This window comes from Canis aureus, chromosome 15, assembly GCF_053574225.1.
Source record: "Canis aureus isolate CA01 chromosome 15, VMU_Caureus_v.1.0, whole genome shotgun sequence".
Classification (NCBI taxonomy): Eukaryota; Metazoa; Chordata; class Mammalia; order Carnivora; family Canidae; genus Canis; species Canis aureus.
The window spans coordinates 56857850-56994548 of record NC_135625.1 but is presented as its reverse complement, the minus strand read 5'-3'; the positions used below and the strand labels follow the sequence as shown (position 1 = coordinate 56994548).

General features: G+C 40.9%; 1 protein-coding gene and 1 long non-coding RNA gene across 3 annotated transcripts; one reads left to right on the top strand and one right to left on the bottom strand.

Annotated features, from left to right (window-relative positions):
* The first annotated feature begins 15087 nt into the window (after positions 1-15087).
* On the top strand, positions 15088-116794 carry PTN (pleiotrophin). The gene is made up of 5 exons (XM_077850065.1): positions 15088-15242; positions 93166-93281; positions 94134-94307; positions 96623-96784; positions 116048-116794. Exons 2-5 carry the CDS (start codon positions 93167-93169, stop codon positions 116101-116103), a joined length of 507 nt encoding a protein of 168 aa, XP_077706191.1. The 5' UTR covers positions 15088-15242; position 93166; the 3' UTR covers positions 116104-116794.
* On the bottom strand, positions 95119-111378 carry LOC144284901 (uncharacterized). Of its 2 annotated transcripts, XR_013353311.1 has the most exons (5): positions 111065-111378; positions 110853-110957; positions 109955-110034; positions 102435-102593; positions 95119-95189 (listed from the first exon to the last, which is right to left on the bottom strand). It is a non-coding gene; the product is annotated as an uncharacterized LOC144284901 (long non-coding RNA). The 2 variants fall into 2 exon arrangements; XR_013353310.1 differs by lacking the exons at positions 95119-95189; positions 102435-102593 and having other exon boundaries at positions 109331-110034; positions 111065-111363.
* Positions 116795-136699: the final 19905 nt, after the last annotated feature.

Genomic DNA, 136699 nt, shown 5'->3' with positions numbered 1-136699 from the left:
TTATATTAATCTAAATTTGTTAAATAATATACTTTTATTTTATTCTTCAATATAAAAACCCCCATTTACTATAAAACATTGGTCACCTATCTAAAAAGATACTTTCCAGGTTCTAATTATACTCTGGTAATGAGATCCTCCTGTACTTATTAATTGTATTATATGTATGATTTGGCTTCTGATACAAAGGACAGAAAGAGATGACCACTTACTGAATGTCTTTTACATTCACTTTCTCATTATTAATCCTTGTACAACCTTCTGGATGGAGTAAAAACCTACCGGTAATCCCATTTTATAAATAAAATAAACCCCATTACAAACCAAGGATTAGGAAAGAAAAGGAATTATGATCACAAGTTGTTTATTGATGTGGTTCAAGAAAAAGTCACTAAATAACACATCACCTTACTGTTCAAGTTCCAAGCCAATTGAGACATTAAAATAAGTAAATACAAATAAAATAGGACAAAGCAAATGGGAGCCCAAAATATTTCTTTTATTAATGACAAATCTGATATCAGGAGTGTGGTTCATATTGAAGGATAAGTGGGCTTCCTGTTAGCTTCTAGAAGGACACAGCCCACAGGATGGCATCACAGGTTGTCCCTCAACTCTTCCCACCCTGAAAGTGGAAAAGAACTATGAATTGAAACAATTGGGGTCTAGAAAATTCATCAACAAGAGATATAGGATTGGCAGGTCAGGAAAAAGAATCTTCTTTAGCATAAATTCCTCCTTTAATAACACTTGACCACTTGACACTTTCATACCGCTGCCAGAGATAAAATATTTGGTTGAATGAGGCATTAGGATCACTTATTGGGAGTCTATCATAGGCTCTAAGTGTTTTCTTATTCTAAACATTATGACAGAAAAAGTGCTTGAAACATGAATCAGTTAGCAGCAGATCCTACTAAGGAGTTCTGAGTCTATATGGTGAGACCAACAAAGAACTCTAAAGAGGCCGAAATAGACAATGAAGAGCCTAAGGAAAAGAACAGAACTGCTTACAGATTGTTTGCACAGGCGAAGTAAGTAACCTGATGGAAACGAGGAGTAAAAGAACTGTTTTTCCACGCAACAGCTTTCTATTAAGCCTGTGGTAATTAAAACAGGAAATTAAATGTTGCTAAAACTTAGTAAAGATAAAGGAGCTGAAATCCAGCATTAGAAAAGCAAAACAAAATGAAACAAAACACCCCAAAACCCAGATAAGTGCAGGTAACAGTGTTACCTCTTCAGGGAAGAGATCATGTGATTATGGTTTATTCATCAAACTGAGGGGGAAAAAGTCTGTCCATGCCATGTAATAATTGGTGCGGATGTCTGTATGCCTTCTGCAAATTCCATCTTCCCTGCCTGGCTCCCATTATGGAGGCTGAAAAAATTGTATCTCCGACTTACTCAATATTTCTTCCAGGAAAGATCACATCTGACCCGGTCATGGCTAATAGCGTGCAATGAGGAGTCTTCTGGGGGCCTTTGGAAGGATTTCTTTCCTCCCCATGTGGAGGAGATATTTAAGGTGAAACCCTCTGCTGAGCACCACTCCTGAGACGCAGCCATCTTGTAACACAAGGTGCAGGACTATAGTGTGGCAGAGATACCAAATGGGCTCTGGAATCTGGGAGACTCTGAACCATTGCCAACAACCACAGATTTCCAGAAGTCTTGTTATGTGAGACATTGCTAGACAGGTTTTCTGTTATTTGAAGCTGAAAGCATTCCTAACTATTCCTAAAAATGGAGGCCACATTTAAGGACAGAAATGGATCTTTTCATCTGAATTCCATTATGATTTTTCTCTAACAGTTTAGTTTCAAAAGGTAAATAACCATAATCATTCATTTCCCACAGATCAAAATGTCATATCATGTGGCAAAAAGTCTGGGAAGATGATGACCAAAAAAGGTCAGAGTACATTCTAGGTCAGACTTGGCTCAGACCTTGACTTGACCACCTCAAGCTGTGTGATTTCATCTGCAAAATAAGGATAATGAGTCACTTACCTCATGGGGTTGTTGTGAGAATTACATGTGATCTTTGTAAATCATTTACCCTGGTGCCTGGAAGATGAAGATGATTCTGGCCTGTTATTACATATTCTCGAATTTGCAAAATAAATGTTCACCTTTATAGTCATCTCCTTGATATCAACTTTCACTTTTCCAGTTTTTCAGGAAATCTTTTATTCTGTATTTACTTCTCAAATATACTCACTCTTCCTTTTTGACAAAATTCCTATCGGAGCCAAGTTTCTTCTGAGTAGTCACTTATTCCAATCCTTTAGATATTATGCACAAATCAACCACTGCATTCTTCTTACCAACCTCTCCCTGACTCATCTGAGTAGGATGGGACCAAAATTAGTGTCATGTAGAGGAAGTGTGGAGAGCAGGGCACAAGATGGCGAGGCAAAAGTAACTGGAGACAATAGCCAGCCCTACACATGTAAAAGCAATGCTGAAGAAGTGTCAACTAGCTGGGGTAGGGAGATGAAACGGAAGTTAGGGTGGCCCTGATCCTCTCACACTGTACACAGGGAGCCAAAACAAAAGAAAACAACAATAAGACGAGTCAGAAGACTCACAGACATAAACACAAAACAAATAAAAAGCAAGTAGGATTTAAGACGTTGGAATTACAGGTCTTGGGCAATAGCAAAAATCTGGTGACAAATGTACTAGATATTCATTAGAATAATTATTTAAATGGATAAGAGAAGGGCACTGGAGGAGGGACAATGGGTGGAAAAGAAGACTGAGTTAAGCTACCAGCTTTGTCCCTGGAGTCGCAGACAACCAGGTTTTTACTTAAATAAAGACACAGCTTCCCATTTCTCTAGTCACTTTGATATAAGGAACCTCCAAAATATGGTTGCTTCCGAGTGGGGGTGAAATGAAAGAATTAGTCATTAGCAAAGTTTCTCCTTTCCATTTTGGAAATGGAAGCATCGAAAATTAACAGCCCCTTTTAAAGGGCAGACTCTCGTTTGGGAAGATTTTTATTACAGGGTTGAGAGCTTCTTGCACGAACTGATTCAGAGAGGCATTCTAAATGGACTAATCAAAGCAAGTGGCCCAGAGTCTTAGATAATGCTTTGAAAATACATAAAAAGTGAACTTAAAATTGTCAGTTTGTGCTGTGCTATACGTTTCTTTTCAGTCTTGTTTGAATAATGCATTCTCCATTTGGATGTCACATAAACCTCCAAACTCAGCATTTCTAAGGGTGGACTCATTTCTCCAGTCCTGTTCCCTGTCTCAAGGTTTGGCATCACCATCCACAAAGCTTGAATTCTAGGGATTATTTCTGATCATTTTTTCCCTTTGCCATCCATAGCCAATCCTCCACTGCTTCTTGTCCATTATTTTCTCTCTAATCTGCTGTCTCTCCATCATCATCATTGCTGGCTTACTTACTCAACCACCGTGATTTCCCAGCTGGATTATTTCAACCCGTATTCCCACTGCGTCTTCACTCCTCCTCCTGCTACTCCAGGCAGACAGAGCCAGACCTTTCAAATGGGCAACTCAATACATAGTGTTTCTTGGCTTAGAACATATCAAGGAAAGCCTATAATGATGCAATAAAGTCTAACTTCCACATGAATGTTGGCAAGGTTATCCATAAACCTGATCCATGCTCATCTCTTCAGACATGTTCTTTTGAAGCATGCCATGTCATGAAAAAAACATGACAGATCTATGATAAGTAGTCAGCTATAGTGACTCAGTTTTGTTTTCTCTCTAACATACATACAGAAATTAAAAGAGATATCTATCTGTATATGTATCTATACATTGGCTTTCCCCCAAACCCAACATTTTATTTTCTCGCCCAGATTTCCACTGGAATTTCTACTGGTGTCAATCAAAAATGTCAATCCATTAACACAAACCGATGAGTCAGCAAGGTAACACGAGGGCTAGGAATTTAACTTCTTACCGCAATTACTATTCATTTACAGTTTGAAAGAATGCAGAAATCTGGAAATTATATGCTGGAATACATTATGACAGGATTTGGAAATGAGAAGCAGGTGGTGATTAAGTGAGGTAGTCGCAATTATTCAAATTTTCAATATTCTAGACTTCCCTTTGCATACAAGATATATTCAATCTAATCCTTAGAAAGTACATTTTTTTTTCTACACTAAATGTGAAAATGAAAAAGTGACCAGTTGTGAATGTTCTGGTTTCAAGAGCAGGCCTCAAAACACACTGAGGTGAATGGATGCCGAGAGGCAACTGCTCAGCAAGCAGCTGATTGGGGCACTCAAGAGTCCCACTAAATAATTCAGAGTTCCCTAATGGAAATCAGATCCAGTGTTTCCCCAGTGGAAGTGCAGCCCTTCTTGGTTACCTGATATCCAGCGAGCTACTCAAGAGCTTTGGAAAACAACAATAAAGTAAAAGGTAAAAAATATTTTAATGGCGTTCATATTCTCCTGGGTGCTTTCTTGGCATGAAGTTCCCAACTTCCTGACAGCTGCTGCCATTGTGGAGACAGGGAGAGTGAGAGAAAGAAATCAATATTTAAATCTGAAACGGCCAGAAAGTTCCACGAGGGGTGCCAGTATTAACTGGTTTGTGTATGTGTTTGGTCTTTCAAAAGCCCCCAGTCTTTTAAGAGGAGAGAAGGTATTCTAAGTAAACAGCTCATTAAGAATCACACAGCAACGGATTTAATTTAAGGAAGAATATTCATGTGAGACTTTGTCTAGAAATTTCAATAATATCATCAACTGTTGCATAAAGTAATCTCTCTCTCCCTCTCTCTCTCTCTCTCTCTCTCTCTGTCTTTTCCCCCTGTCTTCCCTCTCTCTCTCTCTCTCTCTCTCTCTCTCTCAAAACAGGAAGAGAATATTGATTGCCCAGTTTTGGCTACCAGCCCCACCCCTTCTCACTATAAGCATTGAGATGAATGAGTTGGTGTCTCTAAGAGCACTAAGCAATCTTCAAGAGAGTACCGCTTTATAAATAAAAAAGCTTTATTATTATTGGGTAGAAATGTTAGAGAGAAAGTTGGATCTCTTATCAAAGGCCGTTGGTGCCCTGACATTTGCTGTCAGCTCTGAAAAGGTGGCTGTGAAATTCATTGTATCCAATCCTGGTTGGCTTCAGGCCCAGCATACAGTGGGATTTCTGGCCAATGGCCCCGTACAGTGGGACGGCTGGCGCTCGGCCCAGGGATTAGAGAGCTTTCATTTCTTTGTCTCATTGATATTAGTCACAGAATCTCCCTTTTCATGCACAACCCAAGCCCGTGCGGGGGTGCAGGGGAAGAGGGCAGAAGCAGAAATGGCTGTGGACTCTGAGCTCTGGTACCCCTCAGAGTAAGAAGAAAATTTCCATTTCCAACTCAGCAATCCAACATCTGTATCTATTTCGTTATGCACATTTAGCAGGAAATGGATAGTCTGGTATGTCCTTTAAAGGAAAATTGCTTTATAGACATAAGATACTGTGGGTTAACCTTGGACAAACAAGGTATTCAGTATCTTTGGGCTTCTTTCGCTTTTTCCCTCTTGAATGACCTAATAACTTCTGAAATTTCATCTCAAGGAGCAATTTTGGTAAACTGAATTTGTGGGCCAATTTCTTTCAATTTCTAGACACGTGTGTCCCTGTGTCCGTTCATGTATAGATTTCCTTCAGTCCCTTCTTTGCGTGTGTGTGTGTGTGTGTGTAATTGTGTACTTGTGTGCGGGTAGATGGTGTGTGCTTCACAGAATCCATCTCTGCTAATAGGTCCTGGAGCCACATTCTACTTGAATCTCAGAAAATGTTCTGCTGAGTTCCAGAGTAAACTTTGGTCTCAAATAATAATAATCTTGTCTTAAATATTCATATGCAGTGGAAACTAAAAGTCATTTCCAAAATAAAACTAGAACTATGAATTGCTAAATAGCAACTGATCTTAAAATAAACCACAGAGCCCCAACATATCATAACAAAATGACTCAGGCTCACATCTCTTTGCCTGATTCCACTAAAACAACAACAACAACAACAACGACAACGACAACAACAAAACCAGAAAAAAACAAAAAACCTTTTCGATACAAGAAATGAAGTATTAAGGTCTTAAAGAAGTCCTAAATGGAGTACATGGGCATAAGCTGTCTCCCTTTCATTATTACAGAACTGTCATTAGTGGGTAATTAATCTCAGATATGAAATATGTATATTTTCTGGAACCAGCTGAGTAGCAGAGGGAGTCAGTGAAGAGTGGAGAGAGGACACATAAATGCTGTTGTGAAAAGCTATCACCCCCCTCTCTCCTCATTACTGGATTAAACTTCTGCTCCCCCAGCTATAAAGTAGTAATAATGATATCCATCCTTATAGGGTTCCTGAAGTGTATCCAATGAGAAAATATACACGGAAGACTTCATAAAACCTACATTATTCATAGGGGGTAGAGTTTCACAGCACTTGAGAATGGCACTACTTAAGAGGGGAAATTAAAAGAAAGATGGGTTTTGTTCCCATGAATATACATCAGGGCTTCCAAACTTCTAAAATTATAACAAAATGTCTAATCCTACACTCAGAATGGCAGGAATCTTGCAGATTACTATATTTTTAGAGGTCAGAAAATCAAGGTCGAGAGCCATTCGTGATTTATCCAAAGTCTGAAACGAACCAGCAGCAGCTGGAGGGATTCTCACTCTTCGTTTCAACCCTGTATTCTTGTATCTGCATTTGCGACAAAGGACAACTCACTGGTTTTGTTGTTGTTTTGCTAAATGGACTATTAACTCTGAGAGAGGTGGCAGTGGTGACAGGGACGCTCCGTGTGGCTGTGTCATTCTGGAGGGCTTCATGGTGTAGGAAGAACCTGACCAAAGGGTAGGGTGTAGGTAAGTGCAGAGCAGGGAAGGCTCTATGGGTGCAGAACAGAGCAAGAGCCCATGGGGCATGAAGCAGTGCTGTCGTACGCAGAGGACAGTGGGGGTGGTTACCCGGCTACAGGAGAAATAGTTCATTGGAGACAATAAGAAATTAAGGGCATTATTAAGGACCAATTTTTATTTTATTTTTTAAAGATTTTGTTTAGTTATTCATGAGAGACACAGAGAGAGAGGCAGAGACACAGGCAGAGGGAGAAGTAGGCTCCCTGTGGGGAGCCCGAAGTGGGACTCGATCCCAGGACCCTGGGATCACAACCTGAGCCGAAGGCAGATGCTCAACCACTGAGCCACCCAGGGGTTCCAAAGACCAGATTTTAGATGATGCCCTTCAAATACATTTTGCTTGATGGTATCAAAGCTTAGGTTCTTGAAGGAGAGATGGACGAGATGACATATCTTGAGGACGTTGTCTTTCATTGAGGCTGCCTCCATGCTTTCGACATCAATCTTCGTAAATATTACCTGGACGGAGGCAGTCTGTTTTAGAAGCCCCCACATCTCTGGTGTGTCTACCGCAAAGGCAAATTGCAGATTGGCCACATGGAAACCTCACTTCAGCTCGGGTTTGCTCCCAGGCCTAGCCCCTTGCTTCTGCCAAAGTTGGCTATGAACGTACCCATTGTTCTCGCTGGCCTTGGTGGGCCTCACCTGCTGGGATAATTGTGTGACCCCACCCATTTTAGAACCCATTCTTCAAAACCCAGTATAAATTCTTCCATTTCTATTATGCTTTTTTTTTTTTTCCCTAACCTTTGATGTGGATCCTTTTTCCTCTGAACTGAGAAAACCACCTTTTACTATAAACTCATAATGCTTTTATCAGTAATGCTGTCTGCATAGTCTCTTTGAGGACAGGGTACATGTCTTTACATGTGACACTTCTTTGTATATTCCTAGTCACCAGTGCTGCTGTGCATGAGCTGGTCCTGAAGCAGAGTCTCAGGGGGCTGACGGGCTGGACATCTACATGCTGCAGACCTCCTTCTGGGTTATCAACTGAATACCTATTAATAACAGCAGTTGGCAATCTGCTGGAGGAAATGAGCAAAGAAAAATGGATGTCTTAAAATAAAGGAGTTTACTTTTCAAAGTCTTAGGTTACGGCTTGTTTCTACATGGATCTATTCTCAATTTAGTGGGGATTTAGTGGGGTGATTTTTAAAGATTCTTTGTTAAAGTAACAAATGATGATAGAGTGTGTTTCTTAATTAGCAAGAAATGCTCCAAACATGTTAAAAGCCCAATTTTCTCAGCAAGCTCGTGAGGCAGGCACTGTCATTGCCCTCACTACACAAATGGTAAACTGAGGCACAGAAGGATAAGTAACTAACCAAAGGTGACCCTGCTGTAAGTAAAGACCCAGGTTTTGGAAGACCTCAGGCAGTCTGACAAAGGCCAATGCTGTTAAACACTAGACCACAATCTCTTTATTTTACTCTGTAAACAAACTTTACTGAGGTGCATTTAATAACTTCAGTTATATACAGTAAAATGTACCCACTTAAAGCACGCAGCTTGATGAGTTTTGACAAATGTCTATTTCTGTGTAAACACCCTATCAATAGAATACTTCGTGGTTCGCCCAACCTCTCCCCAACCTCAACTTGTAGTCACAAGTACAACCACTCATCTGTTTTTGTCAATCTGCATTGACAAAAGGTGTACTTTTTCTTCAGTTTCATATAATGGAATCATACAGGTGCGCAGAAGTGTCTGGCTTTTTTTGCTCAGCATAATGTTCTTGAGGTTAATCCAAGTTGTTGCATGCATCAACATTTATTCTTTTATTTCTGAATAATATCTCATTGAATGGATCAACCAGATTTTATTAACACGTTCATCAGCTGATGGATTTCCAGTTTGGGGCTATTATAAATAAGGATGCATTAGACATTTATGTGTAAACTTTTGAGTGGGACACCTATATGTATTTAACTCAAATAAATATCCAACAGCAAAAAGTCTCTGTCAGATGGTTGGTGTATATTTAATTATGAGAAGCTGTCAAACTGTTTTCCAAAGTGGTCGTACTGTTTTATATTCCCACCAGCACGTGGGATTGTCAGTCTTTTTAATTTTAGCTCTTTTGGTAGGTATGTGGTGGTATCTCATTTGGTGTTTTAGTTTGCATTCCCTTGACAAGGAAAATGGCATGAAGCATTTTTTCATATGCTTATTGGGAAAAAATTTTTCGCACATTTTCTTTTGTGAAGTGTCCATGAAGACCGTTTTTTTAAGTTGGGTTTATTGACTTCCAATGATTCAGTTACACAAAATGTTTAGTATCCTGGATCACGATCTTTGTCAGACATGCGTTTGAGAATATTTATTTGCATTCTCAGGATTGCATTATTATTAATGGTAGCTTACAAAGAGTAAAATTTTATTTTTATGACATTCAAATTACCAATGTTTTAATAACAATTTATGTGTTCTTCGTATTTTATCTAAGAAACTTTTGCCTACTCCAAGGTAACAAAGATTTTCTCCTATTATTTTCTCTAGAAACTTTATAGCCTTTGCTTTTGCATTTAGTCCACAATCCATCTTGAGTTTGTTTTACTCTACAATTTTGAAATTTATTTTTTCCACATGAATATTCAGTTCTTTGGGGACCAGTTGTTGGAATGACGATCTTTTCCCCATGAAATATGTTTGGGTCTATTTGTGAATTGATGGTTTTGTTCTCCATTGATCTAAAAGTCTATCTTTATGCCAGTATTGCACAGTAATCTTAATTAGTATTGCTTTATACTGGGATTTGATATCAACTTTATTCTTTATTTTAAAAATGTTTTGCTCCTTTGAGATCCTTTGTACAGCCATAGAAATTTTGGTACCAGTTTGTCAATATCTATTAGAAAATCTATTGGCATTTGATTTGGATTAACTGAACCTGTAGATAAATATGGAGGGAATTTACATCCTAAAAGTCTTAAAATTTCAGATTGGTGAGCATAATGAATCTCTCCCACTTATTTCTGTGTTCCTTGGCTTCCATCAGAAATGTTTGGTGTTTTTCAGTGCCCAAGCCTTAGACATGTTTTCCTAAACTTATCTCACTACTTGTTCATGCTTTTGAGATATGCTTTTTACTCTTTATTTTTCCAGTGGCTATTTGCTAGATATAGAAATAAAATTGATTTTTATCCTTGGAACTTGTATCTAGCTAAGGGCACTTAGTTCTAGAAGCTTCTCTGTGAATTACTGACAATTTTCTATGTATATACACACATGCCACATGAGAATAGAAATAGTTGTACCTCTTTCCATTATTTTTATTTCTTTTTTCCTGGCCTTATTTTACTGGCTAAGATCTCCAGCACAATCTCCAATAAAAATTACAGCAATCATAATTTTTGCTTTGTTCCTAGTCTTTGATGGAAAGCGTTCACTTTCACTAGTAAGTGTCTCAGTAGCTGGGGGCTTTCTGCAGATAGGTCTGATCAGAACAAGGATATTCAGTTATATTCTTAAGTGGGTGAGAATTTTTATCATGAATGAGTGTTGAATGTTTTCAAATGTTTTTCCCTCTATAACGTAAATGTGTTTTTTATTCCTCTAACGATTCCACTAATATAGTGAATTATGCTATTTGATTTTCACATGTAAAATCAAAATTGTTTTTCAGGGGTAAACATCCAATTTGGATATGCAATCTTATTTTTTTACACACTACTGGCATTCATTTGATGATATGTTTTAAGGGCTTCCACATTTATTTTTCCAAGGAATATTGGCCTATAGATTTAGTTTCTTGTAAATCTTGTGCTCAAAAACTCTTTTGGGTATTTCAGGCCTGATTTGCTGGGTAAGTGTGGATAAGGCCCAAGGCCTGTTCCTCAGCTTTCCCAGTTTAGAACCTTGATATTTTAGCAGCTCTTGCTGAGAAAGACAAGATTGAGGTGCTTAAGTCAAGCTACTAAGATTCACAACAGCTTGACTGATAAAAGTATAATTCATAAAATTTATAAGCATTGCTGGTTGCTCCCCAGATCTGTTCCTCTTCCTTTTGCTGGTGCAGTCTGTGTGGCCACGTGACTAGGCGGCTGGATCCATTCTCTACTGGGGTTTGGGCCTAATTACTTTTCTTTAAAAATTTTTTTATTTAAACTTAATTTAGTTGACATATAGCGCATTATTAGTTTCAGGGGGTAGAATTTAGTGATTCATCAGTTGCACATGACACCCAGTGCTCATTCCATCACGTGCCCTCCTTAATGTCCCCTCTCACCCAGTTATACCATTCCTGCCCCCCTCCCCCACCCTCCTGCCTTATTTTCTTTAAATCAAATATGCCTGAAGCTCTTCACAACCACACTGAAAACCCTTAGCTCATGGATTGAAGATGCAGATTCAAAAGATGAAAACACCTGGGTCCTTGAAGACTTCAAAACACTGACTTTACCAACCAGTCTTATTGAGATAAAATCCCAAAATATGTAAGCCATTTTAGTTGAGTTTTCTGTGTGTGTTTTTTTTCTAATCAAGTAGCATGGGCATTATCAAAAATATTGATAGAGAAGTTTTGTAATTTCATTACAGTTAACCAAAAAATAAAGTTTTATTACCTTTGGAATATTTCAGAGAGAGAAAGAGAAGTATATTACCGGGACTCCCATCAAACTGCATGAGCCTGATGGATCGTTCTTTTTCTCCATTCTAGGGAGATTGCAGCACTCGGAATGGTAATCAAGAACCTAAACACCCTGCCAAGTAGGTAATCTGAGAGACACCTGACAAATTTTTCATCCAGTTCCTTCACATTTTTTTGCTCCATGCTGATCACACTTCTTGTATTTGTCACTGCAAAATCAGTGGCCTCATTTTCAGAACACCCTTAGGACATGTTATAATTTCTATGGTTTCAGATCGTCTTACATTGGTTATATTTTAGCCTGGTAGCTCTCATGCAGAGGCTGGCCAGTAGCAGGGAGGGTGAGCATCAGCAAGCCAGAGCAAACACGGGGGGGTGAGGGGGGGGCGATGTCTGGGTGCAGAGAAAGTGTGAATGGGTGTTTGCAGTTAGTTATTTTTCCCAAGACACAGGGTGAAGAAGTTTGGATAGTGGATTACTACAGTAGCATCCTATCTGGGACCTCTGCTTCCATCCTTGACCACCCGTGGTCTATTCAACACAGAGAGGCCATAGTAAATCAGTCAGAATTTGTCACTCTTAATGGCTTCCCACCTCATTTAGAGCAAAAGTAGAATTCCTAACATTAGACAAAGGCCATGCATGATCTGGCCCATTACTTGCCTAGCCTAGATGCCTATCTCCGCTCACTGAGTTCCCGCCACAGTGGCTTCCTTCCGGTCCTCTAACACCTGGGGCAAGATCAGACCTCAGGCCCTTTGCACTGACTGATTCCTTTACCTGGTGAGTATCTTCCAAAATATTTACTTGGCCAACTCCCTCAATTCTGCAATGTTTTCACTCAAATTTCACCCAGGGAGATTTTCCTCTCCTGAATTGGTGACTTTATCTTCCTTCATTGTCTTTATTTTATTTATTTATTTTTACCCATGGCAATCCTCACATCTTTTTAAAATTTAATTAATTGGTTAATTAAGTTTATTTATGTAATAAAAAATTTAAGCTGTAGCGCAGTAGGAATTTTCATCTGTTTTTGTTCATGGCTCTATTCACTCAAAAACTTGAGTCTTCAAAGAATGTCAGCTAAATGAACAGAATGAATTGAAATCTTGAATCAGCACGCCTGTGATGAGGCAGCAGAATGAAGGTTGGATTTGGAGGTGAACACTTTGGAGTACAGTTCAAAATATCTTCTACTTGAATTTTAGTGTAAATGCTGGGGTGAAGTAAATTATGAATAGTCTCAACCTCAGAGATTGCCATTCCTTAAGAAAACCTCCTTAATTATCATATGTATGTATTAAAGATTTTGTTTATTTATTTGACAGACACAGAGAGAGAGAGAGCACAAGCAGGGGGAGCAGCAGCAGAAGAGGGTGAAGCAGGCTCTCAGCTGAGCAGGAAGCCTGATGGGGGGCTCAATCCCAGGACCCTGGGATCATGACCTGGGCCTAAGGCAGATCCCTAACCAACTAAGTCACCCAGGCACTCCTTCCATTATATTTAAAAATACAATAGTTAATAATATAGGGTTTCATAATCACAGCACTATTAACATTTTGGGACAAATAATTGTTTTTGTTGTGGGGGCTGTTCTGTGCATCATAGGATGATTAGCAGCATCTTCGGCCTCTACTTAGCAGGTGCCAGTGGCAAACGCCTCCCGAAGCTGTGACAACCAAAAATGTCTTAGACGTTGTCGAATGTCACCTGGAGGGTGACACTGCTCCTGGTTGAGGACCACTGATATAAATAATGCTCACATATTCCTACTTGGATAAAGTATATTTTTGATATGATACATGCAATGGAGTGGAAATCATGGGGATCTCATGCTTATGTCATCAACCCTGTCGATAAGCATCGTAATAACTGGTAGCAACATGTGACACTTGTAAATGTTAAGATAAAATTTAGGAAGAAATAGAAAATGGGTAACTCCTTGTTAAAAGGCCTAGCAACTATGCTTCAGGAGTAACGGTGACTGTTGAGAAGTCTCAGGAAAGAGCCTTGGCAAAATAAAAATAATAACAATGTGCATTCCTCTGCAGCTTAATGGGTAAAATCACACTAAAGCAAACATAGCTTCATCACTGGGAAAATGGAATCACAAGAGGGAAAGAGGCAACATGAAGTCTGTGTGTGGAGGGGAGACAGCTCCTTGTTCCTTTATTTCTGTTTTAGGATGGTATGTGGCAGGTGGATGAAGAGTTTGGGTACAGAGATAGACTGGAGTTTCCTAAGGGAATTTCGGATGCCTCCTCTTTTGGAAAAAAAAAAAAAAAAAGGTTGCTTGATTGATTAAAAGGTCTACTTGTAGAGACACCTCTTTGTCCCTGGCTGGCACTTTCATGGGACATTTGTCCAGGTAGCACTCAATATACAAGCCCAGAGTTCTCAGAACTACCTGCCACAAAACAATGCTTCTAATTGGTGGTGGTGGTGGGGGGGGGGTGGTGGAGGTTGGGGTAGGGTTCTAAGCAGATGTAAATTTTAAGAGTTATATAAGGCACATAATAGATATTTATCAAACTGAAGAGAAGGAACGTAACCTTAGGAAGTGGAAATGGAAGTATATTTTGCGACCATTTGTGGATGCCATGGAATGAGAAACTGAAAAGTAAAAAGAGGAAGACTCGAGGCCGGCAAGAACTCTGATGAGGAGCAGAAAAAAAAAATCTCAGAATGTGCTTTTTGATATGTTTGGGGAAAGTCGTCTTATACGTCACTATTATTTTATGCAATACTTTTATGTCCTTGGTGTCATAGATATCCATCCATATGTCATCCAAACACCCCTCCATGTGTTGACTGCCTTAGCATCGGTTCTCAATGAAACATAATGGGAATCCCGAACGCCACGCCGCCCAGCCTCAGTTGTACCAAGGACCAGAGTTGGAGCCACACTGATTAAGCCTCTCAACTCTTGGGTGTCAAAGAAGGCATGTCACTAAAGGTCACTAAAGGCAAAAAAAAAAAAAAAAAAAAAAAGTAAAGAGCTCCCTAAAGCGAAATGGCATTTAATTGGTAACCTTCAGACATCTGTCACTCTTGGTGACCAGCGCCAGGGAGGACTTCGCACACTTGCGATGGCGCAGGTGGGACGCGGCTGACAGCTGATGTCCGTGGAGCAGGGTGCAGGGGCAGGGGCGGGTGCTCTCGCGCGCGGGGTGGGGAGAGGGGAGGAGAGGCTGCCTTGGAAGACGGGGTTTTTTCATCTCAAATATGGCTAAAAAAAAAAAAAAAAAGTCTGGGGCTCCAAGTGTCTCCTAAATTGCTATCAGCTGTGCATTTGGGCGCTCCTGCCTCTCAAGCCGTGGGGTGCGCGCACCTAGAGCAGCACGGCTCGGGCATAAAGTTTGCAAAGGGAACGCGGTGTGCGTCCCCGCCCCACGGGGAGCGGTGGTTGGTCCGGGGGCCCCGGCGGCTCGGGGCTGGAACGAGCTTCCCAATCAGCTCGCGAGCCCCGGGCGCGCTCCCTCCCTCGGCCTCCGCGTCCGCGCCCTGCCCGCCGCGCCCCCTCCCTTTCCCCAGTCGCCTTCCGCTCCCTCCCGGCGGCGCGCAGCGGAGGCCGAGGCGGCTCGGGGTCCCCGCCTGGCCGTCCCCCAGCCCCGCAGGGAGCCGCCGAGCGCAGCAGCGGCCGAGCGGGCGCGGCCCCCGGCAGCCCACCGAGCGCCCGGCCTCGCCCCGCGCAACCCAGGCGGCCCGAGCGCGCGACGCCGAGTAAGTGGCCGGCGGCGGAGTGGGCGACCCGGGCGGGGGCGGGGGCGGGGGTGCCTCCGAAGCTCCTGCGCCCCGGGGCCGGCGGAGGCATCAGCCGGGCGTGGGGTGCAGGGTGGCGGTCGGGGGGGGTCAGGGTGTCCGGAGGCGGTGGGTGGGGGCGGCTTTTGTCCCGGCCCGCAAGCATCTACACCTTGCGCTGCCCGGGGCGGAGGAGTGTCTGGGGCTGCGCGGGGTGGGGGGCGCCCCGGGGCCGGCGGAGGCATCAGCCGGGCGTGGGGTGCAGGGTGGCGGTCGGGGGGGGTCAGGGTGTCCGGAGGCGGTGGGTGGGGGCGGCTTTTGTCCCGGCCCGCAAGCATCTACACCTTGCGCTGCCCGGGGCGGAGGGGTGTCTGGGGCTGCGCGGGGTGGGGGGCGCCCCGGGGCCGGCGGAGGCATCAGCCGGGCGTGGGGTGCAGGGTGGCGGTCCGGAGGGGTCAGGGTGCCCGGAGGCGGTGGGTGGGGGCGGCTTTTGTCCCGGCCCGCGAGCATCTACACCTTGCGCTGCCCGGGGCGGAGGGGTGTCTGGGGCTGCGCGGGGTGGGGGGCGCCCCGGGGCCGGCGGAGGCATCAGCCGGGCGTGGGGTGCAGGGTGGCGGTCCGGGGGGGTCAGGGTGCCCGGAGGCGGTGGGTGGGGGCGGCTTTTGTCCCGGCCCGCGAGCATCTACACCTTGCGTTGCCCCGGGCGGAGGGGTGTCTGGGGCTGCGCGGGGTGGGGGGCGCCCTGGGGCCGGCGGAGGCATCAGCCAGGCGTGGGGTGCAGGGTGGTGGTTCGGAGGGGGGGGCTCAGGGTGCCGGGAAGCGGTAGGTGGGGGCGGCTTTTGTCCCGGCCCGCGAGCATCTACACCTTGCGCTGCCCGGGGCGGAGGGGCGTCTGGGGCTGCGCGGGGTGGGGGGCGCCCCGGGGCCGGCGGAGGCATCGCCGGGCGTGGGGTGCAGGGTGGCGGTCCGGGGGGGTCAGGGTGCCGGGAGGCGGTGGGTGGGGGCGGCTTTTGTTCCGGCCCGCGAGCATCTGCACCTTGCGCTGCCCGGGGCGGAGGGGCGTCTGGGGCTGCGCGGGGTGGGGGGCGCCCCGGGGGCAGCCCCCCGTCCTCTCTCCTGGGCTTGCGGGCTGCGCCCACCGCGCTGGCCCTTGTGGATGCGGGCAGGGGGCCAGGGGGGATGTAGGGGTCGACGTGGAGAAGCGCTCCCCGGGCTGCCCGCCGGCCCCGGAACGGCTCTGCAGGCAGGTGGCCGCAACCGAAGTTTAAAAGGCGCACCTTAGGCCCGTCTGCGCTTCGAACGCCGACTTTGAGGGCCGCCCGCGCTCGAACTTCGGGGCTCCCGCGCCTGAAGGTAGGGGGTGGAATGTTCACCGCTGATTTGCCGGATGCCCAGTCGGAGTTGAGGTTTTTCATAGGTTGACCTTTTTTCTTTTTCTTTCTTTCTTTTCTTTTTTTTTTTAAAGCACGGAATGCATTCGACTGCTTCCCTACTTGTCCTACAAAATAGAACGCTTCCTCTTGGAGGACGCACATCATGCCCCTTAACACACACACACACACACACACACACACACACACACACACACACCTGGTTTCTGCGCGGTGAGCCCCCGTGACCTAGGCCAACCGCGGCCGCCCCGCCAGTGCGTGGGGATGCCCTGGAAAACTAGAGGCTGCGGTGGCTCCGGGGAGAGGAGGAGCGGACCGTGGGGGCGGCGGGGACGTTCCCCTCTTCCCCTTTCACCTCGATAGCTCGTTGCTTGAGCAGCTTGAGGCAGGTGGTGTGTGCGTGTGCGTGTGTGCGCGCGCGTGTGCCTGTGCGTGTTGGAGCGGCGGACCTGGGAGGAGACCGAGGGCCGGCCAAGAAGAGCTTTGGGATCCCCCGCCCCAAACCCCTCATGAAGCAATTTCAGGATCCCAGGCCAACGTCAAGTTGGTGAAACAGGAAAGCCCACTTGGCCCCCTGGGTCACTGGGGATGATGGATACGTGGAGATCCTCCCGGGTAGTGGTAGTGAAACAAAAGAAGTGTCTCCCAGCCCAGAAGACCAAGCATGGATTTTCCATCTTCATTAGGTGCCTTTTTAAGTAAATTATTCACCTTAGGGGCCAAATCGTTAAAAAAAATCACTTTACATTACTTACAAAGTCCAGTTACATTCAGAGGAAATTAGAGTGGGTGTTAGCTCCTTTCCCCTTTTGAGATGTGAGATACGTTAGATGTTAGATCGGTGATACTTCCTCATTGAAACCAGAGGATGAGACTTTTTAAAATTTTATTCAAAAACAAACAAACAAACAAAAAAACCCAAAAAACCCAAACACCCTATGGCTATTATTCTGTGCTTTAAGAAACTTTTGTGCTGTGAGTTCTCCAACTGTGCTTTACATCTTCCGAAGGTGATCTTTTCTCCCCCTGGGAATCTTTTCTTCACCCAGGTGGTGAGGGGGCAAGGAGGAGGAGGGAGGGGGGGAGGGAGAGGGGAGGGAGGAGGGCCCCCTTCCTTTAGGACAGTTTTCTTCCCATGAGTGAAACCAGTGAGGGATGCCCACCTGAAGCCTTACAGTAGGCTTACAGTGGGTGCTCTATTTCAGCTGGTCACTTGTGGATACAACTGCATTGTATTTTTTTCTTTTTTTTTTTTTTTTAAGATTTATTTATTAGAGGGAGCAAGGGCCAGAGGGAGGGGGAGAGAGAGTCATAAGCAGATTCTGCGCTGAGCATGGAGTACTGTGCAGGGCTTGTTCCCAGGATCCTGAGATCAGGACCCGAACTGAAACCAAGTGGGGTTGCTTAACCAGTGGTGCCACACAGGTGCCCCGCGTTGTATTTACACAAGCCAGAGCTGTGCTAATGCCCAGTTAATGTCCCATTAGTAGATAACTTGTATTACCTGATGTTTAAATGAGGTATTACAGGAGATGAGAAAAATTTAATAGTATATAGTGTAACATATGTACATATTATATAATAATACATAGTTCTGTGGTTTCTTATATTTGTTGTAATAAATTTGCAAATTTATTGAGAGCTTCAATGCACCTTATTTGGTCTTTACATATAGCAATATGTAGCAGGATGCACACTTTTTTAGGCATTTTTCTTTGTAACTATTAAAATCAGTGGCCTTGTTTGAATATCCATGAAACTTGATCATTGGAAATATCCTGAAAGAAATAAGGTCCCCAAATAGTTTAATTGCTTTTATCAATAAAATCAATCTTAGAAATGAACTGTTTTAGCTATAAATGCTTTTTTCCCCCCTTTGAAGATACTCTTGTTTTCTCATTTAAGTGATCTCTCCCCATGGATTCTGATCCCGTTTTCTGATCTGTGGGTTTTTTTTTTTTTTTTTTAATCACTCTTCAAAATTTTCTCAGGAGACTGAGTTTAGTTGGCTTACTCAAAATGTGGTTACCTAATGGCTAATGTAGGCCCAGAAGTTGGAACACACCTTAAAGTTCTCCACTATGGTTTTTTTTTTTTAAGATTTTTTTTTTATTATTCATAAGAGACACAGGGAGAGATGCAGAGATGCAGGCAGAAGGAGAAGCAGGCTCCCTGCGGGGAGCCCCATGTGGGACTGGATCCCAGAACCCCCCAGGTCATGACCTGAGCCAAAGGCAGATGCCCAATCTCTGAGCCACCCAGGTGTCCCTCCATTTATGCTTTTAGTATGGTGGCATAGGGATATGGAGAGTTGTCCTTACTTCTCTCCTGAAGGTACTGTACACATTGAGAGTGCCCAGGGTGACCAGAGCACAAGCATGGTCTACACCTGAGTGCGCTGAAGTCTAGTGTAAGGAGCCCCGGGGGAGTCAGGGCTCTCCAACTGTGCTGTTCACTGCTTGGATGCTGAATGGGACTTCTTCAAAAGGTTAAGGCTGCCGTTCTAATGAATAATCAGAAGAACTTTTGTCTCTTCTTGGCACGATGCCATGCCATCGCTCTGTGGTAAAGTAATATTCAGATATGGATCTTCTCTTTATGAGCTGGGTCGGCTCTTTTCCGTCCAGAGCCAACTGGCCTGAGTGGGATTTGGGCCACAGCCTGCCTTTGGAAAGCTGTTCTTCATTACTGATGTTTAAGGCCAATTCCACTTTCCATCCATCGAGCCATTTTTCCATGCACTTCTTGCCAGTCTTGTATGTGGCAGGGTTCTCAGTGTCATACAATCTTTCTTAGGTTGTCAAATATAACAGGGCTTTTGTTCCGCCCTGGTTTAGTATTTGGTTAAAAAAAAAGTTAAAATGTCTGCGGTGTAAAAGAGTAGCTATAATGGAACATTTTCAGAGGGCATTATATTTATGTTAACATTGTGGATTTGATTATGTAGATCACATTCACCGCAAATCCCTAGTTCTTAAGGGTAGGCAAAGAAGACAGTGAATAGTTGATGCTTGAGGTAGTTTGAGAAATAAAATTTAATTTCTTCTACTGGGATTTGTTTTTTAGCCATTTCTTCACAGTGGATTTAGGTAAAGTGACATTTATTTATTTTTCTTTTTTCTTTTCTTTTTTCTTTTTTTTTGGGGGGGGGGGTAAAGTGACATTTAAAAAAAAAATCACCATCATGTATTTTCTAACAACAGAATTCTTAGAGTCCTAAACATCATCCTTAGGAAAAAAAAAGTCAGTTGTTGTATATGAATCTCGAAAGAGGTGAGTGATAGTAACTGACACCGCGCTCTTAATTCTAAGAACTGTGCTTAGTACAACCCAAAATGTCACTTAAAAAATGGCCTGCTGTATTCTTAACCCTTTGTTTCCACTTCTTCCAACTGTAACACTTCCCTGTCCCCTTCCTCTGGCTCTCATTGCTCCCTTCCATTCATCCAGTGCCATCATTTCCCATTTAACAAATCCCATGATGTCTTGCCCAATTCCTTTGCCATATCTGTGACGGTGAATACACGTTCCTGTAACTGTGTATCTGGAAGCGTTGCCCATATGTGAGATGCATGGAAGGCTGGGCCTTTGTAGCTGAAAATTTCACATATTTCTGATCCGGTTCACTCAAATCTGTTTTTCAGGCCAATGTGCACTCTATCGACTACCCTGGGTTATTTCCCTTTTGACTAAGAAAGACCCTAGTTAGGATCATTTCATGCTTTTGTCACTAGGAGAGGCTTGGCTTCATTGTTTCTTTAGCGAAGCCTGGATTACTCACTTCCATCTTCCCAGGTCCTGCCTTAACAATGCAAATGTTTCTTGCTCCTTTGGCAAGTCAATTTAACCATAATAAATAATTTTTATTATATATGCTAGATGCCTAATGTAATATACTCAAGAAATACAACACATAGTTTCTTTTCTCCAAGGCTTACAGTTTTACAGTTCCATTTGTATATGGAAATGGTGCTAACTTGTGAAATCCTTTATTACAAATTCATTTAAAAGAGATGTCAATGAAAATCCATTTATACTCCCTTCCTATCTCTGGAAAAAAACACATTTTAAGTCACAGGTCATGTCATCAAACAAACGGCTTCCTTTTCCTTAGCATGCAGCAACCTTGCTTGCCAACACTGCCTTCTTACGATTATCTGGTTATATTTTACTGTAACCTCCTTGACATATTAATTTTTTTCCAACTTCCTTGGACACTCCTCTCAGTATTTTTTTTTTTGCATCTTTTCCCTTCAACTTCCAAATGTGGATATTTATTTCCAAATATTCAAGTCTCACCCCCTACTTTTCCACTCCCCCCCACCCAGATGCTTCAGTATTAATCTTGACTTTGAGTTTCTACTTCAATTTTCATGAGAGAACTTGCAAATCTCTCCATTCTCTATTGAGTTTTGGTGTCACATTCTTAATTTTTTTTTTAATGAATACTTAAGGGGAGCACAATCCTAGTTGGGGAAGGAGATTGAAATAAAAGACTTTTTGTTACTTTGTTCTTAACCCTAACAGACTTCTGCACATATTGACTACCCCATTATATATCAGGTAGTGTGATAGGGGTTACAAAAATAGGCCTTCACATAGCTTTTGGGCTACTCGGTGTTTGTGTGAATACCATTAAAATTACTACAAGTTAGAGTAAGATGTGTACATACAAAGTGATTGTATGAGTAAGATGTGTACATACAAAGTACATACAAAGCGACAAAGTGATTTAAAAATTTTTTTTATGAGAAAAGGAGTTTAACTCAAAAGGCTAAATGGAGAAGGTGATAATATGTATTTCAAACTTATCACTGTGTTTTGGTTACTCTAGTGCCATTTATCTGGAAGAGAAATTGAACTCTTGATTCCTTCGTGCCTTCATTTCACATCAGCCATGCAATACAGCAGACAGGAAGTGACTGCAAGTGACATCTTAGAATTTACTCGGAGTTATTTAGAGTAAATATAATTTGAAAGATTTGACACATCGCCGTAGAAAATTTCAGGAAAATTTATAGTGGGAGTGAGATGACTGCCCTTCAGGGGAAATCTATGCATGGAGGAGAAGAAAGCAAATCCTCTAATGTCCTCTGTGGAATTTGTAGGAAACTGTAAGGGAGTGGGAGGCACCCAAGGAGGGTTTCCCAGGCAAATCTGCCCTCTAGGTGGAGCTCTCATTCTGCCCTGCTCTTTTCTCCACCTCTACATCAACCCTTCCAAGTGACCTTTAACTCTTGCTTTCTGTAGCAGGGTTGACCCTGGAAGAGCTCATCTTTTCCCAATCATAATTACTCACCATTGTCACGAGCTCAACCCCCCCACACCGTGTACCCTTAAAGGCAGGGACTCCCTCCTTCATCTCAAGGACCCTAGAATATCTGGCACCAGATCATTGAAAATGACCAATAATGTCTGGCAAATAAGTAAAAGAGAAATGACTTTGAAAACCATTTTTTCTGCCTCTCATGCTCCAAAGACCTTGATGGTCTGTCCTCTATACATGATCCCTCTAAACATCACCTGGTGCCAATTTCCTATTTAAATCTGAGCGCCCCCATTCGTAGCTTCCAACCTCTATAAGAAGCCTCTCCATCTCTCGTTCCAGAGGCCACCTAAGCCTGCCAGTTCTCTGGAGTATCTTCTAATCATAGACTCCCTCATCCACTTTATGCCCAAATGTTGCATGGTCTCCGACTCATGACTACCTCCCTAATAGAGAAATCTGACTTACCTCTTCTTTAACAGACCATGAAAGTCAAAGCTACAAGACTGATCACTTGAAGCCTTCTTCACCATAGCTCCAACGTGGCACTAGAATATGTACTTTTCAGAACTTTCTACATTTATATATATATATATATATATATATATATATATATATATATATATATATAATTTTATACTTAGGCTGAGCAGGGTTTTTAAAAAATTGATGCAGTTAAGCTTTGAGGAGTTAAGATGAGTTAAGTGCCATGCAAGTACCGAAACAAAGGTTTTAAATTCCCAGTTCATGTATTTTCTTCTCCTCTATAGTGTAATGCCATTTCTTCCTTTGGCTAATTAATTTTATGTCCCAGTTGCCTCTTATAGCAAACCTAAACTTCAGTGTGTGTGTGTGTGTGTGTGTGTGTACACACACACACACACACACAGAGTGTAAGAGGCCAAATGACCTACGGTAGTGGTTCCCTGTCTTCAATGTTTATCAGAATAACCAGAGCCCTGTCTAAGCCTCCAGATGCCTGGGGCCCATCCCCACAGATTCTGACTTGAGAGGTGGAATCAGGGAGTCTGGACGTGTGACAGGCCACTTGGATGCAGGTGATATGTTAAAAATATTAGCCCTAACACTCCAGTATTTGAGCTCCACGGTCAAGGAAATCAAGGTAGAAACCACAGCTATACTTGCTACTAGCTGTGTGACCATCAGCAGTTATCATGCTTTTTCTTCAATTGCCTTCTGTCTCATTTTAATGAGAGCACTGATACTGTGTAGGATTGACATGAGTATTGATCTAGAAAATGAACATGACGGACTGAACCCAGAGTCTGTGGGGGCGTGTTTGACAAGGATGACGAAGGTGCTAATTATGGTGACGCAGCACCCCACAACACTGTGCTCCCTCACTGCTTTCATTTCTCATGCCCAGTTGGGTTCTCAAACATGCAGACAGAATCTTGGGTGACGCCCCCTCTACTTGTTGAAATGCTTCTCCTCTCCACACTCTCAGATCATTCTCTGTAAATGCAGCTCCCAAATGCCTTTCCTCTGAAAAGAAACATGCGACAAGTGGTCATGCTTAAGGCCTGGGGTCTCCAAATGAGGCTGGGGACCTTGGCCTTTCTTGTATGGTCTAGCAGGGCAGTGTGCATTTAAGGCACCCCCGGCCCAAAGAAAGCCATCCTATGGCTGACGCTGGTGAGGCCCACAATCTCGTTCTCCCCTCCCTGACTCCTGCCACCAAGGAGGCATCGGCTCAGAGGAGTTGTCAAGGTTAAGGTGTAGAAGCCCACATTGTTTCCTTGGGCTCTTCCTGTTATTTGGTATGGGATGGTGTGTATGTCACTGAGTCTCCCGCAGCCTCAGGGTTTCTTTTTAGCTGTCAGATGGCACTGAGGATAGTGATGGTATTACCTGCTTTGCCTTTGGTGATAAACTGTGACAATCCAACATTTATAAATTGTAAACTGTTACATTAAATGTGAGTCGTTAGTAATAAAATCAGTGGAGCCAGGTCTGTCTCTTTTCCCAATTCTGCTGCATGTCATTGTCATTTTCTGAGGGCTCCTAGAGATTGCTTAAGTTGCTGGAAGGTAAGTTTGACTGGATGAGGTGAGTAGGACGAGAGATGTGTGAAGGGTGTGAAGAAACGAAAATCTGAGTCAGAGTTGGGGGGGGGGGGACACAACTCAAGAAGACAATCCTAAAAAAAGGCTAAACTAAAATGGTTTTGCATTCTTTTACTAAATATTATATTACAGTTCTTCCTAAGAGTTGTCAAGGAGACACCCAATTTTTCAATCTCTTATTCTCCCTCAATTTAGGTCTTTGCAGCACTGTGTTTACACTATAGCAGGTGCTTCTCACACCTTCCTGTGTATTTCAGTCCCCTGGGGATCTTGCTAATGCAGATCCTGAGTTAGTGGGCATCAGGCCACTTCTCCCCAGCTCCCCAGCGATAGCAGTGCTGCTGGCCTGGGGACCTGACTTTGAGTAGCCAGCCACCGGAGTTGAGTTGAACAAACCTGAGAGAATGGGAGAGGGATCAGAACTCTCCAGGCATGACATCCATAGCTTCCAACAAACATGGAGAGTCATGGGCAGTAACCCTTTTTGCTGCATGCAAAAGCTGCTCATCCCCATACTTGCTATCCAAACATTTACAGTGTTTGGTTGTTTATTCAAGAAAATTGCAGTTGCCTTCTGAATTCTGCATCAGCTAAAAGCCCTCAGAGTCAGTGCCCCCCTGCCCTGTGGGTACTAGTGTCTCCTTTCCTGGTGCTTTCCCTTGAGAGGGGAGAAGGGATCCAAACACTGCCTTCTTAATTTGCCTTAAAAGCGACTGAGACTTCATTCTTAATATGAAAAGGATAAAATATAATTTGTTTTCTTTGTGCTAGAATATTCTCCTCTTTAGGTTTTGAGTATATGTCATTCTCTTTGATCATCCCATCCATACCGTAATGGATGTCGAGCAGGTGTCATCCATCTGTGTGACTTCCGAGAAGACTCGGGGCTGCCCAGAGAAGAAGCTAGAGATTTTTGCCTCAGAGCCAGGTTTCAGCAATAAGGAACATATCTCGGTAACGTTCTTTGGTAACAGAAAGTCTTCACTCAAGCTAAAACAAATGGAGACCACACAAAATTTTGAAACAGTGTTTTCATACTTGTTTGTTAATAATACAGACTTTTTGAAACCTGGCCCTGGGGTCCTTGCCCCCAAGAGCAGAGGATCATCCCTGAGGTTTTGACATACAGCAGTCTTCATTTCGGATCACTAGAACACTGGAGGGATTCCAGTGAGCCTGTGCCAGCTGTCCCTGGGGCATGTCTATGTTAAGCCAGAAGTGGGATCTTTGGCTTAAAAGAAATACCCTGCAGCTTTGGAGACACTTATGCAAGGGTCAACTTTGTTGTCCAAAAAGTAGTTTCCAGAAAAAAATGTTGCCTTCTCTGTGCAGTATGTTTCTGTAGGTATGGTCCACGGGGTGTCATTGAGGGAGACTGAACTGCCCCCGGAAGGAAAGCAGGTAGTTTATTAGATTATTTTAACAGGTTTAGGTACTTAACATTTTGAAACAGAAGCCTTTCTTCCTATCTTCTTTTCTTATTTATAGCATACGTTTAATTATTAAGTTCAGTGTCTTTGCCGATATTCAGAATCTCAAAAAGAGCTCCATTCATGTCAAACTTGTGAGAAGGTTGCTTCGCTTTAATCATATGAAATATAATGAAGAGTTTTTACATTATTACATTTGTTATTAGAAAAGCAAATATATACCTGAAGAAACATAATTTTTTTCTCTCACTTTAGAAAACTACATGTTCCCGGTATAAGATGCTCAAAGTTTTAAGAACTATAAAGAAGAAAAACTCACTTTAAGTCTTGCTCAAAATGGATACTTCTATTAACACTGTGATATACATCTACAGATTTACCAATATAACTTTAAACAATAGTTGTATGAATGGTTGTAGGTCTTTAAAAAATCAACATAATTAATGCAGGCTATACTTTTAATAGCTTTACACACATTAATGTGCATTCGATTTTACTAAATGGGCCAATTAAGGTGGAAATTCAATTTATTTAGCTTGACATGGGGAAATTTGAATCATTAAAAAAAAAAAGCCTAGTAAATTACAATTACAGAGTCTCATAATAAAGTTGGAAGTAGGAAAATGAAAACAAACAAGCATAATCCCTTGAAGCAAACAAAAAAATCTTTGTCTCAGCGAAGGATGTACTGTTGAGCCAGGAACAAGTAATCCCGTGGAACTTAGTGTGTGCCAATGAAAGGTTAAGCTCAGTAAACAGTATCTTCCATTCTAACCCTTGAGGACCTTCCCAGATACATAAGGGGAGAGGGTTAGGGTTTCCCCAGGGGAGCTACAGCTGTCAGATTCTGCCTTGGTCCCATCTAACCCCTGTAGCAGCTCCCAGGAGGCTAGGGGACCTCTGGGCTGTTCTGGGGCCCAGGGGCTGGGCCCAAAGCACTGCAGGTGGTCAACCTGCCCAGCAGCAAACATTTTGATGTGTCCGTGGCTCTTTGATGCGTTGGCACCCAACGGGGAGTTGTTTATTTGCTCTGTTGTTATTTGGAATGTCTAATGCACAGATTGGCTGTAGTTGAAAATGAGTCAGATCAAATTTGCGTTTGACAACCTGCATTCCTGATTGGAGAGGACAGGCGGTAGTTAAACGCTTTGATTGTCCATGCCAGTATTGGGATTCCCGCCAACTTGAGCCTGAAATGATTTTTAGCCTTTTCAAATAGCGGGTTTAGTCTGACAGGGATCACAGAGTTTGCCCCCTGATACATGATATCTGGGGATTTGAAGATGTATTTCAAGGCTGTCATAAATGAATTTGGTTTGGAGAGAGAGATCAAAAGCAATGTGGCAGGAGTAAGTGGGTAGAGGTGGATTTCTAACCAGTTTCTCTCAAAATTGATCTGCAGTTCCGAAAAGCAGCCTAACTCGGGGGTTCTACTGCCTCATCCAGTGATGTTCTCTTGCAAGAGGTTAAAATGAGGGCAGTTAACTTCAAAGGCAACAGATCCAACAGACAAAAGAAATGCAAGTAGACTTGGTCTGAGACCTTAGAGAAAACATCCCCAAACCTGAGAGTCGGAAGCCCTGTACTTGGGGAGAGGAACTTGGGGTCTCCCAGAAAATTCTGTTAGATGGAACTGAGGTTTCCTTCACTGCAGAGGAACCACTGGGCCCACTGGCTCTGGTGGGATTTGTTGGGAGACTCCTCTGGGCTGGGTTGGTCTTGTTTGCTTCCCAATTCCCTGAGCTCTAGATGCCTCTTGGTATAATGACACCATGCAGTCAGTCTGGCTCCGTGGAGCAAGCTTGTCCCCTCCTTGTTCTTAGAGGAAGCTTTTGAAGACAGAACAGTAGCAGCTCTTCCAGTGCCTTAAATACGACCTAAGCAATATTGGATGCAAGACCATGAGGGGAGACTATTTGGTTGCCGGAGCCAACTCTTCCGTAAAGGTGCACATCCTCTAACCAACTGTCTTCTTCACCCTTGATGGGGGGCGGGGGGAGGGTCATGAAAGGGGCTCAAGGAGGAGACAGAGAGGCTCCCTTTCCTGCGCTGGAGCACAACAGGATCCTCCAGGTCCAGGGCTTAGCTGCCCACATACCAGTGAGCTTCGCCTGGTGAGTTTTGTCCCTTGCCTTCCATTTACCAGCTGTAGCGTGCAATGTTGTTTAAATCAGTACCTTGTTTAAATCAGAAAAAGTTTAGGCTTGGTTCTTTCTATTAAAAAGTCCAATTTTATCTTGAAGAACAAATTATTATCCCCTTGTCTTCTCCCCATCTCCAACTGACATCTTCCCTATCTGGTTTCCAAGTCCATGCCAAGGTGTGGCTAGGTTTATTATCATCCATTAGAACTTGAGCAACATTTGAAAACTAGTACAGAATAAGGGGAAGGTGTAACTACTCTTCTTACTGTGATTTTAATGTATCTTTGGTGAAGAAGCTCAACCTAAGTATTAGAGGCTGTTTTTCTCAAAAGGGAATGGATTTCATGGCTTAGCCAGTGTGATAAGGGATGGCTTATCTCTACTCTTGGTGCAATTTAAGCAAAATCACACTCTGTCCCTTGAAAGTGTTAAATATTTGTATCTGTTAGGACTCATAATGCTGCAGTGAGATCAGGGAACCCGTTAGACCTGCAGAGAGGCCAGGAACCTCTGCATTGGAAGAGGTGACGAACATGGCAGTGAAGTGCAGACCAACTAGTAAGGCCTTAAGGAGCAAGTAACAACATTCTCCCAGAGGGTACAGATGGAGAAACTCTGAGACTGTGGCTCATCAGGAAAGTTTGACTTTGACTGAATTAAGGAAGAATAAATACCCAGTGAGGAGCACCGTATCAATTGAGGGATACTTGAGGAACATACTAGAAAGGATAAGACTTGGCAAATATTGACTGGTGTTTCTTGAAGCATATCTGCAGATCTTATGACCTATCCCTCAAGATAACATCTAATACTATTTCCATTTGTAGACCTCTGTGTAAAGATGCTTCCATTTTTTAAAACCTTTTATTTATTATTTATTAGAGCATGCATGTGTAGTTGGGGGGAGGGCGCTGAACAGAAGGAGAGAGAGATCCCAAGCAGACTCCCTGCTGAGCATGGAACCTGATGCGGAGCTTCATCTTAAGACCCTGAGATCATGACTTGAGCTGAAATCAAGAGTCAGACGCTTAACCGACTGAGCCACCCAGACACCCTGAAGACGCTTCAATTGTTAAATCATTTTGTGTCTTTGATCCTTTGTGTTTAAAGGAAATCATTGTATTAATTCTGAGTTTCAGTGGCCATGTGTCTTGTTACTGAATCTCATCGTTCTAAACTCTGTTGCTGGGTAATCCTTTCTAGTTCTTTCTATCCATCACTGCCCATCAAGCAACTGGTACAGAGCAGGACTCAATTCACATTTGTTGCTGCATAGAATTAGAGTAGCATTTTACCTAGTTTCTTCTCCTCCCCTGCATCCCTACTGCCCTCTCTCCACCAACCCTGGCAAGATTTAATATTACTTGGCTGCTGTAGCACGAACTGTGGCCTGAGAAATTGTTTCTCTTGGCATCTCCAGTTTTTCTTTTCTGCTCAATCCTTCATACTCACAGATATTTCTGCTATCGATGTTCAGGCACCCAGGGGCCTGCCTTCTGCTGTTATATGAAGACATCTTGTATCCAAGCGTCACACTGGCCATTGGCATCCCTCACTTCCCTTGATGTGCTCTGGGGACATATGGCAATCAGTCAAGTTCAAGACCTGCCAGCACTGCAGAGGTGCTGTTTCTAGGAACTTCTAGGGCCAGACTTTGTCCCTTATCAGTAACTTCTGGAAGCTGCAGACCTAGCTGGCTTTCTTTGTTATTTGTTTCTTGTTATTTCCTCCCCTTTTTTCCTTTCTGAGCACCATCCACCAACTCGAATAATAATATCTGATGTTTATTGGATGCTTTCTATGTGTTGAGTACAGTGCTAGAACTTTACGTTCAGTTCCAGATTAAATGCTCCTAACAACCATGTGGGAGAGAGATTATTTTCTTTCTTAGTTTCAAAATGAGGAAATGGAGGGTCAGAACGGTTAGGTAACTTGTCCCAGATCACCAGCTAGTGAGAGGGAGAATTAAGATCGTGGTCCAAATACTTCTGACCACAAACTCTTAATCGGCATGATGTCCCACTTCCACACCCCGTTCCATGACAAGGATCCCATGAGTATCTGAAGAGACTCAGGTTCAATATTCCCTTCTTTCCCCTAGCCAGGACCCAGGAATAAGGTCTCATACCATGTAATTTATTTCTACCTCCCTCTGATCAAGAAAGTACCCTCCCTTGGACAAAGAATACTGTCATTAGGCTCGGCCTCTTTGGCTGCATCTGATTGTGTATTGGTTCATTTTCCATTGTCTCCTCAATCATCACTTTGGCCCGGTGGTTCATCGGGCTCGCTCGTGCTGAGGGGAGGGGACAGGGGAACATGGGCTGGAGAGTGTCCGGGAGATGCTTTGTCCGTGCCTGCGGCCTGCTATCACCTGACTAAATTGTTTATTGGATTGCTGTGTTCCAGCTCCGGGGGAGGCCACAATGCCATGTTTGTGTATGAGAGGCTCTGGCTTTGATTAGCAGCTAGCTCCAGTGCAGCTGAACATACAATAGGGACCAAAGGATGGGGGAAAAATCCTGCTACAGTTTCCCATTGGAAAGCATTCCCTGTCAAGCTTGGACCTCCAGCAGTGGGGCCCAGATGGACAGAGGCTGGGAAAGGTTAGGCGATGGGTTCTCCATGCTCTGCCGCCCCATTGCTTGGGGTGAAGTCACTCCTTTACATGGAGTGTTGAGCCATCTGCCTCTAGATGTCTTTCATGATTTAAGGTCTGAGATTGGTATTGATGTGGTTTGACGCGAGGCAAAGCCTGGAAGGATGAAGAGCATGAAAGAGCCCCACTATTACAAGGGATGGGGTAAAAACATGGGAAGGATGGGCCCATCTTAAAGGGCTGGTCACACCATACCAAAAAATAAAAGTCATTACCTTGGTTGTGTGGACGAGGTAAGAATAACTGTGACTGTAATTTTATCAATGATAGAAATGGGAAGGTTTTATTCCATAATAGAGGCAGAGTTAGTTATTTTGTAACAAACTCATAATAGAATTTTATTCTCATTAAATGAGGTTTTCTGTTGTCAGCACCCTATCCGTTGGTCGCTGAATAATAAGATATCAGCCCAAGTTACAGACCCCCTGTAAATCCTTAGAGGAGTATTTAATTGGGTGAGCATTTTTAGCCAGTAGAATATTTGCCTGAGATATTGTGCATGTTACAGAAGGACACCATCCATTCTCTTAGCCTGTAGGTACCTTACCTGGGTCCCCCTGAGAGGGACAAAGGAGACTTGTAGTTAGAAAACTATACAGTCTAGAGCATGGTGAATTGGCAAAAGGATGGTTCTATCAAGTTACCGAGAGGAAGAAGGCATTCTGGTCTGGAGCAGCCAAGGGAAGGGCGGGCAGAGCTGCATGAGGAAGTAGGGTTTGCAAAGATGGAGTGCTGCTATGTGTGGGAGAAAGGCAAGGAGTAAGCATTCCAGGTGAGGGGTGAAGAAGAGGACAGCCAAAGAGATGACAAAATTGAGATTTGGGGGACCAATTGCAGATGGGCCTGATTCGTGCACACAGTAGGTGGCCGGAGAACCAAAGTGAGGAACAGAAAAAAGCATAGGGCCACAAGAGCAAGACCCCTGAAGGCCAGCCAACGTGCTTGAATTCCACTGTGTTAGACAGTGGGGAGTCACTGATGGTCCCCACAAGTAAGTAAGGGGAAAAAAGTGGTAGAGAAGAAGAAAGATTATTTTTAGAAGAGTAGTAGATTATAGGTGGAGAGAATCAGGTTTTAAAAAGTAATCCTCTGGGTACTGGCCTTCCTCCTCAAGCCTTTGATCTTTTCACATTCTAGAAATCCCGTTCACACTTCAGCGCTTGGCTTAAATACCATCTCTATGAAAATTGTCTTTATTCCTCCAGTTGAAATGAATCCTCCTTTTCCTGTTCCACAATTTTCTATGATTTCTCTTCTAGTTTTCATTCGTTCATTCAAAAATATGGAGTGAACACACAGTGTGCTGAGCTCTCTGCTAGGAATGCAGAGATGAATAGGATCCCATCTCTGTCATCACATCCCACAGTCTGGTTGGGGGTAGACCCGTACATCAATGTAACGCCCAGGCAATGATCTAGATAGGTATTCCTGAAAATCCATAAGAGAGACCCTAATTCAGCTGGAGGTGGAGTCAAAGCAGGCTTCCAAGAAGTCATGTCTCCTGACTTGTGTTTTAATCTTGAAGAAGACCAAGGAGAAAGGAGGGTGGCATTCTAGGTAGATACAGTAGTGCAAATCCTGATTTTATTCTTGTCTTGAACAGTGATTTGAAATGATTGTCTATTCCTTATGTGTGGAGCCTTTTGCCCAGGTACTTGGGAACCATAACTGAATGAATGAATTTCTAATGCCTTGATGTATTTAAGTACTTGAGAGGGATCCTTTCTGGAGATACTAAGAAGGAAAAGAAAAGCCATCTGAAGTCTAGAGGTTAGGATGTAGGGTGAGTATATTTAAAAGGTGATTGGAAAAATGGGATGTGGAAGCTGACCCAGTTTGGGAGAATTCTGGTGCCGTGGATAGAAAGAAGACATCTGGAGAAAGAGCTGATTTGGGGGAAGAGGTGGATGTCCTGGGTCTGAAAAAGTTGTGGCAAGATGAGATTCCCTCAGACCTGAGCATAAGCAGGACCCACACATCCCATATCTCTCTGAATTTTGTGGGCACCCTCAGTGCCTGGAAAGGCCGTATGATGAGCGTGAGCTCCAGGCATGTCACATGGGTCAGTGGTATCCAGGCTCCTTCCTGTACCTTCTTCTGCCCCAGCAGATCTTGCAACATCTTATAGCTACAATGAGGCAAGGCCACGTTAACAGTTTTATTTTCTGGGTAATATTTTTGATGACTCTGCTCCTTGCTTTGAATTTCCCTTGGATGTATCAGCCTTTGAAAAAGCTCTGTAATCAGGTCTAGGCATTTCATATGGAATGGCTTGAAGCCACATCTTCTACCAGAGATCATTTGTTAGCCAAGACCCTTCTGTAATTTGAGGAACCACATTTGAGATGAACACCGATCACTCACACCGAGGTGCCTGCTCTTCCCCTGAAGCTGCTCATTTTCCTTCCCTCAAGTGAATGATCTTGTGCCAGTCATGGGCAGGGTCATCCCTTGTGCAGCCAGTGGAAGAAAGTAGTTATTCATGATGAGCAACACCACAGTAACCGGGAAAGCCAGACTGTTATGGCTCACCAAACTTTGATGAAAATACATGGAGAAAAACTAGAGCTGGACCCTCAAAGGCAGAAAGCTTCTCGTGTTCTTTGTTGGAAGGGCTCCTGTCTGGGGAGAATGTTTTGTACCATGATGGCTTCTTTGCTATCCACAGTCAGCACCTCTTCCTCCACATATCCTGCTGGGATATGAACACTCTCCTTTCTGGCATTTCTTTATCCAACCCCAGGGGTCTTCTTTGCACCCCAGGGCAGAGTGGATGTAAATGGATAATTTTTTCATTTTTCTGCTTTAAAAATTATTTTTCATCTTTGCTAAAAGACAGGAAAGCTCAGGAAGAAGTCACAACTGTCTGGTTTCCAATCCAATTGGAGTCTGAAGAGTCAGGAAATGTCCTAGGGATAGAGATTAGACAAGATATTTTCTAAGAAAGCCATTTAGCCATGCATATATTATCCTTAAAAATACTCCAGATTATGGGGCACCCGGGTGGCTCAGTGGTTGAGCATCTGCCTTTGGCTCAGGGTGTGATTCTGGGGTCTCGGGATCGGGTCCCACGTCGGGCTCCCTGCATGGAGCCTGCTTCTCCCTCAGCCTGTGTCTCTGTCTCTCTGTGTCTCTCATGAATAAATAAAATCTTCAAAAAAATTTTTTTCCAGATTAGAGGTTAGTCTGCAGATCCTGGTGCAAGTAATCTGGGGCTTCTGAGGGTGAAATCATGTGATTTCACAGAGATTTTCCCTCCTTTGATTCCTTTGACCAGTCAGTAAGCTTCTGTCAGGATGAGCTATTATAATTCAATTCAGAATCTTTTATTTGCAGATAATCCCACTCGATTTAAAAAAATTCTCTTCTGTATTGAAGCTTCTCTGTAATGAAACTAACAACAAATATATAGGTAATACGTTATCCTTTGCAATTTTCTTTCATAGTTCCTAACTCCTTTTGTCCTCAGAACAGTTGTATGAGGTCAGATTTAATATTTCTACTTCTTGGGATGCCTGGGTGGCTCAGTGGGATAAGCGTCTAATTCATGCTTTCAGCTCAGGTCATGATCTCAGGATCATGAGATCAAGCCCTGAGTTGGGCTCCATGCTCATTGTGGAATCTGCTTGAGGTTCTCTTTCTCAGTCGGCCTCTCTCCTACTTGATCTCTCTCTCTTTCAAAATAAATAAAATACTTAAAAAATATTTTTACCTCTTGTATAGATGAAGAAAAAGAGGGTCTAGGAAGGGAAAGACTTGTCTAGAGTTTCTCTAAAAAGGCAGATTGGAGTTACCTCATCCCCCTCATCCCCCTCAGAATTGGGATAGTTTTCATAATCTGTGGAAGTATTTGTTTAAAAAAAAAAAAAAAGAATTCAAAGACAGCTGGTATTCTGTTCTTTCCTGTGTATAGATTCTTTGGCTTACAACATTGGCTTGCCCAATGTTTCTTCACCTGCATTTGAATCTCACAGGGTTGTAATCTGAAAGCGCCTCATCCTTCACCTGTGAAGTCAGAAACTTTAGGTGAGGGCTTAGGAACAGCAATTTTTAGCCAGGCCATTTCATACTCAGTAAAATTTGAGAAACTGTGTGTGTGTGTGTGTGTGTGTGTGTGTGATATTTTCACCATATGTCTATTGAGAATAAGGTCTATTATGATGCTGGCTGTCTTCCAGAAATTATTGGAAATAGATTCTAGGTTCTAGACCAGACTCTAAGAATTGGCTAACTTCATATTTTAATTAAATCATTTGAATTTTGCAGGCTTTCATGTCCTTAATTGTAAAATAAGGGACCTCAACTAAAAGATCACTAAGATACCCTTAAGTGGTTGGAATCAGCATCTATGCTCTTACCAAACTTTGGTTCTCAAGACTTTCCTCTCTCCCCATGGAATAGACTTCTGACTATGTTTAAGTCTGTGGTTCTTTTTTTTTTTTTTTTTTTTTTTTTAATCTGTCTGTGGTTCTTAAATTGGCGTTCCTCATCTGCAGCATCAGGTTCACTTGGGAACTTGCTAAAAAGGCCCATGCTCAGGTACCACCTCAAACCTACTGACTCAGAAACTCTAGGGTGGGATCAGCATGCTGTGTTTTAATAAACCCTCCAGTGATTATAATACATGATCAAGTTAAAGAATGATGTGTGTAGGCATTTCTGATCCTGGCCAGTACATGCAAATCACTTGCTCTATAATTACATTTTGTTTTCCTGGAGCTGGGCTGTGACTATATGCTGCTGTCTGTTTCTCAGGGAAAGACATTTAAAAAAAAGTATAATCTGTTTATAATCCATGACTTTTGAGGGTAAAAACCCAATTTCCTGTGTTTCTAAAGTAGTTTCTCCCATACATAGAGGTATTTAGAGGTCATAGGAAACCTTAGCAGAGGAATGAAATTTTCAATTATGGGCATTTTTTACCTTGCATGGTTCCAATATGCATGAATTTTGGTTTCTACAGTTTACTTAACCCTAAAACCCCAATAGCATGGTTTAAATTTTAGTATATTAACCATAAGTAAGTATACACAGTAAAGATTTCACCCCAGTTAGTAAGTAACAGATTTGCTTTCCAATTGGTGACCAGTCGCATCACTTCTTTGGTCATTGGTCCAGATTTGTCAGTCACCTTGCATCTGTCATTCATGTTATGCAAGGACAGCAAAGAAGGTAGTCCTCTTACCTCCTTGTCTCCCAGTATAAACTCACATGACAGTTTTTCAAAAATGGATAACTAAAGGGAAATTGGCCAACAAAGTTGAAAATGTGGGCAAGGAATGAGAAGTGATTTACTACTGGGAGTGAAATTGAAATGACATCCAAATGGACATAAGAAATAATGAGAGGCAGGAACATGGACACACTGCCCTTTGAGAGACAGCACGAATGCAGCCAGACGTTTGGTGAACACCAACTTGATATAAACGAGGAAGACAGATAAGACAAAGGAGATGAAAATGTGCCAAAGTGATTGGCGCTGGCCAAAAACTCACTTGAATAGAATTCTTGAGTGTATGCTAAGACTTGAAAACTTGAAGAATGAAAGAGTAAAATAATCTTAGCCTAGAAAGGCATAGAAATTTGCCAAGGCATAGAAAAGATGCTTGCTCAGTATTGTGACTTACACAATGGGAGAAAGAAAGCAAGCTCTTCAGAGGATTCTGGATAAGTATTTTACAAAAACAATGATGAGACATACACAAAAAATTTCCTTTTTAAAAAATCTCAGTATTACTAGCATTGTACATGACAGTATGCTGTTAGCTTTGCCATATTTTTATTTCCCTATAAGTTTTTAATGATTTGGTGAAAATTTTCAAAGTTTAAGGAACAGTCATACTTTTTCCTAATGATTATCAAGCTTGCTTTCCATGGTTTCAGTCTGCATGACCATTTTTATGTCTGCACTACTGGGCAAAGCCATGACTACCTGCATATGTCTGTGTATGCATCACTTCCAAACAATAACGATGAGGTTTTGCATTTCATATTTGTAAAATAGAAGAGAGGTCACCACCTGAAAACAGCCATCCATTTATTTGCTTCTCAAATATTTATAGGATGCTCACATACTCTTCTTCTAAGCCTTGGAAACCAGGGGTGAAAAGATATGGAATGCCTGCTTCTACTGGAAGCTTTCATTCTGGACAAATGAACCAAATAAGCAGATGCAATTTCGGTTAGTGTTGAAGTTAGGAAGAAAATCAAAGAGGGGAATGAGCGCATTATGAAGGTGCCTGTGCCAGGCAAGGATGGTTGTCAAGAAAAGCCTATTTAGGGACACCTGGGTGGCTCAGCAGTTAAGCGTCTGCCTTCGGCTTACGGTGTGATTCTGGAGTCCCAGGATCGAGTCCCATATTGGGATCCCAGCATGGAGCCTGCTTCTCCCTCTACCCATGTCTCTGCCCCTCTCTCTCTCTCTCTCTCTCTCATAAATAAATAAAAATTTTTTAAAAAGCCTATTTAGTTTCCACCACATGCTGTCCCTGGGTGGGGATAAAACCACAGTTATATTTTATCTCCCTCATTTTCAATGACTAAATCCAAACTTCTTATCTGTAAACTGCAGTATAGTATCTTTATGAAAATCAAAGTTATTAATAGTAAACAATTTGTTTTATTTATCCTAGTCATGTATGGCCTCTTTTAAGTAAAACAAACTGAATAGGAAATCTATAAATACAAAACTATGTGAAACTTAGAACTAGGAAACCTTAAAACTAGGAAACTATGAAAATTTTTTCTTGCACAGTTTAAGCATTAAACAATATTTTAATTTTGCAGGTTACCTAAATTTAAATTTGGGATCCTATGTTTGAATTCCAAAGGCCACATCTATACTTCAACTGAGAAACATATTAAATAGTGTTTGGACAAGAAGAGGAAACCATATTCTGACGTCCATAAAAAAAAAAAAAAAAACCTTCAGTTGAAGCTGATACTAGTCAATATCTAGGAAAGATAATATTGTTATAGATTATAAATTCACATATTTAATCTTTTATCACCTGTCACCTAAGAACTTGGCATCAGTGATAAAACATTATTGCTGATAAGCGAGATCTTGCGACTATTGCCATCTAAGTATGTTTATAGAGAATCTATATAGTGAGATAAACTATATTGAAAGTATGTAATGTACACAAAAAGATATTTTTTTCATATTCTAGAGAGAAAGAGAAATCTGTATAAAAAATCTATAGGACAGTATTTGGTTAAAAACTCTTTTGAAGCCAAACCGAAATTCAAACCATATTTGGATTAAAGGGTTTTCTTTTGACGAAACAAACATGTCTCTGATTTTTAGCCAAGCTGTGAGCAGGTATAAAGCCTGCCCTGAAGCCAGTTGGATAAGTAGTATGAACCCTGGACTTGGGTGAGGGGAGAGCATAAGTGGGGAGCGTTTCTGCTGCTGAGCTGTGTACGTGCCCTATAAGTCAGCATCACCTAGAGCATGGAAACTTGGTTGGCAAAAGCAAGGGAGGCCTACCAGCTGTTGAATTGTTTCCTTAACTGTCCATTATCTTGGGTGCTCTCAACATCTGTGGACTCCAAGTGCATTGCTGAATACTCATTACAGAGCCACAGCACATACACTTCACCTCAAAGCTTACTTTGAGTCTGGGGCGGTGGAGGGGTGGGGAGGGGGGAGGGGGGGAGCCAGAAGTTCAAGCACGGAGAGTTCTCCCAATCTCAGCTTGCTCTGTAGGATGAATAGCTACATCAAGACCTCCAAAGAGGACTAACAAGGCCTCCTGTGGGGCAAGATGGCCATAGGTCTGAAGGACCAGAGAAGCCAGGGTGCTGGTTTGCATAAGGCTATTGCAGCTAGGAATAAAATTCGATTGACAAGCTCCTGTTGGGAAAGTGAGAGAAAGTGTATAATGCAAACTTGAAAAAAACCCCACTGTATTCGAAAAGTTTGCTAATTTTTCTCTATTTGGTATCCAGCATTATATTTCTTTCTGTAAGACTCCTTAATGGTGTGTGAGCTCTTTATTCTCTTTAAACATCTTCTAGAGAAATCTCCCCACTTTCCTGCTCTATTACAGCTTTAAGTCTGAGAAGGAGTGAGTGTGTTCATAATCTTTATAATAAATACATATTTATTAATGCAGAGACAGATATTAAACTCTAAGAGAAAACCGGTGTGAAATTTCCTAGAAGTGTGAAATGATCCCATTGATAATTGAGCAGAGAGGATAGGATATTTAGGACATGCAGTCCACATTTTTGACTTGACACTAAAATGTTCAAGAAAGATTTTATGTGCCAGGGTGTGGCTCTTCATTTTCTATCAGGCAAGTGAGTGAGCACGAGGAAGGGTGTTGAGGTGCGTGGGTGAATGGCAGTGAATGATGAGTAGAAAAAGAAAATATAGGACTATTTTATTCCTCCAAGGCATGAAATAATGATAAGAATAAAATTGAGGATGCTCAAAAGTTGTCATTGAAATATGAATATATATGTCTATGTCTTCCAAGCAGGCAAGCACACATCGAACATACATGGAGTGTGAAAGGGCATTTCAGAGCTGAAGAGAGGGAGGGATTTGTTTTCTTTTCTTTTTTTTTTTTTTTTGGGATTTGTTTTCTGCCACTTAGAGTGTCATGGGCACATGGACATGTGGATATTTTAGTTGGTGGAATGTGTATTTAAGGGGCATTTCAAGGAAGCCAGGGGCATTGAGTACAGATTGGAAAAACGGCCCAGACCATTTTAACAGTGTCTTTGACCTTTCAATGTCACTGAAGTCCTAACCCTATGTATAGAAAAATAACAATGTTACTGAGTCCTAGGAAACCTGGAGAGGCTGGAGAACAGGCCGCATGCTCTCACTGCTTGCATCAGTGTAGCACAGGCCCTGTGCTCAGCCTCTGGGGCCTGCAGGCTTGACAGCTTGGGGTCCTCCTCCACTGTGCAGGTTTGAATACCCTTTATGGACGCCAAGAGGACAGTCTGAGATCTCAGATTCTGATAAAATGACAAAAAACAAAAACAAAAACAAAAAAAAACAACTCTACAGGGGAGGCGTCCTGAGTTTTCCATTTCAATGACTACAGAGGAAGCTGAACAGCTCAAAAAAGAGCTGTGAGCTGTTTGAGGAGGGCCACTGCTGTCTTGGTGAAATGAGGAAGAGCTATTTGCTTTCGGCCCCTTGGGGTGCCTTCTTCAATGTCAATTTTTAAAGAAGGTGCTCAAAAAAGAGCTCTCAGGTTATGGGTATTCAAGTCAGGCCCTCTTTAGAGGCTGAAGCTTGCAAAGAAATGGAAGGGAGGAAAAGCTAACCTTCATGAAATCTTCTAACATTTTTTGAGCCAGGAAGGCAGATAAATCCTTTGTTATGCGTAGGACTTCAGTGAATCCTCACGATAGTTCTGTAAGGTGGGAACCAGTTCATCCCATTTTACAGATGAGAAAATTAAGGCTGAGAGCCGGTAAAGTGCTCTTTGGGTAAGTAGGTGAGGCTTGATGGCAAGTGTGTGCATTGGTCTGGACCACAGGTTGTCAGCAGTCATACAGTACCTGTACTGTACGTAGCTTAGATAATAGTGGGGGGAGCTGATAGATACATGGAGCAGAAAAATCTCCCTTTAGTGATGTAAAAAGAAAGATACAAATGACACTAGTCATGAAAGTGCCCAAGAGCAGGGGCATCTGGGTGGCTCAGTGGTTGAGCATCTGCCTTCGGGTCAGGTCGTAATCCCAGGGTCCCGGGATCGAGTCCCACATCGGGCTCCCTGCAGGGAGCCTGCTTCTCCCTCTGCCTGGGTCTCTGCCTCTCTTTCTCTCTGTGTCCCTCATGAATAAATACATAAAAATCTTAAAAAAAAGAAAGTGCCAAATAACAAACAAATGGGTGCTGGTGGAGGCAAGTTAGTTCTAAGCATTGAATGCTATGCCTCTGCCTTCATGTAGTGTAATTCACCTGAGGTGTTATTATCCCATTTCATCAATACAGAAAATGAGGTCTCAGGAAGGGCAGGTCAGTTTCTCAGTCATCAGCCAGTATTTGCTGAAGGCTCTTTGAACTCTGGTTTTCTGACTCCAGAGTCCACCCTCCGCTTCCAGCCTCATGGCGAGTGAAAGTGAGCACCCTGGAAGGTGGAAGAGGAGCAGCAAGGGTACCATTCAGCAATGCCTGTGGCCATTTGTTCATTCACTTACTCATTCAGAGTGCCCACATCTGTGTGTCGGGTGTCTGGAAAGGAATCCAAAGTTAAATGAAGCATAGAGCCTACCATTTGTGGTCTTAAAAATATACATGATGGGGCTGCAGTATATGAAAATGAATATTTAATGTGGAGTCACATGGGATAAAATGCTACCTAGAAGAACCTGTGGAATTCTGACCTCCCTGTTGTTGGAGGAGGTATGTGGAGTTGCTGAAATTGGGAATGACAAGGGGCTGAAATTCTTGGCGCATTGGCTCTCTGGTACTAAGGTACTTCTTGTGAACAAAGGGTCAAGTCCACGTCATCCATAAACCCTCCAGCCAACCTGAGCATCCATTCCTCGAGCTCCAAGGGTGTACTTACCCGTGTCAACCCTTGCTCACACGTGCTGTGTCACTCACCTTCTCAGTTGATGCCTCTTCTTCCTGCAGAGACAGTAAACTAATTCAAAGGCTGTAAACCCTATGTCTATTCTAAAAATGTTCTGATAGTACGATACCCCACAAGGCATCACTACATCCTGCTGAGTGCTCCACAGGTAGTCACTTCACTGTATTAAGGTGAAGGAAGGCTCTGTAAAATCCAGAGGCAGAAAGAAAGGAAACACATGGTTCTCCATCCCTGCATTTTTTTTTAAGATTTATTTATTTATTTATTCATGATAGACATAGAGAGAGGCAGAGACACAGGCAGAGGGAGAAGCAGGCCCCATGCAGGGAGCCCAATGCAGGACTCGATCCCGGGTCTCCAGGATCACAACCTGGGCCAAAGGCAGATGCTAAACCGCTGAGCCACCCAGGGATCCCCCATCCCTGCAGCTGTTGATGTGGGACTGGAACTTTGTGAAGCTTCTAGGTCAGGTGGAAGGGAAGTCGTCAAGTTCTGGAGTCTGCAGAATTTCCCAAAGTTGGGAGTGCCGCGTGTGTGTGGCCAGCAGTTTGGGGGTCTACAGGTTGCCATATTGGGGGGCCTCTGGGCGATTTCTGATTGAGGTTGCTAGGCATGTGGGGGAACAAGAAAGAGCGAGAAGGAGAGAGAGCGGGGGAGGGAAGGGGGGGAGAGGGAGAGAGACCACCAAACTGAGAGGAAGCCCAAGTGCAGCAGAGAGGCGGGCCTGGTGACAGACAAAGCATGAATTGTGAGCAGTTCCACTCGGGGCCTGAGAAACCCCAGCCTGGGGGGTGGGGTGCAGCTGTGACCCGTTTGGCACAGGCCTCGCTGGCCGCACATAGTTCCGTGTCCTGGATGGTCAGACACCTGGGCCACGTCCTGAGTGCAGCCCTGGCCTTGGAGATCTATGATGTTCACCAAATGTGGCAGCTGGCTCATGTGTAGGAAAGGTGATGCCTTGGGAGCCCTCTCTGCACCCCTAACTCTCCCCAGAAGGGCTTCGTCTCCTGCTTATTGTTCTCACATTAACTTGCCAGTTTCTAAAGCAAAGCAAATGCTTTCCACGCTCCTTTGGGCCCTCTTGGGGCCTCTGGCATCTGCCTGGGTCAGTTGTGAAATTAGCCCCCCACCTGTTTGAGAGCCTGTTACTAATGCGAGGTGGCCCCCCGCCTGTCTTCCTAGCATCTACTTCCATTGCGTCACTTGACCTATGTAGTCGTGGAAAAGGCCTGGCTCAGTGTTTCTCAGGAGCACTACGTGTTTGGGCTCCCGAGGGATTTTTCTTTTGCCATTTGCAAAATTTGCATTCCCCTCACCCTGGAGCAGGCCCCCGAGATAGGAATTCCAGGCACAGGAAGCAGAGGGTAAGCACGTCGCCCCAAGTGTGCACAGGCGAGCGAGCAGTGGGCCCAGGCCTTTGCAGCTCAGAGCCTTGAGAGTGCTCCCGTCTGCCAAGCCTCCGGGGTGTGCTGCTGCTGGTCTGAGGACCTCACTGTGAGAAGAGGGGCTTTAGTTAGACGTTACTTGTGCATCAGTTACCTACGAGCAAGAAGGGTGTTAAGAGATGGTTTTACTCAGAAGCGGATTACATGCAGTAGAGCTGTCGGGCCTTGAAGAGGGGCAAATGTGGTGAGCAAAGGAAAGGTCCCCTGCCTCGGTAGTAGATGTAATCAGAGCAGCTTGCTTTTATGCCTTTGATATATGATTTTACTACTTGCAACAAAACTGAACCTATCCTCTAGTCCAGTGTTTTCTTTGCAGCCTGCACATGCCGACACCGACGCTGAGATCACAGAACTGTGGGATGGGCCTACCTGCAGGTGGTGTAGCTGCATGTCCATTCTGGATGCGGTGCTCTCATCTCCCAGCTCTACAGCCACCCTTTTCTGCCCTGTCCTGGGATGCTGGGGTTGGGACACCACAGACCACATTGCTGGGTTGCCAGTTGGCTGCACATGAAGCTGTTGATGAGCGGGAAGCTCAAAGTGACTCTGAAGTGCAAGAGCCTGGGTTTTGTCAGAGGCCAGGTTAGAGCTCCCCTTTCCACATTTTGGGAAATCTGCTTCCCAAACGATGTCCCAATGGGCACATGAGAGAATTGGTCAAGTTGTTACTTGAACGTGGTTTGTAATTCTGTAACACCCACACGTAGATGTGGTGCTTGATTTTCAGGGAGATCAGCCCAGAGTTTTGTTTTAGTTTTTGTTTTTGTTTTTTCAGCCCAGAGTTTATAAGAGATAAGAGCTTCTTTTAGGACTGCCAGATAGGTTCTCTTCTGTGATTCGCATTAAGAATTTAGACTTGAGCTTATCTATCACTGCTTTCTGTAGTCTCTCCAGAGAACTCCGAAGAATCCAGTGCACGTCACAAGGCTCATACCCCACCACTGACATAATGGTCAAGACAGCAGCCGGCTGGGCTCTCCAGACACTTTCTCCAGTAGGTGCTTGATCACAGTCCCCCACAGGTGCTCATTCAATTGACTGTGATGCTGTCCTATCGCATAATTATTAGCATGCTATTTCTCATTGGCAGGGAGCCCATCAATTGTGTTCAATCCCAAGGACGCAACCAAACCAATCCTAAATGCCATCTCATCTATTAGGGTCTGATTCCCAATTGCATGCCTGCTATCAATTTCTATATCAATTAGGACCAGCCAGGAGAGAAACCACACCAATTATTTTAACAGAATGAGTATAAATATTAGCTGACCATGTATAAAGTTAGTAACCAGAAAACTGAAAATGAACCACTGAAGAATCCTGGAGCATCACATAGCAGCATAAATAAGGTTGGACTTGGACCTAAGAGATAAAAATAGGCATAGTATATATTATACGTTTGTATATATAATTGCCCCAGACTGCTGAGCCTATTAAATCTCCTGAGATAGTCTATATTCTTACAATGCTTTTTGCTTCTAAAATACCAACTTTGCATTGTGCTCTAAATATCTTTCTACGTATCTGCCTTTCATTAACAGTGGGTATCTCCATGGCGACATGGAACAGAGTAGATCAAGAAATGTAGAGAAGAATAGCGGGCCATGATACTACTGAACTTGCTTTAGTTACTGGAGGACTCAGTACAGACACCGTTCTCAAGAGCACGCCTTGGGATTCTTATGTTTCAGGGCATTATGTAGCCTTCTGAAAGTTTTGGCTATGGGGTCTAGCTGAAAGATAGCTTTCAAGGACTCCAAAATAGACACATTTTTCTGCTTTCGTAATGTGACGTCCCACCTCTGCTCATCACCCAGCAGCTGATTAAAGAGATGGAGTAGCAGACCTGCCTGTAGCCCAGGCCAGTAAGACTGGGCAAGATGAACATCCAGTGCTGAGGAGTGGGAATGTTCCAAGAGTGTGTACGTTTCTTGAGGACCTCCATACTCTTTTCCAGAGGGGCTGCACTAATTTGCATTCCCACCAACAGGGCACAAGTGTTCTCATTTCTCCTCATCCTTGCCAACACCTGTTGTTTCTCTCTTTTTTTTTAAAATTTTAATTTATTTATGATAGTCTCACACACACACACACACACACACACACACAGAGAGAGAGAGAGAGAGAGAGAGAGAGAGGCAGAGGGAGAAGCAGGCTCCATGCACCGGGAGCCCGACGTGGGATTCGATCCCGGGTCTCCAGGATCGTGCCAGGCAGGTGCCAAACTGCTGCGCCACCCAGGGATCCCTACCTGTTGTTTCTCATGTTGATTTTAGCCATCCTGACAGGTATAAGGGGATAGCTTATTGTGGTTTTGATTTGCATTTCCCTGATCACGAGTGATGTTGAGCGTCTTGTCATGTGCCTGTTGGCCATCTGGATGTCTTCTTTGGAAAAATGTCTATTCAAGCTCTCTGCCCAATTTTTAATCAGGTTGGGTTTTTGTTTTTGCTTTTTGATATTAAGTTGTGTAACTTCTTTTATATTTTGGGGATATTAACCCCTTATCGGATATATCATTTGCAAACATCTTCTCCTATCTTCGGTAGGTCACCTTTTGTTTTTATTGATGGCTTCCTTCACTGTGCAAAAGTTTTTTAGTTTGATGTAATTCCATTTGTTTAACTCTTTTTTGCCCTTGCCTGCAAAGGCCAATTCTAAAAAAATACCGCGAAGACCTGTGTCAGATTGCTTATGGCCTGTGTTCTGGGAGTTTTATAGTTTCAGGCCTTTTATGCATTTGTTTTGTAGTAAGTTATTTTAAACTAGAGTACGAGTCTATTTAAAGCTCAGTATTTAAAATTTTTATACAAAAATTAATAGAATTTTCTAGCCCTTTCCTAAACCCTACTTCCTTTGCTCTCTCTCATGGACTGGTTGTTGAAAATCTCTCATGTTAATAGCTTCTACTTTTCATTAAATCTGAGGGAGGGGTGTTAAAGTGTTTTTTTTTATTTTTATTTTTTTTTATTTTTTTTTTTATTTTTTTTTGTAAGACCAAAAATTTTTTTTTTTTGTAAGACCAAAAATTTTTTTTTTTTTGTAAGACCAAAATTTTTTTTTTTTTTTTTTTTTTTTTGTAAAAGTGTTTTTTTTTAAAGCAAACTAAACTGCCACAACCTTCCAGAAAGTGGGTATTGAAAACTGAGTTGGACAGGTGAGATAGAGAGTGGGCAGAGAGAATAAGTAAGCTGCAATAAAGGAAGCCACTGCACAGCAAAAACCAAACATACTGTGAAACCAGGGGACATTTGTCTTCGAGCATCTTCCACTTCACATTTCAGTAGGCATCTCATGGCCTAGTTCTCTGTCTCATTTACCCTTCTCTCTGTCATTGGTAGCAAAGCAAGCAAAGTGCCTTCAAGTCAAACTCCTAAGAAGTGTAGACTGTAGAGACTCCCAAAGAGAAAGGGATGGATTCATTTGGCTGCCTCATTGCTGTACACCCTCATTTATGTTCATTTTCACTGGAGAATGATTATGACAGTATAACTTAAAAATTGGCTTTGAAAACCATGGGCATCAAAAGTAGACAATAATTAATAAACTGTCCTTCGAATTGGAAGACATCACACTTCTTCCCTGTTAGCATTGTCTGGTAGGTTTTATAGATTTATTAGGGCTTCAGAATTGCTACCTGCCTCTTAAAACCAGGTCCGTCTACTTTTGTGTGACATGGCCAATCAATGATACAAACCAGTCTCCAGAATTAGGCATCCCAACCATCCATTTCCCCGAGAAATTGTATCCAACTCTCATTCTTCACTTTGCTTTAGGATGTATTGCAGTGTCTATTTTGTGTCCCATCATCTCGCTTTCCCTTTCAGTCCTAGCTTCCCATGGCCATCTGAAATGAATAGAATAAATCAACCTTTCAGGTGGAGAGGGAATTTCCAGCCAAGCCCGTTAAATGGCGAAACACCAATCTCAGACAATTCAGCGTAATCCAGTAAATGTAGAGGTAGCCAATTGATTCAAACCTTCCTGCTCTTCCCTAATCTTTATAACTCCCAGAGTAGTGTCTAAGTTCCAGGGAACTTACAGAAAGCCAATGTCCTGGAGACAAATGGAGAGATGGAATTTGGGTTGGGAGTGTCTTCTCCTTGGCCATTCTGTCAGCTGATAAAATTTTAATCTTCAACTATCTTAGCATATAAACTCTGATAGTGACCCAATCCCCCTAATGGCGAGTCCTTATGGTGGTATCTTTCACAAATAATGCCTTCCCAAGCCCTGAGCGTGAGAACTCGTGAGTAGTCTGGCATAACCTACCATGAAAAGGACCTAAGGCAGATGGCTAATCCCTCTAGAGGTTTCAGTAGGCTTTGGTCAGCTGATTTGACAATCTAATCACTACTGGTAGGATATATGAGTTTACATAAGTATGTATATATTTCTAGGAAGTAGTGATGGAAAATAGAATTAGTTCTGTACTGATTTTTTTTCCTACTTGTAAATCCAGTTATCTTCTTCCTTTGAGCAGCTACACAAAGTCATAATACAACTCTCAAGAGAAAGTGGCTATAACAGATTGTGAGAAAAGAAGAGCAATTTTTGCCTTTTGAGGAGCAATCAATTTGGGAGCTTTTCAAAGCCGTGGGGGACTTGGGGCATGGAAGTTACAACAATAACAATGCGTTGAACAATGAAGAAGACCTATCTTCTTCCCCTTGGACCAGATAAAGATTTTATAGGCTGTAAGCAAAGCAAGTCAGAAGGGCCAGGGTTATTAAGACATAGGTGTGTCTCTCAGTAGATATTTTGTAACTTGAGGAAAAGAGGGTGGAAAATACAATCCTAGATGGTTGACAGATTCCATGAACAGATGAATCTGTTTCTCCCTTCCAAAGAACACGGCAAACCCTGCAGTGTCCTTTCATTCCAACCTCTGACACTGTGCATGGAACAAGGGCAGGAGTAGAAGTGGCTGTGCAGGGCATTTTGGAGGGGCAGGAGAGGTGTCACAGATACATTCTGGCCCTGGCTCTGTCCTTTATTAGTGACTTTGGCCAGTTTCCCAGCATCCCTTTCTCCTGGGCAGTGTTGTTGATATTATCAGGTAGGATGGTGCATGTTACAACACACTGTGAATGGTAATCACAGAATTATAAAGCATATTACATGCAGAAAACACCAAACTGGATGACCCACATTGAATATATATTTTAAATATTAAAGCTGCGTATGTGTACATTGATTATATATGCATTATATAAATATGAATATATATTCAAGTAAGAGAAACTTAAATAAAATCAGGATATTGTATGATAGAAAAAAAATTGGCTTAGGTATCCTGAACTATGGGTTTTGATTTCTGCCCCACCACAAGCCGTGTATATATCTATGATTTTCAATAAGAACTTTATATACTCTCTCTCAGTGTTGTATCTTTGAAAAATGGGGTACACCAGATGGTCCGTAATCTGTTTCATCTCTTTATATCACTATGATTTTGATAACTTATGTTTATATGTTTAGTCTGTGTTCTTAATCAGGCAATTAATTTTAATTAGTTGATCTGGTTAGAAATAAAGATTAGGAAAAATGGAAAGAAAAACCAGTATGAATAAGCCAGCCCTCCATCCAATCAGAGGTATTCTGAAAAACACTTAAGTGGCTTTTCCATTCGTAAACTTATGTAATTGAGGGACTTCTAGGTGCCAGGCTTGGGAATCCAGGCATCTGTCCTGTCCTGTCCTAAAAGGAACTTAACATTGTCAGGAATTAAGTAGCTTGCAGATCCTGGAAAGCAGCAGGGATGTGATAGACGTGCACTTTCATGGAGACTGAGATAATCCATAGAGAAGGTAAAATGTCAACACCAAAGCCCCAATTTAAAATCAGATATTCAAATTAGGTGGCACGCATACCATTGATAGCTGGATTCAATTTCACTTGTTCATCTGAGCGCGGACCACTTGTGGCCTGTGTGGAAATTTAGTGTCCTAGCTCAAGTGGTGCTAGTTGCTAATGAACGGCAATCCCATTATTTTCATCTGGGGAATCTGAGGCCTGGAAAGGGAAGTGACTGCCCGAGGTGGTGCGCTACTGAGTAGTGGCAGAGGCAGACTGAAAGCCTGCTTATCCCTCAATCTTAGTGCTGTGATTTTTTCCCCCCACCTCAGTTAGTCTCCTACCTGAACAATGACTTATTATCATGACATCCTAACATAAATGTGAGCTTCCTAAGACACAAGTCAGGTTTCATTTTGAGCATGTATTTAGGTGTCTGAGCATCTCAGGAGTGGTCATGTTTAGTGATGCCAAGGTAAGGACCAGTAAATAGTAGCAAGGAGGTAAACAAATGCAGAGTACATTTCCAAACCCGCTGGAAGATGAAAACTCAGCTAATTTTGTTATCCTTGGTCCAGATTTTCCTTTTCCTATTAAAAAAAATTGTGAGTTAAGCTGTATAACCATTGGTTTTGGCATTTTTTCAAAGGGTTTCTTTCATTTTGCAGAGGACCTCATTTATCCCTAGCTCTCCCTGCCCCCAGGGGGTTGGAAACTCAGCCAGGGCATCTGATTTATATAATTAGCCCTTCGCGAGTATGGATGGCCTCTCACTCCAGCATGAAGTGAGGTGAGTTTGAGGAAAAACACTCTTCCTTTATCCTCCTGCTTACCCTCCCTCCCACTTCTAGCTCTCATTTGTAACCCGATTTACCAGGGAAAGCCACGCTTCTGCAATCTGATGTGATCTCACCCTGCCCGAGCTTTCAGCCAGAAAGACTTAGAGCCCATCAATTCCATGATAATGGGTGTATAATGACGGTCCCTTTGGTATTGCTCTCACCCAAATCCCCATTTAGAGACGGCGACTGGAAGGACAAAGGCTAGTGTTTCAGGAAGGGCAGATTTAGGGTAGATCATGGAAATCGGCATTGGCTCACATGTCCGGGACCTAATGAGAATCTGGCAGGGGCCCAAAAGGAATTGAATCCACTCTGCCTCTGCATTCTAGTCCCCATTTCAGTGCTTTTCATGAGAATCTGCAGAATTGGAAGCAGAGAAGGTTAGGGAACAGCCCGGGGAGGGGTAACTACCACAGTAATCACCACCATGGGGTCATTTCTGTCCTTGGGGCCAGTGACGTTGCAGAGAGCCTCCGGCTGTTCCTTCAATGAGGGCTTCTTCCACACTCACACTTGTGTCTGTGCCCCATTTTGTGGCTTCTGGCGATGCTCAGGGTCCTTGCCCTTGACAGTGGCAAGCTGGTGTCCTGCGAGTGCTTGCGCTTCCACCTGATGATTAGAGCTCATGTAGATTTGCCACACTTCCCATCAGCCTCATCCTTCTCGTTTCCCCATTACCATGCAGCACCTCCTTCTTGCACATTCCCATGCTTCAAAATCTGTGCCAGCAAACCTGGGTAGTCAGGGAAGTGTCACCAGCGATAAAAAATGCAGGTGGTGGGGGCGTGCAAACAGTTATCTAGTACCAAGGCCAGATTTTCTGGCAACATCACCTTGGAATTGTACTAGAAAGTAACTGGAGTATGGCAGTGAGGAAGGAGGAAGACTGCTTCCTACCCTTGGAGCTATAATGGGATGACTAATGTCCCTGTGGTGGAGGAAGAATGGGCCGAGGGGTGATGGTAACGTCTTCTTGCCCCAATGTTGCGTGTGATGCATGGACAGTGAGGACCTTTAGGGGTGCTAAAGGTCCAGAGCTAGCGCCACGTGGGAAAAAGAAAACCACTTTTCAGATAGATGACTAAGACATGAGGAAATGTTTACATCTCATGGGCAGAGGATGCACATCAATATGGTGAATGACGTGGAAATATCAAACTCTACCGTGACATTGTCTTGAGATTGACCTGAATTTAATACTGATTTTCCCCCCACATCTAACATTCTTATGTTGAAAGGAAAGTATCTTGGGTTTGCCAACCTCTTTGCTGTTTCCAAGTTGGTTGATGGTGAGGCCATCGGCCAGTCTGGTTTGGGTCACTTTCTTAGGTTGTGGTTTGGCCTTGGGCGCATCCAAGTGCTCTAGCATGACTGTTGAAATAAAAATCGTGTGAGTAATCCAAAGAATACATCAGCTGGCATGGCTGTAACTTGCTTTCTGCCACGTAAAAACTTTTCCTCTGAATGAGTGTGGGATTGGGGAGGTGGGGGTCTCGAGTCCCAGCTCTCTGGGCAGGTGTTCTCTTTCCCCATCTCCCAGTTCCCACACCATGCTGCCATGATACTTAAAGAAAGGACAACCCTCAGGGCGCCTGGGTGGCTCAGGCAGCTAAGCATCTGCCTTTGGCTCAGGTCATGATCTCAGGGTCGTGGGATGGAGCCCCAAGTCGGGCTCCCTGCTCAGTGGGGAACCTGCCTCTCCCTCTGCCCCCTTGCTTGTGCTCACTCTCTCTCTATCTCAAATAAATAAGTAGAATTTTTAAAAAAAAAGAAAAGAAAAGATAATCTCAGACACTCCGTGCCTTCTCCTTTTGGTGCTCCTTCAGGTGCTTTTGTTGTAAGAAGTTGTGATGCAAGTGACAGGCATGCGTTTTGGAACAGTTGGCCCCTTGCACGTTAACTCCATTTGGGGAAATGTGCGACGCTGCTTCTCGTCTTCAGGGTTTTTATTTTTGAGAGCTCACAGCTCGAGGTCCACGGTAGTTCCTTACTCTTCTCTCTTTCTTTCCTGGCACTCCTTGTTTTTTGCCCTGCCTATTTCTCAGCTTGCTTTTCAGCCAATAAGGCTTTCTTCTTCATCTCCTGCTTATTGATGAATGAGTTTCATTCATCTTTCCCTCTCTCTTTTTTTTTGAGGGGGGGGGAGCGGGGTGGTCTGTGAATAGCTATAGACTTTGCCTGCTCCCATTTTTCCGCTTGGCTGTTCAGTTCCATGGAGACAGAAAATGGAAGGGAGCAGCAGGGTGGGAGGCACCAGGGTCAGAGGTCAAGAGTGGTCACCTTTTGAATTAAAGCTTCTGATTTCCACTGGGGATAACATATTGTAACCCAAAGTAACTGCAAGTCGTTGGCTGTCAGAAGCCTCAAAGCAAAGGGAGGGAGGAGAAAAAGAGGGAAAGATCAGAGAGGAGGGGAGGATTGCAGACCCTGGAGTCAGTTAACATTATTTGCAGTGCTTTTTGAGATAGAGTTTGGTGACTCCGCACGTGAGACGTTATGCTTTGTCCCGCTCTGCATATCTTCTCAAGGGTCGGACCTGGAATATATCTTGCAGTCCAGACGTAGAAGATTACAGCCTTCCTACCTTACAGGCAACCGTATTCAGAACTATTTAATTAGGTAGCAAACTATTGTGCAGCAAGAAAGCGTTTGTGGGAGCTGGGAGGTTATGCTCCAAATTACATTTAAATTGTCACTTCTTAAAAGATTTTGCAAAGCCAGCACTCAGGAGGCCACTGTGTCCTGTTGCACATACACGAGCACTGAAGTGTACCCATGTTAGTGTGTTAGTGATTGTTTCGTGGCTAAACCACAAGAAATCTTGTAGAAGTAGTTCAGGGAGTGGGATTTGATTGGTTTTCCACTCATATGTGCTCCTTAACCCTGCAGATTTAATTTTGGTGAGCAATAGAGTAGCCTCAAAATCAAACTGTAGTTTCCCACTGACTTTTTAAGGCCTTGGTCTCCATCCTCTCCGTCTTTATGTGTATAGCACAAACCTCAGCAGTGCTCAATAATTGTGTGTGGAAAGAAGAAATGATAAGGAGGATTTAAATTTTCCAGACATCATAAACACTTTTTATGTGCTAAGATATTACTTGGCCTATGGCAAATGGTCCTACTACAAAGTAAGAGTCCTCCTCAGGGAACTTTTCATACAATCAGGCTTTAGTTTTGTCTGGGGAGAAGTTTTCATCCTAATAATACAATAAAGAGATGGAATCCTCAGAACATAGTGATTCAAGTCAAATCAACACCGAAATAAAAGAATATTCCATAGAACAGTCCTTTTAGAATCTGACAAGTCATCAGAATCACTTGGGGGGAAAATGTAAAAATTCTTCCCGGGCTCTGTAACTTGTGATTCCAGGATGTGACTTGTTTTATAAGCTACTGTCACAGCCCAGGGCAAGTAAAGAGCGAAAGAGCCTTGCCAATAAACTCTCCAAGTCTGAAACCCTTAGTGGCAGTCAGAACCATATATGACAAATTCCATTACAACAACCACAAATACAAAGAGAATGTTATAAAACAAAGCTATTTCCGTGTCTCATGCAGCTGGCCCATAGAAACAGTGCCTTATTGATATGATCACAATAAATACTATACAATGAATAAACATGAACATCAGGTGCTTGGTCTTTGAGGCCATATAAGTAATAGCTATTGTTTCACAAAGGAACTAAATTGTATACAGTTTACATTGACAGAAGGGAGCGGAGAGCTGAACTGATGCACATTTTGAGACGTTTTGATGCTGTATATTCCAACCGCCTACCAAGACCATAAAATGAGATCATTCAAATGGAAGCGCCTTACAGTACTAGAAGCATCCAGTAAGTGGAAGCTGAAGTCCACTATTGCGTTCCTCTTAACAAGCTTTCATTTCAGGAAGGAAGGGTAACAGCAATGTGGGCGCCCTCTATAAAACCCTTACCAAAAACGTCAGTCTGCAGAACAAACCCAGAAGTGCTTAGAGGGAGCAGGTGCTGTGGTCCCGCAGAACTCCAGGTGAGGTCTGGCATTGCTTGGCGGTCAGTTCAACTTCTTTGCATCCATTTCCGATTTTCCTTTTCTCTGCTTTATCTAGTTCCATCTACTGAAGTTTTTCACTGAATGTCACCTGATTGCCAGAACTGTTTGTTTTCATTTTCCAAGCAACCAAATGTTTCCTTTTACAAGTAGTTAAATTCTGCGTGAAAATAAGGACAACATTCCAGACCTAGGGAGCGAAGAACCAGCAGACATGGTTTGTTGCCTCTGCTGTTGTGACTAGCTGTGTCCACCTCTTTCTGGTATTTAGCTTCTTTGAGGATTAGGTCTCACCTCTGGAAGATGGGAGTAATATACATCGCCCTGCTGGCTTCCCAAAAAGGCTGGGGTCAAATGAGAAAATATGCACGGCATTCTTTGTAAATCTTAAGTTACCAAGTAAATGTAGGGAATGATTAGGCTTTACCTTCTTACTGTATTAGATTGACTTCTCTTAAACCTTGGAATAATTTTTATTTTACACAGACCAAAATTTTCTATAATACGTATTTCTAAAATTGACTAAAAAACCATGGATTGATGATTTAAAAAAACAAGTGATAACAAAAATAATAAATTACGAGAACTCTTAGGGGTATGTTTTCATGTTGTGATTCTTAACCTGGATTTTTGACAATCCAGGGTAAGGGGTTCGGGGGTCACCTCTACTTTGCCAGGTCTTTTATTTTTTCTTTAAGTAGACCCAGCGTAGGGCTCAAACTCACGACCCTGAGAGTATGACCTGAGCTGAGAACGAGAGGTAGACGCTCAACTGCCCCTGCTTTGTCAGGTCTTGATCTCCAAATGCCAAGATAAATGTTTTTAAATACGACATTAATTTAAAAAACAAAACAGGACAAACATACTTCTTATTGACTTCAAAGAATAACAACAAAATGGTTTGCATATTTATTTTTCTTTTAACTTGAGTTCCCAGAGTTTTGCTTATTCTGTCAGGGAGCTCATGGGTACTTTTCCTTGAGAACTCAAAACCTAAACTTCTGTGGCACAGGGCCCTCTGCCCCAGGTAGGCTTGCTGTACAATTCTATTGACTCAGTGTATGTAATTCGCACTCGCTCTTGGCATCCTACAGAGGAACTCTGGATCCTTTTATTTATTACTTATTTATCTCATCAATATACTCAACACGCCTCTCTCTTTTTAAATATCCAGTTCAGCTTTTCCACAAGCTGGTTTACCTCCAGCACTATGACAGCTCCCTGCTGTCTCTCCAGGTGGATCTTCAGGCATTCAGAGTGTGGGTCCAGTGGGCAGCCTTCCCCTGTCTTCAGTCTCTTTGGGAACCCCCCTTCCTCTCCGGGGTCCCTCACCCTAGCCAAGGGCTCTCCCCTTCCTGCTCTCTTTCCCCTGGCAGGCTTCAGTGACAGGTGTGCTTCAGCTTCACACGTCTGCTCTACTCCCTGGATTGTCTTGGTCTGTTTCTTTCTCAGGCACATTTTGCACATCTTCAGGATATTGTTGAGGAGACCTGAGTGTGTAAGATGTTAATTGCAGGGACATCTGGGTGGCTTAGCAGTTTAGCACCTGCCTTTGGCCCAGGGCATGATCCTGGAGACCCGGGATCAAGTCCCACATCAGGCTCCCTGCATGGAGCCTGCTTCTCCCTCTGCCTGTGTCTCTGCCTCTCTCTCTCTGTCTTTCTGTCTCTCATGATTAAATGAAATCTTAAAAAAAAAAAAAAAAAAAAAGATTGCAGGAGCCACATTTCTGGCAAATATGGTGCTATTACCCTTCATACTTTTTCTCTCTCAAGGGCCTGACTCCTTGATAATGATCCAATTCCGGCTCAAAGAGCCAGTTAGCACAACAATAAAAGTGGGGAACCGGTCACAAGTCAATTTAACATGCAGGTGGAAAGATTAAGTTATTGGTAGGAGGGCTCATCCATAATAGCATGGAAGGAATAGGCTTCAGAGACTTTGTATTCAGACAAGGATTTTGAAAATGAAACCTTCTGCTGGGCCAGGTAGTGCTCGGCAATTTAGTTATCTCCTGGGGTTGAAGTGGGATGAATTCAGGGAAAAATCCAAGCTCTGGGATGATCACCTGAGATAGAGAATGTCTGCTTTTAGGCTCTTCCTACAACACTCTTCTCCCAACCCCCAGAGTCCGTCCTTGTTAATCAGGGCAGCCACAGTGCTGAGTAGACCTCCCCAACCTCTTTGTCTCTGTCATGAGATCGGTTCATGCTAATGTCCACTTATCCCTTCCAGGGCCCACCAGGTTTGACCATCTCTGAAACACCTGCCCTAACTCACCCCTGACTCCTAAGGAAGAGGTGCTCTTAGGTCCTTGCTCTTCTCTGTTGCCGTACTGCCCCGATATCCTCTTTTTCTTGGCTTACTTGTCAGTTTCCTCCATCAGGTGTCATCTCCATGAGGGCACATACTGAGCTGGGTTTTGCTCTGTGCCTCTGCTCTCCAGCACAGTGGCTGACGTCTCAGAGGCACTTGGTGATGAATGAATGCATGAAGAAATAGGGGACAAATGGTTAAGGTCACTTGGAATAGCTGATGCATTTTTATGCTTCTCAGATGGCGATACTCCCACGATCAGCTACCTGCATCTTAGACCCTAAGGTCATTTTGATGATCACAAAACTCTGAGCCCAGTGGGGTACAGGACACAAAAGTATTTGAACAGTGATTTTTTATGGAGTATCAGTGTTCATTTGTTCTATCTACCCACCCACCCATCCATCCATCTAGAAAGAAAGAAGATACAAGGGTTAGAGAAGAAGAGACACTGCTTCTCTGGAGGGGGACAGTCACCTCGCCTGAGACCCTCTGGTCCCTACACTGCCTCCACCATAAGACTTAGGGTAGAAGGGCCTGATCTCTTCGCCATAGGATTTTTGGCTCAGATCTAATGGAGGAGACTTTGAGGGTTTTGGTAGAATTGGGGGCTACCCTGGTCTTTTAAAAAATGGGTACCTTTTACTTGAAGGCTACTCTGATTCTAGGGCCAAGACAGGGTCTCTGGCGAAAGAGTCAGAAGACAAGTTCTTTAGGGCTGATTCTTAGGCAGAGAAATTTAAAATAGAAGGGTAATTAATGTTCCTTGCCATCTGGCCCTTTCAGAAGGGTGGAAACAGAGATGAGGAGTGAGGGCAGAGCATCTGAGGTCAAAAGTGATATGATGGCAACGTGCCTTTCATACCAGAGCATGATTTTCAGTCATATTAATAATTTCTGTCTCCCCTTTGGAGATGACTGCCAACAGTATTTGGTGGTCTCCTCGGGAATGCTGCTTTTTATTGTGCCACCTGCTGCTATTACATGTCCCTCTGGGGCCTCGCAGAGGTGCACACACAGTGGACTTTGCACTGGTTGGTACAGCACTTCCTAGTTTGGACCCTAGCTCTCTGTTTCTTGAGAAGCTTGCCAAATGACTTGATCTTTCTAAACTTGGCTTTCCCATTTCAACAATGGGGTCAACAGTGATGACTAATGAGACTGTAATAAGGATTAACGGGATCAGAACATGCAGAGCGTTTCATATGGTGCCCAGAACCAAAAAGAAGAAAAGAATCCACAACAGCTAACAGTTAAAGGTTATTTAGAAGTCGCTCTGTCCAAGCACCAGGATGCCTGAAGAACATGACCCCAGATGCTACCAATGGTGGGACGTAGGGCTGGACACAGTAAAGAGAAGAAGTAAGTAGGATACCAGTTGTGAATGCCCATGGGTGAGTAGCATGGGCCCAGAGAGGAGGCATGTAGGAAGGCTCAGTGTAACTTCTTATTAAATCCCAAAGGGGCAGTGAATGGTCTCTTAGTACTTACTAAGAACTCTCCGGAGTTCCCCAATTGTTTCTGATTGGCCAGAGGCTTACCAAGTGTCACCTGGAACTGATTCCCACAGTGGATCTGGAAAAAAAGCAAGGCTGCCGTCTTGGCACGCACTCAAGTTGTGATTAACCAGGCCTGGAGCCATGTCATTTCTCTAAACCCCTGGATATATTACAGATCTTGCCTCATTTCTTTGCTCACAAGCTCCGTTTTCTGGATAAGAAACCAAAACAGAGTTAGCTTTTTTGAAATTCTTGGCAGTGAACCCTAACCCCTGCAGAGAGGTGGTGCCATGAGCAAAGTGGGTTGAAAGAGTTGGTTGCTTCCTGCTATTTTGGGCAGGAAGGCAGGAAATAGTCCTGCTTTACAATAATTATGGGCAGCGAGGTTGGGAATAAAGCAAGGCTTCTATTAAAACAATCTGTTCTTAATAACGGTGTGCCGAGCCACCAAGAGTATGTACAGAATTTTCGCAGGGTCTCAACGTGTCTCACTGACCAGCCACCCAGTGCCATGTATTTATTAGCATGAATTATACTAAGAGGTTTAGAACTCTTTAATTACCAACATTTCTATGTTAAAACTTGTGGGAGGATCAGAAAGTCTGAAAAAAAATTCTCATTAAAGAATCCGCTATATTAAATGACTAGGATACTTTTCTCTGCTTAATATCCACTCAGTGACTCGGTGAGCTTTTAGACAGTTCAGATCAATATCTGGCCAAGTAAGGAAAAAGGAAATCCAAAGCATATTTGCTCAGCTAATGAATACAGAGTTTAGGATTAGTTCAATCAAAATTTAATCAAAATTTGGATTAACACAAATCTCAGGACTGTAGAAGGCTCAAGATTAGAAGCAATCATGTTTTTATATCCAGGAATCCGTATTCCTAAAGTTGCGCGTGGACTTCTTTTTTGTTCTGTCTTGCACCTTAATCCTCAATGGAGATATTTCATTTTAAACGCCCATGGATGAGCTGCCCGTACCAGTTTTTTGCTGCCTGCAGCATGAGCTACCTGTGTCACGTAGAATCAATCAGGGCAAGCTTGTGACAGGAGTGGATAGACAGGAAACACACATTTCCACCATGCCCCCCCTGCCCACCATAGGGAAGCTTCTAGCCCCATGATATCCTCTTGATCTAACTCATCAGCTCTCTGGGATATGTTCCATTTGCCCCTCCCGGCCCCCTCTCCAGTCTTCTCACGTCTGCTCTAAATACCAGGAGGTTGACCTTCATGGAAAACCAGATTCCTTTGCCATCTGGCTTTTGGTTGGCTTTGGCCCACAGAGGCGCTGTCAAGAGCTCATAAAAAGGGGGAAAGAAGGAGTCCAGGCTGTTAATTTCTGTCCCTCCTTTTCTGCTCACTTGTGAGTTTCCTGAGGCTGATGGGCTGTGGCCCGTCCTCTCCTGGAGCTCTAGCCATTTTGAGGCTCTGACAATTATCCCTTCTACTTTCCATCTAGACTTCACAGTGGTAAACCTTTTCTGTTGTGGCTCACCCCAGTCTGTTTCAGTATCTCCTTTGGTTTGGTTTAGCTCTCCTTGCATCATTTTAAATAATGAATTCATTAAACTGTCCTCAAAGATACACTTGAGCAATGCCATCTGTGTCCTGCTGAGACTCTCTTCTCTGTGCGGTGACATGAAACCTCCATTCCTTCAGACTGGTTTGTCACCGTGCCTCAAACATTCTCTCTGTGGCTTTCCCACTTCCACATGTGTAGTGGCTCATGCCTTCCCATGCCACAAAACCACACCAGACCCGAGTTTAACCATGCCAATCCCCTCCCCCTTCCCCGAGCTGGCCATTCTGTAGGAAAGCAATAGTCCAGATTCTTTGGAAAAAATGATCCTGTGCTGTTTTATAACATGGTATATTTAAAAAAGAAATACATTATTCAACATTATCTGGTCATGTCTTTTGGAAGCTTCTTTAGGAAAAGTCAGTTTCTTTCACTTCCACACATTTCCCCATGATACCAACCTCTTTGTCCTATGCACTGGAAAATGTATTTACTGGTTTAAATTAGCTCCGATTTGGAAAACTTGTTGAATCTCTTGTATAGTCAGGCATAAAACAACTCAGTTTCTTTAAGCTTCCCAGCCTGCAGCGAGCACGACGAAAGTAGGATTTCTGAAGCTATTGGATCCGCCTCGATTTTTAGGGTTTGATGGAAACCAGGAATGTTGGGACTAGCTCAGACACTGGGAAAAATAATCACGTCTCTGTTTCACTCGTGTGCGGTTACGGGCTAAGTGGTGTGGTGCCTGGCATCGCTAAGCCAGACGTCATACAAAGTGGCCTCTGTTTCAACAAGCTTCAGCTTACACAGTGTGAAACCAGAGGCTGAGCTCCCACCTTTGTTACTACAGAAATACTCGGTTGATCAGAGTGTAAGTTGGGTGAGTTTGGTTGGTTGGTTATTTCTTTAATCAGTATATATAAGAGAATTTTCATTCCAAAGATGAGTAATATCAAAGTGATCTCTTGGAGTCGTGAGCAGTTGATACAGATGTGAGCTCTGAAACCAAATGGTCCTCAACTCTTTGACATGCTTCCACTCGAGGTCCCCACCTCTTTGACTCCCCTATTTTCTCATTAACCTTGCTACCGAAACATTCATATTTTAATAATTGTATTTGACATTTTGTTGCATTGGAATTTTTGCAGGATGGAGGTATTTTAATCTTCTATAGCTCAAACATTTTCTTATTTATAGAAGTATTATGATTATTATAAATGACAATAATGGCATCATGGTTTATGTTTATCAGGTGGGTTCACATACATTTATCTCACTGAATACTTGTCTGAAATAGGACAGATTTTGTAATATATATATTTTTACCTAAAGACATGGAAATTCTGCAAGATCTCGTGATTTGCTCTTGATTTTTCAGTAAGAACTCTGAGACCAAAGGAGTCAGATTTCTTTTTAAAAATTTCATTTATTTATTCACTAAAGACAGAGAGAGACAGAGAGAGAGAGAGAGAGAGGCAGAGAGGCAGAGACATGGGCAGAGGGAGAAGCAGGCTCCCTGCGGGGAGCCTGATGTGGGACTTGATCCCAGGATCCCAGTATCACGACCTAAGCCAAAGGCAGACACTCAACCACTGAGCCACCCAGGTGTCCAAGGAGTCAGTTTTCTGATTGAGAACCAGTGCCTCTCCCTTGCCTCGCACTGCATTAGTTAATCACTCAAGGTACAAGTGTCCTCCTACAGAAAATAGAAGAAGGGAACACCGAGGCTGCTTATAGCATCCTAGTCAGATCAATTCCTCCGTCAGTGGTTCCACAGCTTTCTGAGGGTGAAGCTCCAGCCGGGGTAGTTATTTGTGCTGGTGGAGTGGAAAAAAATCAGTATAGAGAAGTGTTTGCCAATACAAATGCTACATGAGCCACATATGTCATCTTCATTTTTCTTGTAACCACCTTTAAGAAATTAAAAAAAAACAGAGAAGATTAATTTTCATGATCCATTTTATTTAATTGAATATATACAAAATATTTCATCACGTAGTCAACATGAAATAGGAAGGAAATACTTCATACTCCTTTTTCAGACTGTCTGAAATCCACTGTATTTTACACTGACAGCACATCAGAATTCAGACTGGTTGCATTTCAGGTGTTCACCTGGGATGAGTGGCTGTTTTATTGAGCAGTGAGAAATGGCACCTTTCCTGGTTGGCAAGTGGTACGTGCTCCTAGCACACATTCCTTTTCTTCGACATCACAGGGCTACAGTGGTGTTTGCTTTGAGGCTATCAGAAGTGTCATCATAGTATTCAGGAGGATGACCAATCAGTAAAGGAAGGAGATTTTCAATGACCTCTCCTAGACTTGAAGTGTCATGAGGGCCAGGTCTAAGCTTGTCTTATATCTTGCTCTATTTTTAATGACTGGTACAGTGCCTGACTCTTGAATGAATGAAAGAACTATTGATGAAATGAATTATATCACCCTATCTGAGATATTTTGACTTTTTTTTTTTTTTCCTTCATACTAGGTCTTCAAATCCTGGTGTGCATTTCACACTTCCCGCACAGAATCTCAGTGCAGACTCTGCCCACATCCTATGTGCTCAGCAGCCACATGTGGCTAGTGGTTCTTGAGTGAGACAGAGTAGGTGTAGGTTGTTGGGATTTAAGGCTGACCCTGTCACTAACATAAGTCACCAGATATTGTGACCTAGGGTGAATTCTTTTCTTTCTTTGCCAGCTCTCTGGAGGCCTGACTTCCAACTTAAGACTCTGAGTCCCCTTATAAAAGAGGAAACAGCAGAGATACCGTACTGCCACACTTACTTAGCCAAAGCAACTACTATTACCTTCATTCACAATCCAAATAATGTGGCTAATGAAAATGGCATAGATTTTCATTTGCCTGCTCACCTTCTCCAAAATGTCTGTATGTGCAATACCAGCAGGGCACATAACTAGAAACGCTGAGAGGAACTTTAAGACACAATAGATAATAGGCTTTTCAGTAACTACAACTTGGCCTGTTTTCTGGTGGCTGGGGTGGATGGCAGAGAAACTTGCTAACAGGCCAACCTCACTTGGTGGGGCCTGAGATGTCCTGGTGGGGAGCAAGTGATCCTAATTTGGCTTCTGACTAGATACTTGACTGCCAAGCAAAGCAGCCAGAGACTAAACAAAACAAAGCAAAACAAAAAACAACAACACAAAAACCCCACGAAGCGTTCAGGACCAGGACTCTTCTGCACCAAGCAACATGATGCAAAATCATGTTCTGCACAAGGGTGCGCAGTGCGTATCCCGTGTTCCCTCCCGGGGGCTTGTGATCACCTGGAGGGAGTGGTACGTTATTAAGTTTTGTCCAAGGATGCTTCATGGACCATCGGCGGCCACCTCTAGGACCTAGGTAGGCACATTTGACACTCAAGCTATGCCAGAAGGAAGAGTTCCCTTCTGCTGAAGCTGTAAAACAAACCAACAAAACAAAACAAAAGCAAAAAACAACAGTGGTAATGTAACAACATTCTGTAGCTAAATGCTAAAATGCGGAAGCCCTCATATACCTTATATTGGTCTAAATATGAGTGAATATTATTTCTTTCTAGGAAGTAAAAGGAAACAAAAGGAACACAACAAAGTTATGTAAGTATGTGAATAGAGAACAGATGTGAGATATACGTGTAATGCTCGGGCAACATTTTTGCTTGGATGGTGTACCTAGGCCCTCCTTTTCCCTGAGTACTTTAAAGCAAATCCTGGACATGTTATTCTTTCATCTGAAATTGCCAAGATAAAAAGCTTTTTAGAAGTCATAACCATGATACCATCATCACACCTCATAAAAAAAGAACACTTAAGACTCTTTGTTCCACCCTTTCTTAAATGTGCTATTTCCATAACAAATCGTTCACTTTAAATAATTTTTTTGAAGATTTTATTTATTAATGAGAGACACAGAGAGAGAGGCAGAGACACAGGGAGAGGGAGAAGCAGGCTCCATGCAGGGAGCCCGATGTGGAACTCGATCCAGGGACTCCAGGATCAGGCCCTGGGCTGAAGGCAGTGCTAAACCACCGAGCCACCGGGGCTGCCCAAATCGTTCACTTTATTTTTAATTTTTAAAAAAAATTTTTTATTTATGATAGTCACACACAGAGAGAGAGAGAGAGAGAGAGAGGGAGAGGCAGAGAGACAGGCAGAGGAGAAGCAGGCTCCATGCACCGGGGGCCCGACATGGGACTCAATCCCGGGTCTCCAGGATCGCGCCCTGGGCCAAAGGCAGGCGCCAAACCGCTGCGCCACCCAGGGATTCTGCAAATCATTCATTTTAAAAAGGGATGAGCACTGGTTGTTAGACTGCATGTTGGCAAATTGAACTTCAATTAAAAAAAAAAAAGAATTAAAAAAAAAAAAGACTTGCCAAAAAAATAAAAAATAACATCCCTCCACCCCCTGAAAAAAAAGAATTAAGGTCAGGACCTCAGCTTGCCATCCTCAGAGTGCTACATGTAGTAGAATCATCCAGAGCATCACTTCCCAAGATAAAAGATTTCTCTCTTTTTTTAAAAAGATTTTATTTATTTATTCATGACACACACACACACACACACACATATACACAGAGGCAGAGACCCAGGCAGAGGGAGAAGCAGGCTCCATGCAGGGAGCCCGACGGGGGACTCGATCCCGGGTCCCCAGGATCATGCCCTGGGCTGAAGGCAGGCGCCAAACTGCTGAGCTACCTGGGGATCCCCAAAAGATTGCTCTCTTCCCTTGGCACCTGCGCAGTGGATTGTGCCCTTCGTCACTAGTAGTCACTAGCATTTCAGTGTGCTAGCCGAGGAGCTTCACCGATCCCGTGACGCGGGGCTCGTGGATGCACTTCGGGGCCTGGCCCTTTGCTGTCGCAGGCCGTGGGGAGCAGGCCCGGTGGCAAGGGACGGGGACCGAGCGCATTACTGGCTTGTGGTTTGGTGCTGGCCCTGGACTCTGCAGGCTGCTCGGCACATGGGGGTCCTCTCGGAGCCCTGCAGCACCGCCCGGGCAGGAGCGAGGCCGGGGCTGCACAGCAGGGCTGGGGGCCGCGCGTCCGGCCCGGTGTCCACGCAGGAATATTCGCCCGGGGTGACAAGGGGAGGACCCGGTTGGCGCCTGCAGCTGCAGCCCGTTGACTTGGGAGGACTTCTGCAGCCTAGTGCAAAGACAGGTTGACCTACCAGCTAGAAGCTGCAGAGGGGACCCCTGGGGGGCTCTGCAGTGGGGGAGCATATGCCTTCCGCCCAGGACATGGCCCTGGGTCCCAGGATTGGGTCCCAGGTCGGGCTCCATGCAAGACACGTTCAAAGTAACAAATTGAAGGAAGCAGCCAAGCCTTGGGGGCAACAACATGGCCAGAAGGAGTCAGGGAAGCCCAGACTTGGCGGACACAAGGAGGTAGATTCAGCTGCAAATTTGCAATTGTGCTTTATTGCAACCCAAGCTGTCCAGAGGGAGAAGGCCACTCTTGCTTGGGGCTGGGGGTTTCCATGGTTGTCAGTGGGCACACCTTGGACCTTGTGTCAAATCCTGTGGTAGCTTCTCTATTGCTCACTCTCCCTTATCTAGGTTAACAACCACCCCCCACCCCTTGTTTTTAGCCATCACATCCCTGCCGTGGCTGCATGATGGAGCATATGGTTCCAATATAAGCAAATTAGCATAATTCCAACCTAAAAAAAGCAGCCATAGTCCCATCCCTGCCACAGTCACTGGTTGGCAGTGGGCATGAAAAAAAAAAAAGAGCCTGCTTCTCCCTCTGCCTGTGTCTCTGCCTCCCTCTCTGTGTGTCTTTCATGAATAAATAAATGAAGACTTAAAAAAATGATAAAAAGCATGGAGAGGTTCTTACAGCTTGTTCAATTTTGAGACAAACCATGGAAATTTGTGAGTATCCTAAGATGGCGAGTAAATACGGAGGTGAGTAAGCTATGAAAGCTGATGAAGCTTTAAAAGCATTTGGGTAGAGGGTTAGGATAAAGGAATCAGATCTCATTCTTTGTCACATTAAAAAAACTACTTTATTCCACACTCTGAGGATTTCTTTTCCCTCTTTTGAAGATGACCCTCCTGAGAGGCTGAAATTCACCCCCTTGATTTTAGCTGGAATATTTTTCTAGTGGCTGGAAAACCATTAAATCCATGTACATTTTTATTGGTTCAGAGCAGGCCAAAGACTCCGAGTCTCTACTCTTCCTTAGGGATGGGAGCTTTGTTCCTCAGACACCAAGGAGCATGGGGTGGGTGAGTGAGGTTAGGTCCTTAGGGGAGGTTGCCGCAGGACACGGTCCCAGTGCGAGTGGGAAACCCCAGCCCAGTCACACCAACTTTTCTAAATGAGTCAAAAGAAGTTGGAATCATGTTTATCCTACTGCCCTTGGCGATAGATTGGTAGGTCTCAGCGACCCTGACTGGAAGCCCCATGTAGAGAGCCTGATGCTTCATAGACCACGAAGGAAATTCTCTTCCACTTACTTCAGTTGAAGCCTTGAAGAAGTGGAGTCAGGGAGGACTAGAAGCTCCCTCAGGCTCACTTTGCTGCTGTGGGCTCCTGGCCGTGCTTATTGGCACTCACCACCCAGCCACCACTGGTGGTCACACATGCTTAGCAGCTGGGGGCACACCCAGCTATGGTAATGGGGACAGGGTGGAAATTCTTGGCCTTCATATAGATTCCTGGCTATTTTCTTTTTTTTTTTTTTTTTTTTTTTTTTTTTTTTTTTTTTTTTTTTATTTTTATTTTTTATTTATGATAGGCACACAGTGAGAGAGAGAGAGAGAGAGGCAGAGACACAGGCAGAGGGAGAAGCAGGCTCCATGCACCGGGAGCCCGATGTGGTTTTCGATCCCGGGTCTCCAGGATCACGCCCTGGGCCAAAGGCAGGCGCTAAACCGCTGCGCCACCCAGGGATCCCTCCTGGCTATTTTCTGATAGCCTTGTTGCTTTGATACAACTAGATGGAGAGTTTCAAGCAAATTATTTTGTCAAATGAAAATGACTCCAGGGCAGGTTTCCTTGGATAAAAAAATACACTATAAGATGCAGTACTTACAAGAAATGCAGAAAATTAGAAAAGCATTAAAATGCCCCCATTCCACAGATGACCTCTGTCAAAAATTTAGTATCTGCATATATCAGTGTGTGGGTGCCTATGTGTATTCTTTTTTCTTTACAGAATAGGATTGTAGGGTACAAAGGGAATCAACAACTTCTTGTGAGAATTAATATTTTTCTTGTGGATAACTACAGATCTCATTTTAATGGGAACATAAAACTTCATTTCATAGACACATTTAATGAATCTCATGCTGGCTCTTAGAAAGTTTTTATCATACAGCTTTAGTCATTTTTTTTTTCAGCTTTAGTCATTTTGAAGCTTAGTTCAAACTTTTACAAAATCAGTTTCTTTTAAAATAGTAAAAAAAAATTTTAAACAAAGATGTTTTCAACATAAAAATGAACATTTAAAAAATTGTTTTTTAATAGCCTTATGTGAAGGGTAGGGAAGTTAATGTGGGTGGGAAGAAAAGCAATTATTCCAAATATAAAATTATCTAGTTATTCTTCTGTTTCTTAAAATAGAAAATTAAATAAAATTTGTTTGGCCAAAATATTTTAGTCGGCCCTGAGAATAAAAAGTGATTTTGAGAGAAATCAGAAGACCTTGATTGTCACCTACTGGGCCACCACAGTGCACTCCCAAATTCCTGTGGTTGATCTTGAGTTAGTTATCTCCTTTTCTACGTACTCAGTTCGTGTACAATAAGGAGGAATAGTAATTATTTGTTCCACTGAGTTATATATAGTAAGCTCAAATGATATAATGAATGTGGAAGTCGATGGAACACTCCAAAGCATTATTTCCATATTATTATTATTGCTGTTATGATTATTTATAGGTCCATGGTTAGATGACCAGAGGAATTTGATGGATCTGCAATTAATTTATACGCCAGTGATGTTTTCCTGAAACTGTGTGTGTAGGAGATTGATTACACTACTTTCAGATAAGGCAAGCTCGTTTTCAAAGTAACCGGAGGTACTCATTAATGTTCTAATCACACGTTAGCTCTCTCGCTTTCTAAAAGTGTTTAGCCCTTTGTTTTTGTTTTCTATTGCCCTGGAACAAATTACTATAAACTTTGTGGTTTAAAACAACACCCATTGATGAGCTCATAGTTCTGCGGGTCATTTTGGGCATGATGTGGTTGGGCTCTCCCATCAGGGCCTTAAGGCTCTGATCAAGGTATTGGTAGGGCTCTGTTTATTTCGGGACATTTTGGGAAAGAATCTGCTTCCAAACTCATTCAGATTGTTAGCCATCTTCAGTTCCTTGTGGTTGTAGGACTCAGGTCCCCTTTTCCTTGGAGATTTTCAGCAAGGAGCCACTGTCAGTTCCTAGAAGCTATCTACTTTCTGGCCACATGACCCTCAGAGCCAGCAGGAGAATGTCCCTTGTCCAAATACCTCTCACACTTTCCTTGTCTCTGACGTCATGGCCCTAATTTAGCGGCCTCATTTGATTAGATTAGAGCCACCTAGATAGTCTCCCTGTATTAGGGTCAATTGATTTGGGACCTGATTGCATCTCTGAGGTCCTGTCACAGCAACACTCAGTGTTTGCTTGAATAACGAGGAGAAGGTATGTGCACCCAGAGGCGGGAAATCTGGGCAACATTTTAGTGTTCTGTCTCTATACCCCCAAAATCCAAGATTCTTCTCTTCCAGTGATTCAAAGGACTATACTTGTTCTCTGAATAAAGAGAACTCCCAGTGCAAGAGTCATAAGTAAGTCTGAGTTCTAGAGAGCTTGGAGATGACATTTCACTCCTGAGGTTCTAACTCATGATGACAGTCACCCTAACCTCCTCTTTGCAGGCCCAAGAGAACAGGCTTAGAGATCAGATCAACAGGGGCTCCTGAGTGGCTCAGTCGGTCAAGTGTCTGACTGTTGACTTGGCCCAGGTCACGTTCTCAGGGTCATGAGATGGAGCCCCACATTGGGCTCTGTGCTGGGTTGTTGGAGCCCGCTTGAGATTCTCTCTCTCGTCCCCTCCCCCTACCTTTCCTCTTCTCTTAAAACAAAACAAAACAAAACAAACAAGAAAAAAGAAATCAGATCTACAAAATTCAAATTGTTTTTCTACTAAGACCTGTATGAGTTTGGCAACATGTGTAACCTATTGGATTCTGTTGTTTTTCCACCTGTGAAACTGAATGCTACCTGTTTGCAAGGGCATTCTGACTGTGAAGTAAGAATGTGCATGTAAAAAGCTTTAGTACAGCACCTGCATTTAAGTGCAAGATGAATAATGATCTCAATGTTGCTTCAGTGGGGAAGAAAACAAAGAAAATGCAAATTTAGGTTATTTTCTTCTCTCGGACTTTTTAAATTAAATCCACAATCCAGCAGAAGGGCTGATTCTGCCTTTTTAGTGCTTTTACTGGAAGTGATATCCCATAATAATACCACTTTTAATAAATGTACTATTTATATTTTTAGCCCTCTTGAACAGTAAGCCCAAACTGTGCAAACTCCAAATGAAGAGTTTGTTTTTCCGCAAATACATGTTTCTTTCCACCTCTGTGCATATGATTACACAACACTAAGTTAAAAACTGAAAATGTGATTTTTGGTAACATTAAATATATTTGATAATAAATGCATGTGCTATTTTCATCAGAGGCCCCTAGAATGTGACTGAATGTCCTTTGAAGCGTAAACAGTAATCACAAATTGTATTTTACATGTAAGATGTGACGTGAGGAAGGCTTTCCAGAGGACTGTGCTGTAAACACTTTGAGAAGCCCATGTAGTATAAACTTTTAATTATGTGGGAATTTCTTTCATTCTTGTCTTATTGAACGAAGGAGTTACACTTAAATTTTCATGAAAACTTTCAAGCTTTAGTTTAAGTTCTTTAAGGATAAGGGTCACTTATTTATTTTTATGTCCACAGAGTCTTGTATATATCAGCACTAAACAAATTCTCATTGATGGGTGAGTAGCTGAAGGATCAGTTTAAGGTTGTTCCTTTTTCTGAAACTCTCTGGGGAAAAAAAATGCACATTTTATTTGTACTTAGATCACATCCTGAAGGACCCTAAGTAGAAAAGAACTCCATGTCATCCCCAAAATAGCTGACAAGCTTTACATACACATAGTAATGAGGCTTGGCAATTCATAAGCTACTTTTTACAAGCGCTCTGGAAGGGTCTGGAAGCAGTAGTTATTTAAAAGAAGCAGTATAAGCAAAGATAACAGTGAATTTGTTCACAAATTGTGCATGTGGAATGCCAAGAGAGGAGAAAGAAAAACTTTACTAGCAAAACAGCAAACAATCCACCACTTGGGGAACAAGCCTCATTTATTGGATGAGCTTTATCGTAAACATATACCAGAGTGAGATTTCAATCTATGAAATGAGACAGCTAATGATTTCCCATCATAAAACATGAATAACGCTTATTACATAATAGAATAATTAATTAGGATTCAAATCAAGTTAACTTCTTATCTGGCTTCACTGTTAACTAGCTGTGTGGTTTGGGGTAAGTTACGCAATCTATAAAAATCCTCAATTTCATAGTCTATTAACTGCAGATTAACAATGCCTGACATTGTTTATTTCACAGTGATTTTGTGAAATTGAACAAAGTAGAATCACATCATTTTGGAGTTGAAAAGTAGTTAATGGTTATTTAGTCTAATTAGGGCTTTAAAAGGAAAAGTGCTTTACAGACAAACATTTAGTACTGTATATGGTATTTTAAACCTATCTGTCCTGATTTTTTAACGCATTCTGAACTATTCCTCCAATCATTTGTTTTCCCAGCAGAGTTGCTTTAGCTCTACATGTGCGTCACCCAGCCTGGTGCCTGGAATTCAGTACACATCCACATCATAAATGTATTCAGTCTACATTAATGATTGAGTGAAAAACAAAATCTTGACCTTTGAGGAGTAGACCAGCCTCACCTCCATCTGATTTGCTTTCTTTTGTGTTAATTTGGCTTGCATATCCATAAAATGGATATAATGTCCTCATTCTGCTACTCTGAGCTGTTAGGATAATTGAGGTAAAAATAGGAATTGCTGGAATATAAGAAGGGAAGTCGCTAAGGAGGTTTTCGGAAGTGTTAATGAAACTGAAACTCTCAGGATCTCGGCCGAAGCAAGTAATCACAAATAGTGGACAGTGGAGTGTTTGTAGAGAGCGGAGGGTTTATGCCTTTGAGTGCTATTTTTTCAACAAATTAACTTTGTAGGTATAGTCTTGTAAGGCTAGTTTGTGCATACTTTCCTATATCGTTGATCACATAATGATACACATAATGTGTACACTGATGATCTCAGTGTCTTACAGATATTAGTACTGTGACATTGGTGGGTGCTCTAATCAGGGCAGACTGAGTTGCTGGGGGTTATTTGACTCTACTCAATGATCCATACATGCATATGAATTTTTAAACGTTTCCATATTTTCCTTTATTTTTATGCTGATACCGGTATAGTTGGTGATGGCCTTTAGTTTTCTTCCTTCTATTTTTTTTTTAAAGACTTTATTTATTTATTCACTAGAGACACACACAGAGAAAGAGGCAAAGAGACAGACAGAGGGAGAAGCAGGCTCCACGCAGGGAGCCTGATGTAGGACTAGATCCTGGGTCTCCAGGATCGCACCCTGAGAGGCAGCGCTAAACCACTGAGCCACCCGGGCTGCCCTCTTCCTTCTAATTAATTATAGGCCTGAAAAACCAATTAGCCGAGCTTGCAGAATTACATGTAAAATTCAAAAGGTAGTGATGAATATCCTAAGAGAATCCACCACATTATATTGTTTCATTAGGTTTGACTGGTCAGCCTTTTAAATTTTTTTTCCATTCATTCTGTAAATATTTGCCAAGGACTTAGGTACTTTAGTAAGCATGTGGGTAGAAAGACTACAGGACACAGTGTTTTAGAAACAGGAAGTTGCTGGATTTATATGCCAATAAAATAAGATGTATGTTTTTTTTTAAGAGGTATGGTTTTTTAAGGAAACAAATATGATCTAGGTTAGCCACTACTCAAAATCTAGTTACAATTTACAAGGTAATAATCTCTAATCCATTTGAGTGTTAGTCCCGGCTGTCATAGTCACATTTATACATAATCAGAGTTAATTTTATATCCTATTGTCTCTGTCTGAGTTATCAGGAACTCAACCTCATTCCTCTCTGAGAAAAATTAAATGAAATGACAGTGAATATATTCCAGCTCCATATAAGGAAGAGCTTTTTAACAATTGGAGTCCCTCAAAAATGGAATGTGCAGATTTGCTCATTAGCTTCATTTTTCCATCCGTATTTACCATTTGCATATATTAATTTGGCCATCCAGTAAAGCATTCCTGGTATCCTGTGAAGTAAGTTATCTTCTGTTGCTTAAACTATTGATTTAAAAACATTCAAATGCAGGATCTCATAGTCTTCACTGTTCTATTTTAATTAATTTATTTTAAGTTGATACTGTAGTTTATTGAGGATGTAATTAGTCTTGATTTTTGTCACCAAAATAATTTCATATTTGCTCAGATTTGAGGTAGCCTGCACATTTAACTATCCTTTTGGTGTTTTTTTTTTTTTTTTTTCGCTTATTCATACAATGTTTTGTGGAACACCGTTAAAGAGAGAATCTTCAGTGAATTTCTTATAGGTACCTCTCCAGTTGACTTTTCCAGAGTGTATCCACCTTATAATGTTACTGTCTAACTCAAACTTCATTGTCTGACTCATAGGTGTGTTTTCAGAATATGTGTCAAATGTTGCCTGAAATCAAGGTACTCTATGGCCACGAGATCATTATTGTTAGCTACTTTGTCACATAACTGAATAAGATTCATTTGGTATGACTGAACCATTTTGATCTCTTAATTCCTCTTTTATAAGTTACAACGGTAGTTTTATTCTTTAGGCTAGTTATTTCTAGGAAGTAGGGAGATTTCAATGAGTTGGGCATTTGATTCTTCCGATGAAAGGAAGGACAAAACTAAATAACCTTTTTTTTTTTTTGGTGTGGAAACTATGAAGGCATACTTCAGGGGATCTCTGAAGGGGTAGGAAGCAAGGGATTCTCACACACCAATATGAGATCTGATGATCATGGCTGCATTCATTTCAACATTGTGTGCAGAGAATCATCAGGTGCGAGGAGAATGAGTGGGACTGTAGGAGAGAGAAGGATGGTGGAAAGGAGGCTAAATGATCATGAAGTTGAAAAAAGAAAAGTGGGTTTTTAGACAAGGACAAAGTGAGTGAGCAGAATCACAATCCCTGATTTTTGTGTTTCTAATTTCTGATAAGTCACATTTCTTTCAGCTTATTTGGTAAGCAATCTTTTCATCCTTGACAAGGGCATGGTGAACAATGCAAAGAATGAACCAGACAGAATGAATGGAGATGGGGTATCCCTACCGAACTACAAGGTCATTTGATGTTTCAAACTAACCTGATGTAATGTTCTGGTTTTAGAAGATGTCACTAGGTCCCTAATGAAGTGAATTTGCCAGCCTTCTAACAAGATTTTCCCCTTTCCCAAAGCAACACTCTGCATAAACAATTAAGCCTTTCCTTGATTTCTTTTCTTGTGGATTTTTTTTTTCCGTTCTTCTTTATTTTTTTAGTCAATGAACTCAGCCCCAAATGAAAGCTGGAGTTGTATGAACTGAATTGGCTGGAACTAGTAGCTGAAAAGCGTGCAAATCAAAGCTGGCAAGTGTTGGCTCTTCCGTTCTTGAAGGAGAGGCTAACTTCAATCCAAATGGCTTCCTGGGCAATTGTTCCATTATCCTAGGGCTTTGTTCCTGGTGTAGAACCAGACATTAATAATCCAGCTTTTGCATGCTAACCCAAGAAAATACACATCACATCTTTACCTTGCAGTGTCTTAGTACCCATTTGGACACTTCCTAGTAGTGTGGGAACTCTGTAGGAAGGGATTTTACTTGACCTATGGGGTTGGGGAGAAAGAGGAGTAGCCCACAGATGGAGATATAGACTTGTTTCCACACACATTTTGGGGAGGGAGGCAAGATTATTTTTAATTTTGCTTTAGAAAATTATTTACCTGCCAATGATTCCTTTCTAGTCTAATTGTATCCAAGAATTCCCGCAAAATGAGAAAACCTAATCTAAAGATGGTTTTCAAGTAGAGTGAATTTTTTTATTGCTAAATATTAGATCATATGAAGTTGACATATGTTTATTTTGTAGCCATTATTAAATACTAATTTCAGTTTTTGCTGTTTTCTTGTTTTAGAGAAACCTGTTTTCCCCCCAAATCTCAAACATTTTGAAGACCTCCAAAAAGCCTAAGGTACCAGACTCTCTGAATATAGGGACAGGTGGATAAATGGCCGTGAATGACAGGAATTCCATCCTGACCCTCTATTGTACTTCTTCTGTTCTACTACTTGCCTCCTGCCTCATTTTCAAATTCAGAGTAATAAATTATCAGTCATCCATTTAAAGTTTGTACATGATTTTCCTAGAATCTAAAAATTTTTCTGGATACACTTTAGCTAAGAAACAGGACCTTGAATCAGTATGCCTTTCAATTTGTTGAGGTTTTACATAATTCACACTTTTACAAAGACGTATAGCTCCTCTGAAAAACATGATAGCTCTTTTCTACACAAATTACATCCTGATAAAGAATTCAAAAAAGCTCTTTGCATGCTCTTCTTACATGCTGTCTTCATATCAGCTTCTAGAAAATGTGGAGCCAAATGCAGCGTAAATCATTAGCTTGTACGTAGAGTGCTTAACAGGCATCTTGTATTTTAACTTCACTATTCAATTAGAGCACATGTCTAATTTGGTTTTAAGTGATCTAGGTTCCAACCCCATTTCTCAGACTTTGTGATCTAGGGCAAGTTATCTCAACTTTCTCACGTACATTTTTTTCTCACCTGTATAATTGGAATAGTATCGACTGCCTTCTAAAGTTGTGAGGATAAAAATCAGATAAAGCTCTTAGCACAGGCAAAGCCTTTAGTCCACAGTGACTATTATCTTTCCCTACATTTATTTTCCCTCTGCCTTTTTCCTTATTTTTATTTTTTAATCTTTCTAGAACGTATACATTTTTAAAACCTACCTTAAGCTTACTGGAAGAAGCTGGACAATCAATCAATAGCAAATATTCAATTTTTAAAAAAGCTTTTATTTGAGAGAGAGACAGAGGTAGCGAGAGTGAGCACAAGTGGGGAGGAGAGGGAGAAGCAGGCTCCCCATTGAGTAGAGAGCCAGACATGGGGCTCGATCCCAGGACCCCAGGATCATGACCTGAGCCAAAGGTGGACAGTTAACCATTTGAGCCACCCCAGTATTCAACTTCTTATTTCTAAAGAAACAATGGTTTCGAAGAAGCATCTATTAAACTTCTTTGTAGGAGTTCACCTGGGGATCTTGACCTTGTTAAAATGTCAGTTATACTTTGGAAGTGTCTGGGGTGGGGGCTCGAGAAGCAGCATTTCTTATGTGCTCCCAGGTGAGGTGGATGGTGCCTGGCTCTCCAGTAGCCCTTTGTGCAGTAAGGGTTTCAGAAGAGAGAGAGGGATGTCATCTCTAGAGCTTTATAGAAACAAAATATCCAGCGCTGGGACTCCCCGAATCACAATCTCACAAAAGCAGTGAGAGGGTCTCTTATTTCTCTTATTATGAGTCAAATCGTGCAAATCAAATTTACCTGAAAGGGTCTCATGGGATTTAATTTCTAACAGGAGTCATTGTCTTTGCCGTCCTTTTGAGTCACCCCAGCTCCTTGAACAGGTATTTGGTCCTTGACTCTTGGACAGTCTTTTCCATTATACTGTATCAGTTCTCAAAGCCTTTCATTATGTCACATTGAATATTTATTAGGCTCTTCTTATATAATATCTGGGCAAAGTCACACAGGATGTTCACTGGCCAAGAAACAGTCTCTAATGTTATCTTAACGATTGTTTCTGAGATAGCTGTTTGCTTTTTTAACTTCACAATAATACTGAAATGTATCTCTGAGATTGCTAGTGACTTATTGCTAATTCCTGTGGGCACCTACCTGTAGAATTTGACTTTGCTCATCATTTTTTTACTTCTTGAAACTTCCTCTTTGCTTGGTTTCCAGGATTCAACTCCCTTTACTTACACTTGTTGCTTTTACCCCTTTGCTGCTACCCATAATTCACTTATGTAAAAACTACAATTGTTTTCACCTTTTGCGTGCCTCTCCAATTTCTTGCTTTGTCTTCTTTGGGCAGCCCCAAGGCTTTCCATTCATTCAAAGAACCTCCGTTGACTCCATGTTCATTCCGAGCACCATACCGGAGCCCTTTTCCAGATCTATAACATCCTATCGATTTCGGTTCAAATGTACTACTGGCACTTGAAACTCAACATGTCCATGAAGATCTTTATCACATCTTCCTAACTTCAGTCACATAACATCGTTAAGCCTTTGTGATCCATCTGAAAATTAAAGATAATAAAAGAAACTAAATAATCATATTTGCTGAGAATTAAATCACATTTAATACGTGCCCGAGGCTTAGACTACTGTCCTTCAAACAGATCACAGTATGTCTTATGAAGTGGTGTGTGAGACCCTGTTCTTTGTGTTGACACCTGTCTCTGGATTGGAGGTCAGAATTGAGGGGATACCCGAGATTTCTCCATCCACAGTAGATTCAATTTATTTGATAAAGCCAATCAATTTTAACTCTTAAGTACCTTTTCTTTTTCCCTTCATTCCTTTTCTAATGTCACAGTTTTAAGTCTTTGCAATGCCTCACCTGGAATATGTCAGATGGTCCCCTCTCAGCCTCCCTGACCCTAGTCCTGTGTCCTCCGTTCACTCTGCTGACTGTTGGCAGGGGGTCCTCTCAACTGATTGTGATCCCCGCTGCACTCCAGGTTCCTCAGAGCTCCGGGTGTCCTGAGGTAAAGCATCACTGCCCATCTCATGGGAGCCTTACACACAAGAAGGAAACACCAAGAAAGGTGGCTTCTCTCTGTTCCTTTTCAATTTCCACACTTTTCTCTCTGATGCTTGAGCAGTCTTTAACTCCTTGCTGACTCCTGGAATATATCACACTTGCTCAAGTCCGCAGGCCTGTGCCTCAGTGTTCTTTCTTCCCTCTCCTCATCTGTTATTTGGGACTAAACTCAAAATTAGTCTCCTCTGGAAACTTTTCTTAAAATCTCTGAACATACTTAGGTAACTGTTTTATGCGCATAAAAAATGATTGTAGTAGGTTTTAAACTTTAGTGCTTCATAATTTTGCACATAGAAAATAGTGTTGGATTTGTCAGTTTTTTTATGGCATCTGTTGAAATGATCCTATGATTTTTCTCCATTATTCTGGTATGATGTTAATGTGGTGAAATACATGACTGTTCAGGTGTTGAAACAACCTTGCGTCCTGGAATAAATACCGCGGGTGATGATTTGTTAGCTTTTTAAATATTTGACGGATGGATTTGATTTACTAGTATCTAAAAAATATTTTCATGTTTTTATGTTCACTAGGAATATTAGTCTACAATTTCTTCAATGTCTTTGTCAGGTTTTGGTATCAAGAAAAATTCATTTAAAAAAATAAAAGAAAAATTCATTTATACTGATTTTTTTTCCTATTTATTTCAATTAACCAGAGAGATTTTTAAAACCTCAGATTATAATTCTGGATTGTTCTATTTCCTTCTTCAGTTCTGTCAGTGAATAATTCATGTTCTTGAAAATTTTGTTAGGTACAAACCATCTGGTATCATGTCTTATAGATTAATAGATCTTTTCAGATTATAAAATGTCCCTCTTATCTTGTTAATTTTCCCTGTCTTCAAATCTATATTGACTAATAGGACTATAGGCACCAGCCTTTTTATGATTACTATGTCTTTTCACTTTCAACCTTTTTAATATATATAAAATGTGTCTCTTGTAGATAGCATACAGTTCAGTATTGCTTGTTTATGTAGTTTGACAATCTGGGTTTTGCTTAATATATCTAGTGTATTTGTACTTAATCCAATTATTTGTGTGGTTTTAAACATACTATCTTGTTATTTCTTTTTATACCATCTGTTCTTCGTTCCTTTGTTTCTCCTTTCCTATTTTGGATTAATCAAAATATGTATCTTTGACATATCACTTTCTATTTAAAATGAATGTTGTATCACTTTTGTAAAATGCAAAAGTTCTTAAAACAGTATAATTGCATTTCCTTCATTTTTATTAATTGTTGTTTTACTTCTACATATGCTATAAATCCTATAACAATTTATTTACAATATATGATATTTATAATACATTATGTGTATATAAAATATATATGGGGTCTAATTACATATTACATATATTTTAACATCTATAATACATACACAGCCACACAATATTCCCTTCAATTTGAACAACATCATTTAGAATTCATTATAAAGAAAATTTGCCAGCACCTAATTTTTTCAGCTTTTTTCCTGAGAATATATTTATTTGCCTTTAGTTTTAAAATATATCAATTACAGTTTGTGATTTTTTGTTGTCCCATGGTCTTTTGTTTCCTTTGTTTAAATAAGAAAAGGTCATCCTTGTTGTTCTAGCTTACATGACATACCTCCCTCCACAGTTGCTTGGAAGGCTTTTTGTTTTGTTCCTTTAAATTTTGTTTTCAACAGTTTAAATATGAAGGGCCTATGTGAGGCATATTTTATTTTCTTCATGCCTGGGGTGTGCTGAGCTTCTTCTGTGGGTTGATGTTTAATCAGACTATAGAATTCTTATTTCTTCTTATTTCTTATAATACTTATTTCTTATTTCTTCAAATACTTGTGGTGCTGCATTCTTTCTCTTCTCTACTTCTGGGTTTCTTTCACTGGAGTATGATAGATTATTTAATACTGGTTCACAGTACACTGAAGCACTATTTTTTTAAAAAAGATTTTATTTATTTGAGAGCAAGAGAGAGAGAACATGAGCAGGGGAGAAGGGCAAAGGGAGAAGCAGACTCCTTGGTGAGGAGAGAGCCTGATGCTGGGCTCCATCCTAGGACACTGAGATCGTCACATGAGCTGAAGACAGACACTTAATTGTGTGAGTCACTCAGGCATCCTCTTTTTTTTTTTTTTTTTTTAATTTATACCTCAGTGTCTTAGTTCAGATAATTTCTAGTGCTCTATTTTCAAGTTCAGTAAATCTCTCTTCTGCTATATCTAATATTTTATTAACCCATCCAACAAACATTACATATGTAGTTTTCAGTTCTGTAATGTCCATTTGATCCTTCTTTTTTACAGTTCTCACTTTTTTCTGCCAAGATTCCTCATTTATTATTGTGGTATTTCCATCTTTTCTTGTAATCATTGACAATATTTATCCTATCTACAGTGTTCTCAGTGAATGGCAACATTTATTTCATCTTGGAATCTGTTTCTTTTTTTAGATTTATTTATTTATTTGAGAGAGAGAGCAGGGGAAGGGGCAGAAGAGAGGGAGAGGGAAGGAATCCCACGCTGACTCCCTGCTGAGGACAGAGCCTAGCAGGGTGCTCTGTCACACCACCCTGAGATCATGACTTGAGCCAAAATCAAGAGTCAGGTGCTTAAGCAACTGAGCCACCCAAGCACTCCTTGGAATCTATTTCTGTTGACTATCTTGATTATGCCCTGCTTCACAGTTCTTTGGCATGAACAGTTTTAAAGCTTTATTGAATTTAACTGATATACCCCAAACTTCACAAATTTAATCTATTCATTTGATGACTTTTATGTATGTAAATCGAAACTTGCAAAATTATCACAATTAAGATAATTAATGCATCTATCACTTGCAAAAATTTCCTGATGCCTCTTTGTAATCTTTCTCTCATCATCCTCCAAATGCTCCCAAATTCCATATTTAAGTAATAATCTTTTTGTCACTTTATGAGTTTGCATTTTCTAGAATCTTATGAAAATACAGTTGTACAGTACATATTATTTTTTTTATAACATCTAAGCACAATATTTTTAAATTCATACATGTTGCATGTATCAGTTAACTTTTATTTATTTATGCTTAGTCAGATAATACAAGTAAGCCACAATTTATTTACCAGTTTACTTGTTGATGGACATTGGAGTTGTTTCCAAGTTTGGCATTTATTTATTTATTTAAGATTTTATATATTCATGAGAGACACGGGGTGGGGGGAGGCAGACACAGAGGCAGAGGGAGAAGCAGGCTCCTTGCAGGGAGTCTGACGTGGGACTCGATCCCGGGACTCCAGGATCATACCCTGGGCTGAAGGCAGGCACCAAACTGCTGAGCCACCCAGGGATCCCCCAAGTTTGGCTGTTATAAATAAAGTAAGCCTCTATGAATATTTGTATATAAGTCTCTGTGTAGCCCCAAGCTTTCAAGTGTTTGGGGAAAATGCCTAATAGTAGAGTAGTCAATTTGTATGATAGGTATATGTTTGGATTCTTAAGAAACTGCCAAAATGATTTCCAAAGTGGTTGCAATCAGAAGATTATGAGAGTTAAACTTACTCAACATTTTCTAACACTTGCTGGGGTCAGCCTTTAAGTCATGTGAGTGAGTATATAGGGTATCACACTGAGGTTTTCCCATTAACATCGAACATTTTTCATGTGCTTATTTGCCATTTGTATATCTTCTTTTAAAAATGTTCAATTCTTTTGCCCACATTTTTATTGGATTTTCTTATTGTTATTGAGTTGTAAATGTTCTTTATATATTCTAGATTGAAACCCTTTGATAGATACATATCTTGCAAATATATAGTCATATAATTGATATTTGTATGTTGATCTGGTATTCTGCAGCATTACTGAACTCATTTATTCTTCCTGGTAGCTTTTGGGGGTAATTCCATTGATTTGTGAGTAGAATCTTGCTCCTTCCAGGCTCTTTGATAATTCTATGTTCTTGAGTTGAGAAACCTGGTGCAGCCTTTGAGATACAATTAAGGTTTATTGGGTTATGATTTTCTGTAATTTCTTTGCAATCAAAAGTAAAAGTTGCATTTCCAGTGTAGATTTATGATCTGTGACAGGCTGATCCACAAATTTAGGTCCTTCTTCAAGGTCTCACTTTCATTATGTGTTTGACCCTTTGGCAAATGTAGAAGAGCTGCTTCTTGGGGTTGGTGCTAACTGCTGCCCTGAGAATTCTCTGCCTCACACAGCCATAGGATATTTATTCTTTACCTATCCAATATGATATTGTCAGATAACTTTCATTTGCTTAACAGTATATTAGTGAACATGAAAATCTGCATGCTGTTTTGTTGGTTATGTTTTTAATTGAGTCACTTCATTTGAACAAATAAAGCCACCAGCTATTAAAGATCCCACCTGAACTCAGTAGTTAATAAAAGCTGTACTGACCTGTTTAGAAGAGCATGAAAATATGGTAGTGATCTTGATGAATTTAATTTTTTAAAATTAAATTGAAGCTGAGATTTATACTTTTTTTTCCTTCTTAATTTATTGTATGCCTGATGCTTGATTTTTGACTGTTAAATCCACCTTGCTTTCTGGGGAACAAACCTAAACTGGTAATTCCTGATTGATTTTGGTAGCATTTTGTTGAGGAATTTTTCATTTCTGTTCATAAGAAGGTCCTGCTCTTTTTACTTCCTCATTTTCCTGGTCTGGTCTTGACCTGAAGGTTATACTGCCACATAATATGAGTTAATCAATATTCTTTATTTTTCTTATTCTCTGGGAGAATTGTGTAAGGTTGGAATGAACTGGTCTTTGATTGCTTTGTGGATATTGCTTTTTTATTTAACCTAAACAGACTTTATATTCCTTTTTTTGGGGGGGGGGGTAAAGTAACATGAAAGTTGCAATAAATCTCTGCAAGATGTGTGTGACCATGAAAACACTGCTGAGATCAAGGTAGAGAACATGTGGTTGCTTGCTGAGTGAGTCTGAGTAAGTATACATTTTTGTTTCCAGTCAACACGGGGCATTTATTTATGATGTGTTAGTACTACTGAGAAATTAGTTCAGTTTGTCAATACAGATGACTTTGTTTGGATTTTTACTGCCCCAAATTAAGAAGTGTTCTTTAACTATTCAGAAGAGATTTTTTTTTTCAGAAAAGATTTTGGAAAGAACATTAGACACTTCTTTTATCATAAACACATTTGCTTTCAGTTACAGCATTTTTATATCTCACACAAAATATGGTATATACTTTCATTGCTCTGGTCTCCATAATGAGTTAGTAATCTAGTAGGTTTTGTGAAATCAGATATAACTCACATCTGTGTCTCTCTTATAACATAGCCTATAATACACATTAATATACAATATATAATATTATATATTATATATTATATAATTATTATAACATAGGCTATAATTGCATTTAGTAGGTGGTCACTAAATATTTATTGATAATAATTAGGATTTCAAAGTTTTGCCTGCTGTGACTCCAGCTTATCTACGCTGTACTTTCTTCTTTTTACTACCAAAATATAGTAAACTATAGCTTCTACATTGAACTGTTTACTTTAAATTGGTTTCTTGATTTCTCACGTAGAGCTTTAGCCAGTTCTGTTTCTCCCACTGGAATGCTTCGTATTCCAGATTTACTTATCATATTCCAAACCATCTTAAAAGATCATATTGCCATTATGTTTATTAAGCTGTCCCTGGTTAACTTTCATAAAAATATGCTGTCTTCCACCCCAACTATCTTCCTCTAAGAACCACAGGAGCTACCATGGATGGAGCACATGAGATGCCAGTCATATTATATCTGTTACCTCATTTTAATCTTCAAACAGATTGTAAGCCTACATAATAAGTTTCCATAAAGGAGGATACTGAGTAAGAGATTGACTACTTTGTTCGGATCACTGATGGAATATTTTTGGAGTCATTGTGGAGAAAATCTTGCTGACTCCAAAGCCTCTTCTCTTTCCACAGTATTAAAACAATTTTTATTGCCATATGACTTTCTTTTATACTATCCTCATACTTACGATCATACTTGTTAGACTATGCATTTGATCTTTGATAAGAGGATAAAATCACACCAAATTCTTGTGAAGTATGAAACTGTTGAAATAGACACTTGTAAACTTCCTATTTGTAAATTATGTAAATTCCTGTTAATACCACAAGCAAGGTATTTTGAATACTCAAAATATATTTCATATTTACATCACCATACGTGGTACATCTGTTCAGTTCTGCTTTTTGAACAAAAAGTTTTGCGTTATTGTATCCTCCCCAGCATAGACTTGAGATTGGCTAGGCCAGTGACTATTAAATTTATTTTTCATTTTTGACTAGTGAAACTTACAAGGAAACCAATGAGGAAAGTAGTGAAAGAAGGACTGCTCTAGCCAGAGGGGAGATAAAGGTGAGGGACATGGGAGGCTTTCAATAAACCTGCTCAGGATGCCCTTAATGCCTTACACCAGCCTTCGCTGTCTCTCTGTGGAAACACCAGTAATCTAAAAATCACTGCTTCAGCCCAACTTTGTTTTTCTAATGAAAATCTAAAAAATCTAAAATCTAAAATCTAAAAATCTAAAAAAATCTAAAAAATCTAAAAATCTAAAAAATCTAAAAAATCTAAAAATCTAAAAATCACTGCTCTAGCCAGAGGGGAGATAAAGGTGAGGGACATGGGAGGCTTTCAATAAACCTGCTCAGGATGCCCTTAATGCCTTGCACCAGCCTTCGCTGTCTCTCTGTGGAAACACCAGTGATCTAAAAATCACTGCTTCAGCCCAACTTTGTTTTTCTAATGAAAATCTAAAATCTAAAAATCACTGCTTCAGCCCAACTTTGTTTTTCTAATGAAAATCAGAAGGATGTGTGTGTGTGTGTGTGCGTGCGTGCGCGCGTCTGTGTGCGAGGTTTTTGAGTCTTGGATCTTGTTCTTGACTCTCAGTGATAATAACTTCGTAAAAAATCCCACAAAATGAAATCTCTGAAAGATCCATAAATTGACAAGTAGCAACAACAAAACCCAACCCAAAGAGCCATCACGTAGAGTATCTGGATGGATTGTTGATTGGTGGCTCTCCCCTCCGTGGTAACTATAGTTTTAGCCATGTTTGTATAACAAGCAGCCTTTCCTTCTCTCTGGGATCTTCCCTTGCTTCTCTATCTTCCTCTCTCACAGCTCCTAGGATGTACTCACTTCCGCTTCTCCTTTGGAGATCCATCCACTGCTACGTGCTGCCCTGTACTCTACATTCTAATCACATTTTTCCCCTGAATATTATTACAAACATCTTCACCCATTTGCTTTCTTCTGCCTGAAGTTCCCTTCTTTCCTTATTTTCTTAGAAGGCTTCAACTGTTTTTGTTTTGTTTTTCAAAAAATGCTCCAACCTTCTACCTCATTCAGACTTGCTAAGCAAAATTAGTACTTGGGCCTATACACTCAGATAACACCGTGCGTATAATTTTTCCTAATATTTGCCACCGTGAATCATCATACTCACTTGTCTCCCTTTTCTCCCCTTTAGAACTCTTTTGGGGAAGGGCTGTATCATATTCATATTCATATTCCCATGCTCAGCATAGACTCAGCCTTTCACAGGTGCTTTCAAAATTGGCAAATAGACGTATAACAAAAATGTCCTAAATATCACACTTCTCCAGCAGGTGCCACCATGCCATAAAGGATATTTTGACCTGAAAGTTCTCTGCATTTGAGACACTGAGTTATGCAAAATTAAATGAATGCCCTACTTTATCAATCTAATTGATATGCACTTAGTTAAAATCAAAGGTGGAACGCTGTTGAATTTACTTCTGTGCTGTGAGCAGAGTACACCTGAGGTTATGCATGTATGCGCTTAGGACGTATTCTTTTCAAGGCTTAGTATTTAAATAAGACAGCTTAACAAGGCCAAAATGAAGGGCTGTTTAGTAACAGACTTCATTATAAACATAATGCTTATTTATGTGAGACTTTAGGAATCTGAGGCAATGATCAAACCATTCGAGAATAAATCAACATGATGATTTTAGACTTGAAGAAGAGTTATTGAAAATAAAGGGAACCTGTAAGTAAGGAAAATTAAAACACTAAATTCCCAGGGCACTGCTCAGGCAGGGTAAGCATCTGCCTCTGGCTCAGGTCATGATCCCAGGGTCCTGGAATCGAGCCTCACATCAGGCTCCCTGCTCAGTGGGGAGTCTTCTTCAATGGACTTCTGCCTCTCTTTCCTGCTCATGTTCTCTCCTTCTCTCTTTCAAATGAATAAATAAAATCTTTTTTTAAAAAACCCACTAAATTCTCCGTAGAAACAAATCTCTCTCAAATGTAGGAGACAGAAGAAATCACCATTATTTAGTAAAGGTATAATGTGGAAAGGTAAGATTACAATGGTGTTTTTGTTTAACCTTTTGTCTTTGTACCCTTAGAAGTAAACTACCTCTATGAATACTTTGCATTTCACAAGCAAGATGGAGAAAGCTGACTTAAATAAAAAAAAAAATAATAATAAACCACTCTAAAATCAAAGGTCCTGAGCTATTTAAGAAACGCATGAATTAACATGTATTTTAGTTACTATTGCAACTAGATAACACTGCCTGGGATGTCTTTACATTTCTGTGTGCTTTCCCCACCCCAATATGACCTCAGCGACCAGCACCTAATTCTGTTCTCCAGAGGTCTGCTGTCTTGGGAGAGAGGATAATGGGCAAACAAAAATAAAGATATAATACGTCCAACAATAATTTGTGCCAAGGAAAAAGTAACGCCAGGTGAGGGAACATGCATGTGTGAAATTAGTGCAATTTTAGATAGTGGAATGAGTTATCATATTTGACCCTGGGCTGTTTTTTCTCTTATTTTTCTCTAATTTATGTTATTCTATTCAGTTAAAAAATATGTCACTAACATCTGTGTGTCAAACACTGTTCTAAACTTTATAAATGAGGGATCCCTGGGTGGCGCAGCGGTTTGGCGCCTGCCTTTGGCCCAGGGCGGGATCCTGGAGATCCAGGATCGAATCCCACGTCGGGCTCCCAGTGCATGGAGCCTGCTTCTCCCTCTGCCTGTGTCTCTGCCTCTCTCTCTCTCTCACTGTGTGCCTATCATGAATAAATAAAAATTAAAAAAAAATTAAAATAAATAAACTTTATAAATGAATGTAACAAAAAGTTAGTGTCTCGTCCCTTAAAAGGTTTATGGATTACTGAAGGAAAATGTATACAGTTTGTGTACACACAGTTATATACACAAATGCACATGCACACACTGAAAGTTATGCTATGATGTTAAGGTTTTTTTGTTTTCCCCCCAGTAGGCTCCATGGCTCCATGCCCAGCGTGGAGCCTAACACTGGGCTTGAACTCATGACCCTGAGATCAAGACCTGAGCTGAGATCAAGAGTTGGACACTTAACTGACCAAGCCACCCAGGCATCCCTGATGTTAAGGCTGTTGAAAGAATTCAGCAGTAGAGGGTATTCTAAATGTTAGTCATTCTAAGAGGACCTCAAAAGGTTCATGGCTTGTATTGTTGGCAGTTTTTCAGAGATGAGCATTTACTTCCTGGCTGGTGTGTGGGAGTGAGTCAACTAGCTAGCGAGGAGCCTGAGCTCCAGTAACTGCTCAGTGACTACAGATTTTTATTCTCCATTTGCTTTGTGCTTTAGGATTCTGTAATTGTATGTTTTCATTTTGTTTTGGTTTTATTTATTTATTTTTTATTTTATTTTATTTTATTTTATTTTATTTTATTTTATTTTATTTTATTTTATTTTATTTTTAAAGAAAGGAATGACTGTTAGAATCGGTTGCTAGTAATGGTAAAAAAAAAAGTTAAAGGGGCCTTATAAAGTGATGGTTATTAAATATAATGGTGTCGTGGGCTCATGATGTTTTTCAGTTTTCTGTGCTTCCGTTCATAGTCAGTAATATGCCCTTTGAGCATTCAGGGTTTGTGAATGAGCAGAGTTTGTGAAATGGACATGGCACAGTGAGCTCCAAAGACAAAGAGGACAATGTTGCCTTGACAAAGGCTTCTCTGAAGGTGAAAATCCCATATGCGAAACTTCAGGATGAGATAAGAGTTTGCTAGGTAGAGAGATGTGGGAAAGAACTGGTTGCATGAGATAGCAGGAGCAAAAGATGAGTTGACTGAAACAATATTTTTGAGTTTAGAGAATAAGAGACCCATGGGTTGAGTGTAGGAGGGTGAGCACAGGTGGAAAGGAACTCCTGTGAGAAAGAAAGATTTGGGGATGCTCTAGATATTCTGTTTACACCTTGGCTTTGTAGGATATAGATCAGAAGGAAGCAAGAAAGGCCACTTCATGCTGCAAGAGAAATCACAAGATAGTACAGTCATCTATGAGGAGAACTGGACTGCCATTTGTGCCCAGTGAAAATTCAGTGTTTTCCATTCTATTCTAGGAACATCCCACCCCAAATGCCAATTTGTTGTCTTAGTACAGTTAAGGATAAAGGAAAAAGGGGGCTGCAACAGAAGTTAAGAAAGCCTACTGACAGAAGGCACTGTGGGGCTGCCATGTGCCAGGTACTGCGATGCTAACTTTTCATGCATACTCTCTCATCTCAAAACACGGTGAGACAGACTTTAGAGCCATGTCTACAGCTAAAAAAAGTAAGCTCCAGAGAAATTAAATGTAGTGCTTCATTACCTAGCCAGAGCTGAGATCTTAACTCAAGGCTGACCTACTATAAAGCCCTTACTTAGTCCTCTGTATCAAGCTGTAGCAGATGGATACGAAAGGGATTAAGAGGAAACTAGAACATTCTAAAAGTCGATTTCCACTTACTTTTGATTATGACAAATGAAAACAGTAAAGGAATACTACAACTAACCCAAGTCCCTTTTGAACTCACGTGACTCCAAAAAATAGTTGAATAAACATAACTTCACTGTCATATTATGGAAGGTAACCAAATCGAAATCCTTTGAATGCTTGCTTCTGTTGATTGATTTTTCCCTCTTTTTCATCCCTGAATGTTTTTATGTATTTAGAGTTGAATTTGAAGTAGAAAGCCATTTTCAAGAAACCTACACATCCATGTAAAGATTAATAGGGGTCAGAGGTGAGAAGGCTACATGGTTTTAGTAAAAAATGGGTTTCCTACTATATTGCCACGTCAGAAAACAGGAGATATCATGTTTTAAATTAAATAAATGCTGGTCATTATTTTTCTTGGGGAAGGTAAACATTTCCTAACACGATGATTTGGTTGGTTTACTTTTTGAAATATGGGATTAGATATTCATATAGATTATACACTGGTAAGATCTCAGGTTTGACTAGGCTGCTTACTAGTAAGTCAATAGGAGTTAGAAATTGTTGGTTGTTGGTCAAACCTTCAGTAGACCCATTGATTTTAGCAGAGTAGAGAGAACAAGATCAGTCAGGAGGACTGGATGGCTGATTATTGAATTCCAGAAGAATTAGAAAAGCTTAGAGGCTAACATAAGACTGTTCCATCTCAGAAGATAATGATGAGTAGTGAAAGTGATAATTAGGGGCCTTGCTGCAAAATATCAGTAAGAGATACTTTATTTTTCTGGCTCTTTCTCAGTCGTATGGAAGAAGCCATCCATAACCCACCTACCGAACTAGTCCTCTTCAAACCCACATCACCTTTTTACTTTGTTCATAAAATTTACCACAGTCAGAAATGGTCTTATTTATGAACTTATTTACTTGCCTTTTTGTTTACATGTTATCTTGTAACATGTATCTTGTAACTTTACCCCCTAAGTGTAAGCACCACAGGGTCAGTACTCTGGTCCATATAATTCAATTCCTTGCCACCACTGCCTAGACCAGCTTATGCTACAAAGGATGCAACTCTTTCATACACAGACTTTTTTAATAATTGAGTAAATGGATACAGGTATTGGTTAATGTTAACCAATATTTGTGATATTCCAGGTATTGGTTAATATTAACTAAGTCAATATTTATAGAGTACTTAAAATAGGTCCTTGCATATAGTATAATAAAAGTTTAACTCAATGAATATCTTCCTAAAACGAGCTGAACAATCTCCCTCAAGCTGAGGTCACTTCTGATAAGAGAACAGAGACATTTAATTTTAAGACTGCAATAATTGGAATGTGATTAATAGTTAATGCTCCATAACAGAATATCTGACCATTAGTGGTTTTGTTTGCTTCATACGGAACTTAAAGGAAATTAAATCTTTGGCCTTAACTGAATCCCTGTCTTTACCCTCAAGAAAGAGAAATGCAAAATTGTTGTCCTTCCCTTACACTTCATGACATTTTATAGTTGTTACCAGAACATAGTGAACCACAATTGGCTATTTGACAGTGTAAACTTTATTGGAGTGCAAGTTTCATGAGAACAAGCATAAAACTTACCACTTGTCATTGATGTATCCTGAGACTATAGCCCAATGGCTGGCATAAGGCAGGTGTCCCCAAAATGTTTAATGAAATAATTTGCTAATGTCAGGAGGAAGGAGGTATCAGGATATTTTTGGAATCTTCCCGAATCCTCCCATAAATATAGATGGTGCAGCTTGGTAGATAACAAAACTAAAACCCAGGGACAAGGTTTAAAGCAAAACTCAGGACAGATTTTTATTATTATTTCTCACAGCTCTGGAGGCTGGAAGTCTAGGATCAGAGTGCCAGGATCTGGGGCTCTGGGTAACAGACTGCCAGCTTTTCATTGTATCCTCACATGGCAGAGGGCAGAGACAGAAAGGAAACTCCCCTGTGACTCTTATAAGGGCACAGATCCCATTCATGAGAACTCATCCTCATGACTTCTTGGATCTTAATTGCCTCCTAGTATCATCTGCATGACGAAGGGTAGGGTTTCAATATACAAGTTTTGGGGGGATATGAATATTCAGTCCATAATATCCTACTGATAATCATGGAGTAGTGCCCATTGCTGTTAGCATGACAGAAGGGCCAAACACAAACGTTGTGCAGCTCCTGGTGAAACAGCACAGTGCCACTTACAGTCCTGCCAAAGGGATCACACCTGAGTCTGATTAAGCCTCTGCATCCAGCTGCCTATTTGCAGCCAAACAAAGGAATGTTGAAATTCATCATGAATTTGCAATCATCGAAATCCAGAATGTGGGCTACTGCTGATTAAATGGCCTGGTTCTTGTAAAAAATGAAAAGCCAGAAAAGGAAAAAGGAGCTTGAGGATAAGCCTGTGTAATAAAGAGCAATTCAAAAGACATCAGTTTTTAAAATGAGATGTGTCAAAGGAAGCTCACTTGAGTAAAACCCTCAAGAAGTGCAGAGGCAATTACTGCATATTAGTGTTGGGGGTACAGGGCTATGATGGGGATGGGGAGCATGTTAAAGGCTTTGGATAGGAGTGGAAAATTTATAATTTACGAAGTTATGTATTTGCTTTCTGTGGTTTTCTGTACCTCGTGTTTTTGATTTTACAATAAAAAGTAAAAAAAAAACGATTTCATAGGAGTTTGTACAAATAGATGACAAAGTCTAGAAAGGTCTAGTGATGTGTAATACATGATGCAGAAGCATTTCACATCATTCACTGATGACCCTGGTTATGTGTGTGTATACACACACACACACACACACACACACACACATTCTGCACTGATTATGTATGACTGCTTTAGATTCTGGCTGTTGTCTGCAGCCTAACTTCCTCAGTAAATTTCATATCCCCTTGGCTTAGACAAAGGACTGAAAAATCAGTTGAGCTGGCAAATTAATTCCTCTGATGCCATGTTTTAGTGATACTTTTCACTAGCAGAAAGTTTACCAAGGAGCTGCTATGGACTGGGGCCCTGGCCCAGGTATTTAAAACAGAAAAAGGGGATTGGAATGGTTTCTCCACCCCGAGGGCATAAAGTACAGTTGCAAAGTGAGATTTTTTTTTCCCCACATTTCATACAAGTTAAATTGCCTTGATATGATCCCTGATTCTCAACATGGAACCTCTTGACTTCCATGAACTTCAAAGAAAATACTGAGGATAAAGGTCCTCAGGTTTATTTTAACCTAAGAAGTCAAAAGGCAGAATGAATTTGTGCCCTGATCACGCTGAACAAATCTTCAGTTGACAGTCAAATCATATCTCTTTCTCCTTTTCGGTTTCATTTTTTTGTCTTTTGCTTTTGAATGATGCTAGATAGTTCAAGGTGTGATGCCTGTTATTTCTCATTAAGAAGTATTATCGTTTTGCAATACAAATATTGAGTCATTATGTTGTACACCTGACACTAATATAATGCTGTATGTTGATATATCTTAATTTAAAAAGTTAAAGAGAATATTTCTTTGTGGTAAGAAGAGTGTAGGGGTGAATTAACTTTATTCAGCAACTAATCATACATTTCTTAATATTCTGGGTTGGCTCTCTGTCTACATCTGCATTTTCACAGTAAGCCTCTCAAGTAGTTATAATCACTCCCACTTTGCAGGTGTCAAAACAGAAGTTCCAATGATTGGTTTTTGCCTGAGGACATTCCCAAAATTAGGTGGTGGAGCTGGAGCCTCAGCCAAAGCTTCTGCCTCCAGTTCCCATGTTTGTCCTTCCAAATAGATCACTAAGGGGCCAATTCGATTCTAGCATCCTTGTCTTGTGTTTATACCAGAGGTTGAACACCTTTTAAAATTCCAGATCCTATTAAAATGCTAAGGGAAATGGAACTCTCTTTTTTTCTTTTTTCCCCTTCTCGTCAGCTTTTTCTCTAGGGAAGGGATGAGGATTTAATAAACTAACACTTTTCCTTTAATTTCTTTCACTTTAATTTCCTTTCATCTCTGAGCTTTACACTTATGAGTGATGGAGATTAACTCAACAGTAATTTCCAGAAACCACCATCCATCTATGGCAGTCTTCTATTTGACTATTAAACCCTATGAAATTAAATCTATCAGGGCAAGTACAACGAAAGATGGAAGTTAGAGGAGGTGAAAATAAGGAAACGGTTCAAAAGAACAGCCGGTTCGGCAAGTCATCCTCTTCCACTGTTTGATTTCCCTCAGTGCAAAAACTGAGCTGTGATCAATGTGTCTGTCTCTGTTCATCTCGCACCCTGCTGGAGAGTGGACAGGGTTAAACTATATACAGAGAGAACTTTTGCCTTTACTTGATGCTAAGGACAAATAAACAATCAGCTATGCAGATGCCACAAGCAGGGGAACTGTCAGCTACACATGTACTGAAGACTCAAGTATTTACTACAGCAGCAGGCATCAGCGTGCTAATTGGACATTGTTTGGGAACACTCGAATTTGGGGATAATTTCAATCCTCCCTTTTCTAAAACCCCTTACTCTATTAAATAATCTTTATTCATTTTCTCCAGCCAGAAGAATCTAAGCTATCAAAATATAGGCTCAAGCAGAATAGGAGGTAGGGGCGAAGGAAATGAGAAGAAAGATATTCTCCAACTCACCCCATGGCCGATCGCATATTTTACACAGATAGACTTCCTGTACACGTGGACTTACTTGTGTGCATTTTTCCTCAGTGCATCTAAAACTGAAATTCACCATTCACCCACTTCTTAAGGTTCTGAATTGTTCTGAATTAATATCAGAAACAGAATGGCTGCATTTCCATTCTAACTCTCCCAATTTTCATCCAATTCCTCTCTCTGCTTCCTTCCTGTCAGCTTACTCGGTGAGTAAGGTAACTTCATGACTTAAATAAAACAAGTTTATCCTTAGGAAATTCTGGTCTGGATGGGTTTTTTTTTTCCTTTGAAATGAAGTGAATTTGACTTAAGAGAAAGCTTTTTGAAAATAAATGTAAAAGAACTTAGTAATGTAAAACTAGAAATGCCCAGGTTAAAATGAGCCAGTGAGAGCACTTTTCTGTTAATAACTGTGCCTGCCGGTGTGGCTGTGGTTTTCTGGGGGGCTCCAAGGGCTCCTGCCCTCTCCTCTTGCTGCAAATATTACAAGAACCTACAAGGATCAGCCCATTGTGTGGTCAGAAAGTTTGCTCATGAGCTGTGCTATCTCAGTGGGAACTGGTGAATTCTCAAAGGACTCTAATCCAGTATCTAAATGCTTCAGGTATTCCTAGGTAATTGTTAAAAGTAAAAGCAAATTCTAACTCGGAAAGAAATACATTTAAAGTTATGAATTGAAAAGTTAATTTACCCTTTGAGAAAACTCAAATGAGGGTTCCTGGGTGGCTCAGCTGGTTAAGCGTCCAACTCTTAGTTTTGGCTCAGGTTATGATCTCATGGATCCCGAGGTTGAGCCCTGCACTGAACTCTGCGCTCAGCGGGGAGTTTGCTCGAAAATTCTCTCTCTCTGCCTCTCCCTGTACTCACACACTTGTGTGCAGTCTCCCTCTCTCATTCTCAAATAAATAAATATTTAAAAAAGAAAAAAAAAACTGCCTCTAAAGTGGTCACTGAGAGTAGGTTCTCAGCCAGCCTTTGGAGAAAACAACAGGAGAACTTCACTTTGATTCACTTTACACCTAATAATTTTACATGATATTCAAATATATGGCAATATATATCAGTATGGATGCACCAGGGTAGTCAACTCTAAGAAGTCTTGCCAGCCAGGAAGTCTAGACTGGCTTTACATATCATTCATGCCCAATGAAAGGCACGGGAAAAGTCTCAGAATCAATAGGAATATTTCTGTGTGAGCATTAGTGAAGTATAGTTATAAAAATTCAGCATTAGGAGGATGAACAGAGCATCCAGTATTAGAGTTTAGAGAGTGATGGAGATGGTGAGTAGCTAATTAGGACTTATGAGTCAGCAAAAGGACCAAATGACCAAAATACTCATTTTAATTAGTAAATGAAATATGCTTCATTCATACGATGGAATCCAAAGTCATCAAAAAAAAAAAAAAACCACTAATAAGGGATAGTATTCCCATGACACAGAGAGGGAGACAAATTTGCAGACAAGGATATCCTTTCATAGATGATTTTGAATTATAGAAACAAACTGTAGAACCAGATGATCTCAGTCCTGTGTGTTTTTGGGTGTGTGTGTGTGTCTGTGTGTGTGAGGTTTTGTTGTGCACACTCAAGGAAATATAAAATCACTCTTCTGGAAAAACAAATCCTCAGAGCTAATGACCATGGGTGAGCATGTTGACAATTAGTTGTCATGAGTGACTTCAAGTACTAGGACAGTTTTTCTAATGTAATCTGGGATTATTGATTCATATAAAATGGGGAGGATTTTAAATTATGAGGGAGTGTAATCTCTTTATCCTAGAATTTAGAAGATTTCAGGACTGTATGTGAGCTACACACGTGTTTGAAATAAATCAGTGTGTTAGCTGTACTTCTGTCTTCTGCTTCACTCTTTGGTGGACCAATGAATAATGGAACAGTGGTGATAAAATAATCATGATTATAGGAAACGTTTAAAAAAGTCAGACATGTTGGTCATTATGACACATCTAAAGATAAAGGCAAATAATATGCTGGCCCAGATAATCCATTAGCTGTGTCATTCAAATTATCCATGTGGACTACAACACCAAGGTTGTTTCTAGGGATTGTTACAAAGATGACCGTAGTTCTCGACACAGTACCATGTGTCACCGTCAGCAACATTAACTGCAGGAGTCCATTCAAAAAACATGCCATGAAAATTCTTTTGCTTCCTTAATTCCTGAGTCATACTCAGCAAAGCAAATGATTGTGTGTGAAGTTCTTATATGGAGAACCGTTGTATTTTTGTCGGTGAATATCTGACTAATTGCAGATGCACTTACTTCAGTGGCTATTGTTGAGAAAAGATAGATTCAGCCTGAGAGCACTGATAGAAATCTTCCAAAAATCTATTCCAGAAATGGAAAATGGTGCCCTCCATTAAGGAGTTCCACCAGCCTACCTCTCTGACTTAGGATGACACCACCTTCTTCTGTTGCTCTGTTTTTTCCTAGAATGCAGTCCCAACAGTACGTGCAGCAGCGTCGAAAATTTGCAGCTGCCTTCCTGGCATTCATTTTCATCTTGGCAGCTGTGGACACTGCTGAAGCGGGAAAGAAAGAGAAGCCAGGTAAGCTGTAGGGTTGTGAAGGCAAGACTGCTCATGGATTAATGTCTATCTGATCCAACTACCTGATTTTTGTCTTCCCTCCCTCCCTCCCTCCCTCCTTCTTCCCATCCTTTCTTCCTCTTTCCATGTATTTAGAGGAAGCTAAGTGACACCCCTGACACCCCCCCACCATCCATCATAAGCCCTAAGATATGATGACGATTAACATAATGATCATATCAGTAGCTACCATGTACAAAACACTGACGGGCAGTCAGGTGTCTTACTTTAGGTTGCCGCTCTTCCTCAGAAAGAGTCCTGCAAGGAATTTTTGTTTTATCTTACATTAGCAAAGGAGGAAACTGAAGCTTAGAGCAATACAGCATCTTCCCTGTGTCACTCCCAGTGTCATAAATAGTAGGCTGTGGAGCTGGGAGTCTGTGTATGTCTGTGATCCACCACATTTAGCTTATGCGATTCCATTTCCAAGACAGAGAAAAGAACATTGACTTGCAATGAGATGCTAATCTGACAACCGTGACTTCCAATAGACTGTTTCCTTATTTTTCGTGTTTCACTGTTTTTGAACATCTTCTACAGAGGCGTGTGCTCCTAAAAGGAGATGTCATTAAATCCCTGGTACAGCCCCTCGCACCTAGAATTACATTAGTATTGGTTCTATCTCCTTCAGCTTTCCTTCTCCCTTCTCTTGATTCGTCATTTGGTTAACACTCATCAAAGTGCTCCTGTTGACTGGACAGGGAAGATGCAAGCAAAAAGCACAGACCCCTCAGTTAAGGTGCTCTGGAATGAACTTTGTTATAGGAATGAGAGTTTTCCAGAAGTTGACTGTTTTTCCGTTCTTCTTTCCAGAAAAAAAAGTGAAGAAGTCTGACTGTGGAGAATGGCAGTGGAGTGTGTGTGTGCCCACCAGTGGGGATTGTGGCCTGGGCACCCGGGAGGGCACCCGGACTGGAGCTGAGTGTAAGCAAACCATGAAGACCCAGAGATGTAAGATCCCCTGCAACTGGAAAAAGCAATTTGGAGGTAAGCCCCACCGCTATTGTCCTATTGATTTAATCTTCCTCTCTGAGCTAATGCTTGCATTTTTCCACCAATTATCTTTTTCAGATTGACTACCACTTATTTTAAGTAAGTTGATTTTATCAGATTGCAAATAGCCAGATATCTTGCCTTACCCCAGGGTTTCTCCACTCTGGTGCTACCATCCTTTTGGGCTGTGTATTTTTTTTTGTTGTTGTAGAGGGCATTGTAGGATATTATTCTGTGCATTATAGGATATTTGCCAGCATCTCTGGCTTCTAATTCACTAGTTTCCTCTAGTACTCCTCACCTCCACCAACTGTGACTGCTAAAAATGTCTCCAGATATTGCCAGATGACTGCTGAGGTCAAAACAGTCCCAGATTGAGAACCACTCTTGTACCAATCAGGACATGAAATATACCCTTTTTTTTTTTTTTTTGAAATATACCCTTGATCCCTCCTAAGTGTGCATTGATCTATTTTCTCTCCTCTCTCTCCCTCTAGTTCTCATTCCTTTTTCCTTCCTCGCCCCCTCTCTTACTTATTCTTCTCCTTCTCCAGACCTCTTTCTATGACTTTCAGGCCCCCTCTCTCTTTCAATCTTTCTGCACCATCCACACTGGTTAATAGAGTTACGTATCAAATCCAGCAGGCCTGCTTATCGTCACTTCCCATAGACTCTTCTCTCCCTGACTATTGTCATTCCCCTACAGGCCTCATCTGCCTATTTGGGAAGGAATCCTTTTCAACACTTCCAACTTTTAAACCCACTAGTGAACACTCAGATTACTTCTTTATTCCACATTCCAGACCTTGTCTTTCTTGGCCGTGGTGGTCCACAGTGCCCCAAATATTCTTATTCTCTGCAGAAATGTATTCTGACCTATAATCCAGTAAAGAAAAACAATGAATATACATGCTGTATCTATCTTTTTCATCCTCTATAATCTTTAAGATACTTTTTATGAATGGTGATAAGTTTTATAAGGGCATGGTGAAATTCAGACACAATGGTCTTAAATTATATATAGGTTCCCCTACAGATCCACCTATAGATCCCCTACAGATCCACCTACAGATCCACACTTTTTAGAAGTGTGTCTTAGAGAATGTATACCTAGAATATGTAAGGAACTCTCAAAACTAAGAATACAATTAGAAAGTGGGTAAAAGACATAATTATTTTACCATAGATGAAATATAGGTGGCAAATAAATGCCTGAAAAGATGTTGAATATCTTTTCCTCATTAGGGAAATGAAAATGAAAACCAGTGAGATGTCACTATATACCACATTCCTATATATTCCTTCCTATCAAAAGGACTCAAGTTACAAATAACACTAAATGCTAGACAGGAGGTAAAGAAACTAGAACACTCATACCTTTTTGATGGAAATGTAAAATGGTACAGTCACATTAAAAAGGGATATGACAAAAAAATAAAAATACAAAGAAAAATAAAAAGGGATATGACAGGTTTTTTTATGTAAGAATAAACATCTGTTTACCATACAACACAGTGGTTTCACTCTTGGCCATTTATCCTAGAGAAATGAAAACTTAACATTCCTCTAAAAATCTGCACACAAATCGTGGATAGCAGCTTTACTTGTAACAGCCAAGAGCTGGAAACAACCCAGCTATCGTTCACCTGGTGAATGGTTAAGCAACCCGTGATATATGCCTACTATGTATACTACTCAGTAAAAAAAAAAGAGGAACTGATTGTTGAAACGCAAAAGCTGGATGGACCTCTAGGAAATGTTTCACTGCTGAGTGAAAAAATGCTGATCTCAAAAGGTTACATACTGTATGATTCCATTTATATAACATTCTTAAAATGACAAAAATTACGGAGATGGAGAGGAGATGAGTGATTGCCAGGATTTGAGATGGAAAGGGAGAAAGGTGCCAAAGCTAAGCCTGTGACAGGAATAACCCAGAGGACTCTCACGTTGGAGCTCTTTTGCACTTTAATGGTATTGGTGTTTGCTCCTATCTATAGAAGTGACACTTCACACAGAACTAAACACACACATTCATGGGTACACACAACTGAGTGTCTATGAAATTGGCAGAACATGAATAACCCCTGAGGAATGTGTCCCTCTGCATTTCCGGGTTGTGTCCATGGACTCTGGTTATGCAAGATAATCACAATTGGGGGGAAATAGGGTGAAGGATATAGGGATCTCTCCATATATTTCTTTCAACTACATGTGACTCTACAATGATCCCACTGCAAAAAGTTAAAAAGAAAAGTGTCTATCTAGAAGAACTCAAAGATTTCTCTTTCATCCTACCTTGTCATTAGCGGAGTGCAAATACCAGTTCCAGGCCTGGGGAGAATGTGACCTGAATACGGCCTTGAAGACCAGAACCGGAAGTCTGAAGCGAGCCCTCCACAATGCCGACTGCCAGAAGACAGTCACCATCTCCAAGCCTTGTGGCAAACTGACTAAGCCCAAACCTCAAGGTAGGTTCCTGTCATCATAGCATGCTTTCTTTATGCATATGTTAATGGGTCATGCTGGATCTTCAGATGTGGAGACTCGAATATTCTAGAGGGAAATCTTAGGTGAATTACCTCAAGAAAGGGATTGAAAAAGCCCTTTATATTGAGCATCACACCAGTGCTTTTCAGCAGGCAATTGATGAGTTCAAATTAGAATCCTCTGCACAGATGGGGAGTGGGGGTGGGGATTGGAATAATCTCCTCGCACAAATAAACAATTTAGCAGAACACACCAGTCGTTGAATGGTGACTGTATATTCCAAGTCCTAAATCGAGACTGCATCCTGACAAGTATGATGAACACATTTATGAAGATCATGAGGCAGAAAATCTAAAATCAGGTCTCTTCTAGATTATCCAGCATATATAGTTTGCATGAAGTCAGCCACATGATTTTACATTTCTCCTGTATTTCTCACAATTCTTTCAGTTTTACCAAGTCCCTTTATCATAGAATTTTAAAATTATATAGGGCTGTCTTTCTAGTCATTCCCAGAAAGTTACACTCTGCTCTCATGCCAGAGAAGGGGAACCAAAACAAATATCATGGCTATGGTTTCACAGAAATAGAATCTCAGCTGAGGGCAGACAAGGGGGGATTGCAGTCTTGTTTCATGGGTGTTAGGGGCTGAATGGTGTCCCCCCACCCTGCGCCAGCTTAAAGTGAAATAAATCATATGAGTGGGTCCCCGTCCAATCTGTCTGGCATATAAAGAAAGATTAGGACACAGACACATTCAGAGGAAGATTGTATGAAGACACAGCAAGAAGATGGCCATCGACAAGCCAAGCAGACACACCTCAGAATAAAGCAACCCTGCTGACTGTTGATCTTAGACTTCTCACCTCTGGAACTCTGAGAAGAATTTCTATTGTTGAAGCCACCCATGCAAATGAATACAGTAGGTCTCTGGGAACTCTAAGATACCTCCCTGTTTTTTGCTCATATTTGAGCTTGAAAATGGACCAGAAAAGTCTTACTGGCCAGATTAAATATAAGGGGAAACTCAGAAAAATGAAGTCCATAATAAATGAAAATGGGGATAAAATACCTCCAAAAATCAGGAGGATTGGCTGGCCTGCTGCTGATAGTCAGAAAGGACTCATTTCACAGACCTAGCTCTTTAGCCTCTGATAGAGTTGTCCGTGGATATGGTTACCTTCAACTGCTTGGTGGCCAGATGCAGGCTAGAGTTGCAGATGGCACATCTAGGATTCAAGCTGCCCTTTGCAGATCATGGAAATCTGCTGGTTGCAGTTTGGAAGGCATGATGTGAGGCTGGGGTCAGTACATGAGTGCGTGTGTGCCAGCTTTACGAGTATTACTTGCCTGGAGACAACTACACAGATCTAATGAAAATTAGTGGCCGTATCTATCCAGTGAGACTTCTCCAAAACTGGAAGAACTCAGAGATATACAGTGTCCAAATTACTTTGTAGCCAGACAGAGAACCAAAATGTTCAGCATAAATAGAGCATTGGAAAGAAAAGGGATTAAAGAAGTCTCCATGTTCTACCATAGTGGTTCTCACCCTGGCCTGCACATTAGAATTTCCTACCTAAAACTCCCAGTTGTCCAGGCATAACCCAGACCAGCTATCTCAGCCTCAGTAGCCTTGAAAATTAAGATGTCCCATGAAAGATTTCAGTATCAGCCGGAATCAAGAATTACTGAGTTTGAAACTCATAGAGACCACACACACTCACATGTGCGTATACGCATGCATGCCCATGCATGTGTGCACACACGTGTACACAATCTACTCCGTTCCTTCCTGTGGGGGAGAGAGACTGCAGTCTAATGGATGAGTAGGGAAAAATGAGAGAAGGATTAGGTGGTGGATGGTGGTAGGGCTGGGTGGATATGGAAAATGTTGAAAAGTCTGGAATAGATAGGACAGTGTGGGGACATGATTCAGGAAGACCCTTCGGATTATTTGGCAAAGACAAGTATGTGAGGATTTCTTTTGAACTGGACTGGCAGATAGTTTTCCATTTTCTCATTTGGTAATATATAATGAAGGTTATAAGTCTGGCTCATGCTTTCACCTTGAAAAATGGGGGTAAAATATTTTAAGTGGGTAAACAGTCTGTAATTTCAAATATCAAAAATTAAGGTATATACAATTAATTGAAAATGGGATTAGCCTGAGCGAGTTCTATATTTCACAGCACTAGGTAAAGCCTAACACTGATGTGCAAAGAGGACTCCTAAATGGAAGAAGACACTTTCTGGAGCATGATTTCTTATTATTTTTGTAAGTTTTAATTCAAGTGTAGTCAACATTCAGTCTTGTATTAGTTTTGGGAGTACAATATAATGATTTAGCAATTCCATACACTCCTTAGTGCCCGTCATGACCAGTGTACTCTTAATCCCCATCATCTATTTCCCCCCATCCTCCCTTATCTCTCCTCTGGTAAACATCAGTTTGTTTTCTTTAGTCAAGAGTCTGTTTCTTGGTTCGCCTCCTTTTTTTCTTTGTTTTGTTTCTTAAATTCCAAACTTGAATGAAATCAGATGGTATTTGTCTTTCTCTGACTTATCTTGCTTAGCATTGTACTCTCTAGCTCCATGCACATCATTGCAAATGGCAAGAGTTCATTCCTTTTTATGGCTGAATGGTATTCCATTGTGTATATATACCACATCTCCATCCATCCGTCAGTCAATGGACACTTGGGCTGCTTCCGTAATTTGGCTATTGTAAAGGAGGCTGCAGTAAGCATAGGGGCATGTATATCCTTTTTAATTAGTGTTTTTGTATTCTTTGGGGAATACCCAGTAGCGCCATTACTGGGTTTTAGGGTAGTTGCATTTTTAACTTTTTGAGAAACGTCCATACTGCTTGCCACAGTGGCTGCACCAGTTTGCATTCCCACCAACAGTGCGTGAGAGTTCCCTTTTCTCCACATCCTCACCAACACTTGTTCCTTGCATTTTCTATTTTAGCCTTTCTGATGTGTTGTATCTGAGTTGATATCTCATTGTGGTTTTTATTTGCATTTCCTGTTGGTGAGTGACATTGCCCATCTTTTCATGTACCCATTGGCCATCTGGATGTCTTCTTTGGGGAAGTGTCTGCTTATGTCTTCTGCCCATTTTTTAATGGATTGTTTCTTTGGCGTTGTGTTGTTTAAGTTATTTATAGATTTTGGATTCTAACCCTTTATTGGATATGTCATTTGCAGATATCTTCTGCCATTCAGCAAGTTGTTTTAGTTTCATTGATTACCTTGCTGTGCAAAAGCTTTTAATCTTGATGGAGTCCCAATGGTTTATTTTTGCTTTGTTTCCCTTTCCTCAGGAGACCTATCTAGAAAAATGTTGCTAAGACTTATGTCAGAGAAATTACTGCCTGTGCTCTCTCAAACATTATTTCTAAAACTGTTCTGGAAGACATCTATCAGAGTATAAGTTTCAGGAGGGCGGGGACCTGATTGTTCTGTTCTCTACTGTGTCACTTTTGCTTAGAATAAGGCATAGCACATTGCAGGTGCTGAATATGTGTATAAAAAGTAAATGCTCAAAGAAAAGTTCCGCACATTACATTTATCAAAGACTGGTGGAAGCTGCAATAAAAAAGTCATTTAAATAATATTTTTATAAAGCAATAAAATTATATATTATTTTTTCCTTTTTGGAAAGAACAACTCAACAGGGCTTCCTGCTATTTTAACTCAGAAAAGAAGGGGGTAAGGAACTTACTATTTTGAATCGGGCACTGTGATAGGCACTCCTCATTTCAGCTTCAAATCAACTCTGTGCACTACATTGTATTTATCTTACTTTATATTTGACAAAGCACGGGCCCAGAGAGGGTAGGCAACTTGCCTAACACTTCACAGCTTGTAAGGGGTGATTCAAATTCAAAGTCAGGTTGACACCACTGCCTTTTCAGTTGCACCAAGCTGCCTCTGGGCATTATAAGCTCATGACACTCTGGTCATGTTAGATGAATCTTGATGTCTAGCATCATTAAATAGAGCTCCTGGAGACCTTCATCTGAGGTATCCTTGATGGAACAGATGAGGAAGAGAACATCAGTGAATCTTCTAAATCCATCCTGTTGTGTAGGAGCAGAATCAGTTTCAGGTTTTCTTCTCTTTTAGCACCATTTTCTGGCTTTTTAATGGAGTCTCTGAGCTCATGGCCAGAAAGTATCCTTCCTCCCCTCATCATTATCCTTCTCATCAAACACATCACCAGGTCCTGTTCTTTTGTCTGCCTTTTTGGGGTCTGTTTTTTTTTTTTTTTTCCTAAAACTTTTTGGTTTGATTTCTGTCCTCTTTTGTTTTGGAAAAAGGTAGTGGCTTAATAATATGCAAACTGCATGACCTGCAGTGTGGGAAACACGGTCTTTAAATTTTGGAATGGAACATAAAGACATCAGTAAGGCTGAGCCTACTCAGCAATTAAACTGAAAAGAGACTGGAGAATATCATTGTGATATGATTCCCAATAAGGCCACAAGTTTAAAAGACTTGCTTGGGGGAAGAGAGGGCACTTAATATCCGGAGTTGGCACCTGAACTCTGGGAAATTGCGAACAATCCCACTTGGTTTAGTTAAAAATCGCCTTAAAATTCACCACACTCCTGTCTAGTGGTTCTTCCTGTTGCTATGTCAATATTGTACAAATGCCACACTCTAGCCTTGGTACAATTTCAGTGATACTAGATATCAAATTGGAAACTCTTATCTAGAGATTCTTCTGTGTTGAAACCCCACTTTATCCAAGAAGAGGCTTTAGTCATCTTCTCTATTATATACCCAGAGGAAGAGCGAATATTGATAGTCTTATGTAGACATAAGAATTGAAAGGTGCCTAACCAGAATATAGCTTTCCTGGGAATGGGGACAGGATTGCTCTGGGGAGGTCATTGATTCAAAGATTGTAACCAGAATTTGCCTAATTGCAGCCAGAATCTACCAGGGATCAACTGGCGAGCAATTGTGTTGGACACTGGAGATTTTACTTTCTTAGTAAAAGAGACTGAGAGTATTAATTACAATCACTAATTAAGAAAATCCTGTATCTGTCAGGGTTTCTAGTTGTAGCAAGGTCTACTCTAGCTAGTTAAGCAAAAAGGGGGTTATTTGAGGGTATTATATAGCTCACAGAATCTCCAGAAAGGCCAGAGGATTGGATCCAGCAGTATTGCAGCAGAAGGCAACAGATCCAAGAGAAATGTCTAATCATGCCAAACATGACTGATGGAGCAGAAAGCCTCCTGCTAAAATTACCCACAGTTCAGCACATATGCTAAGAATTGAACACTGGAGATTCTGCTATACCTGTCCCCTCAAAACCAGATTCGTTGGCCTCCTTTCTTGCCAAAATACCCAATTTCCCCAAATTTGCCTCCCCCCTTTTTTCTGGTTGCTGACTTCTGCCTCTAAGACTCAAAGTGTGATTGCTTGATGGAAACGAGATCACATGTAAAATCTTGCTGCAAGGGACTCTGGGGCATGTGTCTTCAAAACTCTCCCTCTGAATAGGAGAAGAACAGCTGAAAGGTGCTTGAATTGGTATTTAGTGAGCAATTGGCCAGGGAGTGGGCAGGAAGGGTGGAATGTATTGAAGTATCTCACCGGACCTAACACTTACTCCTTTTGTGTAGATGAGGCATAGATGACATTTCTTGGAGAGGAAGCTGCTGAGAGAAATCTCAGATAGGGACAGTTAACTCCAGCGTAGAGTGAGTTAGGGCTCTCCTTTTTGGAACTGCCAGTAGTTTTTCTGTCAAGTCATTAACGGTCTTTTCAGCTTGAAAAAAAACCAAAAACATGGGGATAATTGAGCTGTGGATCAATGAAGAAAGTGGGAACCAAGTTCAGTCTGCGCTGACAGCACTGCATAAACCATCAGAGCACAGTTATTCCAGAGGGCAAAGAAGTGGTGTCTAAGCCACAGTGTCTCCCAGGGGTCCCCTTGGAGGATGGGCTCACTGTGGAATTAGAAGATGGCCCACCTGTGGGAGAGCCGTGGCCCTACTGGCAGTCCCATCTATGCAAGCAGGTGCAGCGCGAGGGAGCAGGCTTCTTTCTTCTTTCCAGTTATCACTGGAGGGAAGCATCTAAGTGGGGGCTGAGTCAGGGCTTATGCAGGAGGCCTTCGTATGAGCTGAGATTTTCCTAGGGACCACAGGAGATGTGGCCTGAGTGATTGTCTTAGAACATTCTAGAATCTTAAGTTATTGTTGAAATGGAAATTTTTAGTTGTTACTATTTAAACAAGATACATAAATAAGGGGTATTTGTGGAGCTTTTCTTGTACTGACAGGCGAGCATTTGTGACAGTTTCCACATTTGCCTGTGGAAGGGTATTCTAGGGCAGGAGGAGGCGGGAGCACATGAATGCATGTCTGTGCTACAGGTGGGCCAGGGAACAATGTGAATCCCTCCTGCTGCCCTGTCCACCAGTTCATGCTCTGCGCTCGCCAGATCCTTGCTATGCTTCCCTCGCTCAGGAGGACCCCAATTCCTTTTATTTCTTCCCAGCTATTTCTAAAAGTTTTGCCATCTTGCTGTTCTTTTTTCTGGACAGTTGCCTAGCCCTCTCTTAGGTTTGACAATTCATCTTTAAAGATCAAAAGAACGGCAACTGTTTCAGTGCAAGACTCAGCTGTGTGTGCTGGACACAGCACTTGGCAGCTGGTTATAAATGAGAAAGGGGGTCAGTAAAGTGATATTCCCAGCATTCTCAGGTCTCTCCTGCTCAATAGATTTTTTTTGTTGTTGTCACTTCTTTTAAAGATAAAAGAAGTTCCCGACATTTCTTTCTGGAATCTGGGCTCTGATACACCTTAGCAATGAGCATGGTGCCATTATGCAGATGAGTTTTGCTAGGCTGAGAGACTCGACTGTGTCAGGAGAGGTGGAGGGGAGCTTGGGATGGGCTCAATTCTCCCTGAAGGCCCAGCAGGGTTGGTGGTTGCTGCCCTTGCGTCTGATCGGAAAGGGAAGCCTGGGGAACCCTGCAGGAATTTTTTTCTTCTTGATCAGAGAAAAACATTCTCACTCAGTTTGGTCTTGAGGTTTGATTTCTTTTTTATTCTGCTGTGGACATGCCTTTGAACATTTATATTTTATTTCCCATTCATGATACTGTAGTTGAAATGAGAAGATCTAGTTCTGCCCCTTTCTTATTAGAATTACCTTTTTTTTTCTTCTATGAAGTCTACAGTGAATACCTCATTATTGCAAAGATGAAGTGAATATGTAAAAATGCTTGAAAATTGTGCAGTATTTACAAACTATTTCCTTCCTTCCAAATGAAAAGCTTGAGGTGGGTGTTTCCCTGTTTAGGTTTTTGTCATTTACTATAAAAATTTGTTTAAAATATCATGTATTTAAGTTTAGTAGAAATCATGCTACCTTTTTAGGCAAAAGAACCATGGTGATTATAACAGTAGTAATTATAATTAATATTTCCTGAGAGACTTGTATGTTTTGAGTGTATTTTAGTATATTGAGTATACATTGCATCGCTGAATAATCACAGAAACTGTGAAATAGTTACTATCATCATTCCTCATTTTACAGATGGGGACATGGAGTCAGAGAAAGTTGTATAGCTAATACAGGCATCTCAGTTTCTTATCTAAGAAAGGATGAATTTCAGATTTCCTAAAATCCCACTTTTATCCTGGCTTTCCATCAGCAACAGAATCAGATCTTTGCTCCTTCACAGGACATCTTGCTCAGGCATCATCTAACTGACTTCTTGGCTGACCCTTGCCCATGTGCTCTGCTCCAGCCATCCCACGCCCCCAAACTGGATGGCTAAATGGGCCATCCAGTTTGGGGGCATGGGATGTTCTTATACATCTACTTCTCTGCACCCTGGGGTTCTAGAAACAGAAAATCTGTTCTTTTTCTATACATTATATATCTCATTCTGTAAAATCTAGCTTGTTCATTTGGCAAATAGTTATTAAGTGGGATTAAACTACTGATCTATATGGACCCATAATGCAGTAGGAAAGCAGAAGGATAAATCCCAATGTACTGCAGAGAGTGACAGATGCTATGAAAGAGAGAAGCATATGGTCCTCTGGTACTGTTTCCAATTTATTCATTTATTTATAAAATCTATGAAGAGCCTGCAGTGGAGCAAGCAGTATGTCAGGTGCTAGTGATGCTGAGCAAGTTTCCTCCCTCTTACTGTTATGTTCCAGTGAGGGTAGTGGGTAGATAATGGGACAAAAACAATAACTAAAAGAATAACTATGTATTGGAGTAAGTGGTCTTAAAAACTAAAGAGCCAAGTGTTAGACTGGCGGGGTTTGGGGAGGGGAGGGCAGTTAAGTTAGGTAGAGAAACCAGGGAAAGCTTCTTGGAGAGGAAGTTCTGAACTTGGTCTTGAATACAGAGCCAGGAGCTAGCCATACTAGTTTCTAAATGACATAAGGACAAGCTCAAAGTCCCTGAGGCCAAAATGAGATTGTTTTGTTCAAAGACTAGCAAAGAGATCAGTGTTGGAACTTGCAAGATTTCCCTTCCCAAGCGTTAGGTTGCTGCCTTTCTGCAGGACGGGTTCTTCTGATAAGACATTCATTCATTCTGCTGTTGTGAGTGCATCTTTGCCTCTCAACCCTGACCCGCTTGAGAGCAGGAGCCACATCTCATTCACCACTGCCAGTGACTACATCTCCTAGTCCCTAGTTCATGAGAGGAATTCAATGAATAGTACTGATTTGAATGAATGAGTCAATCAGTCAATCAATGAGTCAATGAAGCATCCAACCAGATGTCCTGGTCTGGCTCACAAGGCCACATCATTCATTCAGTGGCTGCAAATGTACAGAGAAATCACCGTTGAGGCACAGTTTGCTGGGAAGAAGAGTCATCTGGGTGTTTCACTCCCATCCTTATTAAAAGGATTTTTAGTCCTCATTGTGGGGACAGATGTGAGAACTAGGAACTATAAATATTTGTAGGGTTTACCTCACACTGTGTGTCTAGCTTCATCTCCCTTGGTAAATTCCAAGCTCAGGGGCTCATTAGCTGTGCACACATGAAACAGCTATGTAATAATTAGTATGAAGGAAGGCTGCATAATAGAACAGTGTTCACCCAAATCAGTTACGAGTCGAGGGACCTTCTTTCTTTTCCCCCTGCAGCTTTTGCATTTCTCCCTTCTGACTTCTAGATGGAGAATTTCTGCTTTGTGTTTTAAGTTGTAGCTCTTGTCATCAGCATTTTTGAGCAACATAAAAGTAGTATTTGTGATGTGACTGGCATCACACTAGGTTGTTCATGTGCATGGTCTCATTCAGTCCTCACAGGAGCTCCAAGGAGTTGTTCCCATTTCACAAACAAGTCACTAAGGTTGCAGTTTGCAGAACGTCACTCAGCCAGAGAGGGGTCAGGTTTGAACTTGAGCGCAGGACAGTCCTTTTCCAGAGTTCTTTCTAATATCCCAATGCTTCCCAAACTGAGTGTTACCTATGGCATCTCTCTGGATATTCTGAAAGACATTAAGAATTCTAGTTGTGTCTCATTTTTTTAAAAGATTTTATTTATTCATTCATGAGAGACATAGAGAGAGAGGCAGAGACATAGGCAGAGGGAGAAGCAGGTTCCCCCGCAGGGAGCCTGATGCTGGACTCGATCCCAGGACCCTAGGATAATGACCTGAGCCAAAGGCAGATGCTCAACCACTGAGCCACCCAGGTGCCCTGGATTGTGTTTCTACTGTAATCCTAAAACATTACTATAAGCACGTTTGAAGGTCATTGATGATTGAGACGTGTCAGATAATTTTTGGCTCAAACCCGTCTTTGCGTAATAAGCTCACTGAAGCAAATAATAACTTTTAGGGCTGCATTTCTCAAGCTGGGATCCTGCAGAGTAAGACAAAGCAGTGCATCATAGCCTGTTAACCTGTGGCCTGCCAGGCCAGACCCTGAGCTGGATCCAGGACTGATACCTTGCTGCTGTGAGAGTCATAGCCACTCTGGTGCTTCGCAAGGATTTGAGGCTCCGCTGTCCTGGTAACCAGTGGAGACACTTCGCACACTCTCAGTGACTCCAGCCAGCTTTGCACTGATGCAAAGCCTCTGGGAACCCTCAGGGAAATCAAAGCAGGCTGGTTGTTGCTCAGCACAGAGGCAGGGAAAAGGGGGGAAAAAGGCTTTTTCTAGAGGGATAAACAATATTTATAGAAGAACTCATCAGAAATGCAAAGAACAGAAAGCAGGTAAAAATTTTCCTGGTGTCCTACTGCCTGGGCACATAGGGGACAAGACCTGGAGCTGTTGACTATGGGTTCACATATTCATTTGCCCTTGTAAGTCTTTCAGATATTATTTTCATTAATAGAAAAGTGTATTTTCAAATCTTCACCCAGACACAGGAAAAGCAATAAATTAAGCTGCTGTGAAGGTTTCTCTCTAAAGAGAGAGAAGTCTGGAGGCACCTCTTCAAGTCTAACCTTTGATGCTGCTGCTGTAGAGAGGGTGGAGTGAGTGCGGGTGAGAGGAGGTGGGTGGAGGGGAAATCTGGAAGACATGCATGCAGATGGGTGAACTGCCGACTGCAGGGAACAGCTTGTGAAACTAGTGAGGGACATTAAATCCTATACTGCATACTACCAAAGTCACAGACTTACATGGTGTGTATTTAAAATTCTGGAGGACACATTTAAGAAACCATGAACTCACATGTATTTTGCACTTATTAATGAGGGTGCTCTGAAAGCTATGCAAAAATGAAAGCATGAAATCTAATTCACTGATGTATGGGTTTGCTTGCACCCTTAGGTAACAAAGAACCTAAGCTCGTGTAGCTTCAACAACAGACATCTGTCTTCTCACAGTTCTGCAGACTAGAAGTTTGAGATCAAGATTGCTGTAGGGTTGATTCCTTCCGAAGGTCTTGAGAGAAGGATCTGTTTAGACCTCCCTTTTTGGCTGATAGATGGCTGTCTCGTCCCTGTGTCTTCACATAGTCTTCCCTCGGTGCCTTTCTGTGCTCAAATTCCATCTTCTGTGGACACTAGTCGTATTGGATTAGGGGCCCACCCTGATTTTAACTTAATGACTTCTATGAAGACCCTCTCCAAGTATGTTCACATTCTGAGATGTGAGGGTCAGGAATTCAATATGAATTTTTGAGGGGAACATAATTCAGCCCATAACAGCTGATTCATAACAAATGCTACCATCACTTGGAACCAAAAAAAAAAAAAAATCAATTGGGGAAGCAAATAAGACATGATGTATGGAGCTGTACCTACTGAAATTTTAAATATCCTAGACTTCACATTTTTTCTCCTTTGACATAAATCAAAATTTGATTTTCCAGTAACACCAGTCATATAATGTTAAACATCAGGTATGATAAGAGAAAATAATGATGTGCTAAGTGGGAACTATTTATTATTGATTATAATAACATACTTCATTTCTGGCTTAGGCTACCAATAAGATTTGATAATAAGGTTTTCTACATGGGCCCTCATTCTTGCAGAGACATCACACCTTTCCTGTTTTGGGGTGGAAGAAGTCAGTGCATCTGTGTTGGGAAGGTCACTATGAAGAAGTGTAAGGTCCTCAGAGTGGTGGTTCAGATTGAGGAAGGGGCAGATGCTTTTGCTGAACATGGGAAACCAAACATTAATCTCCCCTCCATGGTTGTATGTGTGTGTGTGTGTGTGTGTGCACGTACGCATACCTGAATGTGTATCATTCTACCTAACTCCATAGAGTTCTTCAGAATAACTTTGGAAGATCTAAGAATGAAATTAGGGCCACCACTACCAGCAGGTGTGACAATATACAGTGCCTGTGATACTTCTTCCATGGGCTGGGGAAGCCACTAGGTAGCTCAGTTGCTTCCTTTAAAGGAAGGGGAATGGAGAGATGGGAGGGAAAAGAGGCTGAAAAGGCTATAGAGAGTCATCTTGGATGAAGGGAGAGGAGTTTACTCTACCGCTACTGGGTGAGTTGCTTTGGAAAGTAACTTGACATTTTTAGTGACCTTTATTAAGCTTCCTCCGTGAGGTTGATGAAATAAATTTCCTCATCTCTTCGACTTCACATTCAGTTAAATCTATATTATTCACCAGTGTTTTCATCGTTTAACTTTCTGTTTTACCACCTCTCAGAGTAAAAGGGAGCAGGACAGAGGTTCCTTGTATGGTCCAGACATGTTTAGCTTGTGCCTAGACAGATGCATACTATCTTTTATCTATCACATCTATTTGATAGCAGAAAGCACATGTGTAGGAGGACTGATGGTTGAGAGGGAGAGGTAGGTACTGTTGTGCAACACAATCGTTGAGTGAAAAGGAAGGTGGATAGTGAGGGAAAAAACAGGTGTTAACGTGTGGGCAGTGTCAAGGAGCAGTTGTTTGTATGTGTGTGTTCCATTCATAATCCTAGAGGGAAATGCATGGAGTCGATAAGGGGAAACAAAGCAGTGGTATTACAAAATAAGAAATCGAAGAAGAAATAACAACTATTGCACAGACATTGGAACAAACAGACCTGAGAATGATTTAAGAAGAAAAAATTTTTAAGATTTTACTTTTGATTTTTAAATAGAAAGTTCTACCTATATTGTGCAATTTAATATATGCTACCCTACTTTAAACTGCAATGTTGGGAGATTTAATGAAGGAGGCTGAGCCAACTAGTACCTGGATTCTAGATGGATCACTGAGTTGCATAATCAGGATTCAACAGGCCTTATTACCAGTTCTGAGGAACAGCTAGCTGATGTGAGGGATTAGATATTCTCAGGTGAGTGGGCAGCTCATTCTTAAGCACAGGCAAGTTCCTTTAAATAGGTTCATGAAGCAATACTTTTGGACATATTCATATTGTGATTGTACTGTTGGACAGTGATATGATCCTTTTCTCTCACTCAGTTCTTATGATTGATTGAAGGAGTCTCCACATGCTAGCTTCCAAGGTCTCTCTGGCATGGCTCCAGCTGGGCCTGCCCTCCTGCCCTCCAAATCTGCAGTGTCCATTTCTGACTGTCCATAGCTGCCTCCCATGTGAATTTTACCTGTGAGAAGGTGCAAATCTCTTTTTTTCTATTCAAATCAGTACTTCCTGATTGGTTTAATGACCTGAAGCTACTTCACTGAAGTCAGTAGCAAACAGTTGAACTCACTTTAGTTAAAATCCAGGCTCCAGTCGACCATTTCATCTCTCAATTCCTTTTTATGTTTTCTGGAGGCACAAGCAGGCCATCTGAAAAAAAGGGAATCAAACCAAGACATGTTGATTAAAAAATGAGATAACCTTATTCCAGAATTCTCAACTCTTCTATTCCTTAAAAATAACACCTTCCTGAAGTTCTCTGAAAACTTTTACATTGATATCTTTCTTCCAAGATTCACTCCCCAATTATTTCTCTCAGATTTCCCAAATACTGAAAATGGGAGTGGGTGCTTATTTGTACCAACTGCATGGCAACTCTGTTCCTAAAAGGGCCCGTGATCGAGGGAAAAGAGATGATGCATGCTGTTTGATTATTTGTCTTTTGAGAACAAATTTGCTGTGATGGGGTGTGATAGAATGTAAATGAGTACTGCCTTTCTGGAAAGAAATTTGTCAGTACATATCTAGAGCTTTACAAATGCCCTGCCCTTTGGTCCAGTAGATTCTCTTCTAATAATCTATCGTAAGGCAACACTTGACAATGTAATGATTTATCTACAAAGCATGCATCATACCATTAGTTATGGTAACGAAAAGTGAGACCACGCTAACCAATAAAAGAGGAAAGGTTACAAAACATATGGGACAGAACAAGTTTTAGTAGAAGTACCTTATCAACTGTCAATACATTCCTACTTAATATATGTTACATATATTCATTGAAAGAAAACATAAATAGTACCCACTGTGGAAAGTGTTATCTCTGTATTGTGAAAATATGGGTGATTTCTGTTAACATATATCTATGTTTCTTTACTTTCTGTATAAACTTGTATTACTTTTAAAACCAGAAAAGTAATATTTTTAAGAAGAATGAAGTAACAGAGAGAGGAGAAACTGTCTCTTACCTTCAGGCTAAATCTTTCATAGACATTCTTTTTCACCCTAGTAATTAATTCTCCCTGTGGATACTCTATCTTTTACATTGTATGCATCTACGATGCCAGAAGAAACTAGGAGGAAGAGAAATAGGCATTGAGATAATAAAAATAGCTGCCACATACCCATGACTCAATTAAAAATATATACTTTAAGAGTATTTTACAATTTTGAGACTCACAGAAAGTAATCTTGAAATCTTGTAAACTCAATGAAAGTAGAATTTTGTCTTGTTTGCCATTATATCCCAGCATCCAGAACAGTGCCAGGAATATAGTGGATGTAGGGTGTATTATTTGCTAAATGAATAGAGGAATGTTTTTTGAATATTCCTATTTGGCCAAATAGGATATTAGAGGTTATAACCTCGCATAATATTCATGATGGCCCTCCGAGGAGGATATACTCAGTATTATTATCCCCAGTTTATAGGAAACAGATGCAAAATGGACAATTTGCCTGACATCACAGAGCTGGTAAATGGAAGATATGGATTAGAATCAATTCTTTGTTCTTAGACTGATTCTAATGGAACGTCATGGTTTCCTCATTGCCCTACTAACAAATGATGCCATGATGCTACTTACTACTTGAGAATCTTGTTTTCTTTTTCTTTTTTTTAGAATTTTGTTTTCTAATCAAAGTTTTTAAAATGTATAGATTCAGAAATTATTGTAGCATGACTCATATTAATTCCTATGCTTTCTTACTGCCTCTTTTCTCCCATATCAGTACTTGCTGTGAATGGCAAGAATTTTCTTGGCTCCATTTTGAGCTTTCTAGATAGAAGACAGTAAAGATGGCACTCCAGGTGATTCATAGCAATGTGAGGATCCTGAATTCTTTCTAGAGTTTTTCTTCTTAAGAAAATCTTGGGACTTTCTGAACACTTTTAAATATTTCTTTTCAAATAATACAAAGTACACACATACCAGCAGAGAACAATGAATACTCTCCTCCCTCACCTTGAACACTGGCCAAAGAAAGAATGAAGGTTTATAAACACAGGAAGTTAAAACACAGTAAAGGCACCACTGTGAGTTTTCAGTATGGTGATGTCCTGGTAGGGATCATCATCCAAGGGAAAAAACAAGTCACTTTTCAGGCTGGTGGCCTTTGTGCTCACATACCAACGATGGCTCACTTCCTATTTGCATCCATTTGGGCTTCACAGCCTCAGTCCCTGTGGGGAAGAGTGACATATAGCCTAAGGTGTTCTTTGATGTGTGGCATGTGTGTACTTCTTTCTCTGGACTTGCTCTTTTCACTGTGAACTCAGGTGCCCTACTGTTTGACATCAGGATACTGATCACAATGGCTCTTCAAACCTTTGAGAGTAGCCACTATGTGACCGTATTACAAAGCACTTGCTTTACACTGGTATACCCATGCTCCAAGTCAATTCATGACCCTTGTGCCCATAGCAGATTTCTCAATTGTAACCTTGATAAGCTACTAAGATGGGACATAACTTTATTCACAGAGTTATTTCAGTCTTCTATATTAAAAACAGAGACAAATGGCTAAGAAATTTGGATAACTTTCATGTATATACGTTTGTAATTTTTTTCTTCATAAAATATCTTTAAAGAAGTATGGAAATACTGAAAGACTTTGACTGAATCTACACTCCTTTCCTTGAGAAATACTACTATTCTGTATACTAATGAATTGACTCTGTTTCCCATCCAAGTGTTCATTTCTTGACTTTTATTCAACAAGTATTTCATGAGCACTTATTATGTGCCAGGCACTAAAGACACAGATATAAAAGACAGATACAGTCTCCACCCTCAGGGGGAGGGAGAAATGCATATTAAATAATTAGATATAAAATCAACTCTGATTTCATAAGAGTGATGAAAGGCAGATGTGAGAGGCACCACATGGAGGTATCTAACTTCAGGTGCAACCTGCTTAGTGCAGGAATTCTGGGAAGGCTTCCTTGAGGAAATAAAGTTGAAACAAAGGTGTCAAAGATGAACAGATTTTGGCTAGGCAAAGTTGAGGTGGTAGGAGGAAAAAGGTGTGGAGAGAACACAGTGTTGTACAAAGGCTGACATAAAACTAAACAAGGAAACCTCAAAGAACCACCATTAGGAAGAGAAGGGCATGGTGAGCCAGTGAGGCAGGGGTTCTTTCCATGCTAGAGATTTATGTATTTTATTGAAGGGTTGTGCATCAGCTACAATGCTCTAGGCACTGTGCTAGGGGCAAGGGAAGTGACAGTGAGTTGAGATTATGCCCCTCACAGCTTATGCTTACGGACAATTATGATACTAACAGTCAGTGCTCTGAGAGAAGAGAGAGAAGAGGCTTTTAACTCAGACCAAGCAATCAACAAGCTAGAAGTTGTGTCAACACTGGTACCTGAAGGATGAGAGGCATTAACAAGATGGAGGTAGTAGGGGAAGCACAGAGCTGACGGAATGAAAAGTGAATTTGAAGGCCAAAGAGTAGGGGAGAAAAAGAATGATGTGCTCCTGGAACTGAAATAGGCCTAAGCATAGAGACTCAAGCCAAGAGAGGTGATTTGAACGATGGTCAAAAGATAAGCATAAGACCAAGTGCATTTACTAGAGAGGCGATGATCAATGGAGGCAGTGCTATGTTGTGTGAGGAGGTCAGAGAATGGCCTCTCATCTGATTCTATAGCTGGATCACTGAGGACCTTGAGGAACGATAGACATTCTTTTGCACTCAGTTTCTTCATCAACTATACAGGGCAGTTCAACTAAGTTCTTTCCAGCTTATAGATTCTGTGATACTATTTAAAAACCCTCATGTAGAATGGGTAAAGCCCAAGAAGCTGTTTCTAAGTTTTTGAGGCCAGAGAAATGAGGAGTGACAACATTCATTTAATCTGTCGTAACATGTACATAAGTCATCAAAAAAAACCTGCTTTTGTTTGGCACCAATATTACCAACACAAGTTTCATCCTTATTCTCAAAAACTTGAATAATTTTTTATGTGACAAACCAAGTTGACCTTATGCAAATAGAAATGTATCCTTCTTTCCACCACTATCGCAGTCTCCTCATTTTTCTACTTAGATTTGAACCCAGACTGGACTCAAGGTCTGCATTGTGTCAAAGGAATGCCCTGATGACTTCTCAGTAGTGTAAAAAAAAAAAAAAAAAAAGTTTGATTGGCATTGTGCAGGTTAAACTGGCAATTGTTTGGTTTCTTGTTGATTAATGAAAATAAAATATGGGCATTCTCGAGTACAGAATTTGGAGAAATTGAGACAAGAGAGACTAGGTTTATATTCCAGCTGACACCCTAGGTTCTTCTCTGAGGATATCTTTCTAATAAACAGCTGTTGTTTAAAATTTCCACCAAAGACTGAGGAATTATTAAATGTTAAGACAATGATTATTCAGAAATTAAACAGAAAACATTCTTTGACTTTATAGGTATCTTTGAACTTGAAAGTTCTAGTCATCTCACCTTTCGTGGATCAAAAGGAGGAAACATTTATAATGACAAAAACAGAGTGAAAGGTTAAATCTCTTCGGTTTAGGTGGAAAGTGAAGGATAGGCATGAACAGAGTGAAGACTTGTGAACAGCAAGTTAGCAGGATGTTAGCAACTCTTGACATAATTGTGATTAGCGCACTTTTGGAGCTTGAACAAAGGGAGCTCAGGACAATTACTTGGTGCAGAAATATTATTTCACCTAGTATATAGTGGACTTTTGAACTTAGAAGAAGTGACAAGATAAGGGGGAAAAAAAGGTTCAAGCTCTACCCAGGTATAAGTTTGGACTTTTACAACATACACAATTAGCATTATGTCCCCTCTCATTCTAAGCCCCTCTTGGACACAGGCCCTGTGATCCATTGGACAATCCCTGATGGCCATCATTGTTATCTCATGATTCCTCTGTCTTTCCGCCTATTCAGGGACCTGCTCAGTCAATGTATCTGAGGGATAATGAAGAATATTAATTATATGGAGAAATGACCTCTTGTTCTTAGCAGTTTTCATCAGTGTGATGAAAGACTAAACTTTATTGAGCATAGGTGATTATGCCATGTTCTGTTCTCAGTGAATTTTATACAACTTATTTAATGTGGATATTGGCCCTACAAAGTGGTATGATTCATATGCCCATTCACAAGTGAGGAATCTGAGACACACAGATACATGAACTGGCTTTCAGGAAGTCTCAAAGTAACTTGATGATGGAGCTAGGACTAACACTCTAGCAGTCTAACTCCAGAGCCTATACTGAACCCCTATGTTTCTACCACTTCTGTGGTAGAAGGATCTTATAAAGGGGAAGGATCATAAAAACATTTAGCAATATCCTCTCAATTGGTAGTGATTCTGACCATTCTCATCTCTGGAGCCAAAGTTGACATGTCCTATTCTACATGGCATTCTCCTCTGCCTAGAAGAAGGGAGAGAGCAAGAGGATTGAATGGAAAAGGATGGGATGTTTTGATTCACGTTCTCATGGTTTTACTTACCTGGTTCAGGCCAGGTTGGTATGTTCTACTTGCTTCATCCAAGACTAGGAGGCTCTATAGAGTCAAAGCTCCACATGGTTCATAGCTGGTCCTTCAAACATGAATAGCTGGCAAATATATAAGCAAAGGGCGAATCAAGAGAGGAAGCACTTCGAAAGCATCAGGAAAATGCTTATCAATAGCCCCATGGAAAGGGCACATAGGGCATGAGTTGCTAAGCAGAGCTTTTATAGCTCTCCATGGATCAGTGTCTTGGAATATTCTCTCAGGGAGGTCAGCTGTGTTTCTCTTTTCTAAGTAGGATCCTCAGGTAGTATTTTGTTTATTAAATGGGGGCAGCCAATAAGATGGCAGGCATTTATAGGTGTTCACATGAAGGAAGGCTGTATGACTCCTGCCTATTCTCCTAGGCACTCTCCTGGCAAAAGCAGGTATACACACTACACACCTTGTCTATCCATGTAATCATTTCACTCCTGGACAATTACAGTTGGCCCATGAAAAATGAGGGTTGGAACCGCTATTAATAGTTAAGTTTGGGGGGAGTACAAAGTTACATGCAGATTTTCGACTGCATGGGGGGTTGGCACCCCTAACTCGAGCATTGGTCGGGGGCAACTGTATAAGAAAAGCGCCCCCTTTGTTTACTAACGTGATGATTTTCTTCTGTCTGTATTTTTAATCACAGCAGAATCCAAGAAGAAGAAAAAGGAAGGCAAGAAACAAGAGAAGATGCTGGACTAATAGACACCACCTTCTGATGGAACATGAGAAGGACATCAGCAAGCAGGATCAGTTAACTATTGCATTTATACCTATGTAGGCTTTTTATTCAAAAATTATCTATAGCTTAAGTACACAATAGGCAGAAACAAAAAGAACAGAAAAATTTTGTAGTAGCATTTTTTTTTAATGTATACCATAGGACCACTAGGGACTTATAATAAAGGACTGTAATCCTATTTAGAAAGTTGACTTATAGTACATGCTAGAACAATTGAGGTAAGTTTTTTGAAGTTATGTGATATTTTACATTAAAAATCGTTTTTTTTACATGTTTTTCTTTTGGCAGCAATTTACGTGTTATGTAAACTACTATTCTTGTTAGATAATTTTTTCACCTAGACTTTTTTCCCCATTGAGAAAAATATATACTAAACAAAGCAGCAATAAAATATAATCACCCTATCTGAGGAAATATCTTTTTTTTCTGCCAATGGATTTAAAAAAAAAAAAAAAAAAAACTTTAGTCAGCAAAATGGGGGAGGGGGTGGAGCATGCCCTAATTCAATGTTGAATTTTTTTTTTTTTTTTAAAGGAAAAGCATTAAAAGAAGTTCTTTCATTTTGGCAGGGACATTGTTTTCTTGATGAAATTATTTTTCCTTCTGAGGAAAAAAAAGACTAGGAAAATAAATCAAGGTGATGCTGAAAAAGGTGCTTTTGTGTGCAGTGATTTGATACTGTAACCCTCCTCCTTTGTCCCCTACACTCCCCTAGTCAACCTGTTAGCAGTGAGAATTTATCATACAAATTAAATTACTCATGGGCACAAATGTTATAGAGGGCTTATGTAATATAGATGTAGATGTAGATCTATGTATTTTTAACTATCAGCATTTAGTGCTATGGAATTGAACAAAAGTCCCAAAGTAACCTAGAGTTTTATGGAACAGAAAAACACTCTACTTATATTGAATATATTTGGGCTTGCACAATCCAAATCAGGAACAGGGTAACATGCAAAATAGTACTTTGTACTTGGTTTCTACAAGTCAAGATTTCTACTCTATTATCTACCATGTGTACCAAGATAACTACCAAGGGTTATCTGTACAACTCCCTTATCTGCTGGATTCCAAATACAGTCTTTAAATAAACAAGTCCCTGCTTCTATTAGAGAAATAACACCTCAGGAATCAGCTGGGATTAGCTAGTATTCCTCTTGAAAAATCCAGCTCTAATTTTCAAGTGTAAGACTCCATAAACACACACCTACCTACCAAGGTAACTCCAAGTCCACTTTCAGAAATCATGGTTTCAACACACCTTGGGCTAGCCATAAAAATAATTACAAAACTGGTCTAATGATGCAGCCAGAGCCTACAAAGCTAACCTGTTCTGCTGTCTAGTCAAGGACTCCACTTGAGCTAGAAATGTTCAGGGGGTTTGTCTCTCCCCACTAAGTCAAAACCAACTGCCAGGGGGAGTAGACAAAGCTCAAACATTTTATGGACTGGTGCTTAATAAAAGCAGAGTACCTTGTAAAAAGCAGACGACAGAAACTGCGAACAGTGGATGTGGTCTTTTTACAAGGGGGCCTTAATAGGGAAAAAGCACTTGTGGGGATGGATGGACAAGAAGAAAGACATTGTTTTGAGTAGGTTTTTTATAGAAAGTCTCATAAGGATAGAGATGGTGGAAGAGTCTGTAGCAAGTTTTGTTAGCTTCTCACCTACTATTGTTCCTCCATCATCCTTTAGCCAAGCTAGCAGTTCATGAATCAGTAATGAGCTAAGGTAAACTAGAACAAAATCTCCCCAAGGGAAAGCAACCCTGTAAATGATTGTGGCGTCCCCTTCACTCACGGGGCATGGAGGATGATTCCTAACAAACCCTAAAATAAACCTCTGAGTCTCTGTCTCAGCAAGGAATGCTAATTGCTGTTGCATAGGCAAGGAAATTAAACTTCCTCTAAGTCTTGAGAATTATTCTACCCCAGTATAAAAAGCCTCCCCAAAGTACTTAAAACATAAATGCAAAAGGACAAGCTCCAAAAATCACTGATTCCAACAAAGAGGAGAAAACAGACCATCATCAGTCATTTCCGAGAGTGCTCCAGCAAATTCTTCCTTCCCAAATGTTCTGAGGCTTACAGACTTTGCCTTGAAGTTTATTTAGCCTTGAGGTAGGAAAGGGAGATATAAAAGAATCAGCTGTGATAGAAAAAGTGGCTTGGGAAGACAGCAGAGTAGGAGGACACAAAGTTCACTTCATCCCACGTTTACAACTAGATACCACTCATAGCCAAGAAAATAAGCCGAAGAGCAATCCAAACACTGGCAGAACAAACTCTGCAACTAAGTGTAGAGAAGAAGCTGCATCAGAGAGGTTAGGAGTTGGAGAGGTGAGGAAGGGCAGGAGTGGTGGTTAGTAGCTGACCGAAGGCGGAAGGGAGCTGTGGACACAGGAAAACACAGGGTAGCCCACATAGGGAAAATGAATCCCCATAACGTCTGGCTTTGAAAACCAGAGGGGCTGAATTCTGTGAGTATAACCAGTGCAACTTGGAGCCTGGAGCTTTCAAAATCAATCAATCAATCAAAGTAAAAGTCAGCACTTAGCACTGGGCAAGCCAAGATAGCGAGTCATAGCCAGGTTCCTGCCCCTAAAGAGACGACAGCCCAAGGAGACTCAACATAGAAGCCAGAGTTTGCACAACAGGACAGAGATCTATTTATAGTAATTTTGGAGAGTGATGGGGATACTTCTCTGGGAACAAAGAAGCTGGCAGGCACCATTTTTGTCCTCTGACCCCCAGCATAAACAGAGCCACCTGAGGGAGATGGCACTGCACAGACAATTGCTACCTTACTTGCTAGCGGTGTGCTCTGCCCATGAGTTCTCCTGAGGCCTCGCCGACTCCAGACCAGCTGGCCTGAGCCCTGGGCTCAGTGCAAATTGTGTTAATGCTGTGCAGGCCCCACCCAACTGCTATGCACACAGACGCTGCATGCCCCTGGCCACCAACACCATGGCCATGCACCATGCTCCCAGCAGCCACCAGGTTACAGGGGAATATGACCTAGGATTAGCAGCTCAGTGCAAATTTTCCTAATGCTGCTGCCCTGTCCCTGAGTCCTTCTGTGGTCACGCCTCCTCAGACCCTGCATGCTTGGCTTTCACCAACATCACAGAGAGCAAGTACAGGCTACAATAGGCAGAGAGGAAAAGGGACTCAGACTCATAACAGGACACAAGCAACACACATAGGAAACTTCTCTCAAGTGCCAGCTTCTGGTGAACAGCAGACAGTGTACTGCATGGCACTACAGGACCTCTTCTTCATAAAGCCACCACTTGCAAGAACAGAAGACATAGCTGGCTTTCCTAACATAGAGAAAAAGCAGACAAAGAGAGGTAGACAAAATTAAGAGACAGAGAAGTATGTCCCAAATGAAAAAAAAAAATGACAAAATCACAGCAGTGGACCTAAGTAAAAGAGAGATAAGTTATATGCCTGATACAGAATTTGATGATTATAAGGATACTCGCTGGGCTTAGAAAAGGGTGGAGGACATCAATGAGACCCCTGACAGAGAGATAAAAAATAACATATCAGAGGTGAAGGACTTAATACATTAAATTAAAAATACAATAGATGGAATAAATAGTAGACTATAGGAAGCAAAGGAATGTATCAGTCACCTGAAGGATAGACTAATGGAAAGCAATCAAGCTAACAGGTGACAAACAAGTACTGCGTAATGAGAATAGACTTTGAGAACTCAATATGATAACATTCACACTATAGGGATGCCAGAAGAAGAGAAAGAAAGGGGGACAGAAAATGTATTTGGAGAAAAAATAGCTGAAAACTTCCCAAATCAAAGATGGAAACAGAGATTCCAACATATTCAATTGAAGGCCGTCCACACCTTGACACATAGTAATTACAATGCCAAAAAATAGTGATGACCAATGAATTTTAAAGGTTCCAAGAGAGAAGAGGGCAGTTATAAAGGAAGTCCCATAAGGCTATTGGTTGATTTTTCAGCAGAAACTTTGCAGGCCAGAAGAAAGTGGTATGATGTATTCAGTGCTGAAAGGGAAAGATCTGCAGCCAAGAATACTTTATCCAGCAAGGCTGTCATTCAGAATAGAAGGAGAGAGAGAGTTAGCAGGCAAAGAAAAGCCAAAAGAATTCATGACCATTAATCTAGCCATACAAGCAATGTTAAGAGGGACTCTAGAAAACAAAATCCATAAATGAGAGTAAGAAAAATAGGAAGCACAAAAGCAAAGAAAAAAAGTGTATCTGTAAAAATCAGTCAAGAGAAGCACAAATTAAAAAGATATAAAATATGAAACCAAATATCTGAAGTGTGGAGGGGAGAGGAATAAAGGAGTTCAAAATTAGGTGACTGCTTAATATAGACGGCTTAATAGAGCTTAATATGGACTGCTACATGCAGAAGATATGACGTATAAAGCAAATGGTAATCACAAATCAAAAAAACAATGATATGCAAAAAATAAATAAGGAATCCAAGTATATCAACAAAACCAGCAAATCATGAAAGACAGAAAGAAAAGAAAGGATCAGAGAAAAACTATAAAAACAAGTAACAAAATGGCAATAAATACTTATCTATCAATAATTATTTTAAATGTAAATTAACTAAATACTCCACTCAGAAGACGTAGGGTGACAGAATATAGAAAAGCCAGACTCCTCTATATGCTGCCTATAAGAGACTTGTTTCAGAGCTAAAAACATTTGCAGATTGAAAGGGGATGGAGAAACATTTATCATGCAAATGGATGTCAAAAGCCAGAGTAGCAATACTTGTATCAGACAAAATAAACTTTCAAACAAAATTTGTAAAAAGAGACAAAGAAGGACACTATATAATACCATCCAAACGAACTTCAACAAGGAGACAGTGGCACACTGGACCAGATAGATTTAACAAATATATTCAATTAAAAAACAAACAAACAAATATATTCAGAACATTTCACCCTAAAACAGCGGAAAACATAGAAGTATACATGGAACATTCTTCAGAATAGATCACATATTAGGCCACAACAAGTCTCAATAAATTCTAAAAGACTGAAGTCATACTATGCATCTTTTCTGACCACAACACTATGAAACGACAAGTCAACCATAAGAAAAACATCTGGAAAGAGTACAAATACACGGAGGTTAAACAACTTGCTACTAAATAATGAATGGGTCACCCAGAAAGTTAAATCAGAAATCAAAAAGTACATGGAAGCAAGCAAAAATGAAAACACAATGACCCAAAACCTTTGGGACGCAGCAAAAGTGGTTCTAAGGAGAAGTTTATAGCAATACAGGTCTACCTCAAGCACCAAGAAAATTTCTCAATCTAACCTTACACCTAAATGAGCTAGAAAAAGAACAATAAATGAAGCCTAAAGCCAGCAGAAGAAAGGAAACAATATTAGAGCAGAAATAAGTGATATAGAATCTAAAAAACCAACAGTACAGATCAATGAAACCAGGAGGTGGTTTCTGAAATGATCAACAAAATTGATAAGCCTCTAGACAGATTCATCAAAAAGGAAGGGAGGCAGGGGGGAGAAATGACTCAAAGTCAGAAATAAAAGAGGAGGAATAACAACCAACACCACAGAAATGCAAACAATTATAGGAGAATATCATGAAAAAGTGTATGCCCACAAAGTAGACAACCTAAAAAAATAGGTATATTCCCAGAAACTTATAGCCTACCAAAATCAAATCAGGGAGTAATAGAAAATTTAAACAGACTGATTACTAGCAGCGATTGAATCAGTAATCAAAAAATTCCCAAAAAACAAAACTCCAGGACCTGATAGCTTCATACGCAAATTCTACCTAAAATTTAAAGAAGAGATAATGCCTATTCTATTCAAACTATTCCAAAAAAGAAAAGAAGGGAAACTTCCAAATTCATTCTATGAGATATCACCCAAATACAAAATGAGACAAAGACACCAGAAAAAAAGAAAATTACTGGGCCATATCTCTGATGAACACAAATGCAAAAATCCTTAACAAAAAAACCCAAAATACTAGCAAACCAAATCCAACATTACATTAAAAAAAATTATTTGCCATGATCAAGTGAGATTTATTCCCAGGATGCAAGGTGGGTCGCTATTTGCAGATCTATCAACTGATATATCACATCAACAAGAGAAAGGATAAGAACCATATGACCATTTCAATGGATGCAGAGAAAGCACAACATCCATACATCCATACATCCATATGTATGTATGTACAACATCCATAATATTACAACATCCATAACATCATACCTAAGAATAAACCTAACGAAAGGAGTGAAAGACCTGTACTCTGGAAACTATAAAAAACTGATGAAAGCAATTGAAGGCCACACAAAGAAATGGAAAGACATCCCATGCTCATGAAGTGGAAGAACAAATATTGTTGAAATGTCTATACTAATCAAAGCAATCTACACATTCAATGCAATTCCTATCAAAGGACAAGTAAAAATATTTTATAGAACTAGAGCTAAACAAACAAACAAAAAAACAACTTTATAATTTGTATAGAACAACAAAAGACCCTGAGTAACCAATGCAATTTTGAAAAAAGAAAAGCAAAGTTGTTAGTATTGCAATTCCAGACTTCAAGTTATATTACAAAGCTGTAGTAATCAAAACAGTATTGGACTGGCACAAAAACAGTCACATAGATCAATGGAACAGAATAGAAAACACAAAAAATAAACCCACAATTAAATGGTCAACTAATCTTTGACAAAGCAGGAAAGAATATCCAATGGAAAAAGGAAAGTATCCAACAAATGGTGTTGAGAAAACTGGTCAGCTATATGCAAAAGGAGGAACCTGAACCACTTTCTTACACTATGCATAAAAAGAAACTCAAAATGGATTAAAGAACTAAATCTGAGACCTGAAACCATAAAAATCCTAGAAGAGAACACAGCCAGTAATGTCCCTAACATCAGTCAAATACCATATGATTTCACTCTTATGTGGAATTTAAGAAACAAGCCAAATGAACAAAGGGGGAAAAATGAGACAAACCAAGAAACTATAAAGAAACTGCTGATTACCAGAGGGGAGGGAGGTTGGGGGAGTGTTGGGGGGTGTTGGGGGGGGCGATGGGGATGAAGGAGGGTACTTGGTATGATGAGCACAGGGTGATGTATGGAAGTGCTGAATCACGCTGTACACGTGAAACTAAGATAACCCTGTATTTTAACTATATTAGAATTAAAATAAAATGAAATTAAAAACAAATGAAAAAGAAAACAGCTGTGATTCCTTACATGGCCTTAGAGTGAAGACAAGCTTTCTGGCTAGTGATTAGGAGGGCACAAAGCAGCCTATCCAAACCCTAGCAAAAATATGTCTTCAGCGACCAGAAAATGTCCTCGTTCAACTCAGTGATTGCATCCTCTGTACTTGTGTTCTGATAGACTTTCTAATTTATCCTGAATACCTGAATGCTGTCACATTCGTTGCATATAGACAAAGAGGATCTGGGATAGCGACATTTCGATTTCATATATTCCCGGAATGACGTTCTAACTTCCTGTTAACTGTGCAAGAGTGGAACTCCAAATACAATCTAATGTTCGAAATAGCTGTTAGGTTCTACTAAGTTGTACTGGTGGGGATATGTGGGTATAAAAGAATTCATTGCATTTGTGTTTTCTTATTTGAGGAAAGAAAGGCTACACTGCCATCAAGAAGACAGAGATTTCTTGAGGAATGAGACACACATACTTTTTTCATAATGTGCACTTTGTCTCCATATTACTTAAAATCTTAAATCAATTGTTTTATAACTTCTTTCCATGAAAACTAGAGGTAAATACGCTTTAGGAAGCATTGAATGTGGCAATAGAAAATACTATGAATTATTCAAAAATAGTTCCCAAACATAAAAGTTAGAACTTTGTTAACCTTCAGTCATGAGATATTTTTTCTTTCTTTTTTTTTTTAAAGAGATTTTATTTATTTATTGGCGCAAGAGAGAAAACACAAGAAATAAAGATCATAAGCAGCATGGAGGGGCAGAGGGAGAAGCAGACTCCCTGCTGAACTGAGCAGGGAGCCTGATGTGGGGCTCGGTCCCAGGACCCTGGAATCATGACCTGAACCGAAGGTAGACACTTAACCAACTGAGTCACTCAGGCACCCTAGGCATGAGATTTTCTAAGGGAGTAAAGCAAAGGGCTTTCTCCCCGTTAACCTTCAAAAAAAAAAAGCAAGTCAATATGTTTGGAGGTGGAAAATTCCCTCCATGTCTTTCTCTACATTACCACGTTTTTCTCCTGTGTTCCCCCATTAAGTCTTGGCTGCCACAATGAGGCAGTAGAATGCAAGAGGACACTTCTTTCCCTACATTTGGAAACATTAGCAACAGACAGTAACTGCTCCCAGTCTATCAAATAAGTGCATTTTCAATCTACTTTTCAAAGAAGATATAGAGTCTTGGCACACGTTTACATCAAAAGGGCACAATATTATTCTGAGCATCAGCAATTAATGCCTACCTCCAACTTACGGAGACTCTATTTCCCCCAGAAATAAAAGATGTGGAACATCTTATTCAGAGAAAAATATATCACGATCTTACAAGTCCACCCCCTGCTTCCCTGTTTCTGTTCTTCTCAACTGTTCACTCTTTAAGCAAAGCACCAAAAATAAGGTAAACTGCGCAATCCTGGTGGGTCACAAGTAAAATCATGTGATTCAAGGATGTTTTGACACAAGCAATTACAGACCTACATGTGCTTGTTAATTTGAAAAGAAACATAAAATTAAATTAGCTCTCAATATCTGATTTCTGTAAAGTGATTTTTTTTTTTTTTTTTTTTTTTTTTTTTTTTTAGGACACAAAACCTTAACAGGCTGTTAAGTTGTTGTACAACTGTTAACCTTAACAGGCTTAACAGTTGTAGACTGTTCAATGTACTTCCTACATACGTAACCATTATAACTGCTGTATTAAGTTATCTGTGAGGCTGGTGAAGGAGATTGCACATCTAGTTTATCACCACATATTTTCTTTTGTTTTTTTGAAAATGGCAAAAAGCCATACATTTTACATTAAAGAATGAAAATGGACGGTCCTGCCATCATATCCCTAAACTCCTGCGAATGGAGGGATCGCCTTAGAGACCATACAGGTATAGTGACTGTATCCATATACTTGACTTTCTCTTAGAAAAGATACAAGGGTTACATAAAATAATAATCATGAGAATTGTTTTTTTTTCTGTCTTTTGATTGTCAGATCCATCAAACACAGGACAAAGTCATCTTCAAGCATCTTAGTTCATGAGATTCTTTGAGAATCACACAAATGTTACTATAGTTATTATAAATGACCAACAAGTTGAGATGCTTGCAATAAGTGTTAGGCATTTTAGGCTTCTAAATTCAAAGGTTGTATGCTTTTAAGGTAGTCACGGCTAATAATCAAAATGCTTAGCAATTTATTTAGAGATTTGCCAAATTACTGTCTGATACCAAGGATGAAGAGAGAGATAGGAGGGGCCTGTTCTGGGAAGTAGTCCAGAGGAGAGTGGGCAAGAGGTGTTTAATTGCTCTAATCAAGCATTTCTGACACCTCTGAATTCCTTACCTCTGTATTAAGCTAAAGAATACCTGGGTTTCAAAGGTAATATTCTTTGGGGAGCATTTTGTTTAGGTGTGTATTCATTAAACTAGGACGCGTAACCAGTGCTGGGAAAATTGAATTCAGACTTTCTGGTGAGTGCATCCTTATCAAGACAACTTAACTATATCCAAAATAAGATCTCATTCTCCTACTAAGTCCATCTCTAAAATCCATTTGAACAAATACTTTTCAATGTTATTTATATAGATTACTGTAGATTAATTCCTGAAAACCTCTTTGGGTATATTTCCCCCTTCCAAATTCTAAGTATACATTTTATCTCATAGGCTATGACTAGTTTAAATTCATTAACTTATGCATTCCTTCATTAAACATACTTATTAAGTGCTCAGCTGTTACTGGTGATAGGGATGTAGCAAAGAACAAAACGGACCCCCCCCCCAACACTATTTTCATGAAATTTACACTCCTGCTGAGGACTCTGATCATGAATACAATGAATAATGTTTTTGTTATATATTGCTGTCTAACAAATCACCTTGTGGCTTAAAGAAACAATTATTTTATCATCTCATGACCCTTCCAGTAGGCTGACTGGACACATCTGTGTGGTTCTTTTGCTCCACATGATGTTAGGTTGAGGGATTGGATGTCCAACATGGCTCAACGTCAGGTCTGGCTTCTTAGTGGAAATGACAAATTGGATTCAACTCGGACACTGAATTGGTAGACCTCTCCTTTTGTCTATGTAGTCTCAAGACCTCATCTATCTGCATGGTGCTGTCTGCCTCTATGGGGTTTGCCCAGCAGAACAACCAGCCTTTGCACCTGGCAGCACAGAGTTCTTCAAAGCACAAAGTTGGAAACTACCAAGACTTCTTAAGGCTTAGGCCTGAACCTGGCCCAGGATCATGTCTGCCACATTCTAATGGTGAAAATGCATCAGGGCCAGTTCAGATTCTAGAGGTGTGGTCTACACAGGGAGTGAATCCCAGGAAAACACAATTCCCTGGGGGCCTTATTGGGCACAAAATACACAAAAAAGTAAGACACACATTAGATCGTGTTAAGCACCATGGAGGAAAATGAAACCATGAAGGGCAATATGTAGTGTTGGGGAAGCACTGCCATTTGAAATACAGTGATCAGAGGAGGGGACATTCAAGCCAGCAAAACCCTGAAGCAGGTGAGGGAGTAGGTTACCCACAGGGAGAGCATTCCAGGCAGAAAGAGCTCTGTAAAGGCAGTGAGTGCAAAGCTTCCAGATGGAAGTTTCCAACACATTTCATGAACAGCAGGGAGCCTGTGGACACAGGAAGCCAAGGGAAAAGGAGGAAGAGTTCACCAGAGTAACAGGAAAGAGGGCAACACCAGTGAGGTATGGGAACCAGAGGAATTGTTTTATTTCTCCTGTGAGAGTCACAGCTTCCTCAACCAAGAAGACAAAGTAGGAAGGCTGGCAGGAGCTTTGGAGGTTGGGGTTTCTTCAGATTCCTCAATTCCCTACTAATATACCTGCTGAGCAACTCACCTCAAGGTTCCCATAAGGTATGTGGCAAAGTTCTCCTTGACCTGATCTAATTTAATGAGCTGAATGATCCATCTCTCAGTTTAGTTTTCTTCAATCCCAACCCCATGACAACTAGTAAAAAGAGATGCCTGGTGCCAGGAAGACTCTGGATTTTAGTCCATGCTTCAAAATGAAAATGTTAACATTTGAGCTCATCATTTCCTTGGCTTAGTTTAGATGGGTCTACTGAAAAGCCACCTATTCCTAAAAGTGTCAGCCCCAGTGCCCCGGTGCCCCACCAATAAGTTCATTTATGAGCTCTTCACTCTATATCATGGACCCTTCATTTCTCAGCTTAGAATGTTAATGTCAATCCCATTGCTTTTTTTGACATTTAATCTTGATAATTAATTCTACACACTTCCATCATCTCTGAGGGTCTGTGCCCTATGCTGTACCTAACAGTCTCTTGTTCCTGATATCTGCATCATTCTGCATTCTTAGGTTCCAAGCAATTAGAACTGCTATTCCTAACTGAATGTAGTGTGTGTGCAAGGAAATTTTGAAAGGACATTCAGTGGCTCAAAGAATGGAGTAGAAAGGGCTAGGGAGGGTAAAGGATCAGAGGAATGTTAAAATATATAAAAGACACAAGTATTCTGAGCATCTGAGCAACCCGAGAGTTCCTCACATGACTCAGTTCCAATCATTTTTGGTCTCTCTATGTTCTTGCATTCATGGGACATTCCTCCTGGGAAAGGCCTCTGATTGGCCTAACCTGGGCCACATGGAACTCCCATTCTCAGAAGTCCATGATTCTGAGGTTGGCAGCCTACTGGAATCCCACAAAAATGAAGTAGAGCCCATTCTTCCAGGATGGGCATGTATGCCAAAAAAGAAAAAGGAAATACTAAAAATGAAGCATTGAAATAATTGTTTTAATTAATTATTTTCATTATATTTAATACTAAACTATTAAAAATAAGGAGTGCTAGGAAATAAGCACTGACATGGGCTGGACCCATTTTGTACAGAAATTTGAAAGCAAAGAAAGGAGCCTGTTAGACAATGAAGAGTTCCCAGTATTTTTAATGGGAGACTGGCATGAGTAACAGTGCTTACACTTGAAGGATTTTAGTCTGTCACCTGGCTTATAAGATAAATTTAAGTAGCAAAGCACTTAAGATGTAGAGACAATTTAGGAAGTTATTGGAATTTTCTGACAGAGAAATAATGAAGGTCATTTGGATCTGTCATACATTTTGCCTCTGGCCACCAAGTCATTTTCTCCTGATTATTTTTTTTCCTCTTCTATCACTGTTGCCTTGTTATTTTCTTTGTGATCCAAGGAGATCTGACTTAATAACACATTTTGCTTCATGCTTTGGGAGCCTAATGTCACATAGCTCTTCCTTACTAAATAAGACAGATTTAGAGAGCTGACCAGTTGTCCCAAACTTCCTGATTCTCTGACTTCAGAGCCCCTTGTTCCTATTAGCATGAATGAGGTCACCTTGATCAGCAGACTTAGTCCCAATAAAGAGTCTTGTGAACTGTCCTCTGATTCACCAGTAAGATACTCACCAGCAAGCCACTGTTGCTTTCTTGCCCTCAGGTTGCATCCCATGTGTAAGACACAGAATCATGTTTTACACCTGAGATAAAGCCTCTAATCTATTACCCCCTTCCACCATGCCCTTAACTTCCTTGAAGTCAGCCCAGTATTCTGGCCTTTATAAGACTAGACTCTGTTTTTCTAACTCTATCCTCCCCTCCCCAACCATGCAGTCTCCATTCAGATATAGTCCTGCTCTGAACCTCTTATCACATCTGGAGAGACAGACAAGTGAGTCAGGGAATGAGTCTGCATTTTGTCTGGTATTAGAGTACTTGCTACCATGTTCTCTGAGCTTTGTTTCAGCAAACATTTTCAGGTTTTTTTTCCCCTAGACCTTCCTGATGCTAGACTCTGACCAACCTGTGGCCGACTCCTATACCTTCTTGCCCCTGAGTGCTGGGTTCTTTCTGCTAGGCGGACTCTCTCTCCTACCATCTTCTCTCCCATCACCTTCCTTTCCTTCCCTTCCTTTCAGCAGCTCCTATCCATATGTGAAGCTCTCTGCTTCCAGATCTAAGCCCTTCTGAATCAGTCCTACCTGCCTGAAGCTATCCGCTTCAACTCTGGATGTGTGCTGAGATAGGGGAAGTCATTTAAATGGAAGAGAATGGGCACAGGGGAGAGTACAGAAAACAATAGAAAAGGTGATGTAACACCTTATCTTATCTACACAGGCAACGACAGGTACTGTGCTATCAATCACCTGAGAGTCCTAGAGAGAGCTCAGAGATAGATAGAGCTCCCTTTACCTGGAGATTGGTGGAGAACTCATGTGATAGAGCAGTGGGGAATGCTAAACGCAAGATGCTCATTCTCAGGTAGGGCTCTTAACATTTTTTTGATCCGTGAACATCTTTGGCAGGCTGGACAAGCCTGTGGATGCCTTCACAGAACAGTGTTTTTATGCTTAAAACAAAGTACAGTGGATTATAAATGATTCCAATTATATTGTAATTCGGTGTAAATATACTAAAAAAATAAGTTTGATAGAAGAATATTTTGCTTCACTATTTACCCATTAAATTTACCCATTAACAGAAAAGGACAAACATTATATGGTCTCATTCATTTGGGGAATATAAAAATTAGTGAAAGGGAATAAATGGAAAGGAGAGAAAAAGAGTGAAAATATCAGTGAGGGTGACAAAACACGAGAGACACCTAACTCTGGGAAATGAACAAGGGGTAGTGGAAGGGGAAGTGGGCAGGGGTTGGGGTGACTGGGTGATGGGCGCTGAGGGGGGCACTTGGCGGGATGAGCACTGGGTGTTATGCTAAATGTTGGCAAATTGAACTCCAATAAAAAAATTTAAAAAATAAAAATCATAATGAACAGATTTATAAAAAAATAAGATAGAAAAATAAATTTACCCATTAAATAACGGGTCTAGGGCTCAGTCTAATCACTAAAGTGATAGATATAAAGGATGTTTGTAGATATCTACAAAGCTCGAAAAAATGAGATTCTCTGTGCTTTCTGTTCATGGCGAAGTCACAAATACTGTTAATACTGTTGTGGTTTATTGCCCATATTTGCCATGGAAGAAAATGTCAAATTTCCATCCAGAGATGTGTGAAAATAAACATTTTTTTTTCCTGTTATGTCATAGTCCCCAAATTTATTTCAGGTACCCATTAGTTAAGACTCTATTCCAATGGAAGTCACAATCCTGGGCAAGCCCAGAGTGTTGCTAGGGATCTGTTGTCAATTCTTTCCCAAGGGGGCTCTTTTACTCTTTTATCACACTAGGATCTTCCTGCCTTCTCAAATAGTAGACTTCCCTTCCTATCAAGACTAGAACACTCCACTGGATCCTCTCCCTGGTGCCTGGGTCCTTGCTGCTTCCTCTGTAATGTGAGGTTAGACCTCCATACAATGGTAGAACTATGGTCTTCTCTCCCAATTCCTTAGCTGTTATTCTCTCACTCATACATCGATCTGTTCATTAATTCAACCAAGTTTTAAGTGTACAAAAAAGGCATGTTATATCTCTGTCCAGATTGGATTCAAAATCTATTCCCACCTAAGATTCTTGTACTTTACCATCTCTTTGCTTAATACTTACTTCTGATGACAATTTTTTTAAGAGGCAGAAAGTTACTAGTTACAGTTATATATTATGCACATTTGCAGATATGGCAGTCTCTGCTGGGTGGATATTATTAGTAATAATTTTCCTTTTCTATAGAGCAAATCCTATAATGGATTTGAAAATGTAGAATTGTCCGAAAGCAATATTAATAACTTTGATTTACTGAGTGCCTACTACATGCAAAACACTGTTATAAATGCTTCCTGTGGATTATCTTTAATTATCATAATGATTCTGAGAGAGAAAGGCTATTAATACCTTCATTTCATAGTCAAACGAAGATTCAAATGGGCTAATAATTTGTCCAGTGACAGTATGAAAGAGCAAAGGCATTGTATCAATACTTACATTTTAGCCACTCTTTACCCATTATATGAAATGAAAATTATATATGCTCAAAGTTATATGACTATATATTATAATATTTAGCCATATTTAAATAAGGGCCACTGAAATCCATTCTGCCATTTGTACGTAAATTACTTCTAGAAGTTATTGAGTAACAGCCATAAAACACAAGGTAAGAAGATGAATCCCCCAATACCCTCCTATAAGTGAAATGCACAAATATTAGCATTCAACTGTACTTGAGGAGTAACTTACACATTTTCACACAGCTCTAAGTTTTGGCAGGTGGTATTTCCTATTGTATTGTCTCTCACTGTGTTAAGAGTTTGTACTATGTTATCAAAATTTTGTTCTCTTTTTCTAAATATAAGGGAATCGTCTTCCCTCCAATGGTTAGACAAAATCCTGAAATTCTTATTAAAATAAGAGCAGTGATTGTTTTATCAGCTTAATTCAGGAATTGTAGACTAGGGAAATAAGATAAACCTACCTCAAAACATATAAACATATTATAAACGTTTGCTAGATTCTTTGTAGGAGTTCTCATTTTTTAACATAAATAGAACAAAATGAAATATATTAGGGAAAAATTAATAACCTTCCAATATTTTCTTGCCATAATCAGTGTTAACATTTTTATATGTACTCTTCCAAAATATTCTCTGTGTACATATACATGCAGCAGCTCTGAAGTAGGCAGATAAAATTGGAATGGTGCATTCTAGAGGATATAAGCAAGTCATTTTTTATTGGGATGGATTCACATTTTTTTTGTTTTTTTTTTAAGATTTTATGTATTTATTCATGAGAGACAGAGAGAGAGAAAGAGAGAAAGAGAGAGAGAGAGAGAGGCAGAGACACAGGCAGAGGGAGAAGCAGGCTCCATGCAGGGAGCCCAGTGTGGGACTCGATTCCAGGACTCCAGGATCACGCCCTGGGCTGAAGGCAGGCGCTAAACCGCTGAGCCACCCAGGGATCCCCAGGATTCACATTTTAGATAGGAGTTCACCTCTCAGCCACCCTAACTATGCAAGGCCTCACAGAGTGCCAGAATTACCACAACCCTCAGAATATTGCCTCATACAAAGGCCCATTCTACAGAAAAAAAAAAAAGTCATTGCAATAGGCGAGTCACCACAGAATACAAGAATACACTGGCCCATAGAACTTGGAATGACTTTTTAAAATCTTAGTTAATATGCAAGCTTAGGGACAATGCCTGTGGAATTTTGGCAATGAATTCTATGATGTGTAAGGTACCAGGTTTCGCAGTGGTCGCAGACTGGTTTGGTTAATATCAAGAAGATGGGGAAGCCTCCAAGTAATAGAGGCCAGAAATCAATGCTTAAAGCCAGTAACCCAAAGGCTGCAATTACCTTAATGACCAGCAAGGCTGGAGGGACAGCCAACTGGACTTTACCTTTAGGGAGTCTGAAAGATAATAATGGAATCTGCTGTTCCTAGAGACTAAGTGGTAAGACAAGGCAGTCAAGAAGGGTGATGCTAAACATCTACAACCAGGAAAAGGTAAGAAGAGAAAAGCAGGAGGCTGGGGGTGTTTGCCCTCAAAAGACTTATGATTCCTTGTTCAGTTATTAAATCTGAGCTCATTTTAATATTCAGAACCCAAAGACTGGACAGATCCAGGTCCTAGATGGAAAGACTATGCAACTTCATGCCTAGAAAATACGATAATGATTCCTTTAGAATCCTCAAATGGATCTAAGGACACTTAAAAGGTTGACTTCACCCTGAAGACAAGAGAATACCAAGACATTCTGAGAAATACTGACAAAGTATCTGACTTGATATTCATACCTAGAGATCCAAATCATCATCATGGAGCCCTCTACCCTGGCTTAAGGGAGCAAGTAAAACATAGTCCCCTGGATAAAATCAGATCACAGTGGGCCCATTCCATCTCAAGACTCATTCACTGGTCATTTTTCCAATTCCAGAATGAGTGATTGGAACGGACATACTTAGCAATGGCAGTAACTCCGTCACTGGGTCACTGACCTCCAATAAAAGGTCTCACAAGAAACCTCTGACCAAGAAACCTCTGACCCTGTCCTCCTGCAAGCAATTTAGTTAGTCAAAAACAGTATTGCATCCTTGGGGTGGACAGTGGAGATAAGTGCCACCATTAAAAACCTAAAGTATACAGTGGGTAGTTGTTCTTAGCCAGCCTTTCTTTACCTTGACATAATTGTTCCTGAAAAGTCGCTGCAGGCTCCTGAGAGCTTAACCAAGGAGAAGCCCCAGCTGAAGCTGCTGTGCCAGGCCTAGTATCCCTGCCAGAGCAGATGAATGATGCCTCTGGCACATTGTAGGCCACCACTGCTTTCGCAAATGTGTTCTTTTTGATTCCAATTAGAAAAGAGAAATAGTTTGTGTTTGTGGTTTAGCCACTATTCAGCCATAATTTTGCTTTAGGACTGTATTAACATTCCCATTCTCTGTCATGATGTAGTCTGATCAGGGCCACCTGGATAACCCACAAAAATCATAGCAATCTATTATGTTAATGATACCATGCAAATTAGGCAGGATGAATAAGAGGTGGCTCATACGTGGGAGACCTTGGTAAGGCTCTTGTGCTCCAAAGAGTGAAAAGAGAAGTCCTATGAAAATTCAGGGACCTGACACTTTGAAGCTTTTAGGGGTCCACTGGGGAGAGGGGCTTCTGGGGTATGTACCACTCTAAAGTAAGAGACCTAAATTGCTCTAGTTTCCATCTACTACAACAAAGAAAGCACACGGTCTGGTAGGCCTCTTAGGGTCATGGCTCTGGCTCATCTACCAGGTGACACAGAATTGTCAACATTGAGTAGGACCTTATTTAGAAAAGGCCTTAGCAACAGGTCCAGGCTGTGGTGCAAGCAGCCCTGAAGCTTAAGCATTAAGATCTAGCAGCAACTATGGCACTGCATATGTATGTCAGCAGTGAGAAAAAACACAACACAGTGGGCTGCTCTTGCAAACCCCAGGGGAAGAATTACAAGGCAGGCCCTTGGGATGCTGAAGCAACTAAATTCTTGCAGATTCGTTTTCCAAAATTTACATCTGCACTGGTAGAGTATCAAGTTTCCATTACTCTTTGTTTTTGTCAATGCTTGGTGTTGTCAAACTTCTGAACTTTCTTAAGAAATTAATACAAACTTGATTATTTTTAGACTTGATTATTTTAGATTATTTTGTCTATTTTAGACTATTTCATACTATACATATGGAAAAAATAGAAAATAAACTTATCTTCCATGCATCTTTATCTGTTGTAGATGGCAGTTGCTTAAGAGAGACAAACTATCTGAGATCTAAAGTTCCTTTGACTCAAAACAATAATTTTTAAAAATCAAAGAAAGTTAATCTTTATAACATGGAGGGAAAGAAGATTCAGAAGTTTTCATAACCTTTACACCAACTGATACCTTATAAATTTTTGGTTCTTTTATACTCTTGAGTACTTCTCTCTCAGATTTCTCAAGATACGTGATAGTATTCCAACTCTTGAGATTAGGCCTTCTGGTGGTAAAATTGGGAAAAAAAAGAAATGAAGAGAAAGGTATCTAACTAAGCAATTAAAAAGTAAATAAACAAATAAAAATCTAGATAGTGTGAATTTCAGGACTGTTGAAGATTACTTACCCTCATGCTGCTGTACTTGGCTATGTTGGTATGTAAGTCTAGAGGACATTAGAGCATCTGAGAAAAAAATGAGAATTCCATTAAACATTAAATGGAATATGTGAATGGTTATATTCTTTGCTCTTCCTACCAATGCCTACTTTTGCTTTTTTTAATGTCCACTTTCCAGGCTAGGATTCTTGCACTTAGCAGGAATATTTCTTCTTTGAAATAGGATTCTGGACCATCCCCTGGGCTCTGCTGGTCCATAATCCATCAGACTTTAAGGAGCCCACAGCTACTGTCTATGTGATGGATCAAGTTAGTTTAGTCTGAAGAAATAGATATTAATCTCTAGAGAAAAATTAATTCCATGCCAAAGTGATTACTCTGGCTTGAGATGTCATTATTTTTCTCATTAGAAATTAAGACTAGGATGGGAAAGTTGCTTTAATATGGGTTTCTCATGTTTTATACTCTACTATCTTTTGTCTAGTTTTGCTACTAAATGTGTGGTTCCTAAAAAGAAGCCACATTTTCCCCAAGAATCATGGAGATTTTTTTTTTCCTGACAGCTACCTTGAACTCAGCTTCCTTAATGGCTAATTTTCATGAACTTTGCTTCATAATTCCTAATTAAGTTTATCTTTTCAGACTTTAAGTTACCATATTTCAATTTCTAATCAATTATGTAAAATTATTTTTACCTATTATTAGCATTTGGAGCCTACAGAGAGGCAGTCTCCGAGAATTTCAGAATGTATTTTTTAAAAAAATGGCTCACCTTCTGCAAGCGAAGCTACAAAGTTAGCATTTTAATTGGTCGCACACAAAGGCAGTTTAAAAAGACTGGCTACAGGTTCAAGGAATTGAGGGGTATGAGACTGATGTCACCCACCAGGGTACGCTGATCAGAAGGAGGAGTCTGGGGTAGTGGGGGAGGTGAGAGAAGATGATCTGGAGAGTTGTAGTAGCCACATTGCAGTATGAGCATGCGCAGGGAAGGGAGAAACATTAAGCAAAAACACCTACCAACCACATCCAACCCCACTGACTGGACAGGACTGATCTCACTGAGAAAATATCCATACCCAGTGTAGGTCTACATATAGGAAGAAAACCAATGCCATGTCAACGTGAGTATTACAGCCTGAGATATAGTTATTTTCATCACTATAATTAGTGATGGAGGTCAAGATTTTATATTTCAGCTCTATAACATGGTTAATTTGAGTTCAGCCTGCCATATGTATCCGTTATTAGTATGCTAATAACTCAATCTCTGAGTCAGTTGGGGTCAGCCCTTGAACCATGAAATAGTAGTCACTGTGATGCTGCCCCATGGGATTATTTCTAGTGCACAGCTTGCCTTTTCCAAGTGATAGTTCTGTTTCAGACAACTGTTTTGAAATTTCTGTGGTTGAGATGGGTCATTAAAATTACGAGAGTAGAAAATGCCCGTATTAAATTACTTAAAATATCATCAACTTCATAGTGGTGTAACACATATTCATAGTTAGCATGTACCTCTTTACTTTGACATCTATTGGGATGAAAAGAATTAAACCCAAGTTAGGAAACACATCAAAATTAAATCACCAGGAAATCTCATTCCCAACCAGTGGACTACAAAATAAACTTTAATAACCTTCAGGAAGAAGCCTCTCCTCACATTTTATGAGAGTGGAGAAAAGAGAGACTTCAAGATGACAAGTAGGGAGAGTTCTTATATATCAAGAAAAATCTTTGAGACTGGAA

Bases quoted from the DNA above. Each gene is read 5' to 3' on its own strand.
- PTN (XM_077850065.1), top strand. From the start codon at position 93,167: ATGCAGTCCCAACAGTACGTGCAGCAGCGTCGAAAATTTGCAGCTGCC. The intron at 93,282-94,133 runs GTAAGCTGTAGG...TCTTCTTTCCAG, and splicing joins GGGAAAGAAAGAGAAGCCAG to AAAAAAAAGTGAAGAAGTCT. The intron at 94,308-96,622 runs GTAAGCCCCACC...CCTTGTCATTAG, and splicing joins CTGGAAAAAGCAATTTGGAG to CGGAGTGCAAATACCAGTTC.